At 44.3% G+C, this 144,179-nt stretch overlaps 5 protein-coding genes across 8 annotated transcripts; 1 reads left to right on the top strand and 4 right to left on the bottom strand.

Annotated features, from left to right (window-relative positions):
* Positions 1-17,048: 17,048 nt before the first annotated feature.
* Positions 17,049-28,575, bottom strand: tlr9 (toll-like receptor 9). Of its 2 annotated transcripts, XM_065005260.1 has the most exons (5): positions 28,343-28,575; positions 23,956-24,066; positions 20,949-23,609; positions 20,393-20,752; positions 17,049-18,380 (listed from the first exon to the last, which is right to left on the bottom strand). In XM_065005260.1, the coding sequence occupies exons 3-5, from the start codon at positions 23,604-23,606 to the stop codon at positions 18,174-18,176; spliced, it is 3,225 nt and encodes a 1,074-aa protein (XP_064861332.1). In that variant the 5' UTR covers positions 23,607-23,609; positions 23,956-24,066; positions 28,343-28,575; the 3' UTR covers positions 17,049-18,173. The 2 variants fall into 2 exon arrangements, with proteins under 2 accessions (XP_064861332.1, XP_029477307.1); XM_029621447.2 differs by lacking the exon at positions 28,343-28,575 and having other exon boundaries at positions 23,956-24,845.
* Positions 28,576-29,623: 1,048 nt separating this feature from the next.
* On the bottom strand, positions 29,624-41,196 carry apeh (acylaminoacyl-peptide hydrolase). 2 transcript variants are annotated; one of them, XM_029621446.2, is made up of 24 exons: positions 41,098-41,196; positions 40,157-40,261; positions 39,194-39,323; positions 38,980-39,106; positions 38,814-38,901; positions 38,506-38,581; positions 37,640-37,731; positions 37,413-37,490; positions 37,174-37,311; positions 36,984-37,075; positions 36,844-36,884; positions 36,648-36,769; positions 36,476-36,536; positions 36,278-36,375; positions 36,126-36,177; positions 35,881-35,969; positions 35,559-35,697; positions 35,310-35,393; positions 35,005-35,085; positions 33,844-33,932; positions 31,714-31,904; positions 31,090-31,192; positions 30,825-30,931; positions 29,624-30,340 (listed from the first exon to the last, which is right to left on the bottom strand). In XM_029621446.2, exons 2-24 carry the CDS (start codon positions 40,166-40,168, stop codon positions 30,235-30,237), a joined length of 2,196 nt encoding a protein of 731 aa, XP_029477306.1. In that variant the 5' UTR covers positions 40,169-40,261; positions 41,098-41,196; the 3' UTR covers positions 29,624-30,234. The 2 variants fall into 2 exon arrangements, with proteins under 2 accessions (XP_029477306.1, XP_064861333.1); XM_065005261.1 differs by lacking the exons at positions 40,157-40,261; positions 41,098-41,196 and having other exon boundaries at positions 39,194-39,698.
* A 3,490-nt stretch (positions 41,197-44,686) lies between these two features.
* On the top strand, positions 44,687-51,719 carry capza1b (capping actin protein of muscle Z-line subunit alpha 1b). Its single transcript, XM_029621445.2, has 10 exons — positions 44,687-44,748; positions 45,969-46,032; positions 47,894-47,945; positions 48,084-48,147; positions 48,295-48,501; positions 48,810-48,889; positions 48,992-49,070; positions 49,162-49,233; positions 49,471-49,533; positions 50,355-51,719. The coding sequence occupies exons 1-10, from the start codon at positions 44,710-44,712 to the stop codon at positions 50,493-50,495; spliced, it is 861 nt and encodes a 286-aa protein (XP_029477305.1). The 5' UTR covers positions 44,687-44,709; the 3' UTR covers positions 50,496-51,719.
* Positions 51,720-52,023: 304 nt separating this feature from the next.
* On the bottom strand, positions 52,024-101,160 carry cttnbp2nlb (CTTNBP2 N-terminal like b). The gene is given in 6 exon segments (XM_029621444.2): positions 52,024-57,878; positions 57,881-58,808; positions 61,644-61,751; positions 62,887-63,123; positions 96,114-96,221; positions 101,025-101,160. Coding segments are annotated over 6 exon segments (1,836 nt in total). The 5' UTR covers positions 101,031-101,160; the 3' UTR covers positions 52,024-57,429.
* Positions 101,161-104,994: 3,834 nt separating this feature from the next.
* Positions 104,995-141,031, bottom strand: LOC115125444 (cytochrome P450 3A27-like). 2 transcript variants are annotated; one of them, XM_065005259.1, is made up of 15 exons: positions 140,610-141,031; positions 138,304-138,397; positions 138,128-138,172; positions 137,989-137,996; positions 137,457-137,556; positions 137,263-137,376; positions 136,518-136,606; positions 136,275-136,423; positions 135,887-136,014; positions 133,995-134,073; positions 132,613-132,773; positions 132,238-132,464; positions 130,177-130,339; positions 129,816-129,925; positions 111,364-111,828 (listed from the first exon to the last, which is right to left on the bottom strand). In XM_065005259.1, the coding sequence occupies exons 1-14, from the start codon at positions 140,678-140,680 to the stop codon at positions 129,830-129,832; spliced, it is 1,524 nt and encodes a 507-aa protein (XP_064861331.1). In that variant the 5' UTR covers positions 140,681-141,031; the 3' UTR covers positions 111,364-111,828; positions 129,816-129,829. The 2 variants fall into 2 exon arrangements, with proteins under 2 accessions (XP_064861330.1, XP_064861331.1); XM_065005258.1 differs by lacking the exons at positions 111,364-111,828; positions 137,989-137,996; positions 138,128-138,172; positions 138,304-138,397; positions 140,610-141,031 and adding an exon at positions 104,995-110,096 and having other exon boundaries at positions 137,457-137,575.
* Between the last annotated feature and the right edge of the window lie 3,148 nt (positions 141,032-144,179).

Raw genomic sequence — 144,179 nt, 5'->3', positions numbered from 1 at the left:
GCGTCCAACTAGGGTCACCCAGCGCGCTCTAGACCTTCTTTCTGAGGACCAACTAGGGTCACCCAGCGTGCTCTAGACCTTCTGTCTGAGGTCCAACTAGGGTCACCCAGCGCGCTCTAGACCTTCTGTCTGAGGACCAACTAGGGTCACCCAGCGCGCTCTAGACCTTCTGTTTGAGGTCCAACTAGGGTCACCCAGCGCGCTCTAGACCTTCTGTCTGAGGTCCAACTAGGGTCACCCAGCGCGCTCTAGACCTTCTGTCTGAGGACCAACTAGGTTCACCCAGCATGCCCTAGACCTTCTGTCTGAGGACCAACTAGGTTCACCCAGCGCGCTCTAGACCTTCTGTCTGAGGTCCAACTAGGGTCACCCAGCGCGCTCTAGACCTTCTGTCTGAGGTCCAACTAGGGTCACCCAGCGCGCTCTAGACCTTCTGTCTGAGGACCAACTAGGGTCACCCAGCGCGCTCTAGACCTTCTGTCTGAGGACCAACTAGGTTCACCCAGCATGTCCTTCTGTCTGAGGACAGCGCGCTCTAGACCTTCTGTCTGAGGACCAACTAGGTTCACCCAGCGCGCTCTAGACCTTCTGTCTGAGGACCAACTAGGTCACCCAGCGCGCTCTAGACCTTCTGTCTGAGGACCAACTAGGTTCACCCAGCGCGCTCTAGACCTTCTGTCTGAGGACCAACTAGGGTCACCCAGCGCGCTCTAGACCTTCTGTCTGAGGACCAACTAGGTTCACCTAGCCACATAATAATACACACAGGCACAAACGACCTGAGAGCACAGCAGGAAAGGGTGGCCACAGCACTGAAGGGAGTGATTGAAAAGGCTTCTTCTACTTTCCCCAACGCACAAGTGGTTATCTCCACCCTGCTACCACGAAAAGACTTCCACCCTGCCACAATACAGCGGGTAAACGCAAGTATTTCCCGTGACTGTGCCTCAAAACCAAATGTTTTCCTGGCCCACCAGTCCACCCTGGACTTGAACAGCCTCTATGACCAGGTCCACCTCTACAAGGCAGCAGTGCCCACCTTTGCCCGAACTCTAAAGGACATCGCTCTCAAACGTATCCCCAACACTTCACACAGAAGCAACAGATCAATAGACACCCCACCCAGACCAGCGAGACACCCTCCCAGACCTGCAGGACCCCCCCCTGGACCTACACATAGAGGACCCACGCCAAGAGGAATTACATCCAGACCACAGCACACCCAGACACATCCACACCCCCACCCCAACCAATCAACACACCCCCACGTCAACCATGCCCACACCCCATTTAGGCCCCCTCAGATCAGACCTATGCCACTCCTGCCCACCCCATGCACCCCACCCCCGCAAAGAGGGCCTCAACATGGAAGCCACACATACGCCCAGGTAGTGAGCGGGCAAACAGTCCCAACCCCCACTCTCACACTCGCCCAAGCCAATGGCATGTACCAGATGCTCAGCAGGCTCTGCTCACACTTACTGGCATGAGGCCAAACCACGACCAACAACATTGGACACTCTGGAACAAATAGCCTTCACTATATCATCCTGGAATATCCAAGGCCTGAGGTCATCTGCCTTTGGCCTAAAGAGCAGAAACCCAGACTTCACCAAAGAAATCGGTAATACAGACATTGTCATCCTGCAAGAAACCTGGTATAGAGGAGACAGACCCACGGGTTGCCCTCTAGGTTACAGAGAGCTGGTAGTCCCATCCACCAAACTACCAGGTGTGAAACAGGGAAGGGACTCAGGGGGTATGCTAATTTGGTATAGAGCAGACCTAACTCACTCCATTAAATTAATCAAAACAGGAACATTCTACATTTGGCTAGAAATTCAAAAGGAAATGATCCTAACAGAGAAAAATGTCCTGTGTGCTACCTATATCCCCCCACTAGAATCCCCATATTTTAATGAAGACAGCTTCTCCATCCTGGAGGGGGAAATCAATCATTTCCAGGCCCAGGGACATGTACTAGTCTGTGGCGACCTAAATGCCAGAACCGGACAAGAACCTGACACCCTCAGCACACAGGGAGACAAACACCTGCCTGGAGGTGACAGCATTCCCTCCCACATATGCCCCCCTAGGCACAACTATGACAACATAACCAACAAAAACGGGTCACAACTCCTGCAGCTCTGTCGCACGCTGGGTAAGTACATAGTCAATGGTAGGCTTCGAGGGGACTCCTATGGTAGGTACACCTATAGCTCATCTCTTGGCAGTAGTACTGTAGACTACTTTATCACTGACCTCAACCCAGAGTCTCTCAGAGCGTTCACAGTCAGCCCACTGACACCCCTATCAGACCACAGCAAAATCACAGTCTACTTAAACAGAGCAATACTCAATCATGAGGCATCAAAGCCAAAGGAACTGAGTAACATTAAGAAATGCTATAGATGGAAGGAATGCAGTTTGGAAACCTACCAAAAAACAATTAGGCAACAACAAATCCAATCCCTTTTAGACAATTTCCTGGGTAAAACATCCACTGTAATAGTGAAGGTGTAAACTTGGCAGTAGAAAATCTTAACAGTATATTTGACCTCTCAGCTTCCCTATCAAATCTAAAAATCTCAAATAGAAAACCGAAGAAAATGAACAACAATGACAAATGGTTTGATGAAGAATGCAAAAATCTAAGAAAGAAATTGAGAATCCTGTCCAACCAAAAACATAGAGACCCGGAAAACCTGAGTCTACGCCTTCACTATGGTGAATCACTAAAACAATACACAAATACACTACGGAAAAAAAAGGAACAGCATGTCAGAAATCAGCTCAATGTAATTGAAGAATCCATAGACTCTAACCACTTCTGGGAAAATTAGAAAACACTAAACAAACAACAACACGAAGAATTATCTATCCAAAATGGAGATGTATGGGTAAACCACTTCTCCAATCTTTTTGGTTCTATAACAAAGAACAAAGAGCAAAAACATAAACATGATCAAATACAGATCTTAGAATCAACTATTAAAGACTACCAGAACCCACTGGATCCAATGACATTGAATGAGTTACAGGACAAAATAAAAACCCTCCAACCCAAAAAGGCATGTGGTGTTGATGGTATCCTCAATGAAATGATCAAATATACAGACAACAAATTCCAATTGGCTATACTAAAACTCTTTAACATCATCCTTAGCTCTGCATCTTCCCCAATATTTGGAACCAAGGACTGATCACCCCAATCCACAAAAGTGGAGACAAATTTGACCCCAATAACTACAGTGGAATATGCGTCAACAGTAACCTTGGGAAAATCCTCTGCATTATCATTAACAGCAGACTCGTACACTTCCTCAATGAAAACAATGTACTGAGCAAATGTCAAATTGGCTTTTTACCAAATTACCGTACAACAGACCATGTATTCACCCTGCACGCATTCGCGTGAAACTGAAAGCGCGAACCACTGCTTTTAACCTCTTCAGTCGACCCTCTACTTTTTTGAACATTCTGTTAAAAATCGCGCAACATTTCAGCGCCCTGCTACTCATGCCAGGAATATAGTATATACATTTGCTTAGTCTGTGTGGATAGAAAACACTCAGACGTTTAAAAACTGGTTAAATCACTGCTGTGGCTTTACCAGAACGGCATTTACATCGAAAAGCACAGGAAAAACTGATCACTGAAAATGGGGAAAATATATCAATGCGCTACTTGAACCCATTGATAAACGTGAACCACAATTAATTGACTGAGGTTGCAGTACCTACAGCTTCCACAGGGTGTCTAGAGTCTTGTCATTTCCCTTCAAGTTTTTTCTTGGTCAAACACATACAGGACACCGTATCTAATCCGGTCTAGGACCGGATATTTTCGTTGAGTTTCTAGCCGGACATTTTTCCAGACGGACAGCTAATGATCTTTACATCGCCTCCTGATGAATTTTATCGCTTATTAACGTTTACTAATACCTAAAGTTGCATTACAAACGTATTTCGAAGTGTTTTGTGAAAGTTTATCGTCGACTTTTTGAATTTAAAAAAATGACGTTACGTTTTGAAACTATGTTTTTTTCGTTTATCACACAGTCTACATATAACGATATCTAGGCTTTATATGGACCGATTTAATCGAAATAAAGTCCCAAATAGTGTTTATGGGACATCTAGGAGTGCCAACAAAGAAGATGGTGAAAGGTAATGAATGTTTTCTATTTTATTGCGCGGTTTGTGTAACGCCGAAATGCTAATTATTTTGTTTACGTCCCCTGTGGGTCTTTTGGGGTGTTGCATGCTATCAGATAATAGCTTCTCATGCTTTCGCCGAAAAGCATTTTAAAAATCTGACTTGTTGCCTGGATTCACAACGAGTGTAGCTTTAATTCGATACCCTGCATGTGTATTTTAATGAACTTTTGAGTTTTAACTAATACTATTAGCATTTAGCGTAGCGCATTTGCATTTCCAGAGCTCTAGTTGGGACGCAAGCGTCCCGAGTAGAAGCAACAGGTTAATCAGGGCAAGGTGACCGAATACAAACAGTGCAGCTATTCCCTCCGCAAGGCTATCAAACAAGCTAAGCGTCAGTATAGAGACAAAGTAGAATCTCAATTCAACGGCTCAGACACAAGAGGTAGGGTCTACAGTCAATCACGGACTACAAGAAGAAAACCAGTCCAGTCACGGACCAGGATGTCTTGCTCCCAGGCAGACTAAATAACTTTTTTGCCCGCTTTGAGGACAATACAGTGCCACTGACACGGCCTGCAACGAAAACATGCGGACTCTCCTTCACTGCAGCCGAGGTGAGTAAAACATTTAAACGTGTTAACCCTCGCAAGGCTGCAGGCCCAGACGGCATCCCCAGCCGAGCCCTCAGAGCATGCGCAGACCAGCTGGCCGGTGTGTTTACGGACATATTCAATCAATCCCTATACCAGTCTGCTGTTCCCACATGCTTCAAGAGGGCCACCATTGTTCCTGTTCCCAAGAAAGCTAAGGTAACTGAGCTAAACGACTACCGCCAAGTAGCACTCACTTCCATCATCATGAAGTGCTTTGAGAGACTAGTCAAGGACCATATCACCTCCACCCTACCTGACACCCTAGACCCACTCCAATTTGCTTACCGCCCAAATAGGTCCACAGACGATGCAATCTCAACCACACTGCACATTGCCCTAACCCATCTGGACAAGAGGAATACCTAAGTGAGAATGCTGTTCATCGACTACAGCTCGGCATTCAACACCATAGTACCCTCCAAGCTCGTCATCAAGCTCGAGACCCTGGGTCTCGACCCCGCCCTGTGCAACTGGGTAATGGACCTCCTGACGGGCCGCCCCCAGGTGGTGAGGGTAGGCAACAACATCTCCACCCCGCTGATCCTCAACACTGGGGCCCCACAAGGGTGCGTTCTGAGCCCTCTCCTGTACTCCCTGTTCACCCACGACTGCGTGGCCACGCACGCCTCCAACTCAATCATCAAGTTTGCGGACGACACAACAGTGGTAGGCTTGATTACCAACAACGACGAGACGGCCTACAGGGAGGAGGTGAGGGCCCTCGGAGTGTGGTGTCAGGAAAATAACCTCACACTCAACGTCAACAAAACTAAGGAGATGATTGTGGACTTCAGGAAACAGCAGAGGGAACACCCCCCTATCCACATCGATGGAACAGTAGTGGAGAGGGTAGTAAGTTTTAAGTTCCTCGGCATACACATCACAAACAAACTGAATTGGTCCACTCACACAGACGGCTTCGTGAAGAAGGCGCAGCAGCGCCTCTTCAACCTCAGGAGGCTGAAGAAATTCGGCTTGTCACCAAAAGCACTCACAAACTTCTACAGATGCACAATCGAGAGCATCCTGGCGGGCTGTATCACCGCCTGGTACGGAAACTGCTCCGCCCACAACCGTAAGGCTCTCCAGAGGGTAGTGAGGTCTGCACAACGCATCACCGGGGGCAAACTACCTGCCCTCCAGGACACCTACACCACCCGATGTTACAGGAAGGCCATAAAGATCATCAAGGACAACAACCACCCGAGCCACTGCCTGTTCACCCCGCTATCATCCAGAAGGCGAGGTCAGTACAGGTGCATCAAAGCTGGGACCGAGAGACTGAAAAACAGCTTCTATCTCAAGGCCATCAGACTGTTAAACAGCCACAGCTAACATTGAGTGGCTGCTGCCAACACACTGACACTGACTCAACTCCAGCCACTTTAATAATGGGAATTGATGGGAAATGATGTAAAATATATCACTCGCCACTTTAAACAATGCTACCTAATATAATGTTACATACCCTACATTATTCATCTCATATGCATACGTATATACTGTACTCTATATCATCGACTGCATCCTTATGTAATACATGTATCACTAGCCACTTTAACTATGCCACTTTGTTTACATACTTATCTCATATGTATATACTGTACTCGATACCATCTACTGTATCTTGCCTATGCTGCTCTGTACCATCACTCATTCATATATCTTTATGTACATATTCTTTATCCCCTTACACTGTGTATAAGACAGTAGTTTTGGAATTGTTAGTTAGATTACTTGTTGGTTATTACTGCATTATCGGAACTAGAAGCACAAGCATTCGCTACACTCGCATTAACATCTGCTAACCATGTGTATGTGACCAATACAATTTGATTTGATTTGATTTGACCACCAAACAAACCAAATCAAAGGCAAAGTCTTCTCATGCTTTGTTGATTTCAAAAAAGCCTTCGACTCAATTTGGCATGAGGGTCTGCTATACAAACTGATGGAAAGTGGTGTTGGGGAGAGAGAGAGAGACATTATAAAATCCATGTACACAAACAACAAGTGTGCGGTTAAAATTGGCAAAAAACACACATTTCTTCACACAGGGTCGTGGGGTTAGACAGGGATGCAGCTTAAGCCCCACCCTCTTCAACATATATATCAATGAATTGGCGCGGGCACTAGAAAAATCTGCAGCACCCGGACTCACCCTACTAGAATCCGAAGTCAAATGTCTGCTGTTTGCTGATGATCTGGTGCTTCTGTCACCAACCAAGGAGGGCCTACAGCAGCACCTAGATCTTATGCACAGATTCTGTCAGACCTGGGCCCTGACAGTAAATCTCAGTAAGACCAAAATAATGGTGTTCCAAAAAAGGTCCAGTCACCAGGACCACAAATACAAATTCCATCTAGACACTATTGCCCTAGAGCACACAAAAACTATACATACCTTGGCCTAAACATCAGCGACACAGGTAACTTCTACAAAGCTGTGAACGATCTGAGAGACAAGGCAAGAAGGGCATTCTATGCCATCAAAAGAAACATAAATTTCAACATACCAATTAGGATTTGGCTAAAAATACTTGAATCAGTCATAGAGCCCATTGCCCTTTATGGTTGTGAGGTCTGGGGTCCGCTCACCAACCAACATTTCACAAAATGGGACAAACACCAAATTGAGACTGCATGCAGAAATCTGCAAAAATATCCTCTGTGTACAACGTAGAACACCAAATAATGCATGCAGAGCAGAATTAGGCCGATACCCACTCATTATCCAAATCCAGAAAAGAGACGTTAAATTCTATAACCACCTAAAAGGAAGCGATTCCCAAACCTTCCACAACAAAGCCATCACCTACAGAGAGATGAACCTGGAGAAGAGTCCCCTAAGCAAGCTGGTCCTGGGGCTCTGTTCACAAACACAAACACACCCTACAGAGCCCCAGGACAGCAGCACAATTAGACCCAACCAAATCATGAGAAAACAAAAAGATAATTACTTGACACATTGGAAAGAATTAACAAAAAAACAGAGCAAACTAGAATGCTATTTGGCCCTACACAGAGAGTACACAGCGGCAGAATACCTGACCACTGTGACTAACCGAAAATTAAGGAAAGCTTTGACTATGTACAGACTCAGTGAGCATAGCCTTGCTATTGAGAAAGGCCGCCGTTGGCAGACATGGCTCTCAAGAGAAGACAGGCTATGTGCTCACTGCCCACAAAATGAGGTGGAAACTGAGCTGCACTTCCTAACCTCCTGCCATATCTACTGGGTGTATATATATAATATGAAATACAATGTATGACCATATAAGAGAGACATATTTCCCTCAGATTACACAGATCCACAAAGAATTTGAATACAAATCCAATTTTGAAAAACTCCCATATCTACTGGATGAAATTCCACAGTGTGCCATCACAGCAGCAAGATTTGTGACCTGTTGCCACGAGAAAAGGGCAACCAGTGAAGAACACACACCATTGTAAATACAACCCATATTTATGCTTATTTATTTTATCTTGTGTCCTTTACCATTTGTTCATTGTTAAAACACTGTGTATATATATAATATGACATTTGTAATGTCTTTATTGTTTTGAAACTTCTGTATGTGTAATGTCTACTGTTAATTTTGATTGTTTATTTCACTTTATATATTCACTTTATATATTATCTACCTCACTTGCTTTGGCAATGTTAACACATGTTTCCTATGCCAATAAAGCCCTTGAATTGAATTGAGAGAGATGGAGACAGGGTAAGCGAAGAGAGAGAGAGATGGAGACAGGGTAAGTAAGGAGAGAGAGAGAGATGGAGACATGGTAAGTGAGGAGAGAGAGATGGAGACAGGGTAAGAGAGGAGAGAGAGATGGAGACGGGGTAAGTGATGAGAGAGAGATGGAGACAGGGTAAGAGAGGAGAGAGAGAGACGGAGACAGGGTAAGAGAGGAGAGAGAGATGGAGACGGTAAGTGAGGAGAGAGAGATGGAGACAGGGTAAGTGAGGAGAGAGAGATGGAGACAGGGTAAGTGAGGAGAGAGAGATGGAGACAGGGTAAGTGAGGAGAGAGAGATGGAGACAGGGTAAGAGAGGAGAGAGAGATGGAGACAGGGTAAGAGAGGAGAGAGACATGGAGACAGGGTAAGAGAGGAGAGAGACATGGAGACAGGGTAAGAGAGGAGAGAGACGGAGACAGGGTAAGAGAGGAGAGAGAGACGGAGACAGGGTAAGAGAGGAGAGAGAGACGGAGACAGGGTAAGTGAGGAGAGAGAGATGGAGACAGGGTAAGTGAGGAGAGAGATGGGGACAGGGTAAGTGAGGAGAGAGAGATGGAGACAGGGTAAGTGAGGAGAGAGAGAGATGGAGACAGGGTAAGAGAGGAGAGAGATGGAGACAGGGTAAGTGAGGAGAGAGAGATGGAGACGGGGTAAGTGAGGAGAGAGAGAGAGATGGAGACAGGGTAAGTGAGGAGAGAGAGAGATGGAGACAGGGTAAGGAGGAGAGAGAGAGAGAGATGAAGACAGGGTAAGTGAGGAGAGAGAGAGATGAAGACAGGGTAAGTGAGGAGAGAGAGACAGAGACAGGGTAAGAGAGGAGAGAGAGATGGAGACAGGGTAAGTGAGGAGAGAGAGAGATGGAGACAGGGTAAGAGAGGAGAGAGAGAGATGGAGACAGGGTAAGAGAGGAGAAAGAGATGGAGACAGGGTAAGAGAGGAGAGAGAGATGGAGACAGGGTAAGAGAGGAGAGAGAGATGGAGACAGGGTAAGTGAGGAGAGAGAGATGGAGACAGGGTAAGTGAGGAGAGAGCGATGGAGACAGGGTAAGTGAGGAGAGAGATGGAGACAGGGTAAGTGAGGAGAGAGAGATGGAGACGGGGTAAGTGAGGAGAGAGAGAGATGGAGACAGGGTAAGTGAGGAGAGAGAGAGATGGAGACAGGGTAAGGAGGAGAGAGAGAGAGATGAAGACAGGGTAAGTGAGGAGAGAGAGATGAAGACAGGGTAAGAGAGGAGAGAGAGACGGAGACAGGGTAAGTGAGGAGAGAGAGATGGAGACAGGGTAAGTGAGGAGAGAGAGACGGAGACAGGGTAAGATAGGAGAGAGAGACGGAGACAGGGTAAGAGAGGAGAGAGAGACGGAGACAGGGTAAGTGAGGAGAGAGAGACGGAGACAGGGTAAGTGAGGAGAGAGAGATGGAGACAGGGTAAGTGAGGAGAGAGAGACGGAGACAGGGTAAGATAGGAGAGAGAGATGGAGACAGGGTAAGAGAGGAGAGAGTTAGAGACAGGGTAAGAGAGGAGAGAGAGATGGAGACAGGGTAAGAGAGGAGAGAGAGAGACGGAGACAGGGTAAGAGAGGAGAGAGAGATGGAGACAGGGTAAGAGAGGAGAGAGAGATGGAGACAGGGTAAGAGAGGAGAGAGAAATGGAGACAGGGTAAGTGAGGAGAGAGATGGAGACAGGGTAAGTGAGGAGAGAGAGATGGAGACAGGGTAAGTGAGGAGAGAGAGAGATGGAGACAGGGTAAGAGAGGAGAGAGAGATGGAGACAGGGTAAGTGAGGAGAGAGATGGAGACAGGGTAAGTGAGGAGAGAGAGATGGAGACAGGGTAAGGAGGAGAGAGAGAGAGATGAAGACAGGGTAAGTGAGGAGAGAGAGATGAAGACAGGGTAAGAGAGGAGAGAGAGACGGAGGACAGGGTAAGTGAGGAGAGAGAGATGGAGACAGGGTAAGATGAGAGAGAGAGACGGAGACAGGGTAAGATAGGAGAGAGAGACGGAGACAGGGTAAGAGAGGAGAGAGAGACGGAGACAGGGTAAGTGAGGAGAGAGAGACGGAGACAGGGTAAGTGAGGAGAGAGAGATGGAGACAGGGTAAGTGAGGAGAGAGAGACGGAGACAGGGTAAGATAGGAGAGAGAGATGGAGACAGGGTAAGAGAGGAGAGAGTTAGAGACAGGGTAAGAGAGGAGAGAGAGATGGAGACAGGGTAAGAGAGGAGAGAGAGAGACGGAGACAGGGTAAGAGAGGAGAGAGAGATGGAGACAGGGTAAGAGAGGAGAGAGAGATGGAGACAGGGTAAGAGAGGAGAGAGAAATGGAGACAGGGTAAGTGAGGAGAGAGATGGAGACAGGGTAAGTGAGGAGAGAGAGATGGAGACAGGGTAAGTGAGGAGAGAGAGAGATGGAGACAGGGTAAGAGAGGAGAGAGAGATGGAGACAGGGTAAGTGAGGAGAGAGATGGAGACAGGGTAAGTGAGGAGAGAGAGAGATGGAGACAGGGTAAGGAGGAGAGAGAGAGAGATGAAGACAGGGTAAGTGAGGAGAGAGAGATGAAGACAGGGTAAGAGAGGAGAGAGAGACGGAGACAGGGTAAGTGAGGAGAGAGAGATGGAGACAGGGTAAGTGAGGAGAGAGAGACGGAGACAGGGTAAGATAGGAGAGAGAGACGGAGACAGGGTAAGAGAGGAGAGAGAGACGGAGACAGGGTAAGTGAGGAGAGAGAGACGGAGACAGGGTAAGTGAGGAGAGAGAGATGGAGACAGGGTAAGTGAGGAGAGAGAGACGGAGACAGGGTAAGATAGGAGAGAGAGATGGAGACAGGGTAAGAGAGGAGAGAGTTAGAGACAGGGTAAGAGAGGAGAGAGAGATGGAGACAGGGTAAGAGAGGAGAGAGAGAGACGGAGACAGGGTAAGAGAGGAGAGAGACAGGGTATGGAGACAGGGTAAGAGAGGAGAGAGAGATGGAGACAGGGTAAGAGAGGAGAGAGAGATGGAGACAGGGTAAGTGAGGAGGGAGATGGAGACAGGGTAAGTGAGGAGAGAGAGATGGAGACAGGGTAAGTGAGGAGAGAGAGAGATGGAGACAGGGTAAGAGAGGAGAGAGAGATGGAGACAGGGTAAGTGAGGAGAGAGATGGAGACAGGGTAAGTGAGGAGAGAGAGATGGAGACAGGGTAAGTGAGGAGAGAGAGAGATGGAGACAGGGTAAGGAGGAGAGAGATGGAGACAGGGTAAGTGAGGAGAGAGATGGAGACAGGGTAAGTGAGGAGAGAGAGAGATGGAGACAGGGTAAGGAGGAGAGAGATGGAGACAGGGTAAGTGAGGAGAGAGATGGAGACAGGGTAAGTGAGGAGAGAGAGAGATGGAGACAGGGTAAGGAGGAGAGAGAGATGGAGACAGGGTAAGGAGGAGAGAGAGACGGAGACAGGGTAAGTGAGGAGAGAGATGGAGACAGGGTAAGTGAGGAGAGAGAGATGGAGACAGGGTAAGTGAGGAGAGAGAGAGATGGAGACAGGGTAAGTGAGGAGAGAGAGATGGAGACAGGGTAAGTGAGGAGAGAGAGAGATGGAGACAGGGTAAGAGAGGAGAGAGAGATGGAGACAGGGTAAGTGAGGAGAGAGAGATGGAGACAGGGTAAGTGAGGAGAGAGAGATGGAGACAGGGTAAGTGAGGAGAGAGAGATGGAGACAGGGTAAGTGAGGAGAGAGAGATGGAGACAGGGTAAGTGAGGAGAGAGATGGAGACAGGGTAAGTGAGGAGAGAGAGATGGAGACAGGGTAAGTGAGGAGACAGAGAGATGGAGACAGGGTAAGAGAGGAGAGAGAGATGGAGACAGGGTAAGTGAGGAGAGAGATGGAGACAGGGTAAGTGAGGAGAGAGAGATGGAGACAGGGTAAGTGAGGAGAGAGAGAGATGGAGACAGGGTAAGGAGGAGAGAGATGGAGACAGGGTAAGTGAGGAGAGAGATGGAGACAGGGTAAGTGAGGAGAGAGAGAGATGGAGACAGGGTAAGGAGGAGAGAGATGGAGACAGGGTAAGTGAGGAGAGAGAGAGATGGAGACAGGGTAAGTGAGGAGAGAGAGATGGAGACAGGGTAAGTGAGGAGAGAGAGAGATGGAGACAGGGTAAGGAGGAGAGAGAGATGGAGACAGGGTAAGTGAGGAGAGAGATGGAGACAGGGTAAGTGAGGAGAGAGAGATGGAGACAGGGTAAGTGAGGAGAGAGAGAGATGGAGACGGGGTAAGTGAGGAGAGAGAGATGGAGACAGGGTAAGGAGGAGAGAGAGACAGAGACAGGGTAAGGAGGAGAGAGAGAGATGAAGACAGGGTAAGGAGGAGAGAGAAGATTTGAATGATTTCTTGCCTTGTGGGTGGAGTGAAAGTTAGTGTTTAATTGTGTGCTTGCTGATAAATGTCCCTTTCTCTATTATTCCAAGAAAATCTTTGTCATTGAGAGAGAAAAGCAGCTGCTAACATAAACAGCATCTTCCAGTGGGGAAAAACCCAACTTGAAAAAGAAATAAGATACTCGAGTATAATTTTACAAAGTAAAAGTATTTGGTTTAAATATAATAAAATATTATATTAATAGTACAAATCATTTCATATTCCTTATATTAATCAAACCAGACAGCACCATTTCCGTGTTGTTTTTATTTGATGGATAGCCAGTGGTACACTTCAAAATGCAGACAACATTTACAAACAAAGGATGTTGTGTTTAGTGATCAGAGATCAGAGGCAGTAGGGATGACCAGGGATGTTCTGTCAAGTGCGTGAATTTGACTATTTTCCTGTCCTGCTAAGCATTCAAAATGTAACGAGTACTTTTGGGTGTCAAGGAAAATGTCTGGAGTAAAAAGTACAATATTTACTTAAGGAATGTAGTGAAGTAAAAGTAGTCAAAAATATAAATAGTTAAGTACAGATGTCCCCATTTTTTTAAAAACAATTAAATCGTACTTTAAAGTATTTTACTTAAGTACTTTACACCACTGAAGCCTACCAACATCCCTCAGGTTCTACTGTACGTTTTTAAGCGGCAAAACACTGCGTTTCGGCACGGTTGAAAGTGCCCTCAGAGCTCAGCTGCTTCCGCGTTGACACAGATCTAAGGTCGGTTTTGCGTTTTTCCTCTGAAAAGGACTGCCCGGGAAGCGGATACTATGCAAATCCGTGCCAGAAATCCCTCCTCTTATCTAAGAAGATCGGGCGTTGAGGTAATCTACGGTTAGACCATTGGTTTAGATATGTGTCAATCTCACGAGTTGTCAATCCGCTTTCCATCAATGGATGAGAGACAATAAACGCTATCTGACAGCAATCGACCCTGCATAATATTATAATCATAAACTAGTATCATATAACTCAATATTTAATATTTCGTTTATAGTGTTTTCCTACATCCAATGATACGCGAAACAGGAGTGAATCAATTGTCTTTGAAAAAACTCTAACATTCAAAGGTTAGCTTTGTGCTAAAGTATCGTAAATAAACCTGTTGGTACCTAATGTGATCCGCAATATCAAAAAGGACATCATATTGAAGAAAAACTGAAATCCCCTTCCCGATACTGGGGACAATATTTTTTCGGCGCTTTTGCATCAATTCTACCCAGAGCGGAGGAAGTTTACATACCATGACATGTCAGTCAAATTTCAATCATTTTGGGTTGATGGACTGGATGATGTTGAAATCACTTCCTATATCGATCCAAAAGAAAATATCAATATTCCCAAAGTTCTGCAGCTACACATAGCTTTGTTACACCCCACTCCACAGAATACCTCATTCGCCGTCTCTGAGTTGACCACAGCAGTAGCGCGTTGGGAAAACTGCTACAGTTTATATTACAGCACGCTTGGCATGATGCTGGGTGATGCCTGATAAAAGATGTAACGGCTCTCAATCCAACAACCTGTCGAATATCCCTTCAGAAGTGGAAACACTTAGGCCTAATGAGACAGTCACGGTCATCGATGTATTCCACCCATCCCGTGTCAGACCCCGTAGGGTAGAAACTATGTGCGACCACGGGTAGGGGGATTAAGCTACTTCTCCTATCCGTGGCTGTATATATCTCTACATTACATAAGAATTAAGCCTCTCAGTCACAAAAACGACGCATTTTGAATCATCTATTTTTTTAAAGATGCCCTAAAATGAAGACGGTGTTCGTAGATGTAGGCTCGGTCGCTCTCTTACCCGTCAACAGACCGGCCCTTCTCCATCACCGGAAAGCCCAGCTCGTGTCCAAGTCCATTGGCGCGAGCTCCACTGTCCCAGCATTCTCTCGACCTCTCCTGCTGTCGGGCCACAAGCACGCGCAAACTCTCTCCCACGGCGGCGGGGACAATTAAAGGGACAGCGATGATTGGAGATGGAGATTACCCGGTGAGCGTAGTCGATGGGACAAGCACAAAGGAGTGCCTGAAAGCTAGTCGACTGGTGTGGCAGGAAATACTGCCACATTTGGACATTGAGTTTTATATATCTGGTAGAAAATAGTACATTTACATTACATTTAAGTCATTTAGCAGTAGGATATTATTGTTCATCCTTGCAAGAGATTTAGATAAACCAACAGACAAAAATCAACCACAGAATACAAGAAGGTTCCACAATTTTTCCCTCTGACAGAGAAGGGAACTTTGATTGACTGACAGTGTGTCTGTGGTAGATACTGTAGAAGTGAGAGAAGGGGCCCACTAGTGGAGTTGAGAGGGATGGTGAGGTTGCCATAGTGATACCTACTATCAACAGAAATAATACAAATCAACCTCACTGTCACCTAATAGTTCACAACATTTGGACAATATTGAACTGTTTGTATACCAATGTCCCAGAGGAGGCTGGTGGGAGGAGCTATAGGAGGACGGGCTCATTTGTAATGGCTAGAATGAAATAAATGAAATGGTATCAAACACATCAAACATATGTAAACCACATATCTGAGTCTGTTCCATTAATTCCATTCCAATGAGCCAGTCCTCCTATAGCTCCTCCCACCAGCCTCCTTTGCAATGTCCATGGCATAAGTTTCTCTGCCCACTACTTCCTTATATTGGCAGTTGATTTGATGCCCCCTTATATTTAAGAAATAATAATACTATAGGTATACAAACAGTTCAATATTGTCCAAATGTTGTGTGAAATTATGTGAAAGTGATGTTGGTCTTTTTGTTCTGTTGTTAGTAGGTATCAGCTTCAGATCACTATGGCAACCTCACCATCCCTTTCAACTCCACTAGTGGGCCCCTTCTCTCACTTCCACTGTATCTACCACAGACACACTGTCAGTGGTATTAGTTTCTCTGCCAACTACTACCCTATATTGGCAGATTATTTGATACCCCATTATATTTAATAATACTAATATTGTACACACACAGGGTATACCACAGGCATGCTGTCATTAACTTTACAACACAAATCACACAAGAGACAAGACTGAAATCAGACTGAAGACAGATCACTAGACAGTGTGTGTGTCTCCATCTGTCTGTCTGTCTGTCTTGGCGTGGTTAAGCCAGACTTCCTGAACACAAATAATCATTCCCCTATATCACGTTTACCAGTGTAGTGGACAGTGGTGGCTGGTGGGAGAAGCTATAGGATGACAGGCTCATTGTAATGGCTGGAATGGAAATCATGTGGTTTCCATGTTTGATACCGTTCCATTCATTTCAAACCAGCCATTACAATGAGCCTGTCATCCTATAGCTCCTCCCACCAGCCTCAGTCAGACTATCCCACTGTGACATCAGTATAGGGCATCATCAGCGCAAACTAGAATTTATATATTTTTTTGTAGTAAACTACTAGCCTGATGACTCACACTAAATAATTCCGCAGCTCTGTCGTTTCCTACATACTTTAGTCTGAGACTGCCACGATTGAATAATTAACTGGATTTATATAGCTTTCTACCAACTGTGGTACTCAAAGCACTTCACAAGGTGAGGGCTAAACTCACCTCATCCCCCACCAATGTCTGGCACCCACCTGGGTGATGCACGGCAACTTGCCACACATCAGCTATTAGGTGGAGAGTGATATATGCCAATTAGGAATGATTAAGTGGCAACGACCGAATGGGACCAGATTGGGAATTTAGCCATGACACCGGGGTCTACACACCTACTCTTACAATAAGTGCCATGGGATTTTTAAATGACCACGGAGAGTCAGGACACCCTTTTAATGTCCTGTCCGAAAGACTTCACCGTACACAGGGCAATGTCCCCTTCACTGCTCTGGGGCATTGGGATCTCCCTAGACCAGAGGGAAGAGTGCCCCCTACTGGCCCTCCAACACCACTTCCAGCAGCACCTGTTCTCCCATCAATGGACCGACCAGAATCAACTCTGCTTAGCTTCAGAGGCAAGCCAGTAGTGGTATGTAGAGTGGGATGCTGCTAACAGGAAGCAGCTGTGCTGTCATTTGGGAGTTTCCTATTCTAACTTCCTTCAGAAACAGAGAGTCTTGTGGCAAAAAAAGAACACTTTATTCACCTGTTGACAACAATAGAAAAGAACCATCAATCTCAGTTCCCGTTTAAATGGAAGTGAAGAACAGAGTGATGAGGAGGAATTTACATTGAGTGGAAGTTGTAGTGTGGTCTGGATGACGACATTGCTCTTGATATGGTGGTAAACTTCTGCATGGAATGAGTTTTAATACACAATGAGGACTTTGTTCCCTCTCCGTAATATGTGTGTGGCCTGTGTTGAAATCGGTTAAATACTGATCAAAATTTACACGTAACTAAATGCATGTATTTATTTCTGAAAATGTTATTCAAACTGCAACAAGTTAAACCAACCCAAAATAAGCAACTATCTTTGAAGGATCAAACTTACTATGTAAATGCACTGTATAATTTTTTTTTTTTTTAACAATTCACAAAACCACCCTTTCTAATACCATCTGATAGCCACAAAGACAAAAAATAGTATTCAAACCAGAAAATGTTGGGAGTGAATTCCCCTCCCCTTGAAATGTGCTATACTGTAAAACCACTCCATTATTAGTATACCTGGGTCATTCCAAGAGTAGAGTGCCATTTTTTCTAAACTTGTTAAAACATTTCTAGGTTATCTATTTATGGGTAACATGGTTGATGTGTTATGATGGACACAAAATTAAGAACTATTAAATGTTCAATGTTTCTTGTTAAAACAATTTTTTCTTAGTTTCACCATATTAAAATGAGAGTTCAGTTCACATAACAGGGTTGACCTTAAACACGAGGGACAAATGTAAATGAATCTCCAATCACATGAAATAAATGATGATCTTCCGAAATGACTACCACAGCAACACATTACCTTTACAATGATGGTAAAAACTTGGGCACATTTTGGGGTGAAGTGGGTGAAAATATTGATAGAAGTCCCACAAACATAACGTGGTACATGCCAAAATGGGGATTTTCAGAGAAAACACGTTTATTTGAATGAAAACACACTAGTATTGGAATTTCTAACATGGTTTAGTGTAGTTATAGATGTACTGTATGTTATCCAAATCTTTCATTGAGTATTCTATCAACATTTACAGACAATGTCACAACGACATAAAAGGCACTCTGTTTGTGGATCGACCCACCTATATGAAGCTCTCGTTGACGTTGCTGTCGTAGGAGCGGATGTTGTCAGAGGCCAGCGCTGTCTTCATGTGGTTCCAGAACAGTGGCTGGGCCTGAGGGTTCCTGGGCCAGGACAGAACAGACTTCCTGCAGAGCCTCTTCCTCAGCTGCAGGTACTTCAGCTTGGGAAACACCTCGTCCAGCAGAACCAACACCGCCACGTCCACCTGCACATAAAGTAACAGATTAGACAGTACGGACTGAGTGAGTGGTAGGGATGTTGCCTGTTGTTGTTGGTTACTTCATTATGAAGATATTACTTGAATGTAGCCTACGTACAGTTGAAGTCGGAAGTTTAAATACATACATTTCAACTCAGTTTTTCAAAATTCCTGACATTTAATCCTAGTAAAAATTCCCTGTCTTAGGTCAGTTAGGATCATCAGTTTATTTTAAGAATGTGAAAATGTCAGAATAGTAGAGAGAAGGATTTATTTATTTGATCACATTCCCAGTGGGTCAGAAGTTTACATACACTCAATTAGTATTTGGTAGCACTGCCTATAAATTGTTTAACTTGGGTCAAACGTTTCAAGTAGCCTTCCATAAGCTTCCCACAATAAGTTGGTTGAATTTTGGCCCATTCCTCCTGACAGAGCTGGTGTAACTGAGTCAGGTTTGTAGACCTCCATGCTCAAAAATTCTTTTTCAGGTTTTCCCACACATTTTCTATAGGATTGAGGTCAGGGCTTTGTGATGGCCACTCCAATACCTTGACTTTGTTGTCCTTAAGCCATTTTGCCACAACTTTGGAAGTATGCTTGGGGTGATTGTCCATTTGGAAGACACATTTGCGACCAAGCTTAAACTTCCTGATTGATGTCTTGAGATGTTGCTTAAATATATCCACATAATTTCCCTACCTCATGATGCCATCTATTTTGTGAAGTGCACCAGTCCCTCCTGCAGCAAAGCACCCCCACAACATGATGCTGCCACCCCCGTGCTTCAAGGTTGGGATGGTGTTCTTCGGCTTGCAAGCATCCACCTTTTTCCTCCAAACATAACAATGGTAATTATGGCCAAACAGTTCTATTTCTGACCAGAGGACATTTCTCCAAAAAGTACCATCTTTGTCCCAATGTGCAGATGCAAACCATAGTCTGGCTTTTTTATGGCGGTTTTGGAGCAGTGGCTTCTTCCTTGCTGAGTGGCCTTTCAGGTTATGTCGATATATGACTCATTTTACTGTGGGTATAGATACTTTTGTACCTGTTTCCTCCAGAATCTTCACAAGGACCTTTGCTGTTGTTCTGTGATTGATTTGCACTTTTGGCACCAAAGTACGTTCATCTCTAGGAGACAGAACGCATCTCCTTCCCGAGCGGTATGACGGCTGCGTGGTCCCATGGTGTTAATACTTGCGTACTATTGTTTGTACAGATGAATGTGGTACCTTCAGGCGTTTGGAAATTGCTCCCAAGGATGAACCAGACTTGTGGAGGTCTACAATTTTTTTCTGAGGTCTTGGCTGATTTCTTTTGATTTTCCCATGATGTCAAGCAAATAAGCACTGAATTTGAAGGTAGGCCTTGAAATACATCCACAGGTACACCTCTAATTGATTCAAACGATGTCAATTAGCCTATCAGAAGCTTCTAAAGCTATGACATCAATTTCTGGAATCTTCCAAGCTATTTAAAGGCACAGTCAACTTAGTGTATGTAAACCTCTGACTCACTGGAATTGTGATACAGTGAATTATAAGTGAAATAATCTGTCTGTAAACAATTGTTGGAAAAATGACTTGTGTCACGCACAAAGTAGATGTCCTAACCGATATGCCAAAACTATAATTTGTTAACAAGAAATTTGTGGAGTGGTTGAAAAACAAGTTTTAATGACTCCAACCTAAGTGTATGTAAACTTCTGACTTCAACTGTTTTTTTTTACTTCACCTTTATTTAACCAGGTAGGCCAGTAGAGAACAAGTTCTCATTTATGACCTGGCCAAGATAAAGCAAAGCAGTGCGACACAAACAACAACACAGAGTTACACATGGAATAAACAAACGTACAGTCAATTACACAATAGAAAAAAATCGATACATACACTGTGTGCAAATGAGGTAAGATTAGGGAGGTAGGGCAATAAATAGGCTGTAGTGGCGAAGTAATTACAATTTAGCAATAAAACACTGGAGCTCCGAATGACACACAAACGCATTGCAAGTCTGACCTTTTCATCCAGCAGCCTCTGCTGCACCATGTAGAAGGCCTGGCGAGTCACCCCATTTACTATGCTAACTCTTCCTCCCCCGCCGCTTGCCCCGCTCGTCAGCACAAACACGGTCTTCATGCTGCTATAGACAGCACTGTGAAGATTCTCGATGCAGGACAGACCTGGAACCCAATCTCTCTCCTCCAGGCAGAGACAGAACCTCCTCCGCCCCACGTTCTCCAGGTGGACCAGCAGCTCATTGTAGACCCAGTCTCTCACTGCGTGGTTGCCCGTGTCGAAGACCACAAAGGCATCATACTGACTCTGGAAGTTTGCCCCAGGCAGTTGGGAATAGCCCTTGTGTCCTGCCCACAGCACCTGTTTGTTACAAAATAGTGTAATGTAGATATTCAACATATGTACACATAAACACAACATTGATTTACAGCTGGGCCATTCAATTAAGGTCTTCTACTCAGGACTGATCGTGCACTGGGAAATCATATTAGTGAACTATCTGGTAAATCAATGACATTACTTGATCAATTAACTAGGTAGGTAGAAGTAGAAGTACCTGGAAGCAATACCAGACATCCCAGCCGTAGAGGTGCCTGAGTAGGGGTAAGGCAGTGAACACCAGAGTCAGGAAGGTAATAGAGAGGAAGGCCAGGCTGCCATAAATTTCCTGGCAGGAGCGGGGGTCCATAGACAAAACACTAGCCCCTTGCTGCGACTCGGGGAAACCACAGCGAACGCCAGTGGTAAGAAGGAGGATCTCCACCTGGCTGGCACGCAGGAAGTCTGCAAACCAGGAAGTGTCGCAGGAGCAGTCAAAGGGGTTGGCATGCAGAGTGAGCAACTGGAGGGCACTGCCGTTCCTCAGTGGGGCAGGGAGGGACTGCCGATCCAACAGCTTGAGTTTGTTGTGGTTGAGGTAGAGAAAACGCAATGCCAATGCTTGGCTGAAAAAGTCTTCGGGGAGAAAGCTGATCTGGTTGTGACTAAGGTCCAGAAGGGTCAAGTTTGCCTGAAAAGGTATGACTTTGTCGGGAAGTTCAGACAGATAATTAACACTAAGGTTAAGATGGCATAGTTGGCCGAGTACTGTGATGTTCTCCCAGGGGAAATAGTTCAGTTTGTTGTTGCTGACCCGGAGCACCTTGAGGCTGACAGGCAGGTTACAGAAGGCTGCTGGTGAAAGAGACCTCAGCTGGTTCCTGGAGATATCTAGGTAGATAAGGTTGGTCAGGTTCTGGAAGAAGGTGATGTAGTCGTTGCTTCTAGTGTCCCACATGATGTCCAGGTTGTTCCCGGAGAAATACAGGTACCTGAGGGAGTCACTGTACAGTGTATGATCTATCCGCATCCCAATGCTGTTGTCAGACAGACTTAACGCCTCCAGATTGGGGAGGTTCTTGATGAACTCAAAGCGATGGCCCATGCCTCTCATTAGGAAGTGAAACTCATTGTTGCTGAGGTCCAAAGTCTTCAGAGTGGCACTGAGCTCCTTGAAGGCATCTCCATAGTACAGATCTATCCTGTTGTGGGCCATGCTAAGGTACGCCAGGTTGTCCAGGTGGAGAAACTGTTTGCCGTTTAAGCTCTGGCTCATGTAGTTGTAAGAGAGGTCCAAACAGACTGCCTTCTCCATACCTAGGAACAAACTGCTATTGAGGGTGAGGATGTTGTTTTGGGAAAGGTCAAAAGACATGGCACCATTGCAGAGATTATTTTTGAAGGAAAATATAGTTGGGTTTTGAGTGCACTCATCCTCCAGTATCGCCAACGTGTTTGGCCCTGGCTCGGCTGCAGTGACTACTGGACCTGGATGATGCCAGGGCTGATCTGGGACAGCCTTCCTGTCACTGAGCAACATGGGTGGGTTCTGAAGTTCCACTGTGGCATACCGGTTCTGGTTCTGAAAGCTCTTAAAGGACTTACACACGCTGGACTGAGCAGAGAAGGATGGGAGAAATTCCAGCATGTTCTGGGAAAGGTCGACCCTCACCAGGGCTGGTAGCTGGGCCAGGGCACTCAGATTACAGGACCTGATGAAGTTCATCCGCAGCTCCAGAACCTCCAGCCAACGGAACTTGGCCAGAACCGCCACACTTTCCTCTGAGACCATATGGAAGAAGTTCCCACTGAGGAGAAGTGTTTTCAGGCCAGACATCTGGGTCACGTTGGGAGACAGCACCAGCTCCTTGAAGGTTGTCATCGGCTCATAGTTGTAGATGAGGCTGATCCAAGTGAGCCTCTTCAGCTCTATGAAGAAGGTACCGGTGCGTATGGCAATGGCCAGTAGGTTGTCCGATAGGTCCAATCCCTCTAGGTGTACCAGGGGACTGAAGAGGCCCTCTGGGATGTTGCGGAGGGAGTTTCCCCTCAGGCTGAGGAATTTGAGAGAGTTGTTCTGGGCGTAAAACGCATGTGGGTTGATGTCAAGTGGGGTGTTGTTGAAGCAGGGGAAGCAGGGCTGAGCAGCATGATCACAGCGCTGGCAGTTCCAACCCAGGTTGAGTTTACAGAGCTGGGTCAGATTGGCAAACGCCCACTCATCCAACACAGAAATCTTATTCTCATTCAGATCCAGATTCTTCAGAGAGGGAGGCATTCCCGGAGGGATGGATGTTACATTGTTAAAACCCAGGGTAAGGGTTTGCAGCTGGGTAAACTCCCTGAAGACTGCCTCATCAATGTGGAAGGACTGGTTGCAGGGGTTACCATAGTAGCAGTTCATGGTGAGTAGCAGCTGCTTGAGGTTTGGTGTGCCGAGGGGCTGGGTTATGTTGTAAAGGTGGTTAGACTCCAGATTAAGGACTTCCAGGCTGTCAGGTAGTCTGGGGAGGGGAGAAGTGAGGCTGTTTCCTTCCAGTAGAAGGGTGCTGAGGTTCTTAAGACACATGAAGGCATCCTTGTGGATCTCAACATGGCATGAGGGAGACCCCAGGGCCCTCATATGACTAGGGAGACAGTTCCTTGTCATGCTGAGTTTCTGGAGGTTTGGAACCCCAGAGAATGCATCCTTCCCTACCTGCTGAATCCCGGTATAACTCAGGTCAAGTGAAAGAACAGAGGCTGAGCAGATCACTGGGATGCGGGTGAGCGCCCTCCGAGAGCAGTTCACCACACTGGAGTCTGCGTTGCTGTCGCAAGGGAAGAACTTGGGATTGGTCGTCCTAACAGCTGGTGGTAGTAGACATAAGCAGAGGAGAACTCCATATCCCTGCATGACCTGGACAGAGAAAAATAAACATTCGTACCACAAAATATATCTGATTTAAAAGTCAAAATTATAACTGCACAGAAGTACATACAATGAAAGTTGATCCCAGCAAGTCCCAGCTATGGGCAATGTTAAAAACAGGTCCACGCCTTGTCAAAATGGGTTTCAAATGCTAACTGTGGGTATGCAAATGACCACACAACTGCAAATACAGTACAATCATGAGACAACCAGTATAAAACAGTCAATCCTGGTACATTAATAATAGTATTCAAATTATGTGTATTCACCTCAATGTAAAGTTTTCATGGCCTTGCACAGATACTGGCATATTAGAACAGAGAATTACACTCACCGTGGGAGGTTTTGGGCCTCAGTAACCCACTGGAGGTCAATTATAATGAAACGTGATGTTGTTTCGAATGGAATAGACCGATGCTTTATTCCAAAACAAGTTTCTGCCAACCTTTCCTCCAAATAAAGCATGGAGAGAGAAAAGCCATGAATGACAGACCAGATGTAAAAAGACAGTAGTTAAGTACCAGGACTTATGTAACACAATTCAGAAATGAAGAAGTGAAACCTTCCCAGACAGATGTCTGTCAACTGACAGGGCTTTTTACATAATGAAAATCTGAAATGGCATGTCACCTCCCCTGTCTATCCTATGACCAGATATCAAATACAAGGGTACTTAAAAATGACATTAAAAATAATAATGAATAAATATTTTGTGACATACACCAGATAGCTGCAGTGAAAGTTGTTTTACAGGTTTAAAACTTGACCACCCTTGATGTATAACATTGCAACATTTACAACCAAATATGTTTTATGCCTTTTAAAAAAATTGAAAGATCCATACATAAAATATCCAATGGCTATGGTAGGCTGCAAATCCTTTTAATCAGCTGAAGCAAGCCTACACATTTTCTTTGGGAAATTACCTTTTTCTAGTTTAGTCATATTTATCTTAGCTACCGTTTACTTAGCAGGGTGAGTAGCAGGGTGAGTAGCAGGGTGAGTAGCAGGGTGAGTAGCAATGGTGGAAAATGTACTCAATTGTCATAGATGAGTAAAAGTAAAGATACCTTGACTCAAGTAAAAGTGAAAATGACTCAAGTAAAAGTGAAAGTCAACCAGTAAAATACTACTTGAGTAAAAGTTCAAAGTAAATGTAATTAAATGTACTAAAAGTAAATGTACTTTTGTATTAAAAAAATATAAAAAGAAAATAGTGTGTTATTTTTAATATATATATATTAAAAATAACACACTATTTTCTTTTTACATTTAAAAAAAAAAATTTTTACGGGTAGCCATGGGCACACTCCAACACTCCAACACTCAGAAATCAATTACACATGAAACATTTGTGTTTAGTGAGTTTGTCAGATCAGAGGCAAATCGGGATGACCAGGGACGCTCTCTTGATAAGTGAGTGAATCTCTTGATAAGTGAGTGAATTGGACCATTTTCCTGTCCTGCTAAGCATTCAAAGTGTAAAGAGGAGTTTTCAGTGTCAGGGAAAATGTATGGAGTGAAAAGTACATAATATTCATTAGGAATGTATTGAAGTAAAAGTATCAAATGTCAATAGTAAAGTACAGATACCCCGAAAAACGACTTTAGTACTTTACCCCACTGCTGACTAGCATCTATTGAGGTTGCAATGTCCCATACATTGGATGCCCAAATCAACTGGAAGTACTGCGTCTACAAACAAATTTAACAACATATAATCTAAAATAAATATTTTTCCTAAAATGACTGTTTGCGATTCCCAAATTATTTTGATTCACCTGATTCGATTAATCCCGATTGAACTGAATAAATGGCTAAGTGAATCGTTCATTTTGTCAAAAATAATTGTTTAAATGAATAATCTGATTCATTCAAAAATGAAATCAACTGTGTATGGCCATATTCGCGAGTGTTGGTGGAAAGTTTTTTGGGACATGACGAAAACATTAATACATGCTAATAACAGTTTAACAGTTAACTACAGTGTACAATACATGTTTTGAATTGGTTACCGAAATACAGTGGTGTAAAGTACTTAAGTGAAAATACTTTAAAGTTCTACTTAAGGAGTATCTATACTTTGCTATTTATATTTTGACAACTTTTACTTCACTACATTCCTAAAGACAATAATGTACTTTTTACTCCAGACATTTTCCCTGACATCCAAAAGTACCAGTTACATTTTCAATGCTTAGCAGGACAGGAATTAGTCAAATTCACACACTTATCAAAAGAACATCCCTAGTCATCTCCATTGCCTTTGATCTGGTGGATTCACTAAAAACAAATGTTTAGTTTGTAAATGAAGTCTGGGTGTTGGAGTGTGCCCCTGGCTATCCGTAAATAAAATAAATAAAAAATGGTGCTGTCTGGTTTGGTTAATATAAGGAATTTGAAATGATTCATCCTTTTAGTTTTACTTTTGATACTTAAGTGTATTTCAGCAATTACATTTACTTTTGATACTTAAGTATATTTAAAACTAAATATGTTCTTACTTTTATTCACGTAGTATTCAAACCCCTTGACTTTTTCCACATTTTGTTACGCTAGCCTTATTCTAAAATTGAGTAAAAAAATAAATAATTCCTCTCATCAATCAACACACAATACCCCATAATGACAAAGCAAAAACAAGTTTTTAGAAAAAAAACAAACAGAAATAACTTATTTACATAAGTATTCAGACCCTTTGCTATGAGACTCGATATTGAGCTCAGGTGCATCTTGTTTCCATTGATAATTCTTGAGATGTTTCTACAACTTGGTTGGAGTCCACCGGTGGTAAATTCAATTGATTGAACATGATTTGGAAAGGCACACACCTGTCTATACAAGGTCCCACAAGGGACAGTGCATGTCAGATCAAAAACCAAGCAATGAGGTTGAAGAAATTGTCCGTAGAGCTCCAAGACAGGATTGTGCTGAAGCACAGATCTGGGGAAGGGTACCAAAAAATGCCTGCAGGATTGAAGGTCACCAAGAACACAGTGGCCGCCATCATTCTTAAATGGAAGAAGATTGGAACCACCAAGACTCTTCGCCCTGCCAAACTGAGGGAGGTGACCAAGAACCCGATGGTTACTCTGACAGAGCTCCAGAGTTCCTCTGTGGAGATAAGAGAACCTTTCAGAAGGATAACCATTTCTGCAAAACTCCACCAATCAATATGGTAGAGTGGCCAGACGGAAGCCATGACCCATGACAGCCCGCTTGGAGTTTGCCAAAAGACACCTAAAGGACTCTCAGACCATGAGAAACAATATTCTCTGGTCTGATGAAACCAAGATTCAACTCTTTGGCCTGAATGCCAAGCGTCACATCTGGAGGAAACCTGACACCACCCCTACGGTGAAGCATGGTGGTGGCAGCATCATGCTGTGGGGATGTATTTCAGCGGCAGGGACTGGGAGACTAGTCAGGATCGTGGGGAAAGATGAAAGGAGAAATGTACAGAGAGATCCTTGATGAAAACCTGCTCCAGAGCTCTCAGGACCTCAGACTGGGACAAAGGTTCACCTTCCAACAGGACAACAAGCCTAAGCACACAGCCAAGACAACGCAAGAGTGGCTTTGGGACAAGTCTCTGAATGCCCTTCAGTGGCCTAGCCAGAGCCCGGACTTGAACCTGATCAAACATCTCTGGAGAGACCAGAAAATAGCTGTGCAGCGACACTCCCCATCCAAAGTGACAGAGCTTGATAGGATCTGCAGAGAAGAATGGGAGAAACTCCCCAACTACAGGTGTGCCAAGCTTGTAGCATCATACCCAAGGAGACTTAAGGCTGTAATCGCTGCCAAAGGCGCTTCAACAAAGTATTGAGTAAAGGGTCTGAATATTTATGTAAATGTGATATCAGTTATTGTAATACATTTGCTAAAATAGATAAAAAACTTTTTTTGCTTTGTCATTATGGGGTATTGTGTGTAGGTTGATGAGGGGAAAAAAACTATTTTAGAACGAGACCGTAAATGCACACTGTCTTTCTCTCCTTGAGCAACAAACGGCCCACTCATATGCAGGTGATGCACACAAACAGACGTGTTTTCCGATCCTGGCTGATATGTGGATTTTTATTTGATTGATAAAATAATAAACTGTGCCTATACATTCCATTAACAGAAATTTTATTAACTTCCATGACTTTTCAGATTCGATCATTTCCCCAAAACCTTTCCGGGCCCAGAATGTTTTTCTTCTGTGACATGAACCTTGGAGCAAATTAAGGTTAAGTACCTTGCTCAAGGGCACAGACAGATTTTTCACTTTGTCAGTTCAGGTACCTTTTAGCTAAAGGCCCAATGCTGTAACCACTAGGCTACCACCCTATGTTCAATATATACCACTGACAATACCTTTTCATGTTCACCCAGTATCATAGTGCAAAATGATGGAAGGAATGAGGGACATATTCAACATATACAGTTGAAGTGGGAAGTTTACATACACTTAGGTTGGAGTCATTAAAACTTGTTTTTCAACCACTCCACAAATTTCTTATTAATAGACTATAGTTTTGGCAAGTCGGTTTTTCCAACAATTGTTTAGACAAATTATTTCACTGATTCACAATTCCAGTGGGTCAGGAGTTTACATACACTAAGTTGATAGCCTTTTAACAGCTTGGAAAATTCCAGAAAATGATGTCATGGCTTTAGAAGCTTCTGATTTGAGTAAATTGGAGGTGTACCTGTAGAAGTATTTCAAGGCCTACCTTCAAACTCAGTGCCTCTTTGCTTGACATCATGGGAAAATCAAAAGAAATCAGCCAAGACCTAAAAAAAAAAATGTTAAGACCTCCACGAGTCTTGTTTCATCTTTGGGAGTAATTTCCAAACGCCTGAAGGTAACACGTTCATCTGTACAAACAATAGTATGCAAGTATAAACACCATGGGACCGCGCAGACGTCATACCACTCAGGAAGGAGTCACGCTCTGTCTCCTAGAGAGGAACGTACTTTGGTGCGAAAAGTGCAAATCAATCACAGAACAACAGCAAAGGACCTTGTGAAGATGCTGGAGGAAACAGGTGCAAAAGTATTTATATCCACAGTAAAACGAGTCTAATATCAACATAACCTGAAAGGCAACTCAGCAAGGAAGAAGCCACTGCGCCAAAACCATCATAAAAAGGCCAGACTACGGTTTACAACTGCACATGGGGACAAAGATCATACTTTTTGGAGAAATGTCCTCTGGTCTGATGAAACCAAAATAGAACGGTTTGGCCATAATGACCATTGTTATGTTTGGAGGAAAAAGGGGGAGGCTTGCAAGCCGAAAAACCTCATCCCAACTGTGAAGCACAGGGGTGGCAGCATCATGTTGCGGGGGTGCTTTTCTGCAAGAGGGACTGGTGCACTTCACAAAATAGATGGCATCATGAGGTAGGGAAATTATGTGGATATATTGAAGCAACATCTCAAGACATCAGTCAGGAAGTTAAAGCTTGAGCGCAAATGGGTCTTCCCAATGGACAATGACCCCAAGCATACTTCCAAAGTTGTGACAAAATGGCTTAAGGACAACAAAGTCAAGGTATTGGAGTGGCCATCACAAAGCCATGACCTCAATCCCATAGAAGATTTGTGGGCAGAACTGAAAATGCTTGTGCGAGCAAGGAGGCCTACAAACCTGACTCAGTTACACCAGCTCTGTCAAGAGGAATGGGACAAAATTCACCCAACTTATTGTAGGAAGCTTGTGGAAGGCTACCTGAAACGTTTGACCCAAGTTAAACAATTTAAAAGGCACTGCTACCAAATACTAACTGAGTGTATGTAATCTTCTGACCCACTGTGAATGTGATGAAAGAAATGAAAGCTGAAATAAATCGCTCTCTCTAATATTCTGACATTTCACATTCTTAAAATAAAGTGGTGATCCTAACTGACCTAAAACAGGGAATTTTTACTAGGATTAAATGTCAGAAATTGTAAATTGTAAAAAAACTGTAAATTTCCAACTTCAACTGTATAAAAAAAAAGAAGGATGTTTTATAGCCAAAACATGTTTTATTGATAGAATCATTAGAGAAAGAACCCTGGTTGTTACAATCAATATAAAGCATCTGCAACCCTGGAAAGCACCATCAGAATGAACGTAATGAGTAGAATGTGTAGTGGAGACCTTTCACCAGGTGTTACCGTTACTTGGTCCATAACGTTTAGCTCAAGTATTTTCATTCTCTTCATATTATGACCACAACTTAGATGATGAAACTATACGGCTGTTTAGTATCTCTCTAAATAAAAAGGTATTGGATCATTTTTGAACGGCAGTACCCGTAGCCCTTGTTAAATCATAGGTGAAACCGTTTCATGAAGAAACGCTGAAAATAAGGACTAGTGTTGCTAAATTACAGGCAAAATCAATGTTTCAACAGTTTCATATTTGATATAGGACAAGAACTTGCCATCATTCAGAAGATGTAATTCCAAAGCTATAAACTGATGCAGATGATCTAATCACAGATGACTTAGTGCAGGTAGCCTACAGTACCCTCAACGCTTTGGCCTGACCCTCACGCCGTTGTAATACAGATTAACATCCTGTTAGCATGCTAGAGCTTTCATAGGGTTAGCATGCTATCGCTAATGGTATCGTCACAGAGACAGGTGCTGGGTCATCCAGAGAGCGATGTTCATGAAGCCATCAGACTCCGCGTCCACCTTGGACAGGGAGTGGTTGTTCCCAGGGTACCATAGCAATCTGAAAGAAAGGCACCCAGGCGGAGTTAAGAAAGTAGAGTCAGCAATGCAATGCATGAAGTAAACAACAACATCGGGCTGACAAGAAAGACCAACTAGGAAAGACCATGGAAGCGTGAGGCTCTGTGTCGGTGCTGCAGCTATCACGTTTATAGGAGATTGAAGCTCACACATGCACATGCAAAGATACTGTGTAATACTGAGTGCATTATCTTGCATAGCATTCATCTGTGGTTCATCCCACTGCTCGTGGCAACGTCGAATCACTGAGTCTCAGTTTAAGACGGTATCTTTTTTTTTTTTTTTTTTTTTACAAATAGGAAGAGAAAAAGTCTTTGGCAAGCACCCCCATTAACTGGTTAGCTGTTGATTACCTTTACTTATCGCATACAAAGTACTTCACTGTCTTTATTCTGATATGTGACCACCACACCACTAAATACTACATTACCCAGCAGCCAACAGCACAAGGGCAGTCTACTCACCGCACGGGGACTTGTAGTGCCTTCAAGGCTCTGTAGTACTCAATCCCCTGCTTAGGGGGCACACGCTTATCATCTTCTCCCAGAATCAGCAACACAGGAGTCTTCACCTGAATGGCGACAACAGTCACATACATTGTTACAGTCAACACACAGACACAAGGCACAGAAAAACAATGGTAGAGAGACAGCAAAGCTTTTTTCACCTGCATTGGATCAGTAAACAAACAGAATGTGAAACACACAGTCCGCTGGATAACACACACACCTGTTTGACATGTTTGATAGGAGACTTGTTTAACATCTGCTCCCAGACTGCAGGGTCGGGCAGGCAATCTGTACTGTAGTTATAGCCAGCCTCCACCATACACCTGAAACACACCTACATGTTGGATAACCACACCTTATAGAGAAAAGAGAACAAAAAACTAATCGTATGGATTCTATCATATCTAGTTTCCCTTCTGGTGGTTTGAATTACTGACTGCTTCCTCTCCCTAGAGAGACAGACAGACGACACATCCCGGCAAGCCTACACAACCCCCTAAGACTGAAGTGTGTATGTCTCTCTCTGTATCCACCAACCTGAAAGTAAATGTCATGGATGTCAAGCCTATGTGGTAATAACTAAGTAGGGCTGGGATGATGTCCTGGCACTGAAACAAGACATGAAGCGGACTGAACTTCTTTAGGAAAACATCCCTGATGTTGGAAACATGTTGTCATCCAGAGTCACATGTATTTAGTTTCCAAGCTATAGCACACAATATTTTACATACAGCAGGTTTTTAAAGGATTTTTTTGCCATGGAAAATATACTGTGATACTGGTATCGTCCCTATGAGTTAGTGGATGTTTGTGTGGGCACGGTAGTGAGAAAGTGTGACTGTACCAGTCTGGGATGTCGGTGCTCCCAATCATGGAGGCCAGGTTGATGACGGGGTTCCGAGCCACGCAGGCCTTGTAGAACTCTGGGTACTGGCCAATTAGATGACAGGCCACGAATCCGCCGTGGGAACCCCCGGCAACCGCAACCTTCTGCTCGTCAAACGCCCCGCCCCTCAGAACACTCTCCACTGCAAACTAGAGCCAGAAACAACAGCATGATGAAAGAGAGGGAGGGTAGAGGGAGGGTGAGAGAAGTGAGAGAAAGTACGCGGGAGGAAGCAGAGTGGTCTGAGAGGGAGATGACAGAGACTACAAAAATACTGTGAAAATGAAACGTCACTGATTCTAGGGCTGAATACTATAGACCAGGGATGCACAATATATCGGTGAACTTAGTGGAATCGGTCGATATTAGCTAAAACCGCCAACATCGGTATCAGCCGATGTCTAGTTTAACGCTGATGTGAAAAACAGATGTCAAAGCTGACGTGCATACCTATATAACGTAGGTAGATGACGTGCATACATACCTATATAACGTAGGTAGATGACGTGCATACCTACCTATATAACGTAGGTAGATGACGTGCATACCTACCTATATAACGTAGGTAGATGACGTGCATACCTACCTATATAACGTAGGTAGATGACGTGCATACATACCTATATAACGTAGGTAGATGACGTGCATACATACCTATATAACGTAGGTAGATGACGGGCATACCTATATAACGTAGGTAGATGACGTGCATACCTATATAACGTAGGTAGATGACGGGCATACATACCTATATAACGTAGGTAGATGACGTGCATACATACCTATATAACGTAGGTAGATGACGTGCATGCATACCTATATAACGTAGGTAGATGACGTGCATGCATACCTATATAACGTAGGTAGATGACGTGCATACCTATATAACGTAGGTAGATGACGTGCATGCATACCTATATAACGTAGGTAGATGACGTGCATGCATATCTATATAACGTAGGTAGATGACGTGCATGCATACCTATATAACGTAGGTAGATGACGTGCATACCTATATAACGTAGGTAGATGACGTGCATGCATACCTATATAACGTAGGTAGATGACGTGCATGCATACCTATATAACGTAGGTAGATGACGTGCATGCATACCTATATAACGTAGGTAGATGACGTGCATACATACCTATATAACGTAGGTAGATGACGTGCATGCATACCTATATAACGTAGGTAGATGACGTGCATACCTACCTATATAACGTAGGTAGATGACGTGCATACATACCTATATAACGTAGGTAGATGACGTGCATACCTATATAACGTAGGTAGATGACGTGCATGCATACCTATATAACGTAGGTAGATGACGTGCATGCATACCTATATAACGTAGGTAGATGACATGCATACCTATATAACGTAGGTAGATGATGTAATAACGCCACGTAAAATGTTGTGCTATACGTGCAACACAGCATTCCTAACCTAGCCCACAATGTCTGCTGTGTGGATCGAGCAGCCAACAAGTCAAGCAGTCATTTGAAATGGAATTCATTGCCCTTGACAATCAACCAATCTCTGTCTTGGGTGATTGTTGGCGTTCTCGCCGACTGGTCGAGCACCAGTACACACTACCAAGTGTGCCATTTTTCCCCAGATGTTGCCCTACCGGAGTTACACAGTAATAGCGTCACTGCTATTAGCTTCACGACTGACATTTGGACCAGCGATGTCAGCCCCATGAGCATGACGAGTCTGACAGAACAGTGGGTCGACAAGGATTTCGTACTGAGGAAAGCCGTATTGCCCAAGAATGTGCTGGTTCTCATACCGCTGCTGTCATTTCAATGGCATTTGAGAACATGAACACACTCCTGGCTCCATTCGAACAACTGACTGGAGAAATAAGCTCATCAACTGTGTCTGCAGCAGACGTGATGCCCTCTGTCATGGCATTGAAACGATCAACAAAACTTCAGACACAGGCTGTGAACAAGCGATTCGGTGGCATTCACTCTTTACTGTGTAGACCAGAAATGTAATATCGGTTCATCACTACTATAGACTATTAAGCCACACAGTGGTCTGAAAAGACTGTGGTGTAACTCATGTTTCTGTACCTGAACATCCTTGACGTCTTGAGTGCCCACATTACCAGGTAGAGAGAGGATACTGTCCTGGCCGTAGCCTATAGAGCCGCGGTAGTTCACTGAAAGGACACAAGTGAGGTACAAGTGAACATTTCAACCCCCCCAACAGCTTCCCCTGTTGTCACTAATCTCGCTCAAACAGAAATGTTTTTTTGTTCGAATGGAGCTATTTGTAAGTCACTCCCAGAAAATGATTTTGAGGCAGGGTGACATTTCACCTTCAGCCCTACTCTCCCCTACACACTCAGATTGCAGAGCGGTAACGTGCTTAACGATGCCGTCGCTGTAAAAATTCCCTCCCTATGGCTCTTATAACTTGAATGTGCCTCAAGAGGAATATTTCTCTCACAGAACACACAACAAGCAGACTAGGTAAATAGATAAACTATTCTATGAGGTTGTCAGATTTATTTGATTCATTACTTGTTGTGCTTGCAGAGGAAAAGTAAATGTGGACTGTTGTAGCATCTTCAACGTACACCTCGGCAGAAATATGTTTTCACGGTTCATATGTTTTGGGTGTGGCGGCCATGATTTGGCCATGGCGTAGCGTGACGACTGCAATGGAAACACTGTTACCATGTCCATGTTAAAACACCATAATCAGCTACGTCTGTGATCCCTGGCAGCAACACTGACTACCTGCTCCTGTAGCTAGTTTCCTGGATTCAACACACTGGCTCGGTGTAGACAATATGTGTGGGGGAAAAGGCTGTCAATCAGAACGTCTGTGTATACCACCCTGATGCAGTACAAAATCAGAACAAATAAACAAACAAAGACATTGAGTGCGGACCCAACTTTAATAATCGGCCTGTGGCTTGGTGATCTCTCCCCTAAACCCCTAACCAATCCCACTGGGCACAGACACCAGTTCCACATCTAGTTTTGATTTACATTTGATTGAGTTGTCTACTAACGTGAATTCAAATTGATAGAAACAAAAAAATGACCAACTCATTGGTTCAACAAAAAAACAACGAGACAAAAACATGAAATTCCTTCACATTGATGAGTTTTCGCAAAGCCAATCAGTTTCCCACAATGATTCAACGTCACCACATTGTTTCCACGTCAAGATTTTCAATCTGTTATGCAGATAGAGACATAATAAACCGTAGCTCTACTCACCCAGTAGGATAGCAAAGCCCATCCTGCACAGCACTGAGGAGGAGAGCAGCCAGTCTGCTACAATCACAGAGTGAGGACCACCTGAGAGAGAGAGAGAATGTAGCTACACACTCACACACACAAACACAACAAGCTCCGGGGTGAAGTTTCCCCTAGGTACAGATCTAGGATCAGCTTCCCTTCCCCCAACCATAACCGTTAGAGGGGGAAATTCCAAACTGACCCAAGATCAGCATCTATGAGCAACTTCACCCTACTCCCCACAACCAAGCAGGGGCACACACACTATAAGGTGTGTAACTTACCATGTGGGGTGACTATGAGTGGCAGTTTCACTCCCTCCTTCACATCCTTTGGTTTCAGCAGGAGGGCGTCAAAGTCCACACCAGCTACATAACAAGGATAATATTACATCTAATTTGATCTGTCACACACACACGTTTAGAAGATGTTAATGCAGGTGTAGCGCAATGCTTGTGGATTCAGACACATAGGAGAGGATTTACTGATAATTGACATGCTAGAGAGAAAACTGTCAGAGTGGATGTTCTTACGGTATTGGCTGTTGTCCTGCTCTGGGGGCGGGGTGAAGTTGAGGATCTGCCAATCGATATCTGGCTGGGTCTGAGAGTCCTCCAGCACGACCCAGTCCACCTCCTCACGAGAACCACCCAGTGGCAGGAAGCCCACCCTCTAGCCACAGAAAATGAGGTAATTAATAACAAAACAATAGACAATGGGCATTAAGCAGACATTACTATAAACGACTCATCCAAAGAAAGACATTTCAATAATGTGTCTATTTTACTGCAAAGCATTGTCAAGTAAAACATAACGTTTATGGAGTATGTATATGTGTGGGTGTGTCTACATTACCAGGCTGGGGGGGCAGTTAGGGGAAGACCAGCTGACCACCATCAGGTTTCTCTCGATGGTCAGCAATGACCAGCTGCCCCCTGGAGACTCTACAGGGGAACACAACCACAACAGCGTTAGGACGTCAGTCAGAATGTTAGAACAGCAACAACAGCCCTAGAGCTTTACAACTCAGAGACTGTATTTGTCAGTGGACTGACTAGGGGGCAGGGGATAGTTAGGATAGTGAGTGTGACCCCACTCACTTGATGTCAGAGAGGTGACGCTCCCTGTGGTCGTTTCCACCAACAGCAGATCCTACAGGAGACAAAACATGTTAATATGATTTGATTGCGGCCATACATATGGCATAATTCATTCTGCTAATTATCTCTGATAAGTGTCTAGGGGTGGTTACCTTGCGGCTGCCCTGTGGACAGGAGACCAGGATGCGCTGGCTGTCAGCTGACCAGCACAGAGGAGACAGGGACGAGCTGTAGATCCCGGCAAAGCCATCTTGAACACACAAACAGTTAGGATAAACATAATACACTCACAAAGTACCTGTAATTATATTAACAAATTCTACTTTACAAAAAAAGAAAGGTGTCCTTACCCTCCCTGGGTCTCTTTACCACATCCACCACCACAGAGGTCCTCTTGGTGTACCAGTCATACTGTAACACACAGACAACTCAACACATGAGCTATATTCCAACAGTATTCAAATCATTTCTCTAATTGGGAGCAGTTGGATATGTTTTCATCTTTCTTGCTCACTCACTCACCATGCAAAGCCTGCTACACTGCTGGTGAGGTCCGTAGACAGCACACTCCAGGTAGATAATCCTGCACTGGTCTGGGCTGAGCTTGGGGGAACACACAGCACTGGAGCCTGATGAAAGCTGCTCTGAGAGAGAGAAACACAAACAGACTTCTAGAAAACACTATGGTCATGTATAGCTCAGAGTGAAATACACTTACCACACTGTCCCCCAGTCAGGTCAACATAGAACAAGGAGGACCTGAATTAGAAAACACAGAGAGAGAGTGAGAGGCCTTTACTGGATTTAAGAGCTGCTACTTATAACCACCACTCTGATCTGACCAATCACAGTGCTCACCTGCGGTTGGGTGAGTATTTGAGGCCCAGTCTGAAGGGCTCATGCCACCAGCCCACGAACACCACGCCTGTGTCACTCGGAGCCCAAAATGCCTGGGGATACAAGTTATAACACTGATACAGCACATATATACATTGCAACACAAACACACAGAAATGGCACCCAGCAACACACACACACACACACTGACCTGGCCTGGCGAGATGTTATCTGGGACTCCCTCTAGCACAGAGACGTTGCTACCCTCGATGTCCAACACACACAGCACAGGTGAACTCTTACCGACCAAGGTCTCCCCCCAGTCCTCGTAAAACACAAACTGCTCCCCCTGCAGGACGGGAGGAGCAAACACAGTATGGTGAACCAAGACGTTTGAGTTAAAAGCAGGGGGTCAGTCAATGGAACAGTTTATCATTGGATCCTCCTTACCTTTGTGGTCTCCTCCTCCTTGCCCATTTTCACCCCCTCCTCTTCATCAGCAAGAGAACAGGACTCAGGAGACACTGACTGTATAGTAGAGATGGAAGGGGTTAACAAATAGACCAAGTGAGGAAATCGCTAACACATTTTGCAGTGAAGTTCATTAGCACTGCATTGTGAGAGTGCATTGTGCTCATATTTAAACTTTAGGTGTGTGTGTGTTTTGAAGGCCAGACCTGGAAGAAGGACTCTGCCTTGAGTCTCTTTCTCTCAGCCACATACAGCAAGTGAGTTTCAGAGTGGGACCACACCAGGCAGCCAAACTGGTCTGGGAACAGATACAAATGAACAGGTGGGTCAACCAAAGAATGTGCCTGATATACTTTGGTGTTAAGGCCTTCCCACGCTGTACGTCAGATTCAGTATTTTATGACTATTACATGTCACACTGTGCGATGTTACCAAATTATTATATTGCCATCAACCTGGCCATATTGTACGATTTGCTTCAGTTCCCTCATCACATTCTGTGATTGGCTTGCAAGGCTACGTAGGCTACGTAGGCCGATGTAGGCTACGTAGGCTGATGTAGGCTACGTAGGCTGATGTAGGCTACGTAGGCCGATGTAGGCTGATGTAGGCTACGTAGGCCGATGTAGGCTGGCTGATGTAGGCCGATGTAGGCCGATGTAGGCTGATGTAGGCTACGTAGGCGGATGTAGGCTACGTTAACTGCAGCGGTGGATTTGACCGGAGCATGTGCCAGCACCAGTAGGGCATGCCTCCCTCTATGCTTATGGGCGAGTGAAGAGAGTTCAGAAAAGCAAAGTATGCATCTTAGAAATAATTCACACAAACTTTATATGTCCGAACTCCAAATCAAATCGGCTTCCTAAGAATAACAGTTGCTGTGGTATTATTTTGATTCAGCGATTTTCCCCAAGGCGTGTACATTTTGTCTGGGGCGGCCAAATCCTGGCATAAGACGGCACAAATGGTGCAGTCTGTTCGGGTCTTCAGGGAAAACAACAGTTTATTGTCTGCTAGTAACAGAAGAACTTCAGGAAGTCTCATATACAGAGACATTACATTGGTGTCTCACCGTCTTCATAGACCTTGCCATGTTTCTTCAGGGCTGTCAGGTTGATGCTCTTCACTTTGATGTTCTTACTCCAAATCTGAGGGGTCACCGAATGGAGGAGGGGTCAAAGGGAAAAGAGGGTCAGCTGTCAATCAAAATGAGTGAAAGAGGTTTAGGATATAGATGCAGGGGGGTTTCCCCAACATAGGCACTTATCCAAGGTCAGTTGTGCAGACAGATGGAGAGACAGAGAGAGAGAGAGACAGAGAGAGACAGAGAGAGAGATAGAGATAGATAGGAGACAGAGAGACAGATAGAGAGACCCTCACCTCCAGAAACTGTTTGTCCTCTCCTTTGATGATGCTCTCTCTCACCACCGCTTTCATGTCTCCTGATGGAGAGTCTTTACTCAGCAACCTGACACAGAGAAAACACTAAATCAACTACACACACACAGAACACACTCATGCGTCAAACTGTCAAATGTCCACGTACTCTCCCTTGATCTCTGTGCAGTTCCCTGAGGGTCCAGAGTAGACCACAGACTTGTCGTCGTGAAACACAATGTACTGCCGACAGAACTTGACATTCTCGTTCCTCTCCAGATCCCGCTGACTCCATTCTAGCGGACACGGAATAAAAGGCATGAAAACCCACACAGACCGACGAACAGGGAGACACAGACAGACCGACGGACAGACACACACACCTGTGTAGATGTTGCTGTATTTTCCTCCATACTGCGATGTTATGACTGGCCCTACGTCAGCTCGGGTCAAGGAGGGAAACAGGCTCAACTCCCGGTAGAGTTTGGAGATGTCTTCCGGATTAGTCATTACCTTTCCACACACAACAGATGAGGAACTTGCACATCGAGTCAGGGATAAACAATGTCTCACAACCCGCATTGATGAGGTCATCTTTTACTGATTGTCTCTCTTGACCCTGGACTGAGACAGAGGTAGACTGGCTTGTTTACTGATTGTCTCTCTTGACCCTGGACTGAGACAGAGGTAGACTGGCTTGTTTACTAATTGCAATAGTCAGTGCAGCATGCAATTCCTCTGTCTCACTACATAAGCAACAATGAAATCATTATTAACACTGACAGGCTTTGTGACAAAACAAGATCCAAGGTTATCTAGCTCAGGAATATGACTCTTGTAGGTTACTGGTTAGTAAGTTCAGTAGCTATACAGTTGGCTGGCTAACTAATAATTTTTTTAAATAACATAGTTTTAAATGACTGTTTGTTTAGTTGAGCACGCTATATCCAACATAACTAGAGTTGCTTACTTGACTGACCAGGAAGTGCTTTCTGCGCGTCACCATAAGAAAGCTACCAGATAGCTAAACCGATGACTGCCTAATGCTACACCGCAGACATTATAGCCCATATCTCTGCCTACACTAGCTGGAAAATAAATAGTTAGCATTTCAAATGCACTACACTAGCTGGAAAGAAAGATAGCGAACTAACGGTAGCTACTTAAATTAGCTAGTTAACTAACTAACGTTCGTACATAATGGGAAGTTGGACAAGCAAGTAGCTAGGTTAGCAAGGTAGTACATAATGGGAAGTTGGACAAGCAAGTAGCTAGCTTTGTGTAAAAGCTCACATTAAATTGAAATAAACTGGAATTTAACACACTGATAGCTATTTAAAAGTTACCTGGGACTCCATCGCGGCTCTGACTGATCAACAGCTCTCCGTGTGGTCTCGTTTTCTCTGTGTTGTTAGGCAGGGTACACCAGGGTTGCCATGTCATGGGTTTTCCTGTAAATTGGGATAATTTGACAATGACTGCGTTGGATGGGAGCGGATCACTTTTGTCCAGTCGGTCACCGCGTTTCAGTGTGTTGCATTTTGGCAGTGGTGGAAAATGTACACAATTGTCATTCTTGAGTAAAAGTATAGATACCTTAATAGAAAGTCACTGAAGTAAAAGTGGAAGTAACCCAGTAAAATACTACTTGAGTAAAAGTCTAAAAGTATTTGGTTCGAAATATATTAAGTATCAAAAGTAAAAGTGTAAATCATTTCAAATTCCTTATATTAAGCAAAACAGATGGCACCTTTTTCTTGTTTTTAACATTTACAGATAGCCAGTGGCACTCTCCAACACTCAGACATAATTTACAGATAGCCAGGGGCACTCTCCAACACTCAGACATAATTTACAGATAGCCAGGGGCACACTCCAACACTCAGACATAATTTACAGATAGCCAGGGGCACTCTCCAACACTCAGACATAATTTACAGATAGCCAGGGGCACACTCCAACACTCAAGACATAATTTACAGATAGCCAGGGGCACTCTCCAACACTCAGACATAATTTATAAAAGATGCATGTGTTTAGTAAGTCTGCAAGTTCAGAGGCAGTAGGGATGACCAGGGACATTCTCTTGTTAATAAGTGTGTGAAATGGACCATTTTCCTGTCCTGCTAAGCATTCAAAAAATACCTTTGTGTGTCAGGGAAAATGTAGGGAGTAAAAAGTACGATATTTTCTTTAGGAATGTAGTGAAGTAAAAGTTGCTTAAAACATAAATAGTAAAGTACAGATCCCCCCCCCCAAAAAAAATAGTACTTTAAAGTAGTTTTACTTAAGTACTTTACACCACTGCAGCTGTAGCGGACATGAGTCGGTCACTATCCCGTGATAAGGTAGCCCGCCTTCGAACTTCAAAATCAGTCTGCCCTCAGCCGAAGAGAGCATTTCCTCTTTGTCACGTCGGTTGCGCCCGTGCGAGATTTAGGTTCATATCCTGCGTGTTACACATAATGTGGGAGTGTCTATTGTGAACCAATCTTTAGTGTTTTTGTTTGACCCACACGAACGTGACCAAAGACATGACTACAACCGGAACCAACATTGATATTTGAGGCGCTCCCCCTGATTATACATACATACATGTATGATTTTAGTTTGTGAGTGTATGATATGGTTGTTGGATACATGTTTATTTCGACATCATATATTTTTTTAAACACTGCCATCTGAGCTTGGCTGTTGGACGACCAAATTAGTGTCCTTCTTTCGGCGATCGCAGATGCACCTCCCCAGAGTTGAATCCTCGACTTTCGTCTTCAGTTGGTTGCTTCAGCCTTACCACTTAAAACAAGCCCATTGAGACCACCTATTCAGGGTTGCCAGGTCAAGTTCAGTTTCTACAAAATGACTGAAAAGCTCGCCCAAATCCCCTGAAAACTAAGCCCATTTTTTTTCATAGCAAAAGAGTTGCCCTATCTATACAATGAACCCATGTTTCCTTAGCGTTATCGAGCCAATTAAGAATATCATAGTAATGACATGAGGAACAAAATTCGGGTTAACCTCAAAATAATAATTATTGCAAGCTATGAGATAATAAAGGCATTTGAATATGTGGCAAGAGAAAATATCATTCTCCCTTATTAAACTCGGCAGATAATTTTCCATCAATTGATGTCAATTCAACTCGTTTGATTGCTATGATTATGCAATAAGGCACAAGGGGGTATGGCATATGGCCAGATGCAACGCAGAGTGCCTGGATACAGCCATTAGTGGTAGATTGGCCATGTACCACAACCCCCGGCTGCCTTATTGCTATTATAAACTGGTTACCAATGTAATTAGAACAGTAAAAAGTAATGTTTTGTCATACCCGTGTTATATGGTCTGATGTACCACGGCTTTCAGCCAATCAGCATTCAGGGCTCAAACCAGGTTTAGAATTGTAAATAAATCCCCTTTGTGCATGTACATAACTATAGGTAACTCCGACAGAAGAGTTTGAGTGATGAAAGTTGGACAGAGGATCTCGAAATCTCTGAGCAAGAAACACTTGGATGAACATAAAAAAACTAACGTCTAGGCTATTTTCTGGCAATTGTTCTGTTATTATGTGCCAGATGTTAAGACTGCAAATCTTTATAAATGTCCCATTTGCTAGACTGACTTGTCATGTCAATAGACAGTCTATAGACTAAAATCTTGGTTTATGCCAAAATTTTGCCATAGTTTGCTTAGAGAAAGACAAAGTGATAGGCCTACGTCTCATTTAGGCCTACATCTAATTTAATATAGTCTACAGTAGCCTAGACAAGATTTAGGCAATATGTAAACTGAACAATTTAGCAGCTTGCTTAGTTAATTCATTCAGATGAATTAATTCACCATGAATAGCGAGGTGATTTTGCAATAAAAAGTGCTTGTGTTTCCCTAATAGCCTGCTGGAATAGGCTACTGAGGATGTGGTCATAATTTAAATCACTGAATTAAATCACTGACTCCAGTGATATCATCATTTCAACATATTTATCGTATCAAATGGTAGCCTACAATGGCATATACATGAATAGCCTACTTGATGGCCAACGAAAGCTAATGTATAATTCTCCACATTTAGCCTAATGTCAGTTTCATTGAGGACTTTCCCCATAAAAAGAACCACGCGAGGGAGTTCCATAACTTCTATTTCAAATGTCCACTCGGGCAGCCGCCAAGAACTGAGCATGCACTTAGCTTGATACCGTTTTCTTTAAGCAGTCAACATTAGAATGCAGTTGAAACCATCTCCGAACGGATTTATGTAATGCGCCCAAAGTCATCTTCCAGTGCTTTGTCTGCATTATTTATTGATGTGCATCAGTTCTAGCTTATGTATGTTTTATGGAAAAAGGTTTGGAAATGGGTGTCTCCATAATGACAATCTAAATAGCCTGACCAATGTTGCCAACTCCTCTCAGTAAGGAAAGCAGCTATTGGCTGCTAAATGGCGTCATCGCCTAATTTGCATATTTGGTCATGTGCATGTAATTGTGATGGACGCTGTAGGAGAGAGGAATAATGTTGTGGGAGAGACAAAAAGCGAGTAAAAAAAACCTAAATATGTTTAGAACTACAAATTAACATTATTCTGTCAATTCTTGTTTTTTTTATGTCACAATTCCAACCCTCCTCCTTTATCCAGGCTTGGGACCGGCAACAGTGACCCAAAAGAGACACCCTGGCGGAGTTACTAGTTTTTTTTTTACATTAGTTTTCTTAAATTTGGTTTGGTTTTTAACCTCATGGTCCCGCCCTGGCTTACAGTCAAATGCAGTGATTTATTTTTGTGCAGTGATTTATTTTAGACAAAGAACATTTTACATTTTCATCCTGCTCTGAATGTAAACCATGCGTGATTCATTTGCAGTCTGCTCTGACTGCAGCTGGGAGGGATTGCTGCGGGAGGATTGGGCCGCCTGTGAGTGCTTTGGGACAGGGCAACACTGCCTACAACTTTAGCGAGTATTCAGACCCCTCTGGCGACACATTTTCAAAAAATCGACTAGCGATAAATCTAGCGATTTTTGTATAGTGTTATTGGAGACTGAAGTGAAAGCACATATCGTTCTTACTCTTCTCAACAAGCAGCGGGTGCTACTGTGGGCCCCACCATACCACTGGTAAAAAAAAAAAAAGTTGTCACGACGTGGGCGCGTGCTGCTGTCTCGCCTTTCGCTCACGTGACTCAGCCAAATACAGTAGTGCTCCACCCCCTCAACAGCCTGCCTTAATGCCTGACAGTCAGCAGGCCACGTTGAAATATATATATATATTTTGTTATGAGAAATGCCATGGCGTAACTTAGAAATAGCCCAAAACAGTCAGGCCACCATGACACACATATATATATATATATATATATATATATATATATATATATATTGCTTTGAGAAATGCCATGGCTGCCACGGTGTAACTTAGAAATAGTCTAAAACCCGCAACCAGTACATTTTCTCCCCGCGACATCGTTTTAAATGTAGCCCAATTTCAGGAAAACAGCGAACATGGCAACACTGCACTAATCGGATAAATGTGGCAACTCCTCTCTTTGAGGCAAGCCATTTTGGGGGGGGCTAGTTTTCAGGCCTTGTTCGTTGGTTTTCAGTATTCAGAAATGTAAAAACGGGCAACCCTGGGGAAATAGCACGTGATTCAGAGCCGGCGCCCTCTGCTGGTTAAGATAAGTAGGTGCCTGAACCTTACTAATGCATATTTTGAATTACAGCATTTGAACATTAACAAAATAACACCAGATTCAATTATTTCACGTGAGAAGTAGATATGTACAAAATAATTCCGTAATTTCACTATAATTTCATTTCCACCCCCTGGGTTTTGTAATGATTTTGGTGTCAGCTAAGTGTTCAGTCTGTGGGTAGGTGGGGTCACACAACAAGCCAAGATGGCCGATTTTGAGGAGCCGCTATCAGAAGAGGAGAAGGTAACGATATTATGATTTTATTCACAAGTAACTCTATTATTCTATTCTAAAGTTACTGTGTGTCACCGGTTGTTGAATGGTCAACAGTAAATGGGTACTATATTTTAGAGCTACTAGCGTTCGCTCTGTTTCAGTAAAGAGACGATTCACTTGAGTGGCTAGCTAGCTATGCTAACGTTAGCCTGAACCTCACTGGCAACTTTTACTGGCTAGGAATTGTAACTATTAGTTGTTATATAACTATTTAGCTATGTACAGGAATAAAGTTCCAGTGTGTTTAATGGAAACCCATAATCCTACTTTTTGGATATGGTTAGATCTGTTGGGCCAATTCAGGAAGTAGCTAACGTTAGCTGTTATGCAAAATAAAACGTTGATACCGTTTCTAGCAGTGCTAGCTAGTTACCTACCTAGATCAGAGGGTTTCTAGGTCAAACAGATACAGTTGCAGCTCAGATGCTTCTGCTAGCTATAGACGCCATAAAGAGAGGACGTGCATACACACACCCGACACTTTACTATACACCCGACACTTTACTGGTGCGAGTGCTTAACTGGAGTACAGTGCTATGGCCCTGTCCAGAAACAAACAACCCTAGGATGACCTATTCCCTACCCCCAACCTTTCAGGACATTACTGCACGCATCCAGTGTGTGTGACGACAAAACATATTTTTTTGTCCACTTTGTCCTCAGAAATGTTGCCATATAGTGACTATATATCAGATCTACAGTGGTTGTTTCTGTACGGGGAGGACATTGGGTATGTCCTGTGTGGAATGCAGCTCGGGTTCCGGGCATGAGAATCTGTAAAGACTGGTAGTTTCCATAGAAACTGGATAAGCAGCAATCTCTTGAGGCTGGCCATGCAACTGCATCTGTTGGGTCAAAATCAGTGGCACTGGTTTCTAATGACCAGGATTTGTGTTTAATGTGTTTATAAATGAACTTAGGCTACCTAATGCTATTTTTCAGTGTGTTGTCCATTAGCCTAAAGTATCAGTTTACGCCACTCTCATCACCTCCTCAAGTAGGCGCCTCTGTGAACATCATAGACAGGACTGTCTGAATCACTCTATGTATGGTTTACTGGGATTATAATTTAGTAAAGTCTTCCTAGCTCAATACTATTTTCCCCACTCAGCCTGATCTAATCTAGAACATTTCTAAATCAAATTGATGTAGGTCTAGTAGGATACTGATTCGTCTTCTCTCCACAGGTCCGCATAGCAGCAAACTTCGTTACCCATGCACCCCCTGGAGAGTTCAACGAAGTTTTCAACGGTGAGGTTTTGTTTTCCACTAAAAAGAATGGAGAATAGCCTACAATCACATTGTTGTTTAAATGGTGCCATGTAGTTTGTGATTGTAAGGGTTTCTTGACTGAAGGTGAATGTGTAGTTTGCTAACTGACTGACTAGTTGTTGATGTAGTGTATTATAGTGGATCCGTGGCTTAAAGGGTTACTGGAAGGCAGGCAGACAGCTTCTTTAAGTGCAAGATGTTTGTTCACAGGTGAAGGATGCAAGGCCAAGGTAGAGCAGGAGTCCACATTTACAGGTGAAGGATGCAAGGCCAAGGTAGAGCAGGAGTCCACATTTACAGGTGAAGGATGCAAGGCCAAGGTAGAGCAGGAGTCCACATTTACAGGTGAAGGATGCAAGGCCAAGGTAGAGCAGGAGTCCACATATACAGGTGAAGGATGCACGGCCAAGGTAGAGCAGGAGTCCACATTTACAGGTGAAGGATGCAAGGCCAAGGTAGAACAGGAGTCCACATTTACAGGTGAAGGATGCAAGGCCAAGGTAGAGCAGGAGTCCACATTTACAGGTGAAGGATGCAAGGCCAAGGTAGAGCAGGAGTCCACATTTACAGGTGAAGGATGCAAGGCCAAGGTAGAGCAGGAGTCCACATTTACAGGTGAAGGATGCAAGGCCAAGGTAGAGCAGGAGTCCACATTTACAGGTGAAGGATGCAAGGCCAAGGTAGAGCAGGAGTCCACATTTATAGGTGAAGGATGCAAGGCCAAGGTAGAGCAGGAGTCCACATTTACAGGTGAAGGATGCAAGGCCAAGGTAGAACAGGAGTCCACATTTATAGGTGAAGGATGCAAGGCCAAGGTAGAACAGGAGTCCACATATACAGGTGAAGGATGCAAGGCCAAGGTAGAGCAGGAGTCCACATTTACAGGTGAAGGATGCAAGGCCAAGGTAGAGCAGGAGTCCACATTTACAGGTGAAGGATGCAAGGCCAAGGTAGGGCAGGAGTCCACATATACAGGTGAAGGATGCAAGGCCAAGGTAGAGCAGGAGTCCACATTTACAGGTGAAGGATGCAAGGCCAAGGTAGAGCAGGAGTCCACATTTACAGGTGAAGGATGCAAGGCCAAGGTAGAGCAGGAGTCCACATATACAGGTGAAGGATGCAAGGCCAAGGTAGAACAGGAGTCCACATTTATAGGTGAATAGATAATAAGATGTAGGATAATGACAAAATAGATTATATTTACAAAACCCAACAAAAGTTGACTTCAACAGCTAAAAACTTACAAGCTGAGTTGTTTTTATTTTATTTTTATTTCACCTTTATCTAACCAGGTAGGCTAGTTGAGAACAAGTTCTCATTTACAACTGCGACCTGGCCAAGATAAAGCGTAGCAGTGTGAACAGACAACAACACAGAGTTACACATGGAGTAAACAATAAACAAGTCAATAACACAGTAGGGAAAAAAAGAGTCTATATACATTGTGTGCAAAAGGCATGAGGAGGTAGGTGAGCAATTACAATTTAGCAGATTAACACTGGAGTGATAAATGATCAGATGGTCATGTGCAGGTAGAGATACTGGTGTGCAAAAGAGCAGAAAAGTAAATAAATAAAAACAGTATGGGGATGAGGTAGGTGAAAATGGGTGGGCTATTTACCAATAGACTATGTACAGCTGCAGTGATCGGTTAGCTGCTGAGATAGCAGATGTTTAATGTTGGTGAGGGAGATAAAAGTCTCCAACTTCAGCGATTTTTGCAATTCGTTCCAGTCACATGCAGCAGAGAACTGGAAGGAAAGGCGGCCAAATGAGGTGTTGGCTTTAGGGATGATTACAGACTGACAAGTTGATGTTGATGTATGCTTTTGCGTTCCAGATGTGCGGCTTCTCCTTAACAATGACAACCTGCTCAGGGAGGGAGCGGCTCAGTGAGTAGCACCCTATCATGATGTGATGTCAACATTTTGAAACAACCACACATCATTACTTATCATTAGTCATCATTATTGGTGTAGGAGTCTGTAAATATCCCATGTTCTATTTCATTCTGTGTTCTCTCTCCCCAGTGCTTTTGCCCAGTACAACATGGATCAGTTCACCCCTGCCAAACTTGAGGGCTATGATGAACAGGTGATATAAGGCTGAGTTTATCTGGAGCCGCAGTCTGATCATCACACTATATTTACTGCTGTTATCACGTTAAGTCTGTTTAGTACAGTTTACTAAACAAATTGTGTCAACAACAACAGTTAACAATCCTCTCCCCTCCCTCTCCAGGTTCTGATTACAGAGCATGGGGACCTGGGTCAGGGGAGGTTCCTGGACCCTCGGAACCGGGTGTCGTTCCGCTTCGACCACCTGAGGAAGGAGGTGAGCGATGTGCAGCCATACGATGGAGATGGCTCCCTGAGAGCTTGGAGAGAGGCTTGCGACACTGCACTCAGCGCATACGTTAAAGAGCACTACCCCAGCGGAGTCTGCACGGTAAACCCCCCACACACACACACATATTCATAACACAACCACACTCACTCAGCACATACATCAGAGTACTACCCCAGCGGAGTCTGCACGGTAAACCCCCCCCACACACACACACACATATTCATAACACAACCACACTCACTCAGCACATACATCAGAGTACTACCCCAGTGTCTGTATGATGCAGCACACACTTGCATCAAAGAACAGAAACAACATTGTGCTGTTGACCCTGACTGACCCTTGTGATATCGCCACTGTATGTCAATTCTTCAAGCCGCTAATCATGAAGTCCGTATTCACTGCAGGTATATGGGAAAACAGTTGATGGCCAGCAAACCATCATTGCCTGCATTGAGGGACACCAGTTTCAACCCAAAAACTTCTGGTACAGTTCCAACGGCATCATTATACATTGGTCTTTACAAGTTCAGAATGTTATGTGACTTCATCTCTTTCAGACATACTTCATCTGCCTTCTCTCTCTCAGGAATGGGCGCTGTAGGTCAGAGTGGAAGTTCACAATTGGTCAGTCTACTGCTCATGTAGTGGGTGTGTTGAAGATACAGGTGGGCAATCGTGATATTTACTACAGAAACAAATGCTGAAGATAATAATTAAACACCCAAAGTCTAGTAATTAAACAGACTCTCTCTCTAGGTGCACTACTATGAGGATGGTAATGTGCAGTTGGTCAGCCATAAGGAAGTGGAGGAGTCTATAACGGTGACTGTGAGTGGACATAACGCTGATTCTATTTAGTAACAGCTAATTAGAACCCATTTTGCTTCAGTGTCTTCATTCTATTCCTTTAATGTAAACATGAGAAGGAAGCAAACTGTAAGTAACAACTTATGCCATTATGTTGTATAACCGGTATACTGAACAGGTTAGGTTAGGTCAGTTCAGGTTGTGGTCAATTACCTGTGTGGGAAAGGAGACTCTTTTTCTAAAATAATTTGTCAACAGAATGAGAGCCAGACTGCCAAGGAGTTTGTGGATATCATTGAGAATGCTGAAAATGATTACCAGGTAATTTACCTCACCCTTTTCAATGGATGTGTGTGTGTTCTGTTCTTTATGGCTCTAAACTTCTCTTGTGGCGGCAGGGTAGCCTAGTGGTTAGAGCATTGGACTAGTAACCAGCAGGTAGCCTAGTGGTTAGAGCATTGGACTAGTAACCAGCAGGTAGCCTAGTGGTTAGAGCATTGGACTAGTAACCAGCAGGTAGCCTAGTGGTTAGAGCATTGGACTAGTAACCAGCAGGTAGCCTAGTGGTTAGAGCATTGGACTAGTAACCAGCAGGTAGCCTAGTGGTTAGAGCATTGGACTAGTAACCAGCAGGTAGCCTAGTGGTTAGAGCATTGGACTAGTAACCAGCAGGTAGCCTAGTGGTTAGAGCATTGGACTAGTAACCAGCAGGTAGCCTAGTGGTTAGAGCATTGGACTAGTAACCAGCAGGTAGCCTAGTGGTTAGAGCATTGGACTAGTAACCAGCAGGTAGCCTAGTGGTTAGAGCATTGGACTAGTAACCAGCAGGTAGCCTAGTGGTTAGAGCATTGGACTAGTAACCAGCAGGTAGCCTAGTGGTTAGAGCATTGGACTAGTAACCAGCAGGTAGCCTAGTGGTTAGAGCATTGGACTAGTAACTGAACGGTTGCAAGTTCGAATCCCCGAGCTGACAAGGTACAAATCTGTCGTTCTGCCCCTGAACAGGCAGTTAACCCACTGTTCCTAGGCCGTCATTGAAAATAAGAATTTGTTCTTAACTGACTTGCCTAGTAAAATATTATTATTATTATTTTTTGTAAAATCTCCTCCCCTCTCTCCTGTTGCTCCTCCCCTCCCTGTAGACGGCGATCAGTGAGAACTACCAGACTATGTCTGACACCACCTTCAAGGCCCTGCGCCGCCAGCTGCCCGTCACCCGCACCAAGATCGACTGGAACAAGATCCTCAGCTACAAGATTGGCAAGGAGATGCAGAACGCATAGAAGAGCAGAGACTCACACCGCTGGGCTGGCAACACGCACAAGGACTAACCAAAGCTTATATATATATATTGTAGTCTGGGGCAAAGCAAAGAGAAAATACAACAAACCAAGCTGCAGATTGACAGTCTGTTGGGCACAGTTCTGTATTGTTTAAAGAAGCTTTTGGTTTTGGAGAAAAAGGAAGTGTCTTGAGGTACAGGAAGGGAGTTTGAGTCTGCTAAAGGGGTACTGAGTTTCATCTTGTCGTGTTGACACTCTTGAACAGCTGCACCAAGACCCCAGGTTGAATGACTTTACAATGCATCCTTCCTTCTGTCCTTGATGTAGGAAACACTCCTTATTCTTATCTAGTCACGTACAGATCAGTGATTACCTCAAGAAAGGAAGGATGCATGTTGAAATCATTTAAACATGACAATTAAGCACACCAAGCAGGGGACGTTTTCCAATAGATGTTCATATCAGCACCATTTCTCCCCTTAACAGGACTGGTTGTCGATTATAGTCAGTTTTGAGGGTACTGTTTACTTTTTTTCCTGCTGTACTCTTCCACTTCCTGTTGTATGTGTCCTCTGCTTGAGCCAATGAATGATACCATGGCTGAAAGACTGTCATAACCTCCTCTGTTTCTGAATCAATTCTCTTCTGTCTTACCTTGGCAACAACAATTGCTGTGTCCTTTCTCTTTTGTTGAAGGAAAACCATACCAATAAATGTCTTTCCTAGGCTAAAGAACCCCATACATGCAAAGCTCCCCTTTCTCCCATGTATACACGCAGATCTATATTTAGCTATGCAGGTTTTTATTTAATTTAATCTTAGGCTCAGCCCATCTGTAATATTCACACCTGTGTTTAGGTACCTTAAACTATACACAGCCATTTCAGTACTTAGTTTAAACCAGGGGCTTTGTTCAGGAGGGTCCAATGTTACAAAATGTTAAATTAGAAATGCATTGTGTAGGGCAGACGCACTTCTCTGTCATGCCGAATAAAGACTTGTGTGCTCTCTACTGTAAATATCTATCTGCGAACCATGCTTCCCACAGAACACAACCCCTGTTCAGCCACAACATGTACCTACTCAATATTACCATAGGCTGACTCGAGATCAGTTATTCTGTGCTGTGTTAAACCTTCACACTGACTAGCGCTGTACTCTGATGCGACCTTCAGGACTGTACTGCCCCATTCTGTTGTACAAATAAAAGAATTGATCATCTTGGCCTGGTTGTTTTCCTCAGGCATTGTATTGCTGGATACATCACTTTGGCATCAGTCCAGCAGCAGTGGGAGCTGTCATAGACTGGTCTACCTCAATCTGACTTTCTGTGATTCCTTGCATCTTATCTCCTTGCCTCCTTTCCAGGTGCATTGGAGGTTCCCCCTTTTTCCCAATGTGCTTTGAGAATGAAGCGAGGAGAGGAATCAATGTAAGATGAATAGAGAAAGAGACAGTCTTGACTTATTGACAGGAAACGGGTGGTTTTGGGGCACAATGCTAGCAGAAATCAGGCTATTAGACTGAAGAAATTGATACTTGGTTGGGATGTTTATTTTGCAATTGAAAAATCATATGCATAGTTCAGTTGTGAAACAATACATAAGGAAAATGCTTGCATACATTTAGAATAATTAGAAGACAGAAATGTTAAGAAACAGTTTGGGTTAGGTAACTTCCAGAAGACAGAAATGTTGAGAAACAGTTTGGGTTAGGTAACTTCCAGAAGACAGAAATGTTGAGAAACAGTTTGGGTTAGGTAACTTCCAGAAGACAGAAATGTTGAGAAACAGTTTGGGTTAGGTAACTTCCAGAACACAGAAATGTTGTAAAACAGTTTGGGTTAGGTAACTTCCAGAAGACAGAAATGTTGAGAAACAGTTTGGGTTAGGTAACTTCCAGAAGACAGAAATGTTGAGAAACAGTTTGGGTTAGGTAACTTCCAGAAGACAGAAATGTTGAGAAACAGTTTGGGTTAGGTAACTTCCAGAAGACAGAAATGTTGAGAAACAGTTTGGGTTAGGTAACTTCCAGAACACAGAAATGTTGTAAAACAGTTTGGGTTAGGTAACTTCCAGAAGACAGAAATGTTGAGAAACAGTTTGGGTTAGGTAACTTCCAGAAGACAGAAATGTTGAGAAACAGTTTGGGTTAGGTAACTTCCAGAAGACAGAAATGTTGAGAAACAGTTTGGGTTAGGTAACTTCCAGAAGACAGAAATGTTGAGAAACAGTTTGGGTTAGGTAACTTCCAGAAGATAGCAGGAGATTATTTTGAACAAATAAAAGCGTTCTTATCATTGTGCCCTGTTTTGTTAATATCATCTTATAAAACCTTAAATACCACAAATATAAGACCTATGAGACCAACAACAGTGACAAAATGTTGTTAGGTTCAGGTTATGAAACACAGTACAGTCATGTTATTAATTACTTCCCACTTGTTCCCATTTTGACAAAGGTGTAAAAATAGACGAAGGGTTAGGTCTACTCAGTTACAAAAAGAATGAATGATACAGTGGTACAGATCTGACCCCTAGCTAGTCCCCTTTATAAATAAAACGTGTGAGTTCGCCAAAAGATCTGGGAGGATTTCCAAGGTATAAAACCAGTCTGTCACTATCTGCTTTAAACATAAGGATAGACGGTTCAAACTCAATTCCAGGGAGTAAATATTAGCCTACAAGAAAGACGTTTGTTCTGAATTTGGTCCCTTTTGGAAAAAACAAGAAATTGTCCAGGAATAAAAAAAGTTGTACATATTTAAGTGTCACCTTATTATTCTATCCCAGTGTAAGGTCTGTCTCAGGAAAGGCCCAGTGTAAGGTCTGTCTTAGGGAAGGCCCAGTGTAAGGTCTGTCTCAGAGAAGGCCCAGTGTAAGGTCTGTCTCAGGGAAGGCCCAGTGTAAGGTATGTCTCAGGAAAGGCCCAGTGTAAGGTCTGTCTCAGGAAAGGCCCAGTGTAAGGTCTGTCTCAGGAAAGGCCCAGTGTAAGGTCTGTCTCAGGGAAGGCCCAGTTTAAGGTCTGTCTCAGGAAAGGCCCAGTGTAAGGTCTGTCTCAGGAAAGGCCCAGTGTAAGGTCTGTCTCAGGGAAGGCCCAGTGTAAGGTCTGTCTTAGGGAAGGCCCAGTGTAAGGTATGTCTTAGGGAAGGCCCAGTGTAAGGTCTGTCTTAGGGAAGGCCCAGTGTAAGGTCTGTCTTAGGGAAGCTTTTCCCTTGTTAAAAATCCAGTGTATTCACTATTCTAGTGTATGTAGTAGACAACACGTAGATACGACCGGACATAATGTGGTGTAATGCAGAGAGCTGCAGAGACCAAACATAACGGGGTGCAATGCAGATAGCTTCAAATTAGGCTTTTGAATTATTTGTATTATTTACAACATTGTGCTTTATTATAAACTGGATGGTGCGAGCCCTGAATGCTGATTGGCTGACAGCCGTGGTATATCAGACTGTAAACCACGGATATGACAAAGCATTTATTTGTACTGCTCTAATTACGTTGGTAACCACTTTATAATAGCAATAAGGCACCTCAGGGGTTTGTGATATATGGCCAATATACCACAGCTAAGGGCTGTGTCCAGGTACTCCACATTGCGTTTGCCATATATCACACCCCCTTGGGCCTTATTGCTTTAGTAAACTATGTTCAGAATGTAATCTGGTACAAACTACAGTGAAAGACATGATAACTTTCAGTGCAGGTACTGCTAGATATGGTGATAAGCTACAGATCAAACCAGGCAGGGGAAAGTCAGATGGGAGCATACATCTGTAAAAGTAGTGTCATGATACACCTACAGTTGAAGTTGGAAGATTACATAAACTTAGGTTGAAGTCATTGGTTTTTCAACCACTCCACAAATTTCCTGTTAACAAACTCTAGTTTTGGCAAGTCAGTTAGGACATCTACTTGGTGCATAACACAAGTCATTGACCTTAGTTCTCTATGTTCTCTTTATTATTTAGGTCAGGTCAGGGGTGTGACGAGGGTGGGTATATATGTTTTTGTCCTGTCTAGGGTTTTTGTGTGTTTATGGGGTTTTTCAAGTCTAGGTGTTTATATGTCTATAGTTGCCTGGATTGGTTCTCAATCAGAGGCAGCTGTTTATCGTTGTCTCTGATTGGGGACCATATTTAGGTAGCCATATTCATTGGGTATTTTGTGGGTTATTGTCTGTGTAGTTGCCTGTGTTTGCACTCTGTGTTCATAGCGGTAGGGTTGTTTAAGTGTTCTTTCTTCATTAAAAGAAGAATGTATTCTAATCACGCTGTGCTTTGGTCTCCTCTTTACGATGAACGTGACAGTAATTTTTCCAACAATTGTTTACAGACTTTACTTATAATTCACTGTATCACAATTCTATTGGGTCAGTAGTTTACATACACTAATTTGACTGTGCCTTTAAAGAGCTTGGAAAATTCCAGAAATTGATGTCATGGCTTTAGAAGCTTCTGATAGGCTAATTGACATTTTAGTCAATTGGAGGTGTACATGTGGATGTATTTCAAGGTCTACCTTAAAACGCAGTGCCTCTTTGCTTGACATCATGGGAATATCAAAAGAAATCAGCCAAGACCTCAGGAAAAAAATTGTAGATTTCCAAACGCCTGAAGGTACCACGTTCATCTGTACAAACAATAGTACGCAAGTATAAACACCATGGGACCGCGCAGCCGTCATACCGCTCAGGAAGGAGTCACGCTCTGTCTCCTAGAGATTAACGTACTTTGGTGCGAAAAAGTGCAAATGAATCCCAGAACAACAGCAAAGGACCTTGTGAAGATGCTGGTGGAAACTGGTACAAAAGTATCTATACCCACAGTAAAACGAGTCCTATATCAAAATAACCTGAAAGGCCACTCAGCAAGGAAGAAGCCACTGCTCCATAACCATCATAAAAAGGCCAGATTACGGTTTGCAACTGCCCATGGGGACAAAGAGTGTACTTTTTGGAGAAATGTCCTCTGGTCTGATGAAGCCAAAATAGAACGGTTTGGCCATAATGACCATTGTTATGTTTGGAGGAAAAAGGGGGAGGCTTGCAAGCCAAAAAACATCCCAACTGTGAAGCATGGGGGTGGCAGCATGTTGCGGGGGTGCTTTTCTGCAAGAGGGACTAGTGCACTTCACAAAATAGATGGCATCATGAGGTAGGGAAATTATGTGGATATATTGAAGCAACATCTCAAGACATCAGTCAGGAAGTTAAAGCTTGGTCGCAAATGGGTCTTCCAAATGGACAATGACCCCAAGCATACTTCCAAAGTTGTGGCAAAATGGCTTAAGTACAACAAAGTCAAGGTATTGGAGTGGCCATCACAAAGCCCGGACCTCAAACCTGTAGAAGATTTGTGGGCAGACCTGAAAATGCATGTGTGAGCAAGGAGGCCTACAAACCTGACTCAGTTACACCAGCTCTGTCAGGAGGAATGGGCCAAAATTCACCCAACTTATTGTGGGAAGCTTGTGGAAGACTACCCGAAACGTTGGTCCCAAGTTAAACAATTTAAAGGCAAGCCTACCTAATACTAATTGAGTGTATGTAAACTTCTGACCCACTAGGAATGTGATGAAAGAAATAAAAGCTGAAATAAATCATTCTCTCTACTATTATTCTGACATTTCACATTCTTAAAAGAAAGTGGTGATCCTAACCTACCTAAGACAGGGAATTTTTACTAGGATTAAACATCAGGAATTGTGAAAAACTGAGTTTAAATGTATTTGGCTAAGGTGTATGTAAACCTCTTCAACTGTACATGTGCAATCAACAGATTACATTTGAATCCTCTTGCCACGGAAAGACTCCCCTCTTCATGCAGCCTTTGTATTGGACGAGACTGCAGAGTGGACTTGGGCGGAGAGATTCATTAATTAATGTCCTAGAATAACTAAATGCATAATTAATAAGATCACTTTTAAACATGGCTATGGAATACAAGAAACTAGGTATAAAGATATATTACAAATCAAGATAATAAAAAACTATCCATAAATTCCAAATAAAATAAATCTTATGAATTCAATAAAACCCAGTATATTATAGATTTAATGTAATTTAATGTTAACTAGACAGTGTTTCAGACCGTTTGCTAGGTAGTGTTTCAGCTTTCATTTGATACTAAGGGGCTAATTTATGTGGTCAAAATAGGGCCTACAAGAGTTGGTATAAGTAGTGGCATTTTCTGCCTGCTGCAGGACATCCAGGAGATTAAGGCCAGGATCCAATCCAGACCGCGGTGGACCCACATTAAACCGCTTGACATTTAAAGTTAATCAAAGATGGTGGATAATAAAAATGTCTTAAAAAGGCCGTTTACCATTTGACATTTAAAAAAACAGTTCCTGTCTTGTGTGAGCATGCTTTCCCACATAAGCTCACGCGGGACAGCTCAAAGATGGCCACGTGAGAGAGGAAACACCCACTTACACAGACAGAAACCGTGACAAAACTAACCAACTAACCAACAGCTGGCTCTGGTCTACTTATCCCCTCGCTCGCTCCACCCGCCCGACCAGAAAACACGATCCTGTGAGATGTCTTGCTTTCTTTACCATCTCTGAGGTCATTTCTGATTGAGCCGACATCAGCAGCGTTTACCTTGAATGCGATCTATTTGAACCCAGCAACATTGCTTTTAAAAGCTGCATTGTTGACTAGAGCACTCGGATTGAATCTCGGGCCTAAAAGTGAGTGAACAAGTGCAAATGGAAGAGAGAAACTAGCGTATCTGGAATGAGGGAGGCCATACACTGCTAGCTGCTGGAGGAGAGCACTGGCTCCTCCAGCAGGAATAAGACAAAGCTGATCACAGATACTGATCCTAGGTCCGTTTTGTGTTTTCTCCCTAATGGTTAAAGATGGGAAGGATTTGGGGAGGCTATGCTGATCCTAGATCACTTTCTAGCTGCCGTGGCCCATAGCTGTTAGCTACCGGAGGAGAGTACCAGGTCTGGCTCCTTAGCCCCCTCCTGTCCACTGCTGCTTAGCCCACAGCCCCCCGTCAGCTCTGGGAAGAGGCTGGCCCCGGCTTGGGGGTCGGGGGAGCCTGGAGAGGGGCTCATACCCGGTTTCTTAGGAACGGGGGGCGGGTAGCACCTCTCGGACCGAGGGGTGAGGGGCGAGCGTATACCAGGGGACAGGGGTCCTCCAGGCGAGGTTTTCCCCCCAGGAGGGGAGGCTGCCAGGCTCCGATAGTCAGTCCCAAACGGAGAGCTGTTCAGTGGGGGGAGCTTGGCCCCTGCCTGCTGGCTGGTGAAACGGGACAGGACCTGGGTGACGGTGTTTCGGGCTAGCTGCTTGGCCGTGCTGTTCTCTGAGGGTGGAGGGATGGGGGTGGTGGTAGGGGACAGGTCCCGGGGGAGAGGGGAGCCGTGCTACCCTGCTGGAGCTGCTCCTGCTCAGCCTGCACCTGGAACTTATGCCTGGCGGCGTGGAAGCGCTGGTTGACTCCAGCCTGGTAGGAGGATGTGTGGAAGCCACCGGGGCTGACCAGACGCTTAGCCAGTGTGGGGGAGGAGATGGGGGAGGAGGAGAGGGAGGAAGAGGCCGTGCTGGAGGGGGAGAGGTTGGGGTGAGGGTGGCAGTGGGGGTGAGGAGGGTGAGGGTGGAGAGGGGAGGGAAGACTTGCTCCGGACTCGCTCTCTACCCCACCGTTCTCCACAGCCCCGCCCTCCTGAGGGGGGTCAGTGTCCCGTGGAGGGTTAGGGTGATGCCCGTTGACCTTTGAGACAGGGGTCACTTTAGGGTCGACGCTCGCCTTCCCATCAGGCTCTGTCTGGCTCGAGGTGGACGCCGCCGCTGACACCGCTGCTGATGCCGCCGCTGATGCTATCTTTGAAGGAGACTGTTTCACCTCCTTCACCTCCTTCACCGCAGCCTCCTGCTCCTTCCTAACCATTCCTTCCTCTCCTGCTGCCTCCAACCTCCTCCTCAGCTCCTCCACTTCTCTCTCCAGCCCCTTGCTCCTCTCCTCTTCTCGTCTGATCCTGGCTCTTAACTGTTCCCTCTCTGTGTCAAACTCAGCCAGCTGGCTCTCTGCTCTGGCCTCAAGCTGCGCTGCTCTGCCCTTCTCCACTTCCAGGGCCCCCCTCAGGCTCTCTGAAGTACAGCTCTCCTCCTGGAGTTGCAGGCGGAGCTGGCTGACTCTCTGGGCCTCCTCCAGGGCCTGGCTGGTGGTTCTCTGGAGCTCCAGGGTTAGGTCCGAGGACAACTGCTGCTGCTGGGACAGAGTTTCCTCTGCCAGGCCTACTGCCCTCTCCTGCTCCCTCTGCAGCCTACGCACTGCTGCACGCTCCACCTCCAACTAGAAACACACAGAGAGATAGAGGTTGATATTTCAACTTTCAACTTCCCTTAGCACATTTTTTTGAATTCCCAGATAGGAAAGGAATTGCATACCTGTAGGTGCATTTCCTATTCGCATGGACTTTGATAACTTCTTTATTTGTGTACAAATGTGCTTGCTACGACTGTGTTGTTGTCTCACCTAGATACAGCTATAGCACTAACACTAATGAGTGTTTTCCAACCCTGGTTCTCCAGTACCCCCAACAGTACACAGTTTCATTGTACCCCTGGACAAACAAACTTTACTCAACTCATTGAGAGCTTGATTAGTTGACAAGTTGAACCAGGTGTGCTTGTCCAGGGTTATAATGAAAATGATTAGTGTTGTGGGTACTGGAGGACTACGGTTGGAACACACTGTGCTAAATGACTAAAATGTAAGGCACACGAGTGACATATTTGAGCAGTTTTCTCGTCTGACCACATGGAGGTGTCAGAGTCTAGGAGAGTGGAGATATACCTCCACCCCCGAATACTGCAGAGTGAGATACACACGCAGTACAGTTGTGCCCAAAAGTTTTGAGAATGACATAAATATTAATTTCCACAAAGTTTGCTGCTTCAGTGATATTTTTGCCAGATGTTACTATGGAATACTGAAGTGTAATTACAAGCATTTCATAAGTGTCAAAGGCTTTTATTGACAATTACATGAAGTTGATGCAAAGAGTCAATATTTGCAGTGTTGACCCTTCTTTTTCAAGACCTCTGCAATCCGCCCTGGCATGCTGTCAATTAAGTTCTGGGCCACATGGCAGCTGATGGCAGCCCATTCTTGCATAATCAATGCTTAGAGTTTGTCAGAATTTGTGGATTTTTGTTTGTCCACCTGCCTCTTGAGGATTGACCACAAGTTCTCAATGGGATTAAGGTCTGGGGAGTTTCCTGGCCATGGACCCAAAATATCAATGTTTTGTTCCCCGAGCCACTTAGTTATCACTTTTCCTTATGGCAAGGTGCTCCATCATGCTGGAAAATGCATTGTTCATCACCAAACTGTTCCTGGATGGTTGGGAGAAGTTTCTCTCAGAGGATGTGTTGGTACCATTCTATATTCATGGCTGTGTTCTTAGGCTCACCTTGTCTTCTCTGGACAAGCTTTTTTCCGGATGCCCCAAACAATCGGAAAGGGGATTCATCAGAGAAAATGACTTTACCCCAGTTCTCAGCAGTCCAATCCCTGTAGCTTTTGCAGAATATCAGTCTGTCCCTGATGTTTTTCCTGGAGAGAAGTGACTTCTTTGCTGCCCTTCTTGACACCAGGCCATCCTCCAAAAGTCTTCGCCTCACTCTGCGTGTATATGCACTCACACCTGCCTGCTGCCATTCCTGAGCAAGCTCTGTACTGGTGGTGCCCAGATCCTGCAGCTGAATCAACTTTAGGAGACGGTCCTGGTGCTTGCTGGACTTTCTTGGGCGTCCTGAAGCCTTCTTCACAACAATTGAACCGCTCTCCTTGAAGTTCTTGATGATCCGATAAATTATTGATTTAGGTGCAATCTTACTAGCAGCAATATCCTTGACTGTGAAGCCCTTTTTGTGCTAAGCAATGATGACGGCACGTGTTTCCTTGCAGGTAACCATGGTTGACAGAGGAAGAACAATGATTCCAAGCACCACCCTCCTTTTGAAGCTCACAGTCTGTTATTCGAACTCAATCAGCATGACAGAGTGATCTCCAGCCTTGTCCTCGCCAACACTCACACCTGTGTTAACGAGAGGATCACTGACATGATGTCAGCTGGTCCTTTTGTGGCAGGGCTGAAATGCAGTGAAAATGTTTTGGGGGGATTCAGGTCATTTGCATGGCAAAGAGGGACTTTGCAATGAATTGCAATTGATCTGATCACTCTTCAGGACATTCTGGAGTATATGCAAATTGCCATCATACAAACTGAGGCAGCAGACTTTGTGAAAATTAATATTTGTGTCATTCTCAAAACTTTTGGCCACAACTGTACTCCTGCATCATTATATTCAACATTAAATATTTTACTTTATATTTCTGTATTTTTCTACTGAAAAAGGGGTAAGGGTAAGCTTTAAAAGAAAACGCAAAATGGATCATCCCAAAACAACTGTTCTGAAAGTGCCATGTGCTGTTCAAGTGATGTTCATATCAGAATCAATCATTAGAGTGTAATATATAAAAGTTCATGAAAAAACATGTTGGGAACATTGCTGGATTCTACAGAAACAGAGGCAGGAAAACACACACACACACACACACACACACACACACACACACACACACACACACACACACACACACACACACACACACACACACACACACAGCCTTACATAAATAGAGGCTTCCTGAGGGGTCCCTCTGTGTGTGTGTGTGTGTGTGTGTGTGTGTGCTGACCTTGATTGGTCAGGGACAGTCATTATCTCAGGCTTTCCTGGGCCCCAGGCTGCCGGTCAGCTGAATAATAGCCTCTTCCTCCTTGTTTCCTATGGAGCCGCCCAGCCTGTGTGTGTGTGTGTTGTGTGTGTGTGTGTGTCGGCCTAGACCCCTCAATCCCACTGAGATACACAATAGATCCCCAGTCAGAGAGAACTGATGCTACTCACAGGGACTTAAATCAGCTAGTAGTGTGGGGGCCATGGGGAACACAGAGAAGGGAGAGGAGGGAGAGAGGTGGGAGGAGAGTGTGTTCACAGATGTTTAACAGTCCCTCTTCTTATTCTGATTTTGTCTTAGACACACACACACACACACACACACACACACACACACACACACACACACACACACACACACACACACACACACACACACACACACCTGCTGCAGTAGTTTCTCCCTCTCCTTCTCCAGCATGACGGTGACATCCTCATCCTGCGCCGACTCTAGTGCGTGTCGGTGCTTCTCCTCCTCCAGATCTGCAATCACCTGCCAATCAAACAGAGGAGGACCAATCAGATCACAGATCACAAAAATAACACAGTGGGCGGATTCAATTATGCTACGTCACTTTGTTTTGAGACGACTTCGCATTGGTCTTTGAACGGGGTACCTGGCCCACACCCGTGAGGTTCCAAAACCAATGCAATTAACTTTCACCCAGTGCAAAACACCATTAATATCAACTTTCACCCAGTGCAAAACACCATTCATATCAACTTTCACCCAGTGCAAAACACCATTCATATCAACTTTCATCCAGTGCAAAACACCATTCATATCAACTTTCATCCAGTGCAAAACACCATTCATATCAACTTTCATCCAGTGCAAAACACCATTCATATCAACTTTCATCCAGTGCAAAACACCATTCATATCAACTTTCATCCAGTGCAAAACACCATTCATATCAACTTTCATCCAGTGCAAAACACCATTCATATCAACTTTCATCCAGTGCAAAACACCATTCATAGCAACTTTCATCCAGTGCAAAACACCATTCATATCAACTTTCACCCAGTGCAAAACACCATTAATCAAACCTCCTCAATACTTTCAAAGGCTTTGCCATCAATGTAAACACTTTTTCTTTCTTTCTTTCTTTCTTTCTTTCTTTCTTTCTTTCTTTCTTTCTTTCTTTCTTTCTTTCTTTCTTTCTTTCTCTCTCTCTCTCTCTCTCTCTCTCTCTTGCTCTCTCTCTATCTTGCTCTCTCTCAATTCAATTCAAATGGTCTCTCTCTCTCTCTCGCTCTCTCTCTCGCTCTCTCACCCCCCTCAGGGCACCAATAAAGAGGCTGTATCTGAGGTGTGGCTACAGTATGCCTGTCCTGGTCCAGTGTGTTGGAAACCTGGAAAAGAACAGGCCCATTGTGTCAGCCTGAGTGCCAGCTCCAGCACCCAACCACAGCTGGGAACAAAGACTGGGGCTGGGCTGCATTATCCACACACACACACACACACACACACACACACACACACACACACACACACACACACACACACACACACACACACACACACACACACACACACACACACACACACACACACACACACAAACGCGCACACGCACACACACAGGTCTGGGAGGAAGGGGTGTGTGTAAGGACGCCCTTACCCTCCTGTGTCTGCTCTCTGCGGCTGCCAGCTGTCCCATCATCCTCTCCTGCATCCTTTTGCAGTGGGCCATGACCAGCTTCAGCACAGCCAGAGGGTTGGGCCCCACCACGCTGCCCTGGGGGTCTGAAGGGGACCAGTCATCCATGGTATGGCTATCCCGCTGCAGGGCCAGGAAGGGGTCACTGAGGTCATACTGGCCATAGCGCTCCTGGACGAACGAGTCCCTGTGCTGGGCCTGGAACACACACACACACACACACACACACACACACACACACACACACACACACACACACACACACACACACACACACACACACACACACACACACACACACACACACACACGATGAGACAGTCAGTATAGAGCAGCATATCAATTCACGGTGGACTGGACATGTTTCATAAGGTATGTATGCATGCAGTCTGGTTAGCATTGAGGTAGACCTTTCTTTACTCTGAGCAGACAGTCAGGCCCAGTGCTCTATTCCCAGCAGAGCCAGGTGGCCCAGGGCTGTGCTAGAGTTAGTGGATGCTTTAGGCTTTAGGGGCGGCAGGTAGCCTAGTGGTTAGAGTGTTGGGCCAGTAACCAAAAGGTTGCTCGATCAAATCCCCGAGCTGACAAGGTAAAAATCAGTTGTTCTCCCCCTGAACACGGCGGTTAACCCACTGTTCCTAGGCCGTCATTGTAAATATGAATTTGTTCTTCACTGACTTGCTTAGTTAAATAAATAGTAGATTGAGCAGGGTCTAGCCTAGCCAAGGGCTATGCGGCCTTCTAACGTTTCTAGCTCTGGGCTAAAGAGGACAGAAAGTTAAAGTGTGAAAAACTGACTCAGCTACATTATGAAGTACTCCACCCCTTTGTGTGTGTCATTTGTGCATGTCTGAACAGGAAACACAGTGTGGAAAGGAGATAGCATGGTCCCCACCATTACTACTGCCAAGAATAACACACACGGCACCACTGTGATTTCACACACACACACACACACACACACACACACACACACACACACGTACGTTAAACAACTCGGACACACTGCTACATACACCACTCACTTAATGCTGGATATACACAGACACATATTGTAACAGGTCTGCCCCACAACACAACAATACCTCAACCATTGTTCTTTGAGTGTGGGCATTAACAGATGGCCCACCCTCCCACCACAACACCAAAGGGGTGAGGCCGTCCATACACCCCCGCAAGGGGCAGATGTTAACCCCTCCCAGGGGAAAGACGGGGTGAGTGGCAGGGCGAGAGAGTACTGTTACACACACACACACACACACACACACACACAGTGCTGAACCAGCTGAAGTCTGTGAATGTGTGTTTGCTGCAAGACTTCTCAATCCCAAACACACAACAGTAAAAAATTTGTGATGGGGGGGAAAATGTATACAGTTACATCGCAATATTATTTTAGTACGATATTAAATCGATATTTGACTCCAAGTATCCATTAGAAAAAATGAAAAGTGCTAGTTGGTTGCGCCAAAACACCTGTATCTTTTCCTTATAGATTGTTCTCCATCTTTAAAAAAATAGTGAGCCAATATGTTTTCAGCATTTTTATTTCTCATGCTCTCTCGTCTCCCTGCAGAAGACATATGGTGAGCAATACGTTGGTAACATCAGATTACAATATCTAATTGCAGTACATATAGAATCGTGAGAATCGTGAAAATTGCAATACATATTGTATTGGCACCTAAGTATTGTGATAATATCGTATTGTGAGGTCCCAGGCAATTCCCAGCCCTAGTAAAAATGGGACCATATGTGGCGGACTGCAATAGCATCGAATAGTCCCCGCGATATGCAACTGTTCAGGGAAGTCAGGAACCAATACACGCAGTCAGTCAGGAAAGCTAAGGCCAGCTTCTTCAGGCAGAAGTTTGCATCCTGTAGCTCCAACTCCAAAAAGTTCTGGGACACTGTGAAGTCCATGGAGAACAAGAGCACCTCCTCCCAGCTGCCCACTGCACTGAGGCTAGGTAACACGGTCACCACCGATAAATCCATGATTATCGAAAACTTCAACAAGCATTTCTCAACGGCTGGCCATGCCTTCCGCCTGGCTACTCCAACCTCGGCCAACAGCTCCGCCCCCCCCCGCAGCTACTCGCCCAAGCCTCTCCAGGTTCTCCTTTACCCAAATCCAGATAGCAGATGTTCTGAAAGAGCTGCAAAACCTGGACCCGTACAAATCAGCTGGGCTTGACAATCTGGACCCTCTATTTCTGAAACTATCCGCCGCCATTGTCGCAACCCCTATTACCAGCCTGTTCAACCTCTCTTTCATATCGTCTGAGATCCCCAAGGATTGGAAAGCTGCCGCAGTCATCCCCCTCTTCAAAGGGGGAGACACCCTGGACCCAAACTGTTACAGACCTATATCCATCCTGCCCTGCCTATCTAAGGTCTTCGAAAGCCAAGTCAACAAACAGGTCACTGACCATCTCGAATCCCACCGTACCTTCTCCGCTGTGCAATCTGGTTTCCGAGCCGGTCACGGGTGCACCTCAGCCACGCTCAAGGTACTAAACGATATCATAACCGCCATCGATAAAAGACAGTACTGTGCAGCCGTCTTCATCGACCTTGCCAAGGCTTTCGACTCTGTCAATCACCATATTATCATTATCGGCAGACTCAGTAGCCTCGGTTTTTCGGATGACTGCCTTGCCTGGTTCACCAATTACTTTGCAGACAGAGTTCAGTGTGTCAAATCGGAGGGCATGCTGTCCGGTCCTCTGGCAGTCTCTATGGGGGTGCCACAGGGTTCAATTCTCGGGCCGACTCTTTTCTCTGTATATATCAATGATGTTGCTCTTGCTGCGGGCGATTCCCTGATCCATCTCTACGCAGACGACACCATTCTATATACTTCCGGCCCGTCCTTGGACACTGTGCTATCTAACCTCCAAACGAGCTTCAATGCCATACAACACTCCTTCTGTGGACTCCAACTGCTCTTAAACGCTAGTAAAACCAAATGCATGCTTTTCAACCGTTCGCTGCCTGCACCCGCACGCCTGACCAGCATCACCACCCTGGATGGTTCCGACCTTGAATATGTGGACATCTATAAGTACCTAGGTGTCTGGCTAGACTGTAAACTCTCCTTCCAGACTCATATCAAACATCTCCAATCGAAAATCAAATCAAGAGTCGGCTTTCTATTCCGCAACAAAGCCTCCTTCACTCACGCCGCCAAACTTACCCTAGTAAAACTGACTATCCTACCGATCCTCGACTTCGGCGATGTCATCTACAAAATTGCTTCCAACACTCTACTCAGCAAACTGGATGCAGTTTATCACAGTGCCATCCGTTTTGTCATTAAAGCACGTTATACCACCCACCACTGCGACTTGTATGCTCTAGTCGGCTGGCCCTCGCTACATATTCGTCGCCAGACCCACTGGCTCCAGGTCATCTACAAGTCCATGCTAGGTAAAGCTCCGCCTTATCTCAGTTCACTGGTCACGATGGCAACACCCATCCGTAGCACGCGCTCCAGCAGGTGTATCTCACTGATCATCCCTAAAGCCAACACCTCATTTGGCCGCCTTTCGTTCCAGTTCTCTGCTGCCTGTGACTGGAACAAATTGCAAAAATCGCTGAAGTTGGAGACTTTTATCTCCCTCACCAACTTCAAACATCTGCTATCTGAGCAGCTAACCGATCGCTGCAGCTGTACATAGTCTATTGGTAAATAGCCCACCCATTTTCACCTACCTCATCCCCATACTGGTTTTATTTATTTACTTTTCTGCTCTTTTGCACACCAATATCTCTACCTGTACATGACCATCTGATCATTTATCACTCCAGTGTTAATCTGCAAAATTGTAATTATTCGCCTACCTCCTCATGCCTTTTGCACACAATGTATATAGACTCCCCTTTTTTTCTTTTCTACTGTGTTATTGACTTGTTAATTGTTTACTCCATGTGAAACTCTGTGTTGTCTGTTCACACTGCTATGCTTTATCTTGGCCAGGTCGCAGTTGCAAATGAGAACTTGTTCTCAACTAGCCTACCTGGTTAAATAAAGGTGAAATAAAAATATGATTGACTATTCCACTTGAAATGTTCTCTTTGAGTTAGGGTTGCAAAATTGCGGTAACTTTTCCAAAATTCCCAGATTTTCCAGAAATCCTGGCTGAAGGATTCCAGATGTCCTGCTTATTCCCTCTGGTTTCCAGGAATCTTCCAACCAGGATTTCTGGAAAACCTGGGAATTTTGGGAACGTTACGAGCTGATCCTAGACCTGTGCTTAGTCTACAGCCTTCTGCCCTGCGGACCGGAGAGAGCGATATCAGACAGAGAGAGATGGAAGTGTCAGAGATGTAACAACACACACTGAGAATTACACATGCCACCAGGGCCACTCTAGCTACCATTCCACTTCTCAACACACACTGAGAATTACACATGCCGCCAAGGCCACTCTAGCTACCATTCCACTTCTCAACACACACTGAGAATTACACATGCCGCCAGGGCCACTCTAGCTACCATTCCACTTCTCAACACACACTGAGAATTACACATGCCGCCAAGGCCACTCTAGCTACCATTCCACTTCTCAACACACAGTGAGAATTACACATGCCACCAGGGCAACTCTAGCTATCATTCCACTTCTCAACACACACTGAGAATGACACATGCCGCCAGGGCCACTCTAGCTACCATTCCACTTCTCAACACACACTGAGAATTACACATGCCGCCAAGGCCACTCGAGCTACCATTCCACTTCTCAACACACACTGAGAATTACACATGCCGCCAGGGCCACTCTAGCTATCATTCCACTTCTCAACACACACTGAGAATTACACATGCCACCAGGGCCACTCTAGCTACCATTCCACTTCTCAACACACACTGAGAATTACACATGCCGCCAAGGCCACTCTAGCTACCATTCCACCTCTCAACACACACATGCACGCACACACCTCACTCCTGCCCCTGCCCACCCACGCATGGCAGTGCATTCCTCTCCTGGTACATCACTGTTTCACAGTGATCTCTCTCTCTCTCTAATTCAAAGGGGCTTTATTAGCATGGGAAACATATGTTTACGTTGCCAAAGCAATGTAATGGCTGTATCACATCCGGCCGTGATTGGGAGTCCCATAGGGCAGCGCACAATTGGCCCAGTGTCATCCGGGATTGGCCAGGGGTAGGCCATCATTGTAAATAATAATTTGTTCTTAACTGACTTGCCTTGTTAAATAAAGGTTAAATCAAATTTAAAAAATTAAAAAAGCTTAATGAAATAAACAAGTGAGAAGAAACAAATGAACTGTAGACATTGCACTCAAAAAGGTTTTAGTAAGATAAAGACATGTCAATCGTTAAATATTGGGGGTATTTACAATGTTATTTGTTCTTCACTGGTTGCCCTTTTCTCATAGCAACAGTTCACAAATCTTGCTGCCCGGATGGCACATTGTGATATTTCGCCAAACAGATATGGGAGTTTATCAATGTTGGAGGTTTTCAAATTATTTGTGGTCTGTGTAATCTGTGGGAAATATGTGTCTCTAATGTGGTCATACATTTGGCAGGAGGTCAGGAAGGCCAGCTCAGTTTCCATCTCATTTTGTGGACAGTGTGCACATAGCCTGTCTTCTCTCTCTGCCTACGGCAGCCTTTCTCAATAGCAAGGCTATGCTCACTGAGTCTGTACATAGTCAAAGCTTTCCTTAATTTTAGGTCAGTCACAGTGGTCAGGTATTCTGCCACTGTGTACTCTCTGTTTAGGGACAGACAGCATTCTAATTTGCTCTGTTTTTTGGTTGATTCTTTCCAGTGTAACAAATAGTTATCTTTTTGCTTTTTCAGAATTTGGTTGGGTCTAATTGTGTTGCTGTCCTGGGTCTCTGTGGGGTCTGTTGGTGTTTGTGAACAGAGTACCAGAACCAGCTGGCTTTGGGGACTCTTCTCCAGGTTCATCTCTCTGTAGGTGATGGCTTTGTTATGGACGGTTTGGGAATTGCTTCCTTTTAGGTAGTTGCAGAATGTAATAGCTCTTTTCTTGAGCAGGTTGAGAGCTTCAAGTTCCTTGGTGTCCACATCAACAACAAACTAGAATGGTCCAAACACACCAAGACAGTCGTGAAGAGGGCACGAGAAAACATATTCCCCCTCAGGAGACTGAAAAGATTTGGCATGGGTCCTCAGATCCTCAAAGGTTTCTACAGCTGCACCATCGAGAGCATCACTGCCTGGTATGGCAACTGCTCGGCCTCCGACCGCAAGGCATTACAGAGGGTAGTGCGTACGGCCCAGTACATCACTGGGCCTAAGCTGCCTGCCATCCTGGACATCTACACCAGGCGGTGTCAGAGGAAGGCCCTAACAATTGTCAAAGACCCCAGCCACCTCAGTCATAGACTGTTCTCTCTGCTACCACATGGCAAGCGGTACCGGAGCGCCAAGTCTAGGACCAAAAGGCTTCTCAACAGCTTTTACCCCCATATCATAAGACTCCTGTTTTTTAATCAAATGGCTATGCGGACTATTTGCATAGTCCCCCCCAACCCCTCTCACTTTAACTATACCTACATTTACATATGACCTCAATTAGCCCGACTAACCGGTGCCCCCGCACATTGACTCTGTACCGGTACCCCCTGTATATAGCCTCCACATTGACTCTGTACCAGTACCCCTGTATATAGCCTTCACATTGACTCCGTACCGATACCACCTGTATATAGCCTCCACATTGACTCTGTACCAGTACCACCTGTATATAGGCTCCACATTGACTCTGTACCGGTACCCCCTGTATATTGCCTCCACATTGACTCTGTACCAGTACCACCTGTATATAGCCTCCACATTGACTCTGTACCGATACCACCTGTATATAGCCTCCACATTGACTCTGTACCGGTACCACCTGTATATAGCCTCCACATTGACTCTGTACCAGTACCACCTGTATATAGCCTCCACATTGACTCTGTACCAGTACCACCTGTATATAGCCTCCACATTGACTCTGTACCAGTACCACCTGTATATAGCCTCCACATTGACTCTGTACCAGTACCACCTGTATATAGCCTCCACATTGACTCTGTACTAGCACCACCTGTATATAGCCTCCACATTGACTCTGTACCAGTACCACCTGTATATAGCCTCCACATTGACTCTGTACCAGTACCCCTGTATATAGCCTTCACATTGACTCCGTACCGGTACCCCCTGTATATTGCCTCCACATTGACTCTGTACCAGTACCACCTGTATATAGCCTCCACATTGACTCTGTACCGATACCACCTGTATATAGCCTCCACATTGACTCTGTACCGGTACCACCTGTATATAGCCTCCACATTGACTCTGTACCAGTACCACCTGTATATAGCCTCCACATTGACTCTGTACCAGTACCACCTGTATATAGCCTCCACATTGACTCTGTACCAGTACCACCTGTATATAGCCTCCACATTGACTCTGTACCAGTACCACCTGTATATAGCCTCCACATTGACTCTGTACTAGCACCACCTGTATATAGCCTCCACATTGACTCTGTACCAGTACCACCTGTATATAGCCTCCACATTGACTCTGTACCAGTACCCCTGTATATAGCCTTCACATTGACTCCGTACCGATACCACCTGTATATAGCCTCCACATTGACTCTGTACCAGTACCACCTGTATATAGGCTCCACATTGACTCTGTACCAGTACCACCTGTATATAGCCTCCACATTGACTCTGTACCAGTACCACCTGTATATAGCCTCCACATTGACTCTGAACCGATACCACCTGTATATAGCCTCCACATTGACTCTGTACCAGTACCACCTGTATATAGCCTCCACATTGACTCTGTACCAGTACCACCTGTATATAGCCTCCACATTGACTCTGTACCGATACCACCTGTATATAGGCTCCACATTGACTCTGTACCAGTACCCCCTGTATATAGCCTCCACATTGACTCTGTACCAGTACCACCTGTATATAGCCTCCACATTGACTCTGTACCAGTACCACCTGTATATAGCCTCCACACTGACTCTGTACCAGTACCACCTGTATATAGCCTCTACATTGACTCTGTACCAGTACCACCTGTATATAGCCTCCACATTGACTCTGTACCGATACCACCTGTATATAGCCTCCACATTGACTCTGTACCAGTACCACCTGTATATAGCCTCTACATTGACTCTGTACCAGTACCACCTGTATATAGCCTCCACATTGACTCTGTACCGATACCACCTGTATATAGCCTCCACATTGACTCTGTACCGGTACCCCCTGTATATAGCCTCCACATTGACTCTGTACCAGTACCCCCTGTATATAGCCTCCACATTGACTCTGTACCGTAACACCCTGTATATAGCCTCCACATTGACTCTGTACCGTAACACCCTGTATATAGCCTCCACATGGACTCTGTACCGTAACACCCTGTATATAGCCTCCACATTGACTCTGTACCGTAACACCCTGTATATAGCCTCCACATTGACTCTGTACCGATACCACCTGTATATAGCCTCCACATTGACTCTGTACCGGTACCCTCCTGTATATAGCCTCCACATTGACTCTGTACCAGTACCACCTGTATATAGCCTCCACATTGACTCTGTACTAGTACCACCTGTATATAGGCTCCACATTGACTCTGTACCAGTACCACCTGTATATAGCCTCCACATTGACTCTGTACTAGTACCACCTGTATATAGCCTCCACATTGACTCTGTACCAGTACCACCTGTATATAGCCTCCACATTGACTCTGTACTAGTACCACCTGTATATAACCTCCACATTGACTCTGTACCAGTACCACCTGTATATAGCCTCCACATTGACTCTGTACCGGTACCACCTGTATATAACCTCCACATTGACTCTGTACCAGTACCACCTGTATATAGCCTCCACATTGACTCTGTACCAGTACCACCTGTATATAGCCTCCACATTGACTCTGTACTAGTACCACCTGTATATAGCCTCCACATTGACTCTGTACCAGTACCACCTGTATATAGCCTCCACATTGACTCTGTACTAGTACCACCTGTATATAGCTTCCACATTGACTCTGTACCAGTACCACCTGTATATAGCCTCCACATTGACTCTGTACTAGTACCACCTGTATATAGCCTCCACATTGACTCTGTACCAGTACCACCTGTATATAGCCTCCACATTGACTCTGTACTAGTACCACCTGTATATAGCCTCCACATTGACTCTGTACCAGTACCACCTGTATATAGCCTCCACATTGACTCTATACTAGTACCACCTGTATATAGCCTCCACATTGACTCTGTACCAGTACCACCTGTATATAGCCTCCACATTGACTCTGTACCAGTACCACCTGTATATAGCCTCCACATTGACTCTGTACCAGTACCACCTGTATATAGGCTCCACATTGACTCTGTACCAGTACCACCTGTATATAGCCTCCACATTGACTCTGTACCAGTACCACCTGTATATAGCCTCCACATTGACTCTGTACTAGTACCACCTGTATATAGCCTCCACATTGACTCTGTACCAGTACCACCTGTATATAGCCTCCACATTGACTCTGTACCAGTACCACCTGTATATAGCCTTCACATTGACTCTGTACCAGTACCACCTGTATATAGCCTCCACATTGACTCTGTACCAGTACCCCTGTATATAGCCTCCACATTGACTCTGTACCAGTACCACCTGTATATAGCCTCCACATTGACTCTGTACCAGTACCACCTGTATATAGGGTCGCACCTGTTATTTTCACTGTCATTTTACTATTTTTTTTCTTTTTTTCTTTACTTATCTATTGTTACCTAATACCTTTTTTACACTTAAAAATTGCACTGTTGGTTACCTGTTGTATTCGGTGCACGTGACAAGAGTGTGCAAAGCTGTCATCAAGGTAAAGTGTGGCTATATGAATCTTAAATATAAAACACATTTCAATTTGTTTAACACTTTTTTGGGTTACTACATGATTCCATATGTGTTATTTCATAGTTTAGATGTCTTCACTATTATTCTACAATGTAGAAAATAGTAAAAATAAAGAAAAACCTTTGAATGAGTAGGTGTTCTAAACCTTTTGACCGGTAATGTGTTTTTGCTGAATTCTGCATGCAGTCTCTCAATAATGTGTTTGTCTCATTTTGTGAATTATTGGTTAGTTAGTGGACCCCAGACCTCACAACCATAGAGGGAAATGAGTGCTAGAACTGATTGAAGCATTTTTAGCCAGATTCTGGGATGTGGAGTTCTATGTTATCCCTGGGTTTGGAAATGGTTGATCTCCCCCTCTAGGATGGAGAAGCTGACGTCATTAAAGTATATCGTTTCTATTGGGGGATATAGGTAGGACACAGGAGGACATTTTACTTTGTTGAGATAATGTCCCTATTAATTTCTAACCACATGTAAAATGCTCCTATTTTAATTAATTTTGGACTCATCTATACCAAATTAGAATATCCGCTGAGTCCCTTCCCTGTCTTACTGCTGGGACTAGTAGCTCTCTGTAACAAAGAGGGCCACAAGTGGGTCCATCTCTCTCTCTCTCTCTCTCCCTCTCTCTCTCTCTCTCTCTCGCCCCCTCAGGGCACCACTAGAGAGGCTGTATCTGAGGCCTCTTCCCTTACTGCATAAACAAAGAATGTGACCCTTTCAGCACGAGATTACAGGACGCACACAAAGACACTGTCTCAATACCTCAATCCCCTCTTATTGTGTGTGTGTGCGCTAAGGGGTTTAGGCTACTTTGTCTTGCTAAAGAGAAAACAGAGTTCCTGAGTAATGTTTAGCCAGGGCTGAATCTGATGTGTGTGTATATTTGTGTGTGTGTGTGTGTGTATGTAAGTGTGTGTGTGTGTGTATATATGTGTGTATGCATGTGTGTGTGTGTGTGTGTGTGTGTGTGTGTGTGTATGTGTGTGTATATGTATGTATGTGTGTGTATGTGTGTGTGTGAGGGTCTAGCCTTGGGCATGGTGCTGTGTGTGTGGGAACAAAGAGGAGGGATAGTAGAGAGGCTGGGTTCCCACAGACTCTGAGGGTTGATTAGCAGAGTAATGACAGGCCATGAAGCCCTCTATGAAAGGGCACAGTTTGTTATTACCCTACAAGGCTCAACCCATAGATATGGAACACCACAGTCGTCAGTTCTCATCAGGCGGAGAGGAGCAGAATAGTTAGAGGGTGGTTAAGACATAATTATTATATTGTCTATGGCTCAACCATCCACTTACTATTCTTCTCTACTCTGCCCAGCCTAATGACAACCATGAGTCTGTCCCCAATGGTTTACACCTAGTAAATCCCCTCAGTAAATCAGTTGAGCCCTGAGACATAACAACACATCCTCCATGCTGTCAGGAGCCGCGGAATCCAGTTTCTTCATAATGACTGTCACCCAATTGGCTCAGCAGCTGGCATGGGTACCATTACGGCTCTGCACAGGCAGTACAGTCTCCTGTTACGGGAATACAGTCTATATTCTCCTCTGTCCCTCTCAGAGAATGGCTACTGACTGAGAGGGCATTGTGCACGTGTGTGTGTGAGTGTCTGTACACACATGCCTGTGTGCCTGTACGTGAGGTTTCTGTGGTAACGTCTCCAGTATGGAACCTCAAAGAGGAGTGGCCGATCCACTGGCTTTGCAGGGGGTTCTGGGAAAAGCGAGCAGCCCTAGTGAAATAATCTGCTTTTCGGCGGAACACAAAGACACTCAAAGCCCCAGGACCAGGCATATTAAATAGTAAAGCCTCCCCATAGAGCTAAACCCTCAGCCAAGATATCTAGGAGATCCACAGAAATTCCCAAATGTCTGTAGAGATGATAGTAGGTGGCAAACTATTGCTGTAACAGGTGAAAAGGTTGAGCGACATTAGAGCGACAATGGGAGAGAGAGAAAGAGAGGGGAGGGAAGAGAGAGGGAGAGAGCGAAAGATGACAGAGAGCAGTTACTATGCAGAAGAGAAACATTCCCATCACCAGTTACTATACAGAAGAGAAACATCCCCCTCACCAGTTACTATACAGAAGAGAAACATCCCCCTCACCAGTTACTATACAGAAGAGAAACATCCCCCTCACCAGTTACTATACAGAAGAGAAACATCCCCCTCACCAGTTACTATACAGAAGAGAAACATCCCCCTCACCAGTTACTCTGCAGGGGAGAAAAATCCCCCTCACCAGTTACTATACAGAAGATAAACATCCCCCTCACCAGTTACTCTACAGGGGAGAAACATCCCCCTCACCAGTTACTATACAGAAGAGAAACATCCCCCTCACCAGTTACTCTGCAGGGGAGAAAAATCCCTCTCACCAGTTACTATACAGAAGAGAAACATCCCCCTCACCAGTTACTCTGCAGGAGAGAAACATCCCCCTCACCAGTTACTCTGCAGGGGAGAAAAATCCCCCTCACCAGTTACTATACAGAAGAGAAACATTCCCCTCACCAGTTACTATACAGAAGAGAAACATCCCCCTCACCAGTTACTCTGCAGGGGAGAAAAATCCCCCTCACCAGTTACTATACAGAAGAGAAACATCCCCCTCACCAGTTACTCTGCAGGGGAGAAAAATCCCCCTCACCAGTTACTATACAGAAGAGAAACATTCCCCTCACCAGATACTATACAGAAGAGAAACATCCCCCTCACCAGTTACTCTGCAGGAGAAGAGAAACATCCCCATCACCAGTTACTCTGCAGGAGAGAAACATCCCCCTCACCAGTTACTCTGCAGGAGAAGAGAAACATCCCCCTCACCAGTTACTCTGCAGGAGAAGAGAAACATCCCCTCACCAGTTACTCTGCAGGAGAAGAGAAACATCCCCCTCACCAGTTACTCTGCAGGAGGAGAGAAACATCCTCCTCACCAGTTACTCTGCAGGAGAAGAGAAACATCCCCCTCACCAGTTACTCTGCAGGAGAAGAGAAACATCCCCCTCACCAGTTACTCTGCAGGAGAAGAGAAACATCCCCCTCACCAGTTACTCTGCAGGGGAGAAAAATCCCCCTCACCAGTTACTATACAGAAGAGAAACATCCCCCTCACCAGTTACTCTGCAGGGGAGAAAAATCCCCCTCACCAGTTACTATACAGAAGAGAAACATTCCCCTCACCAGATACTATACAGAAGAGAAACATCCCCCTCACCAGTTACTCTGCAGGAGAAGAGAAACATCCCCATCACCAGTTACTCTGCAGGAGAGAAACATCCCCCTCACCAGTTACTCTGCAGGAGAAGAGAAACATCCCCCTCACCAGTTACTCTGCAGGAGAAGAGAAACATCCCCCTCACCAGTTACTCTGCAGGAGAAGAGAAACATCCCCCTCACCAGTTACTCTGCAGGAGGAGAGAAACATCCTCCTCACCAGTTACTCTGCAGGAGAAGAGAAACATCCCCCTCACCAGTTACTCTGCAGGAGAAGAGAAACATCCCCCTCACCAGTTACTCTGCAGGAGAAGAGAAACATCCCCCTCACCAGTTACTCTGCAGGAGAAGAGAAACATCCCCTTCACCAGTTACTCTGCAGGAGGAGAGAAACATCCTCCTCACCAGTTACTCTGCAGGAGGAGAGAAACATCCTCCTCACCAGTTACTCTGCAGGAGAAGAGAAACATCGCCATCACCCGTTGTTACTCTGCAGGAGAAGAGAAACATCCCCCTCACCAGTTACTCTGCAGGAGAAGAGAAACATCCCCATCACCAGTTACTCTGCATTAGATTCACATCCCCTCTACTTGCTGAGGCCAAGCATGCCCGATTTCACTAACTCCAGGCAGTGTAGACTTCCAGTCACATTCACTGGCAGACATAGATCCCCAATCCCCTGCTAGTCTAGGCAGGCATCTCTCCTCTCTTCCACCCCTTCAGTCCCTCTGTCTCTGAGTCAGACAGGCTGCCCTGAACAGTCCTGCTCCCTGGTTTGATCAGTTGTGTTCTAGTTCTGTGACTGAGGAGAAAAGAGAAGGACGTCGCATTAATCTGTGCATCTTTAAACCAACTTTAGCCAGCGCTGCCTTCATCCCTACTATTGATGACATCATCAGCACCCCCCTGTCCCGCCCAACTAATCTTGGTCATTTCATGTCAACCCTCCCAGAATTCCATTCTTGCACGGTGCTGCCAGCTCTGATGCGGAATGCTACATGTTTTCCATACCTGAACTCAAGTCAGGTCATTAACACAGTCCTCTTCCCAACCTGTGACTGTTGCTAGGGAAACATCTGCAAAATACCATCAACTCCCAACACAGTCTATCTACATGTCTATGTGGACACACTAATGCATGATGAATGCACTGGCCAGGATAGTATGGAATGTAAACTAATGAGAACTATTCTTCTGATTGAGCTGCAGGAGTACTCAGGTTCCATGTGGGCTACAGGGAAATGCAACCTGATCTCTAAAACACATTCAGCTTCCTCAGTGTGGAAAAGCTTCAGTTTCAGAACACAGTGGGGTTGGTGGTGTGTGTGTGTGTGTGTGTTTGGAAGTCACCTACACCATTCAGGGGACTTCCTCCTGAGATTTTGGGTTCAAGTGAAAACCGGGGAATCATTAAGAACACTACACCAACACAAAGCAAAGTACTGTCACAGCCAATGACAACACAGCAGCGGAATGTGACACAACAGCTAGACGTCCTTACACACCTACAGCATGGGCCGTGACAGGGGCTTTACAAACATGTGTCTTGCATTCAGAGCAGTGAGTGTACGTGTCTGTGTGTGCTTGTTTGTGTGCTTGACTTTTTGTGTGTGTGTGTGTGTGTGTGAGAAATGACGTGTGATAGAATTGTCCTCCACTGCTCACTCCCCCACACACATAGAGATAAGAGAATAGACAATAAACAAAGCTTTAGTTTATGGGGTTTCCACTGCAGCCAGACACTAATGTTTAACTAGCACCATGTCTCCATGTCTAATAAACTAATGTTTAACTATCACCATGTCTCCATGTCTAATACACTAATGTTTAACTATCACCATGTCTCCATGTCTAATACACTAATATATCTATCACCATGTCTCCATCTCTAATACACTAATATATCTATCACCATGTCTCCATCTCTAATACACTAATATATCTATCACCATGTCTCCATGTCTAATACACTAATGTTTAACTAGCACCATGTCTCCATCTCTAATACACTAATGTATAACTAGCACCATGTCTCCATCTCTAATACACTAATATATCTATCACCATGTCTCCATCTCTAATACACTAATGTTTAGCTATCACCATCTCTAATACACTAATATATCTATCACCATGTCTCCATCTCTAATACACTAATGTTTAACTAGCACCATGTCTCCATCTCTAATACACTAATGTATAACTAGCACCATGTCTCCATCTCTAATACACTAATATATCTATCACCATGTCTCCATGTCTAATACACTAGTGTTTAGCTATCACCATCTCTAATACACTAATATATATATCACCATGTCTCCATCTCTAATACACTAATGTTTAACTATCACCATGTCTCCATGTCTAATACACTAATGTTTAACTATCACCATGTCTCCATCTCTAATACACTAATGTTTAACTATCACCATGTCTCCATCTCTAATACACTAATATATCTATCACCATGTCTCCATCTCTAATACACTAATATATCTATCACCATGTCTCCATCTCTAATACACTAATATATCTATCACCATGTCTCCATCTCTAATACACTAATGTTTAGCTATCACCATCTCTAATACACTAATATATCTATCACCATGTCTCCATCTCTAATACACTAATGTTTAACTAGCACCTCTCTAATACACATGTCTCCATCTCTAATACACTAATGTATAACTAGCACCATGTCTCCATCTCTAATACACTAATATATCTATCACCATGTCTCCATGTCTAATACACTAGTGTTTAGCTATCACCATCTCTAATACACTAATATATCTATCACCATGTCTCCATCTCTAATACACTAATGTTTAACTATCACCATGTCTCCATGTCTAATACACTAATGTTTAACTATCACCATGTCTCCATCTCTAATACACTAATGTTTAGCTATCACCATCTCTAATACACTAATATATCTATCACCATGTCTCCATCTCTAATACACTAATGTTTAACTAGCACCATGTCTCCATCTCTAATACACTAATGTATAACTAGCACCATGTCTCCATCTCTAATACACTAATATATCTATCACCATGTCTCCATGTCTAATACACTAGTGTTTAGCTATCACCATCTCTAATACACTAATATATCTATCACCATGTCTCCATCTCTAATACACTAATGTTTAACTATCACCATGTCTCCATGTCTAATACACTAATGTTTAACTATCACCATGTCTCCATCTCTAATACACTAATGTTTAACTATCACCATGTCTCCATCTCTAATACACTAATATATCTATCACCATGTCTCCATCTCTAATACACTAATATATCTATCACCATGTCTCCATCTCTAATACACTAATATATCTATCACCATGTCTCCATCTCTAATACACTAATATATCTATCACCATGTCTCCATGTCTAATACACTAATGTTTAACTAGCACCATGTCTCCATCTCTAATACACTAATGTATAACTAGCACCATGTCTCCATCTCTAATACACTAATGTTTAGCTATCACCATCTCTAATACACTAATATATCTATCACCATGTCTCCATCTCTAATACACTAATGTTTAACTAGCACCATGTCTCCATCTCTAATACACTAATGTATAACTAGCACCATGTCTCCATCTCTAATACACTAATATATCTATCACCATGTCTCCATGTCTAATACACTAGTGTTTAGCTATCACCATCTCTAATACACTAATATATCTATCACCATGTCTCCATCTCTAATACACTAATGTTTAACTATCACCATGTCTCCATGTCTAATACACTAATGTTTAACTATCACCATGTCTCCATCTCTAATACACTAATGTTTAACTATCACCATGTCTCCATCTCTAATACACTAATATATCTATCACCATGTCTCCATCTCTAATACACTAATATATCTATCACCATATCTCCATCTCTAATACACTAATATATCGATCACCATGTCTCCATCTCTAATACACTAATGTTTAACTATCACCATGTCTCCATCTCTAATACACTAATATATCTATCACCATGTCTCCATCTCTAATACACTAATATATCTATCACCATGTCTCCATGTCTAATACACTAATGTTTAACTAGCACCATGTCTCCATCTCTAATACACTAATGTATAACTAGAACCATGTCTCCATCTCTAATACACTAATATATCTATCACCATGTCTCCATCTCTAATACACTAATGTTTAGCTATCACCATCTCTAATACACTAATATATCTATCACCATGTCTCCATCTCTAATACACTAATGTTTAACTAGCACCATGTCTCCATCTCTAATACACTAATGTATAACTAGCACCATGTCTCCATCTCTAATACACTAATATATCTATCACCATGTCTCCATCTCTAATACACTAATATATCTATCACCATGTCTCCATCTCTAATACACTAATATATCTATCACCATGTCTCCATGTCTAATACACTAATGTTTAACTATCACCATGTCTCCATGTCTAATACACTAATGTTTAACTATCACCATCTCTCATACACTAATGTATAACTAGCACCATGTCTCCATCTCTAATACACTAATATATCTATCACCATGTCTCCATGTCTAATACACTAGTGTTTAGCTATCACCATCTCTAATACACTAATATATCTATCACCATGTCTCCATGTCTAATACACTAGTGTTTAGCTATCACCATCTCTAATACACTAATGTTTAACTATCACCATCTCTAATACACTAATATATCTATCACCATGTCTCCATCTCTAATACACTAATGTTTAACTAGCACCATGTCTCCATCTCTAATACACTAATGTATAACTAGCACCATGTCTCCATCTCTAATACACTAATGTATAACTAGCACCATGTCTCCATCTCTAATACACTAATATATCTATCACCATGTCTCCATCTCTAATACACTAATATATCTATCACCATGTCTCCATGTCTAATACACTAATGTTTAACTATCACCATGTCTCCATCTCTAATACACTAATGTTTAACTATCACCATGTCTCCATGTCTAATACACTAATGTTTAACTATCACCATCTCTAATACACTAATGTATAACTAGCACCATGTCTCCATCTCTAATACACTAATATATCTATCACCATGTCTCCATGTCTAATACACTAGTGTTTAGCTATCACCATCTCTAATACACTAATATATCTATCACCATGTCTCCATGTCTAATACACTAGTGTTTAGCTATCACCATCTCTAATACACTAATGTATAACTAGCACCATGTCTCCATCTCTAATACACTAATATATCTATCACCATGTCTCCATGTCTAATACACTAGTGTTTAGCTATCTCCATCTCTAATACACTAATATATCTATCACCATGTCTCCATCTCTAATACACTAATATATCTATCACCATATCTCCATCTCTAATACACTAATATATCTATCACCATGTCTCCATCTCTAATACACTAATATATCTATCACCATGTCTCCATGTCTAATACACTAATGTTTAACTAGCACCATGTCTCCATCTCTAATACACTAATGTATAACTAGCACCATGTCTCCATCTCTAATACACTAATATATCTATCACCATGTCTCCATCTCTAATACACTAATGTTTAGCTATCACCATCTCTAATACACTAATATATCTATCACCATGTCTCCATCTCTAATACACTAATGTTTAACTAGCACCATGTCTCCATCTCTAATACACTAATGTATAACTAGCACCATGTCTCCATCTCTAATACACTAATATATCTATCACCATGTCTCCATCTCTAATACACTAATATATCTATCACCATGTCTCCATCTCTAATACACTAATATATCTATCACCATGTCTCCATGTCTAATACACTAATGTTTAACTATCACCATGTCTCCATGTCTAATACACTAATGTTTAACTATCACCATCTCTAATACACTAATGTATAACTAGCACCATGTCTCCATCTCTAATACACTAATATATCTATCACCATGTCTCCATGTCTAATACACTAGTGTTTAGCTATCACCATCTCTAATACACTAATGTTTAACTATCACCATCTCTAATACACTAATATATCTATCTCCATGTCTAATACACTAGTGTTTAACTATCACCATGTCTCCATCTCTAATACACTAATGTTTAACTATCACCATGTCTCCATCTCTAATACACTAATGTATAACTAGCACCATGTCTCCATCTCTAATACACTAATATATATATCACCATGTCTCCATGTCTAATACACTAATATATCTATCACCATGTCTCCATGTCTAATACACTAATGTTTAACTATCACCATGTCTCCATCTCTAATACACTAATGTTTAACTATCACCATGTCTCCATGTCTAATACACTAATGTTTAACTATCACCATCTCTAATACACTAATGTATAACTAGCACCATGTCTCCATCTCTAATACACTAATATATCTATCACCATGTCTCCATGTCTAATACACTAGTGTTTAGCTATCACCATCTCTAATACACTAATGTTTAACTATCACCATCTCTAATACACTAATATATCTATCTCCATGTCTAATACACTAGTGTTTAACTATCACCATGTCTCCATCTCTAATACACTAATGTTTAACTATCACCATGTCTCCATCTCTAATACACTAATGTATAACTAGCACCATGTCTCCATCTCTAATACACTAATATATCTATCACCATGTCTCCATGTCTAATACACTAATATATCTATCACCATGTCTCCATCTCTAATACACTAATGTTTAACTATCACCATCTCCAATACACTAATATATCTATCACCATGTCTCCATCTCTAATACACTAATGTATAACTAGCACCATGTCTCCATCTCTAATACACTAATATATCTATCACCATGTCTCCATGTCTAATACACTAGTGTTTAGCTATCACCATCTCTAATACACTAATATATCGATCACCATGTCTCCATCTCTAATACACTAATATATCTATCACCATGTCTCCATGTCTAATACACTAATGTATAACTAGCACCATGTCTCCATGTCTAATACACTAATGTTTAGCTATCACCATCTCTAATACACTAATATATCTATCACCATGTCTCCATCTCTAATACACTAATGTTTAACTAGCACCATGTCTCCATCTCTAATACACTAATGTATAACTAGCACCATGTCTCCATCTCTAATACACTAATGTATAACTAGCACCATGTCTCCATCTCTAATACACTAATATATCTATCACCATGTCTCCATCTCTAATACACTAATATATCTATCACCATGTCTCCATGTCTAATACACTAATGTTTAACTATCACCATGTCTCCATCTCTAATACACTAATGTTTAACTATCACCATGTCTCCATGTCTAATACACTAATGTTTAACTATCACCATCTCTAATACACTAATGTATAACTAGCACCATGTCTCCATCTCTAATACACTAATATATCTATCACCATGTCTCCATGTCTAATACACTAGTGTTTAGCTATCACCATCTCTAATACACTAATATATCTATCACCATGTCTCCATGTCTAATACACTAGTGTTTAGCTATCACCATCTCTAATACACTAATATATCTATCACCATGTCTCCATGTCTAATACACTAGTGTTTAGCTATCACCATCTCTAATACACTAATATATCTATCACCATGTCTCCATGTCTAATACACTAGTGTTTAACTATCACCATGTCTCCATCTCTAATACACTAATGTTTAACTATCACCATGTCTCCATCTCTAATACACTAATGTTTAACTATCACCATGTCTCCATCTCTAATACACTAATGTATAACTAGCACCATGTCTCCATCTCTAATACACTAATATATCTATCACCATGTCTCCATGTCTAATACACTAATATATCTATCACCATGTCTCCATGTCTAATACACTAATGTTTAACTATCACCATGTCTCCATCTCTAATACACTAATGTTTAACTATCACCATCTCTAATACACTAATATATCTATCACCATGTCTCCATCTCTAATACACTAATGTATAACTAGCACCATGTCTCCATCTCTAATACACTAATATATCTATCACCATGTCTCCATGTCTAATACACTAGTGTTTAGCTATCACCATCTCTAATACACTAATATATCTATCACCATGTCTCCATCTCTAATACACTAATATATCTATCACCATGTCTCCATGTCTAATACACTAATGTATAACTAGCACCATGTCTCCATCTCTAATACACTAATATATCTATCACCATGTCTCCATCTCTAATACACTAATGTTTAACTATCACCATGTCTCCATCTCTAATACACTAATGTTTAACTATCACCATGTCTCCATCTCTAAAACACTAATATATCTATCACCATGTCTCCATGTCTAATACACTAATGTATAACTAGCACCATGTCTCCATCTCTAATACACTAATATATCTATCACCATGTCTCCATCTCTAATACACTAATATATCTATCACCATGTCTCCATCTCTAATACACTAATGTTTAACTATCACCATGTCTCCATCTCTAATACACTAATGTTTAACTATCACCATGTCTCCAGCACAGAGAGAGAGGAATGTGTAGACGGAAACTGTTCCCGTTTCACATGTTATGTTTACACCACCGCCCAACAGGCCATAGTTAACTGTTAACCTCTCTGGATGCTCCCTTGTGAGTTGATAAGCCCCACCTAAAACTCAGAACACTGGCACATGCCTGCAGGGCTTAAAGCTGGACAGAATGGAGCCAGCCAGCCAACCAGCCAGCCAGCCAGCCAGCCAGCCAGCCAGCCAGCCAGCCAGCCAGCCAGCCAGCCAGCCAGCCAGCCAGCCAACCAACCAGCCAGCCAACCAGCCAGCCAGCCAGCCAGCCAGCCAGCCAACCAGCCAGCCAGTCAACCAGCCAACCAGCCAGCCAACCAGCCAGCCAGCCAACCAGCCAACCAACCCACCCGCTGCACACCCAAAAACCCGCCCGCGCACGCACGCACGCACACACAGCCAATCCCTCTAAGGTCTGATAAGGTGGTGATTGTTCTAATCTAAATCAGGCTGTTGTTTTGGCTCTGTGTGTCGTTTGTCCACCTCCTCAATCACTGGTTTATCCTAACAGTGTAAATATCCACCCACCCTGTCACCACCCTTAAGATATCACAGTACAATATTTATCTACACACCAAACACAATACCTACAGGTCTATTCAATACAATATCATATTATATACACAATCTCTGGTCATGCAGGCAGTCTTCACTGTGCAGACCTGTTTCTGCTTGGAGAGTGTCACAACAGACAGGGGGAGAAACACATTAACCATTACACACACACACGCACAAACACACACACACACACACACACACACACACACACACACACACACACACACACACACACACACACACACACACACACACACACACACACACACACACACACACATGCACAAACACTTTCTCAAGTATGGTTTTGTTATACATATATATGTGTGTGTGTGTGTGTGTGTAAGTTTGTGTAAGTTTGTGCACATTTGTGCATATGTGTGTGACTGTGCACTCCTACATTGGCATTACAATAACATCAGGGACTTTGATGTCGTCTTAACAGATTCAGGTCAAGGAGCTTTTACCCATCAGCCTTCAGGGAGTTGAATCAGTAGCTGGTGGATTCAACAAAGCAGCTGTCTTGGCCCTACTGTTCTCTATTGTAACTAATGATTTACCTCTAGCATTAATAAAGCCTGTGTGTCTATGTACGCTGATGATTCAACATTATACACGTCAGCTGGCACAGCTAGTGAAATCACTGCAACCCTAAACGAAGAGTTTTGGAACAGGTAGCTCGTAATAAACCAGAGTAGAGATTGATTGCATTAATTCTTACTTTAAAACAATATATTATTGTGTTAGAAATTCCACATTGTCCGAATAATAACCTTACATATAGCTCTGACAGACATACTTACCCCACCAGACATGCCACCAGGGGTCTCTTCGCAGTACCTAAATCCAAAACGAATTCAAGGCAAAGCACAGAATTACAGTGCCTTCATAAACTTTTCAGACCCCTTGACTTTTTCTACATTTTGTTATGATGCAGCCTTATTCTAAAATGGATTATAATTAAAAATAAATCCTCAGCAATCTACACACAATACCCCACCATGTGAAAACAGGCTTTTAGAAATTTTTGCAAATGTATTAAAAATAAAAAACAGAAATACCATATTTACATAACTATTCAGACCCTTAGCTATGAGACTTGAATTTGAGCTCAGGTGCATCCTGTTCCCGGTAATCATCCTTAAGATGTTTATATAACTTGATTGGAGTCAACCTGTGGTAAATTGAATTGATTGGACATGATTTGGAAAGGCACACAGTCTATATAAGATCCCACAGTTGATAGTGCATGTCAGAGCAAAAACCAAGCCATGAGGTCAAAAAGGAATTGCCTGTAGAGCTCTGAGACAGAATTGTGTCGAGGCACAGATCTGGGGAAGGGTACCAAAACATGTCAGCAGCATTGAAGGTCCCCAATAACACAGTGGCCTCCATTCTTAAATGGAAGAAGTTAGGAAACACCAAGACTCTTCCTAGAGCTGGCCACCCGCCCAAATTGAGCAATCGGGGGAGAAGGGCCTTGGTCAGAGAGTTCCTCTGTGGAGATGGGAGAATCTTCCAGAAGGACAACCATCTCTGCAGCACTCCACCAATCAGGCCTTTATGATAGAGTGGCCAGACGGAAGCCACTCCTCAGTAAAAGGCACATGACAGCCTGCTTGGAGTTTGCCAAAAGACACCTAAAGTCTCGTAGACCATGAAAAACAAGATTCTCTGGTCTAATGAAACCAAGATTGAACTCTTTAGCCTGAATGCCAAGTCTCACTTCTGGAGGAAACCTGGCACCATCCCTATGGTGAAGCATGGTGGGGGCAGCATCATGCTGTGGGGCTTTTTTTCAGCGGCTTGGACTGGGAGACTAGTCGGGATCGAGGCAAAGATGAACAGAGCAAAGTACAGAGAGATCCTTGATGAAAACCTGCTCCAGAGCGCTCAGGACCTCAGACTGGGGCAAAGGTTCATCTTCCAACAGGACAACGACCCAAAGCACACAGCCAAGAAAACACAGGAGTGGCTTCGGGACAAGTCTCTGAATGTCCTTGAGTGGCCCACCTAGAGCCCAGACTTGAAACGGATCAAACGCTCCCCATCCAACCTGACAGAGCTTGAGAGGATCTGCAGAGAGGAATTGGAGAAACTCCACAAATACAGGTGTACCGAGCTTGTAGCGTCATAACCAAGAAGACTCAAGGCTGTAATCTTTGCCAAGGGTGCTTCAACAAAGTACTGAGTAAAGGGTCTGAATACTGATTTTTTATTTTTAACACATTTGCAAAAACTTCTAAAAACCTGTTTTTACTTTGTCATTATGGGGTATTGTGAGTAGATTGACAAGGAAAAATAAACATTTAATTTAATCAATTTTAGAATAAGGCTGTAACGTAACAACATTTGGAAAAAGTCAAGGGGTCTGAATACTTTCTGAATGCTTTCCATTTAAAATTACTCAAGCAAACAGCCAAATTATCTTTCAAAAATCAATGAAACAACACCTGCCAACACAATGCCTCTCCCCTACCTGACCTAGTTAACTTAGTTAAGGCATATGCATATGTAGTAATATATGTGTGTACGTCTGTAATGTGCATGTTCATGTGTTCCTAATGTACGTCAATTGTAAAATATTTAGTCTGTAATGTGTTTTTCGTTATATTTTGGACCCCAGTAAGACTAGCTGTCACCATTGGCGTCAGCTAATGAGAATCCCAATCAAATCTATATCTAAATCATGTCGTCATGGAAGATGGATAAGGCTTTGGACATAGTGGATGTTCTTTTGCAAGAATGGGCAACGCTGGTACTGATGGCCACTACGTGCACAGAAATTAATTCCGGCCCTTCACTAACACACTCGATTCAGCTGATCAACTTATCATGGTCATCAATTCAGCTGATCAATTTATCATGGTTATCAATTCAGCTGATTAACTTATCATGGTCATCAATTCAGCTGATTAACTTATCATGGTCATTGATTCAGCTGATTAACTTATCATGGTCATTGATTCAGCTGATCAACTTATCATGGTCATCAATTCAGCTGATCAACTTATCATGGTCATCAATTCAGCTGATTAACTTATCATGGTCATTGATTCAGCTGATCAACTTATCATGGTCATCAATTCAGCTGGACATGGTCATCAATTCAGCTGATTAACTTATCATGGTCATCAATTCAGCTGATCAACTTATCATGGTCATTGATTCAGCTGATTAACTTATCATGGTCATTGATTCAGCTGGACATGGTCATCAATTCAGCTGATCAACTTATCATGGTCATCAATTCAGCTGATCAACTTATCGTGGTCATCAATTCAGCTGAGTAACTTATCGTGGTCATCAATTCAGCTGATAAGCTTATCATGGTCATCAATTCAGCTGATCATCTTATCATGGTCATCAATTCAGCTGATTAACTTATCATGGTCATCAATTCAGCTGATTAACTTATCATGGTCATCAATTCAGCTGATCATCTTATCATGGTCATTGATTCAGCTGGACATGGTCATCAATTCAGCTGATCAACTTATCATGGTCATCAATTCAGCTGATCAACTTATCATGGTCATCAATTCAGCTGATCAACTTATCATGGTCATTGATTCAGCTGATCAGCTTATCATGGTCATCAATTCAGCTGATTAACTTATCGTGGTCATCAATTCAGCTGATAAGCTTATCATGGTCATCAATTCAGCTGATTAACTTATCATGGTCATTGATTCAGCTGATCAACTTATCATGGTCATCAATTCAGCTGATAAGCTTATCATGGTCATCAATTCAGCTGATTAACTTATCATGGTCATTGATTCAGCTGATCAACTTATCATGGTCATCAATTCAGCTGATCAACTTATCATGGTCATCAATTCAGCTGATTAACTTATCATGGTCATTGATTCAGCTGATCAACTTATCATGGTCATCAATTCAGCTGATCAACTTATCATGGTCATCAATTCAGCTGATTAACTTATCATGGTCATTGATTCAGCTGATCAACTTATCATGGTCATCAATTCAGCTGATCATCTTATCATGGTCATTGATTCAGCTGGACATGGTCATCAATTCAGCTGATCAACTTATCATGGTCATCAATTCAGCTGATCAACTTATCATGGTCATTGATTCAGCTGATCAGCTTATCATGGTCATCAATTCAGCTGATTAACTTATCGTGGTCATCAATTCAGCTGATAAGCTTATCATGGTCATCAATTCAGCTGATTAACTTATCATGGTCATTGATTCAGCTGATCAACTTATCATGGTCATCAATTCAGCTGATCAACTTATCATGGTCATCAATTCAGCTGATTAACTTATCATGGTCATCAATTCAGCTGATCAACTTATCATGGTCATCAATTCAGCTGATCAACTTATCATGGTCATTGATTCAGCTGATCAACTTATCATGGTCATCGATTCAGCTGATCAACTTATCATGGTCATCAATTCAGCTGATCAACTTATCATGGTCATCAATTCAGCTGATGAACTTATCATGGTCATTGATTCAGCTGATCAACTTATCATGGTCATCGATTCAGCTGATCAACTTATCATGGTCATCAATTCAGCTGAGTGATTAGGTCAATGCTATGTTAATGCCTGGTTGAAGCAGATTTCCCACCTGCGGTCTGTTTGAAGACACTCTCTATTAGGTCATAGTTTTAATGTTGTGTTATGAACTTCCTAATAAAACTGTCCATATTAGAAAAGAAACGTACAGCATGTACTCTTATCAGAACATTACAGACTGGTCTAGTTCTCATTGTTTACGAGGCCTGTGCAGAATGTCAGAGGGTAAAAATAGATGCTGTGTTTTAGGACTACAGGAAATTACATCAGCTGAGAAACAAAAGTGAACTTGGTGGGTGTGGAGGGTATGGTGGGTTGGAAACCACAACATTTAGAACAATACACAACCCGGTTTAATGGCCATAGCAGTGGTCCAGAACGACAAACAGTGGATTCTTCATCCTTCCAGTGTGTGGCCTGCATGACTAAGCCCGCACTAACTACTACACACTCACCACACAGGGAGAGCAAGACACTGTGTCTCTCCCCACTGCAGCTGGATTCTAATCACTCTAGACCAGGGGTGTCAAACTTATTCCACGGAGGGCCTATTGTCGGCTGTTTTTTTATATTTTTTATTAAGACCTAGACAACCAAATGAGGGGAGTTCCTTACTAATCATCAATCAAGTACAGGGGAGGAGCACAAACACGCAGACCCCCCCCCCCCTCTCTCTAGCTCTCTCTCTCTGTCTCTCTCCCCCCCTCTCTCTCTCTCTCTCTCCCCCCTCTCTCTCCCCCCTCTCTCCCCCTCTCTCTCTCTCTCCCTCTCTCTCTCCCCCTCTCTCCCCATCTCTCAATTCAGTTCAATTCAAAGGGCTTTATTGGCATGGGGAAACACATGTTTACATAAACAATGCAGTAAATAAGGTTCACGAGACATGGTCTTTCCAGGAACATCATTCCGTTTCACTTTTTGTTCTGATCATAATCACTGTCAAGGGCGTAGGAGCCGGGAAGTTGAAGTATAAAGTGTATGAATGTAAACATATTGTGCTTTTCTTTTCCATTGATTTAACATGCAACATGTGTAAAAAACACTTTTGGAAATAGAAGGATTTATATTCAGATGCAAAGTGGAAAGCAGCATCGTTCTTGTTTGTAACAATCTGTTGACTGCATTTGACCTAACAGAACAGTATGCAGACTTAAAGTGAATGTATCTGCGCTGTTTGAGTGACAGGGTGGGGATGAGGGAAGCATTCGCAAGAGGAGAAAAAGACTGAGTGTAACTATAAAAGTGGATGTTATATGCAGCTGAGTGGCATTTCAAAATATTGCGATATGGATATTAGACATGTAAATGTTGCAATTTTTATCATTATTCGATTAATCTTGCATCCCTATTTATCTGTGCAAGGTTTTATCTAACTAGCTAACGCTAGGTAGTTCTGGTTGTGTGAAAAACTGATAGTGAATGTTTTGAAGCCAAGAATATTTGCTAGCTACAGAATTACTTGCACAATCACTGTCTTAGTCTTCATCGCAGGGTCAGCAAGTTAACAACGGATGTGCAACCAGTCAAGAAGAGAAAAAAAGAGGACATAAGATTTTTTTTTCAAAGGAGCGTAATGTACTGTAAGATAGGTTTTTGGCAACTGCCCACACACCAGCCCTTCAGTGCTTTCAACTTAGATGACTCATGAAGGTGTGTTCCATGTGTTAGGACGTTGTGTGGTGCTATCATGATCATGGCAGGGTAGTGACAGACATGAACAGACAGAGGGGCAGAGAGGAAGAGAGAGAGAGAGGCCACAAACCAACGGGTAAGATAGTGAGAAGTGCCTCTCCAAGCCCATAGAGTTCAAAGTCTGATGATCTGTCATAGTTTGAATCAATCTGAATGATCATATATGATCTCTGATGAAATGATAGCAACTTAAGCCTAGAGAGTGTGTTGCATGTGTCTTCTAGCAGGAGAGAGCCATGATGATATTTTATTTTTGATAATTGTGTAGAGAGGAAATTGATTAATTTCAGATTTACCTTTCATGCCTACCTTTATAAAAAAGGATTAAAACAGTTTTGAACTGTGTATGTTGCTGGTTATTATTATATAACAATTACTAAAGTTGAAAATATGTACAGCAGCAGTAGTAACAACATTGGCGAAGTAAGAAAAATACTATTAAAGTCATCATATAGAGAAAGAGTACAAAATGGTTGCTAAATTGAATATGTCCACATATTATTATTTACATATAACAGTCACACTGGTTTCAGTACAGTATAAATGACCATGGCTCTAAGACTGAGTTGACTGTATCAGAGCAAGTGCACTTCTGTAAGGACTTCCTTCTTGTAAATTTGCCCATATGTAAGTTAAGAGTTGTCTGTATCCTTTTCTCAAGCATTTAAAACCTCTTATTTTTTATTTACAAAGATAAATCTGGGGGCATGCTCCTGGACACCCCACCCCCCCTCGAAGCAAAATGTGTCCCCGCCCCCAATGTCAGAGTCGCTCCTACGCCCCTGGTCACTGTCTCCACCTCTCTGTTAGTTCAGTCTGTTAGAAAGACAGTACATTCACTTAGGAGACACACCTTGACATAGACAATAGACAGGTGGAGATAACATACAGGAACAGGAATGTAGTTGTACCTGATAAGTTATATTCATAGGAAGGTCCCCTCTAGTGGTATTCACTCATACCAAATACCATTGGCTATTGCACAATCACCTGAAGATATATTGGATTCATTTTAGAATTAAATTAAAAGTCGTCTGTGTCATGAGGTTCCCATGAGGTTCCCTTGATGTCTTTGACCCCCCTATCTGTGTTTGTTAGAGTAGGAGTATGTTGAACTGATTTCTCTGGGCCATGAAAGAGTTAACAATAATACAGAGAGTGAATCAGGTTGTCCCCAGCAACGCACTGGCATCCCAAGAGCTCTTGAAAGAGAAAACATTCAATGGGGGTGAAGAACAAAGAGAAGGAGAGAAAGAGAGAGAGAAAGAAGGAGATAGGAGATCTGGCTCTCTGGAGAAGACAGGCTATGTTCCCACTGTCCACAAAATGAGGTGGAAACTGAGCTGCACTTCCTAACCTTCTGCCAAATGTATGACCATATTAGAGACACATATTTCCCTCAGATTACACAGATCCACAAATAATTAGAAAACAAACCCAATTTTGATAAACTCCCATATCTATTGGGTGAAATACCACAGTGTACCATCACAGCAGCAAGATGTGTGACCTGTTGCCACAAGAAAAGGGCAACCAGTGAAGAACAAACACCATTGTAAATACAACCTATATTTATTTATTTTCCCTTTTTTACTTTAACTATTTGCACAACGTTACAACCCTGTATATAGACATAATGTGACATAATGTGACATAATGTGACATAATGTGACATTTGAAGTGTCTCTATTCCCTTGGAACAATTGTTAGTGTAATGTTTACTGTTCAGTTTATTATTTCACTTTTGTTTATTATCCATTTCCCTTGCTTTGGCAATGTAAACATATGTTTCCCAGGCCAATAAAGCCCCTTAAATTGAACTGAGAGAGAGAGACAGAGCAAAAGAGAGCGAGAGAGAGAGAGAGAGAAAAGAGAGCGAGAGAGAGAGCAAGATAGAGAAAAATAGAAAAAGAGAGACAGAGAGAAAGAGTGATTGAGAGATATTGTACATTGCAAGGATATATTTAGAGAGCCAGAGCCAGAGAGATATAGCCCCAGCCAAGTCAGACCACAGCCAGAGAGATATAGCCCCAGCCAAGTCAGACCACAGCCAGAGAGATATAGCCCCAGCCAAGTCAGACCACAGCCGGAGAGTAGGCCTAGGCACTCCACTCATGCCCAGACATGGAGCTGGACACTGGGCAGAGAAGACTGGCATCTCCCTCTGGTATCTCAGCCTCCCAGACACAGAGCAGCCATACACAGAGCAGACAGGCCTAACATGGTCAAGTCAATGGAAGGACCTTTAGTAGCAACAATGGCAAGGGGACACAAGTGATTGGGCTTACAACACTTACTGTAAACACACAGAGCTCACACCGCCACAGGGGACCTCTAAATGGAAGTGTGTGTGTGTGTGTGTGTGTGTGTGTGTGTGTGTGTGTGTGTGTGTGTGTGTGTGTGTGTGCCACACACGCATGTGTGTGTTTATGTGTGTCTGGGTGGAAGGGGGTCTGTTGAGGGCAAGAGATCAGAGATCTGAAGAGACTCCCCATGAGTATATCTGTATGACCAGGCCAAGACATGAAGAGTAGAGAGGGAGAAGCAGAGACTGAGACAGAGAAAGAGGGTGTTTGAATGTGTTTTGGGATTAGGACTAACTCTGCACGGTCAGATCTGAACGACTGCCACTTCAGATCCATCTCAGTCTGGCATCGTCCGTCTGTCTGTCTGTCTGTCTGTCTGTCTGTCTGTCTGTCTGTCTGTCTGTCTGTCTGTCTGTCTGTCTGTCTGTCTGTCTGTCTGTCTGTCTGTCTGTCTGTCTGTCTCTCTCTCTGTCTCTCTCTCTCTCTCTCTCATAGGGCGTGGCCCTGCGCCTGAACACAGCTTTCTCAGAACAATCAGGATTAAATCATATTTTTTTTAAAACAGGCAAAGAGTTACATATAACATAGTTACAAGCTTATTATTAATTCAGCCCAGGGTCTCAGCTACACCCTACACAGTACTATTATGGTGTAAAGTCCATTACTAGTAGAGGAAGTAGTGACTAACACTGCACCTGGAGCTAACACCACTCCCTTTCTTCAATATCTCCTATCTGAGTCCTCTGTAGCTCAATTGGTACAGCATGGCACTTGTGGGTTCCATTCAGGGGACCACCCATATGTAAAATGTATGCACGCGTGACTGTAAGTCGCTTTGGATTAAAAGCATCTGCTAAATGGCATGTTATGTTATGTGAGTTTAAGTGTGTGAATGCGATGTGGCCAGCGGTTCTGGATGGGTGAGGGACTTCAGCTCGGCCTGATGACTAACAGCCATGCATGGATTTGTGAACATATTGACACAGTCACAGGTGCGGAAACAATAGAGGTTTACTGAGCTATTGGATTCTACATGGGGTGTGAATGTGAGTCAATAGCCAAGAAGAGCCTTTTTCTCATCAGGAAAATAAAGTGGGAATAAAATAGGCCGACACCACAGACAAACAGAGTGAATCGGCAACTGAGGACGGGTTTTGGGAGTCGAGCCACAATGGCATCTCTCCGTGGGAATAACATGCTCTGCCATTGTCTTTACAATTACAGGTCTGTTTCCTCACTTTCCTGTTGTTTCCCGAAGAGCTGGGATAACAATCACATTTCTACTCCTTACTGGAAATGAGTTATGTAACTCATCTTCTGTACAGTTTACAAGAAGGAAGCTAGTGGTCCCGTAAAGTCTAGTGTATTATGAGAAACAGAAGAGTACTCAGACATGGACACCATGGGCATTGGAAGAACATGAGAGCAAGGTTTAGAGCATTGGGGTGTAAGTGTGTACTATTGTATATTGTGTATATTCACTCTAACGGTTTGTGTAGGATGTTAGTGTGCGATGTCATTTTGAGGGTGTGTCGGGTAGGGTGTTAGTGTGTAGTGTGTACTCACCCTGAAGGTGTGACCGTGTCCTTTGAGTGTGTATTATGTAGGGTATGAGTGTTTAGGATGTTAGTGTGTAGGGTGTCAGTGTGTAGTGTGTCAGTGTGTAGGGTGTTAGTGTTTAGGGTGTCAGTGTGTAGGGTGTCAGTATGTAGGGTGTCAGTGTGTAGGGTGTCAGTGTGTAGTGTGTCAGTGTGTAGTGTGTAGGGTGTCCGTGTGTAGGGTGTCAGTGTGTAGTGTGTAGGGTGTCAGTGTGTAGGGTGTCAGTGTGTAGGGTGTCAGTATATAGGGTGTCAGTGTGTAGTGTGTTAGTGTGTAGGGTGTTAGTGTGTAGGGTGTCAGTGTGTAGGGTTTCAGTGTGTAGTGTGTTGTGTGTAGGGTGTCAGTGTGTAGGGTGTCAGTGTGTAGTGTGTAGTGTGTCAGTGTGTAGTGTGTCAGTGTGTAGGGTGTCAGTGTGTAGGGTGACAGTGTGTAGGCTGTCAGTGTGTAGGCTGTCAGTGTGTAGGGTGTCAGTGTGTAGGGTGTCAGTGTGTAGGGTGACAGTGTGTAGGCTGTCAGTGTGTAGGGTGTCAGTGTGTAGGGTGTCAGTGTGTAGGGTGTCAGTGTGTAGGGTGACAGTGTGTAGGGTGTCAGTGTGTAGGGTGTCAGTGTGTACTCACTCTGAGGGTGTGTATAACTGTGTCCTGTGCCTCCAGTTCTCCCTCCAGGATGCTGAGGAGCTTCAGGAGCTCCGGCCTGCTCAGAGTCTCCATATTCATCATCACCCCCTGAACACACACACACACACACACACACACACACACACACACACACACACACACACACACACACACACACACACACACACACACACACACACACAGAGAAGAGGGGGATGGATGGATTATTGTCAGAGTTTAGAGATTGGAGAAAGGCAGGATTACTAACATCTGTCTATAAACACATAAAATGTCACTACACTATCACAGCAATAAAAACCACTCAAGTTCGGTTTGCATTTTTAGCTTTTTAAATTCATAGCTCCCGTTCTGAAAGGGGGATAGTGTTAGAGACGCACACAAACACACATTCCTGTAGGGTGACAGCGGAGGCCCCTCTGTGGGCTGGCAGGGTAGTGCCGGGATATAAACAGGAAGTCATTAGCATATCTGCATGTTAAGTCACTGAGTCTGACTGAGAGAGATGCCATTTGGCCCTAAACAGAGAGTACATAGTGGCAGAATACCTGACCACTGTGAATGACCCAAACTTAAGGAAAGCTTTGACTATGTACAGACTCAGTGAGCATAGCCTTGCCATTGAGAACGGCCGCCATAGGCAGACCTGGCTCTCAAGAGAAGACAGGCTATGTGCACACTGCCCACAAAATGAGGTGGAAACTGAGCTGCACTTCCTGACCTCCTGCCCAATGTATGACCATATTAGAGACACATATTTCCCTCAGATTACACAGACCAACAAAGAATTTGAAAACAAACCGATTTTGATAAACTCCCATATCTACTGCGTGAAATACCACAGTGTGCCATCACAGCAGCAAGATTTGTGACCTGTTACCACAAGACAAGGTCAACCAGTGAAGAACAAACACCAATGTAAATAGAACCCATATTTATGCTTATTTAGTTTCCCTTTTGTACATGAACCATTTGCACATCTTTACAACACTGTGTATATACATAATATGACATTTGTAATGTCTTTATTCTTTTGGAACTTCTGTGAGTGTAATGTTTACTGTTCATTCTATTGTTTATTTCACTTTTGTATATTATCTATTTCACTTGCTTTGGCAATGTTAGCATATGTTTCCTATGCCAATAAAGCCCCTTGAATTGAATTGAGAGAGAGAGAGAGAGAGAGAGAGAGAGAGAGAGAGAGAGAGAGAGAGAGAGAGAGAGAGAGAGAGAGAGAGGGAGAGAGAGAGGGAGAGCGAGACAGTGAGAGAGTGAGAGAGAGAGAGACAGAGAGACTGGCGATGCCAGACTGAGATGGATCTGAAGTGGCAGTCGTCCAGATCTGACCGTACAGAGTTAGTCCTAAACTTTAGTGAGTGTAATGTTTACTGTACATTTTTTATTGTTTATTTCACTTTTGTTTATTATCTATTTCACTTGCTTTGGCACAACTCAATCATGAGGCATCAAAGCCAAAGTAACTGAGTAACATTAAGAAATGCTATAGATGGAAGGAATGCAGTTTGGAAACCTACCAAAAAACAATTAGGCAACAACAAATTCAATCCCTTTTAGACAATTTCCTGGGTAAAACGTTCCACTGTAATAGTGAAGGTGTAAACTTGGCAGTAGAAAATCTTAACAGTATATTTGTCCTCTCAGCTTCCCTATCAAATCTAAAAATCTCAAATAGAAAACCGAAGAAAATTAACAACAATGACAAATGGTTTGATGAAGAATGTAAAAATCTAAGAAAGAAATTGAGAAACGTATCCAACTAAGAACATATATACTCAGAAAACCTGAGCCTATGCCTTCATTATGGTAAATCACTAAAACAATACAGAAATACACTACGGAAAAAGAAGGAACAGCACATCAGAAATCAGCTCAATGTAATTGAAGAATCCATAGACTCTAACCACTTCTGGGAAAATTGGAAAACACTAAACAAACAACAACACGAAGAATTATCTATCCAAAATGGAGATGTATGGGTAAACCACTTCTCCAATCTTTTTGGCTCTATAACAAAGAATAAAGAGCAAAAACATATACAGGATCAAATACAAATCTTAGAATCAACTATTAAAGACTACCAGAACCCACTGGATTCTACAATTACCTTGAATGAGCTACAGGACAAAATAAAAACCCTCCAACCCAAAAAGGCCTGTGGTGTTGATGGTATCCTTAATGAAATGATCAAATATAGAGACAACAAATTCCAAATTCTCCTTAACATCATCCTTAGCTCTGGATGAAATACCACAGTGTGCCATCACAGCAGCAAGATGTTTGACCTGTTACCAAAAGAAAGGGGCAACCAATGAAGAACAAACATCATTGTAAATACAACCCATATTTATGCTTATTTATTTTCCCATTTTCCCTTTATTTGCCCTTGTGTACTTTAACCATTTGTACACTGTGTATATATAATATGACCTTTGTAATGTCTTTATTCTTTTGAAACTTCTGTATGTGTAATGTTTACTATTCATTTTTATTGTTTATTTCACTTTATATATTATCTACCTCACTTGCTTTGGCAATGTTAACACATGTTTCCCATGCCAATAAAGCCCCTTGAATTGAATTGAGAGAGAGGTTTGGTTGTGTTCTCTTACTGTCCATTCAGACCCCGAGACCGGCTGTGTCTGTCTGTTGACATGGTCAGGAGGAGGAAGAGAAGACTACAGCTCAAAGAGATCTGACAGACAGGAGAGGCCCAGTTCTTCTGTTGGACCAGTGGGGGCCACAGCCAGCCAGGGACAACATACACACTCCCACTACCAGAATCAAAACTGACCAACAACAGTACAATGAGTGTCTCTCTCTTTCTCTTTCAATTCAATTTCAATTTAAGGGCTTTATTGGCATGGGAAACATTAACAAAGCAAGCAAAATAGATAATAAACAAAGGTGAAATAAGAAGTTCTCACAGAAGTTCCAAAAGAATCAAGACATTGCATATGTCATATTATGTCTATATACTCTTTCTTTCTCTCTCCCTTTGTGGTTTCTCCTCTTCCTTTTACTCAGCATGTCCCAGGCAGGTCTCCCTCTCTGTGATGTATCACAGACCACAGTCTTGACTGCCATGGGAACTACGTGGACACAGACCACAGCCCTGGCTGCCATGGGAACTACGTGGACAAAGACCACAGACAATTCCTGTCCTACGTCTATTGCTTTCCTCTCTCTCTCTCTCTCTCTCTCTCTGTCAGTCCCTCTCTGTCTCTTTCTCTCTCTGTCTCTCTCTGTGTATCTCTCTCTGTCTCTCTCTGTGTATCTCTCTATGTGTATCTCTCTGTCTCTCTCTGTGTATCTCTCTCTGTCTCTCTCTGTATCTCTCTCTCTCTGTGTATCTCTCTCTGTCTCTCTCTCGCTCTCTCTCTCTCTCTCTCTCTCTCTCTCTCCATGTTTGTTTCTACTAACTACAGCATCCACTGTAGATTAATATCTGTCTGTGTCTGTATCATTGCCTTATCTCCTATGAGTAAACACTACCCCTCGACAAAGTCTTGTGTTTGCCTGAGTAGCCTAGCCTATGTTTACATGTATTGCATCACTGCTCCAGAACATTTTCTCCTTCACACAGACCTCAATGCATTATGTGGTTGACCCCTCACTCACAACCAAATAACTGAGTGTTAATGTGTGCGGTTGGTTTACTACACCAACACTACCCCAACACGCACACACACCAATGCACCCAAACACAAACACACACTGTAGTTAACTGTTAATAAAACTGTTGTGGTTGAACTGTTGGCTTATTGAGCATAAACTCTCCTTTAATGAGTAGATGAGATATCTGACTTCACTCTGATATCTCAACAGCCAGTATGTGTGTGTTTGTGTTTCATGGCACGTTGACGACTTGGGTTCAACACCAGCAACCTATCACACCCTGTCCACATTCTGGGCTTGCTGTGTGTTGGACTGACATGTACAAGGTTTGAGTCCTATTTAGGTTTAAAAAATCCCCAAATTTGCTACAAAAGCGTATTTAAAGCACAGGTGAGTATCAGACCAGAGGAAGACAGCTCAGTGGGACACCAGCTACATCAACACATCTCCTGCAGTCCTGTGACACCAGCTACATCAACACATCTCCTGCAGTCCTGTGTCCTGGAGCCATTGTCTCAAATGAAGCAGAATCCTTCTGTAATAGTTAACAGTGTTTATTGTAGTTGTGTGACAGCGCCATGTGACAGCGCCATGGTCACTTCCTGCTAACTCCTTCAGAGGAAAAAGACTCACTGGTCATGCTAGTCTTAGTCACCTGAGACATGGTTGTTGTAGTGTCGGTGGTTAAAAGACTCACTGGTCATGCTAGTCTTAGTCACCTGAGACATGGTTGTTGTAGTGTAGGTGGACAAAAAACAAAAAGATGAGTTAATTATTGTCAGGTGGGATAACACTTGTTCCACCTGCCTGTCTCTCTGTTTAGACTAGTTATTGTGTATTGGAGAGACAAGGTGAGGTAGGTGTACCTATTTTGTATGCTATTTAAAGAGTGTCTAGGGTTCATATTAGGCTAATGCGCATTCACAATTCTAGGCTACTAGATGATCAACAAATCAGGGTTGTACTCAGTGGTTAAATATGTAGAACATTACAGATAGAAACGCAATTCATAGAGCAGATACCATCTTATTCTACCATCTGGAAGTTCTGAATATTACAATCCTCGTTTAGATATCAACCAAGCTAGTGGTTACAAAGTTTCCCTTCCTATTATTCCAGCGGGATACTTGGCAGGACAGTCCGGTACTGTAGCCAGCCAGCCAGCTACGCTCACTTGCTCAAATCACGCACACACAATTAAAGATCATGAAAGAAGCTGCGATCATATGGTAATATTAGTGTCCTACATTCACATACCTTCATGCGTTAAGTCCTGACTTCATCAATTTTACAACAACATACAAACGTAAACGTTTAAATAAAAATGAATAGTAGAACCCGAGTATCCGAGCGCTTATCCCAGTGGCGAATAAGACAACAGTCTTTGACAAGACAGACAGCCTATCGATGGGGCGTATTTCAAAATTCTGACCAATAGTAGACTGGCTTAGCAGTGGTGGGCAGGGACAGGGGCGGGCTCGCAGCGACGGGGTAAAACTCTTTGTTTGGGTGTGTTGGTTAAAGTTGCGCCTAGACGCTGATCTAAAATCGGATTTTCGTTCTTCCTCCAATGGCTCAGCGTAGGATTTAGGCAGGTTGAACTGGTCCGAGATCTATTCATACTGGTGGTTTCTAGGCTTGTTCACATAGCGTACCCAGCGCTCTCTGTTTTGGCTAGAATATCAAGTCAATTAAATTCAAAGGGGTATTATTTGCTTGGAAAGCAAGTGAAAAAACTAAAACAAAACAAAGACAAAAACCAGCAAAGCGAATTAAACGAAACAAAGACAAAAATAATCATACATTAACATGTATCAATCTTTGCGAACGGCGACGGCATAACACCGTGGTCTCACAGCCGGCAGTCAGAATAAACAGGTCTACTCACAAAATAATGTTCAAGAGAATAACAATGTTGAAAATATTACATTATTAGTGGTTGGTGCTTCTGATACACTGGTTGAACTTTTCTTGTTGCTGTGATTGCACACGGTCTCATTTCACCTAACAGATACAGGAGTTTGTTCAAATTGTATTTGTGTTTGAACCTGTACCCCCTGTATATAGCCTCATTATTGTTGTTTTATTGTTACTCTTTAATTTTAACTCGTATTTTTCTTAAAACTGCATTGTTGATTAAGGTGCTTGTAAGTAAGCATATCACGGTAAGGTCTACGCCTATTTTATTTGGCGGATGTGACCATTTTAAAACTTTATTTTATTTTATTATTCTTGGTGGGAAATATATGCCTTTTATAGTCATACATTTGGCAGGAGGTTAGAAAGTGCAGCTCAGTTTCCAGCTCATTTTGTGGGCAGTGGGCACATGGCGTCTTTTCTTGAGAGCCAGGTCTGCCTATGGCACTTCTTAATAGAAAGGCTATGCTTTTTTTTGGTTGGGTGTAATTGTGTTGCTGTCCTTGGGGTCTGTTTGTGTTTGTCAACAGAGCCCCAGAACCAGCTGGCTGACGCTTCACACCGACAGTACATTTGCGTTTTGGTACACCAGAAGTAATATACATGCATTTCCAATGGAACGCTGCGTTTGCCTTGCAGAATTGCTTTGCATTGCGTTCTATGTGGTTCATACATTGGAATTATGCAAAGACGGCTTGCCAGAAATGGAAGCAGAAGGTGAATGTTGAACTTGTTGTTGCATACATTTCCTGATCATGCTGCCTACCATTTTGCGCAAAACAGTGTATGTGTGATCGAGGCGTAAGGGATACACCCACGCACACACACACTCACGCCATTTCGCCGGGTGGGCGGTGCTACACGTCACCATGGGCGTAGATTAAAATTTACATAGGATTACACACTGTTTTCGAGAACGAGCCGAGCATTAGCTCATGTCCGGTCCGGATCGTGGAATCTATTCAACACACTACTAAGCCATAAAGTACAGGTTGGCTAAGCTTAAATACAATAATGGATGTTACTGTTTCATCAGGGAGCCACAAAGATGGAATTGTTGAATTCACATTTGCTATTTCATGCAACCACATAATAGAAAGAAACAAAACACATTATTTTGTACTTGAACGTCACACTGTTTAAAGCTGAGATATATCATTCACGCAAAGTAAGTGTGTAGGTATGTCTCCAGGATAATATGGTAAAGCTGGCCTCATTTATAGGCCCTCAAACAAATACATAAGACCAAGGACGTCCAAAAATCATATTAATGAAGCCAGCAACGATTGACAGTATAAAGGTATTATTGCATGTTGATTACCAATTGCTGTGAAATTAGATTAAATGTAGTCATGATCAGTTTCATATATTTCATTCAGGTAAAGTTTAGGGAGGGAATGCCATTTATACTGAAGGTAACATGTAGAAAATCTGGCCTCTCTGAAATGAAAATGAATGGCCCTCACTTCAGCAAAATATATTTCACCTAAACCCTCCCTGAAGGCTTGAAAAAAGAATCCCCTATAGCCAAAATAATAATTAAAACATGAAGTGGATAGCAGAGAACATGCCTACCATTTACAATCATTTCTTGGACAGACCAGAGCCTTAGATATGCTGTTTTAGAAGTGGTTATTCATTACATGCTAATGCAGGAGTTCTGAAAGGGCTCTGGGCCAGAAGGTTGTGGGTTCACAGTCCATTGTGGACAAGAGGAGCGGTGGAACGATCTCCTTTATAGCATGAATCTTCACTACAAGATCAGAAGTATGTGGACACCTACTCATCAAACATTTAATTCCAAAATCATGGGCATTAATATGTAGTTGCCCCCCTCCAATTCCACCCAAAGGTTTTCGATGGGGTTGAGGTGAGGGCTCTGTACAGGCCAGTCAAGTTCTTCCACACTGATCTCGACAAACCATTTCTGTATGGATCTCTTTCTGCGCACGAGGGCATTGTCATGCTAAAACAGGAAAGGGCCTTCCCCAAACTATTGCCACAAAGTTGGAAGCACAGAATCGTCTAGAATGTTATTGTATGCTGTATCATTAAGATTTCCCTTACTAAGGGGCCCGAACCATGAAAAACAGCCCCAGACCATTATTCATCCTTCACCAAACGTTATAGTTGGCACTATGCATTGGGGCAGGTAGCGTTTACCTGGCATCCGCCAAACCCAGATTAGTCCGTCGGACTGCAAGATGGTGAAGCGTGTTTCCACTGCTCCGGAGTCCGATGGCGGCGAGCTTTACACCACTCCAACCAACGCTTGGCATTGCGCATGGTGATCTTAGGCTTGTGTGCAGCTGCTCGGCCATGGAAAGCCATTTCATGAAGCTCCCAACGAACAGTTCTTGTGCTGACGTTGCTTCCAGAGGCAGTTTGTAACAAGCTACGCACTTCAGCACTCAGAGGTCACATTATGTTGCTCCTAGATGTTTCCACTTCACAATAGCAGCACTTACAGTTGACCGTGGCAGCTCTAGCAGAGAAGAAATTTGACAAACTGACTTGTTGGAAAGGTGGCATTGAAAGTCATTGAGCTCTTCAGTAAGGCCATTCTACTGCCAATGTTTGTCTATGGAGATTGCATGGCTGTGTGCTCGATTTTATACACCTGTCAGCCAGGTGTGTGGCTGAAATAGCTGAATCTTTTAATTTGAAGGGGTGTCCACATACTTTTGAATATATAGTGAGTCATTGTATTTGCAGGTCCGATATTTTTATTACATTTACATTTAAGTCATTTAGCAGACGCTCTTATTAATTTTATAAACATTTCATGCAATTCTTCATCATTTGACATATTAACAGAATCTTTTTTAATATCGCTGGAAAAATGTGTCTGCCCAGATACAGTGGCTAGTAAAGGCCCAGAGCACTACTGTTGTGGAAAAAAAACATTGTTTTTTTGTTGTTTGTATTATTCAGATTTTTCAGGAGGCGCTGCAGCATCCTCAGCACCCCTACTTCCCGTGGCTATACTCAAGGAACGCTAGCTGAGGAACGCTCAACTCCGTTCTCTTATATCAAGGCAGAGTTGAGTTGAGTCACCATCAGTCAATTCCGAAAACAGCAATGATGTATATACTGTAAACCCTGGATTTCTGATGCTATGTGTTGGTCATTGGGAAGGTTTGAAATCACCGGTCGGCCATATTGGCACTCCCCAGTAGGAGCCGTCCTCCATAGGAATGGAGTCCTACAGTATTTAAATATTTCAAGAACAAAAGGACATGCATTCAAGTATTTGTGTTGTTGTAGTGGGGAGAGTAACAATAGTAATCTCAAAAAATGATACTTTAAGGGAAATGTTTATATATATTTTATGTTTAGCTCACAGAATATATAAAATAGAATAAATTCATAGAATAAATGTGGCTAAACAAATGTAGACAATAATACATGCATTTTTATTGCTTCCAAAATGGGGAAGTGCCCAGATGGAGTCGCGTTGGCTTCAACACAGGGTCACCCAATTAGCAATCTAATAGGCCTGTGGGAGAGTGGGGTAAGTTGAGCGGCCCTTATTTCTAGGAAACCATACACAAAATGTATAATTTACCCAAATATTTACAAAGAGGTTATCATTTCATGTAGTCTGTGAAGGAAGAAAACACATGTAAAAAGTGGTAAGCAAGTTTGGTAAAAAAAATTGATGATCAAATAAATGGATTGTTAGAGTTCCATGATAGTTGTGTGTAAACCAAAGTAGATACTTTAAAGATTGTTCTATACATCTGTTGGGGTCTCTATAAGCTTCAATATGAGATCCTAAACCTAGCGTGAAAGGGCATCCTTGCAGCTGTTTGTGATAAAATAGTCCAAATTTTTGCAGTGAGGTAAGTTGAACCAATGCCATGGGGTAAGTTGAGCAAATGGCAAATTAAGCAGATTTAGGTGTTTTCCTCCCATTGTTGCTGGGATATGAGGTAAGAACAGGGCCTGGACTATGTTTAAAGTGTTTGTTAGGTGTACAACGTGTTTGTTAGGTGTTAAGCCTGTGTTAAAAGATTGATAAAATGATTAAAAGACAAAAAAGCTATTGTGATTGTGTTGAATTCTGTTTGGGAAATAAAGACATGGTTTTAAAAAGGTAGAGGTAATATTTCATTCCATACTGAAATTTGTAGGCGGCTTAACTTATCACGTCCTGTGGCTCAACTTATCCCATCCTGTGGCTCAACTTATCCCATCCCGTGGCTCAACTTATCCCGTCCCGTGGCTCAACTTATCCCGTCCCGTGGCTCAACTTATCCTATCCCGTGGCTCAACTTATCCCGTCCCGTGGCTTAACTTAACCCGTCCCGTGGCTTAACTTATCCTGTTCCGTGGCTCAACTTATCCCGTCCCGTGGCTCAACTTATCCCGTCCCGTGGCTTAACTTAACCCGTCCCGTGGCTCAACTTATCCCGTCCCGTGGCCCAACTTATCCCGTCCCGTGGCTTAACTTGTCCCGTGGCTCAACTTATCCCGTCCCGTGGCTCAACTTATCCCGTCCCGTGGCTTAACTTAACCCGTCCCGTGGCTTAACTTATCCTGTTCCGTGGCTCAACTTATCCCGTCCTGTGGCTCAACTTATCCCATCCCGTGGCTTAATTTATCCCGTCCCGTGGCTCAACTTATCCCGTCCCGTGGCTTAACTTATCCCGTCCCGCGGCTTAACTTAACCCGTCCCGTGGCTTAACTTATCCCGTCCCGTGGCTTAACTTATCCTGTCCCGTGGCTCAACTTAACCCATACCCGGACTAAGATGTGCCAAGAGACCACTTTTTTTGACAAGCTATGTTGTCAAAACTGTCATGTTAACTTAACATGAATTCTGATTATTTCCAGGGATACTCTACATCCTGAAACATACACTACCAGTCAAAAGTTTCAAGCCACCTACTCATTCAAGTGTTTTTCTTTATTTTTACTATTTTCTACGTTGCAGAATAATAGTGTAGACATCAAAACTATGAAATAATGTAGTATCAAAAAGTGTTAAACAGATCAAAATACATTTGAGATTTGAGATTCTTCAAAGTAGCCACCCTTTGCCTTGATGACAGCTTTGCACACTCTTGGTATTCTCTCAACCATCATCATGAGGTAGTCACATGGAATGCATTTTTAATTAACAGGTATGCCTTGTTAAAAGTTCATTTGTGGAGTTTCATTCCTTCTTAATGCATTTGAGCCAATTAGTTGTGTTGTGACGTAGGGGTGGCATACAGAAGATAGTCCTATTTGGTAAAAGACCAAGTCCATATTATGGCAAGAACAGCTCAAACAAGCAAAGAGAAACTACAGTCCATCATTACTTTAAGACATGATCAGTCAATATTGAACTTTGAAAGTTTCTTCAAGTGTAATTGCAAAAACTATCAAGAGCTATGATGAAACTGGCTCTCATGAGGACCGCCACAGGAATGGAAGACCCACAGTTACCTCTGCTGCAGAGGATAAGTACATTAGAGTTACCAGCTTCAGAAATCGGCAATTAAATGCACCTCAAGTTGCAGCCCTAATAAATGCTTCAAAGAGTTCAAGTCAGAGACACATTTCAACATCAACTGTTCATGGTCAAATTGCTGCAAGGAAACCACTACTAAAGGACACCAATAATAAGAAGAGACTTGCTTGGGCCAAAAAACACGGACAATGGACATTAGACCGGTGTAAATCTGTCCTTTGGTCTGATGAGTCCAAATTTTACATTTTTGTTTCCAACCGCTGTGTCTTTGTGAGACGCAGAGTAGGTGAAAGGATGGTCTCCGCATGTGTGGTTCCCACCATGAAGCATGGAGGAGGTGTGATGGTGTGGGGGTGCTTTGCTGGTGACATTGTCTGTGATTTATTTAGAATTCAAGGCACACTTAACCAGCATGGCTACCACAGCATTCTGCAGTGAAACACGATCCCATCTGGTTTGAGCTTAGCGGGACTATCATTTGTTTTTCAACAGTACGATGACCCAAAACACACCTCCAGGCTGTGTAAGGGCTATTTGACCAAGAAGGAGAGTGATGGAGTGCTGCATCAGATGACCTGGCCTCCACATTCACCCAACCTCAACCCAATTGAGATGGTTTGGGATGAGTTGGACCGCAGAGTGAAGGAAAAGCAGCCAACAAGTGCTCAGCATATGTGGGAACTCCTTCAAGACTGTTGGAAAAGCATTCCAGGTGACTACCTCATGAAGTTGGTTGAGAGAATGCCAAGCGTGTGCAAAGCTGTCATCAAGGCAAAGGATGGCTACTTTGAAGAATCTATTTTGATTTGATTAACACTTTCTTGGTTACTACATGATTCCATATGTGTTATTTCATCATTTTGATGACTTCACTGTTATCCTACAATGTAAAAAATAGTACAAATAAGTAAAAACCCTTGAATGAGTAGATGTGCCCAAACTTTGTTTGGTACTGTATGTATATATCTTTGTTGAAAATAATACTATACTGAACAAAAATATAAACTTAGCATGCAACAATTTCAATGATTTCACTGAGTTACAGTTCATATAAGGAAATCAGTCAATCAAAATAAATTCATTAGGCCCTAATCTACTGATTTCACATGACTGGGAAGGGTCTCAGCCATGGGTGTGTCTGGGAGGGAATAGGGCCACCCACTTGGAAGCCAGGCCCAGCCGCTGGGGAGCCAGGCCCAGCCGCTGGGGAGCCAGGCCTAGCCGCTGGGGAGCCAGGCCCAGCCAGTCAGAATGAGTTTTTCCCCACAAAAGGGCTCTATTACAGACAGAAATACTCCTCAGTTTCATCAGCTGTCCAGGTGGCTGATCTCAGACGATCCCACAGATGAAGAAGCTGGATGTTGAGGTCCTGGGTTGGCGTGGTTACACGTGGTCTGTGGTAGTGAAGCTGGATGTTGAGGTCCTGGGCTGGCGTGGTTACACGTGGTCTGCAGTTGTGAGGCCAGTTGGACGTACTGCCAGATTCTCTAAAACAACACTGGAGACAGCTTATGGTAGAGGAATGAACATTAAATTATCCGCCAACAACTTTGGTGGACGTTCCTGAAGTGAGCATGACAATTGCACGCTCCCTCAAATTTGAGACGTCTGTGGCATTGTGTTGTGTGACAAAACTACACATTTTAGAGTGGCCTTTTATTGTCCCCATCCACCTGCCACACCTGTCAGGTGGATGGATAATCTTGGAAAAGGAGAAATGCTCACTAACAGGGATGGAAACAAATCTGTACACAACATTTTTTAGAATGAAACATGGGACCAACACTTTACATGTTATGTTTGCTCAGTATATATTCCCCTTGATGGACTGATGCTGAATGTAAAAAATGGCTCATCTTAGCTCACTCTCCCCTACTTGAACAATATGTCAGAGCTATCACTTCTATTCGCTTAAGGCTACCTGTTGAAGTTTGACTGTACCAATGCCTATAGGCCTATGTCTTGTATAATTTGTTGAAATTCCATTTGTTGCACATGCTCATAAACCAGAACACATAGCCTAGTTAGTATCAAGAAGACATCACATGATTTTAAATCACAAAAATAGGTTCAATCAATACTATAAATGGCCTATTACCTGGAAGGGAAATCGTCTTCTTCTATTGTACATTTTAACATTTTCCTGTCAGAACTGTGCTATTGGACCTGACTATAAAATAATTATTGATTTGATTTGACTACTCTCTGAGTATGGCAGTGTATTTTTTAACATGGTTCTTATACTCCCCCTTGTGGCCAATGGATGGAACCCTTGACAGAACCTTCAGTCTAGCTTTCCTGTCCCTTTCACACATGTAATGTGTAACCTTCCCTGAGATGTGAAGGTTTGACTTTTCATTAGCTCCTCAAACTAATGCCAAGGCCTTAGCTCAGTGGGATAATACCGTTTTGGTGCATTGACTGACTGATGACCCAGGTTGAAGCACTGTCTTCCACATACCAATGACCAATCCAATGCTTTTGAAAACTTGGGAGGAGGAAGTGAACAAGTGCAGACTTCAGAAGAACCCGAAATGGGCTGTCACAGTTGCAAGGAACAACTGGTAACAAGGCACCAAAACTACAGGTTCTCCATATGGTCTCACCAGCACTCTAAACCAGTGGAGTTTCAGTGTTTCTCTATAGACAATTAGTAACACCACTACAGGTTTAGTGTTTCTCTATAGACAACTAGTAACACCACCAGAGGTTCAGTGTTTCTCTATAGACTAGGAACACAACTACAGGTTAATTGGGACAAGAAAGACACGTGGGCCCTTTGCCTCAGAACTCGTATGTCCTCTTTCTTTCTACTGCCTTCATAATGTCTGTCTGGGAACTGCACAGGATCAGCCACTCCTGGATGGATCTCACTGGAGCGGACATTGAGATAGGAGACACGCCCCTCAGACAATGTGCCAGAACCCCAGAGGAACACTTTACCTTCTGTCCTGTATGAAAGGGAAGATAACCATTATTTCTTAGCAATCTGAGACTGGAATATTGCCTGTACCCGGTGGGTGTGTGTTTGTGTGTGTGCAGTGGCGATTTTAGCATGTAAATCTTTGTTGGGGCAAACTCAACCATTTTTTTTAGATGCATGCCAGCAAAGCCACTACACAACACAACACTAAACAATACATTAATTGCACTATAATGGTGACAAACGGTGCCCACAAACTGTTAGGGGCTACATAAAGCTGTTCCAACAGCAGAGCTTCTTTTCAGCACCAGGGAGTGAATCCGCTACACCTCGCTTTCAGCGGAGCCTTGTCTGGCAGTTCATTCAGCCTCATTTACTGCCTTAAAAAAAACATAGCTGATATGGCTGACTTGCTTAAATAAATGTAGTTTCTAATGACAATTGAGATGTACAAACTATTGCATAAGGGAACGACGAGCAGATAAGAGGCAATCCGTAATTTCGATTAAGACAATGTGCGAGCTAGGATGGAGGTAGTCAATATAGCTATTTGTTCAGCAATGTACAGTGACAAAATTCAGAACATAGGCCGTTATTACAGTATTCTCCCTGTACACTAAGTCAGAACCGTAGGATAAATAAAGCGGGCATATAAGCAGACAAATAAAATATTTGATGATGACATTACTCTAAAACAGGCTATAGGCTACAGGTGCACCACCAAGTCAGAACAGTAGGCTAAATTATGAGGGGGAAAGGGACCAAATTATTAGGGTGAGGCACATGGGCTACTAACAGCTTACTAAACAACATACACTTAGTATTATGTCCAATGGCCGATGAGCAGTGATACGTTTTATCTATAATTTATCTTCATATGACAAGGATTGAAAAGGATTTGCCAGTAGATTGTCAACTTGATTCATGATGATAATTACTTGTCTAGCTTGCTAGCTAAGATTTTGGAAATATGATGTTAATATGATCAGTCTAATCAAAACTAAGGTAGATATTATGTGATATTACCTTGAGCCTTCTTGGATGGGCACTTCTAATATAAATCTATGGCAGAACCCAAGGGGCTTGAATTTTCGAGCTGTCCTCATAGATTTTGCGGTGACGTAGTGTCCCCATGAATGACAGAACACTGAGCCAATCAAGTCGCAACTAGAGAACTTACCAAACCCTACCCTCCATAGTTTCCACTGGCTGCCACACCACCACAGAAAGCACTGAGCTAGGCTGAAATACCTAGATTTTGGAGCTGCCCTATGCAAGAAAGCAAATAAAGAGACCATGGTTGTATGCGGTTTTATTAACTGAATTATTATTATTTTTGACATTGTTTACAAACTGAAATGTGACATGTATTAATGCCATCATCATACTTGTTTTTTTGTTAACAGGTGGGGCGAAAAACAGAGCCCCACACACCCTGGATGATGGGTCTCCACTGTGTGTGTGTAGCAGGAGAAAACAGAGCCCCACACACCCTGGATGATGGGTCTCCAATGTGTGTGTAGCAGGAGAAAACAGAGCCCCACACACCCTGGATGATGGGTCTCCACTGTGTGTGTAGCAGGAGAAAACAGAGCCCCACACACCCTGGATGATGGGTCTCCACTGTGTGTGTAGCAGGAGAAAACAGAGCCCCACACACCCTGGATGATGGGTCTCCACTGTGTGTGTGTGTGCCCGTGTGTGTGTGTGCATTGAGTGACTGTGGGAGTTTGAAACCTGACTGGCTGGTTGGGTAGCCTCTGAAAGAGAGAGATTAATCCTGATCAACTACCTGGCCAAAGGTCAAGTTGATACAAATACAATCCCATAGGTTCATTGTCAGTGTAAGACACGCAATTTGAAGATTCCATTGATAATTTGATAAATAAAAAGTAATTGGTGTTATTCAATTTAAATGAAGGTCAATTACATTGTGTGCAAAATGATTAATCATATCAATAGTAAATGAAGGTTTGAAGGGTTTTAATAACCTTATATTTTATCATCAGGTCTCCATTTAAGAAAATCCTCAATTTTTGATGTTACTTTCATTGGTGTTACTACTCCTAACAGTAGCACAATGTTATTATAATGGTACACATGACTTAAAGTCATTGAGCTGCCATATTAGTTGATTTAGAATCGGAAGATGAATCCAAATACATTTAAATCAAATAAAAATATGTTTTTTTTTCTTCAAATGCCAGGCCCAAATGCTACCACAGAGAAGAAGAAAGAAACACCTTCTGCTCTGTCTGAAAGCGAAGAGAGACATTGTTTCTTAACAATCTGAGACTAGAATATTGCCTATACAGGGTCTGTGTGTGTGTGTGTGTGTGTGTGTGTGTGTGTGTGTGTGTGTGTGTGTGTGTGTGTGTGTGTGTGTGTGTGTGTGTGTGTGTGTGTGTGTGTGTGTGTGTGTGTGTGTGTGTGTGTGTGTGTGTGTGTGTGTGTGTGTGTGTGCGTGTGCGTGTATGTGTCTCAGACTGCTGAGTCACTGTGGGAGTTTGAAACCTGAATGGCAATGTACACTGTGTGGACATACAATCAACACTGTAGTCTACCCTCTGTTCAGACAGACTATCAACACTGTAGTCCACCCTCTGTACAGACAGACTATCAACACGGTTGCCTACACCACGTACAGCCTAGATAAATAGATTATGAACACAATCCTAGTCTGTTATTATCATTATAATGATGAGATAGCAGGCTAAGCAGTGACCAGTAGGTGTTCTGTGTTAGGTAGGTTACAGCTAGATTAAAAGCAATTTAATGGTCATTTACCAACGTTTCTGCATCACTGTGCCTTCCACAGGGTAATGTCATGAATACTTGAACCAGGTTATGTAGACAAACAGTGCAATTAGTCCAACCAATGACAATAATCATAATGATTAAGTTAATTAAGATGAATTAGTGAAACTGTTCAAAATAGTATATGGCATATTAAATATACTATGCTATTGTTATCATATAGAACCATAAAGGAAAATGTGTTCATAAGAAGGGCCTGAGATCAAAGTCAATATTCAAACCACTAGGGGTCAATGTGTTTAGATAGGATATCCAGTAAGCCTCCTTTTGTAGTAGTAGGATCTCAATGTTACCTCCTCTCCTTGGTAGAGAACATGCTCAATGCCTGTGTATTTGAGGGAGGAGATTGAATGGTTAGCTTCAACAAAGTGAACTGCTACTGGATAGTCAATGTTCTTACACCTGATTGAGCTGCTGTGTTCAGCTATGCTTTGTTTTAATTGTCTTTTCGTTTGTCCTACGTAGGCTTTTCCACATGAACAGGTGATGAGATAGATTACTCCCTTTGTCTTGCATGAGATGATACCTCTAACAGGGATCTTTCGACCTGTATTTTGGTGTCTGAAGGATGTCTTTATAGTGCTATTGCACTGTGTGCATGAACCACATTTGTAGTTCCCATTTGGGATAGGTGTCAAGAGTGTCTGAGTGGGCTCAGGGGGCATGTCAGATCTCACCTAACTATCTCCAATATTGCGACCACACTTATAGACCACCAGTGGGGATACCTTGAAGAGGTGTGAGATTTTCTGGTCTGATTGCAGAATATGCCAGTGATTTTCCAGAGTTGCTTTCATTTGGGGCAGCAGGTAGCCTAGTGGTTAGAGTGTTGGACTAGTAACCGAAAGGTTGCAAGATTGAATTCCTGAGCTGACAAGGTAACAATCTGTCGTTATGCCCCCGAACAAGGCAGTTAACTCACTGTTCCTAGGCTGTCATTGAAAATAAGAATTTGTTCTTAACTGACTTGCCTAGTTAAATAAAAATAAAATAAATAAAAAATCATTTCTCCGAACCCTTGGTGTACTTAGTGCAAAAGACGGTTGCGTTGTTTTTCTTCTTTGGTTGAGTTGAGTAATTCCTCTCATGGTTTTATTTTCATCATTGCAGCATTAAGAGTTTTGTACTTGTAGCCTCATTTTAAATGTATCTGTCATTTTTTTTAGCATTGCTGTCAAAATCTAACCCTGCATAACTGGCTAAATGGTAGACCATTCTTGAGGGGAAGGGGATGCATACTATCCGATTAGTTTAACCCTGCATAACTGGCTAAATAGTAGACCATTCTTGGGGGGAAGGGGATGCATACTATCCGATTAGTTTAACCCTGCATAACTGGCTAAATAGTAGACCATTCTTGAGGGGAAGGGGATGCATACTATCCGATTAGTTTAACCCTGCATAACTGGCTAAATAGTAGACCATTCTTGGGGGAAGGGGATGCATACTATCCGATTAGTTTAACCCTGCATAACTGGCTAAATAGTAGACCATTCTTGGGGGAAGGGGATGCATACTATCCGATTAGTTTAACCCTGCATAACTGGCTAAATAGTAGACCATTCTTGGGGGAAGGGGATGCATACTATCCGATTAGTTTAACCCTGCATAACTGGCTAAATAGTAGACCATTCTTGAGGGGAAGGGGATGCATACTATCCGATTAGTTTAACCCTGCATAACTGGCTAAATAGTAGACCATTCTTGAGGGGAAGGGGATGCATACTATCCGATTAGTTTAACCCTGCATAACTGGCTAAATAGTAGACCATTCTTGGGGGGAAGGGGATGCATACTATCCGATTAGTTTAACCCTGCATAACTGGCTAAATAGTAGACCATTCTTGAGGGGAAGGGGATGCATACTATCTGCACATAGCAAGGTATTGTGATCTGTGGGCTTTGTGTATAAGTCTGTGTGTAATGCATCCTTCTCTTTGATAATCCATAAATCCAGGTAGGATTTATGGATTACTATCTAAAAACATTGACGCCTAGTGGTCTGAATATTGATTTTGATCTCAGGCCCGTCTTATCAATGTATATTCTTTCTACAGCATATTAGCTTATAACCTGGTTCAAGCATTCATGACATTACCCAGAGGAAGGCACAGTGATGCCGAAACTTTCCTTATTTTGATAGGTTACAGCTAGAGAAATGAATGTTGGTAGATTGTTATTTCTCTCTCCAGATATAAAAAGGTTAACAGGGCTACACACAACTGGGTAACAGGTGAACCTACAAGTGACTGGGGAACAGGTGAACCTACAAGTGACTGGGGAACAGGTGAACCTACAAGTGACTGGGGAACAGGTGAACGTACAGGTGACTGGGGAACAGGTGAACGTACAGCTGACTGGGGAACAGGTGAACGTACAGGTGGCTGGGGAACAGGTGAACGTACAGGTGACTGGGGAACAGGTGAACCTACAAGTGACTGGGGAACAGGTGAACGTACAGGTGACTGGGGAACAGGTGAACCTACAGGTGACTGGGGAACAGGTGAACCTACAAGTGACTGGGGAACAGGTGAACCTACAAGTGACTGGGGAACAGATGAACGTACAGGTGACTGGGGAACAGGTGAATGTACAGGTGACTGGGTAACAGGTGAACCTACAAGTGACTGGGGAACAGATGAACGTACAGGTGACTGGGGAACAGGTGAATGTACAGGTGGCTGGGGAACAGGTGAACCTACAAGTGACTGGGGAACAGGTGAACCTACAAGTGACTGGGGAACAGGTGAAGGTACAGGTGACTGGGGAACAGGTGAACCTACAAGTGACTGGGGAACAGGTGAACGTACAGGTGTCTGGGTAACAGGTGAACCTACAAGTGACTGGGGAACAGGTGAACCTACAAGTGACTGGGGAACAGGTGAAGGTACAGGTGACTGGGGAACAGGTGAACCTACAAGTGACTGGGGAACAGGTGAACGTACAGGTGACTGGGTAACAAACAGGTGAAACAGGTGAACACAGGTGACTGGGTAACAGGTGAACCTACAAGTAACTGGGTAACAGGTGAACCTATAAGTGACTGGGGAACAGGTGAACGTACAGGTGACTGGGTAACAGGTGAACCTACAAGTGACTGGGGAACAGGTGAACCTACAGGTGACTGGGGAACAGGTGAACGTACAGGTGACTGGGGAACAGGTGAACCTACAAGTGACTGGGGAACAGGTGAACGTACAGGTGACTGGGGAACAGGTGAACGTACAGGTGACTGGGGAACAGGTGAACCTACAGGTGACTGGGGAACAGGTGAACCTACAAGTGACTGGGGAACAGGTGAACGTGACTGGGGAACAGGTGAACGTGGTGACTGGGGAACAGGTGAACAGGTGGGGAACAAACGTACAGGTGACTGGGGAACAGGTGAATGTACAGGTGACTGGGGAACAGGTGAAGGTACAGGTGACTGGGGAACAGGTGAACGTACAGGTGACTGGGGAACAGGTGAACCTACAGGTGACTGGGGAACAGGTGAACCTACAAGTGACTGTTAGACGGTGAACGTACATGTAACTGGGGAACAGGTGAACGTACAGGTAACTGGGTAACAGGTGAACCTACAAGTAACTGGGTAACAGGTGAACCTACAGGTGACTGGGAACAGGTGAACGTACAGGTGACTGGGGAACAGGTGAACGTACAGGTGACTGGGGTGACTGGGGAACAGGTGAACGTACAGGTGACTGGGGAACAGGTGAACCTACAAGTGACTGGGGAACAGGTGAACAGGTGAATGTACAGGTGACTGGGGAACAGGTGAACGTACACGTATGGTGACTGGGGAACAGGTGAACCTACAAGTGACTGGGGAACAGGTGAACGTACAGGTGACTGGGGAACAGGTGAATGTACAGGTGACTGGGGAACAGGTGAACCTACAGGTGACTGGGGAACAGGTGAACCTACAGGTGACTGGGGAACAGGTGAAACAGGTGAACTACAGGTGACTGGGGAACAGGTGAACCTACAAGTGACTGGGGAACAGGTGAACGTACAGGTGACTGGGGAACAGGTGAACCTACAAGTGACTGGGGACAGGTGACTGGGGAACAGGTGAACCTACAAGTGACTGGGGAACAGGTGAACCTATAAGTGACTGGGGAACAGGTGAACGTACAGGTGACTGGGTAACAGGTGAACCTACAGGTGACTGGGGAACAGGTGAACGTACAGGTGACTGGGGAACAGGTGAACGTACAGGTGACTGGGGAACAGGTGAACCTACAGGTGACTGGGGAACAGGTGAACGTACAGGTGACTGGGGAACAGGTGAACGTACAGGTGACTGGGGAACAGGTGAACGTACAGGTGACTGGGGAACAGGTGAACGTACAGGTGACTGGGGAACAGGTGAACAGTGACACAGGTGACTGGGGAACAGGTGAACCTACAGGTGACTGGGGAACAGGTGAACGTACAGGTGACTGGGGAACAGGTGAACGTACAGGTGACTGGGGAACAGGTGAACGTACAGGTGACTGGGGAACAGGTGAACGTACAAGTGACTGGGAAACAGGTGAACGTACAGGTGACTGGGGAACAGGTGAACGTACAGGTGACTGGGGAACAGGTGAACGTACAGGTGACTGGGAACAGGTGAACGTACAGGTGACTGGGGAACAGGTGAACGTACAAGGTGACTGGGGAACAGGTGAACGTGACTGGGGAACAGGTGAACCTACAGGTGACTGGGGAACAGGTGAACGTGGTGACTGGGGAACAGGTGAAACGGTACAGGTGACTGGGGAACAGGTGAACGTACAGGTGACTGGGGAACAGGTGAACGTACAGGTGACTGGGGAACAGGTGAACCTACAGGTGACTGGGGAACAGGTGAACGTACAGGTGACTGGGGAACAGGTGAACGTACAGGTGACTGGGGAACAGGTGAACGTACAGGTGACTGGGGAACAGGTGAACGTACAAGTGACTGGGGAACAGGTGAACCTACAAGTGACTGGGGAACAGGTGAACGTACAGGTGACTGGGGAACAGGTGAACGTACAGGTGACTGGGGAACAGGTGAACGTACAGGTGACTGGGGAACAGGTGAACGTACAAGTGACTGGGGAACAGGTGAACCTACAAGTGACTGGGGAACAGGTGAACGTACAGGTGACTGGGGAACAGGTGAACGTACAGGTGACTGGGAACAGGTGAACAGGTGAATGGGGGAACAGGTGAACCAGGTGACTGGGGAACAGGTGAACCTACAGTGACTGGGGAACAGGTGAACGTACAGGTGACTGGGGAACAGGTGAACCTACAGGTGACTGGGGAACAGGTGAACGTACAGGTGACTGGGGAACAGGTGAACCTACAAGGTGACTGGGGAACAGGTGAACCTACAGGTGACTGGGGAACAGGTGAACGTTGCAGGTGACTGGGGAACAGGTGAACGTACAGGTGACTGGGGAACAGGTGAACCTACAAGTGACTGGGGAACAGGTGAACGTACAGGTGACTGGGGAACAGGTGAACGTACAAGTAACTGGGGAACAGGTGAACTGGGGGGAACAGGTGAACGTACAGGTGACTGGGGAACAGGTGAACCTACAGGTGACTGGGGAACAGGTGAACGTACAGGTGACTGGGGAACAGGTGAACGTACAGGTGACTGGGGAACAGGTGAACCTGTGACTGGGAAGTGACTGGGGAACAGGTGACTGGGGAACAGGTGAACGTACAGGTGACTGGGGAACAGGTGAACGTGCAGGTGACTGGGGAACAGGTGAACCTACAAGTGACTGGGGAACAGGTGAACCTACAGGTGACTGGGGAACAGGTGAACCTACAAGTGACTGGGGAACAGGTGAACCTACAGGTGACTGGGGAACAGGTGAACTGGGGACAGGTGACTGGGGGAACAGGTGAACGTACAGGTGACTGGGGAACAGGTGAACGTACAGGTGACTGGGGAACAGGTGAACCTACAAGTGACTGGGGAACAGGTGAACCTACAAGTGACTGGGGAACAGGTGAACCTACAAGTGACTGGGGAACAGGTGAACGTACAGGTGACTGGGGAACAGGTGAACCTACAAGTGACTGGGGAACAGGTGAACGTACAGGTGACTGGGGAACAGGTGAACGTACAGGTGACTGGGGAACAGGTGAACGTACAGGTGACTGGGGAACAGGTGAACCTACAGGTGACTGGGGAACAGGTGAACGTACAGGTGACTGGGGAACAGGTGAACCTACAAGTGACTGGGGAACAGGTGAACGTACAGGTGACTGGGGAACAGGTGAACGTACAGGTGACTGGGGAACAGGTGAACGTACAGGTGACTGGGGAACAGGTGAACTGGGGAACAGGTGACTGGGGAACAGGTGAACGTACAGGTGACTGGGGAACAGGTGAACGTACAGGTGACTGGGGAACAGGTGAACGTACAGGTGACTGGGGAACAGGTGAACGTACAGGTGACTGGGGAACAGGTGAACCTACAAGTGACTGGGGAACAGGTGAACGGGAACGTACAGGTGACTGGGGAACAGGTGAACGTACAGGTGACTGGGGAACAGGTGAACGTACAGGTGACTGGGGAACAGGTGAACGTGACAGGTGACTGGGGAACAGGTGAACGCAGGGTGACTGGGGAACAGGTGAACGTACAGGTGACTGGGGAACAGGTGAACTACAGGTGACTGGGGAACAGGTGAACGTACAGGTGACTGGGGAACAGGTGAACCTACAGGTGACTGGGGAACAGGTGAACGTACAGGTGACTGGGGAACAGGTGAACGTACAAGTGACTGGGGAACAGGTGAACGTACAGGTGACTGGGGAACAGGTGAACGTACAGGTGACTGGGGAACAGGTGAACGTACAGGTGACTGGGGAACAGGTGAACGTACAGGTGACTGGGGAACAGGTGAACGTACAGGTGACTGGGGAACAGGTGAACGTACAGGTGACTGGGGAACAGGTGAACGTACAGGTGACTGGGGAACAGGTGAACCTACAAGTGACTGGGGAACAGGTGAACGTACAGGTGACTGGGGAACAGGTGAACGTACAGGTGACTGGGGAACAGGTGAACGTACAGGTGACTGGGGAACAGGTGAACGTACAGGTGACTGGGGAACAGGTGAACGTACAGGTGACTGGGGAACAGGTGAACCTACAAGTGACTGGGGAACAGGTGAACGTGAACGTACAGGTGACTGGGGAACAGGTGAACGTACAGGTGACTGGGGAACAGGTGAACCTACAGGTGACTGGGGAACAGGTGAACGTACAGGTGACTGGGGAACAGGTGAACGTACAGGTGACTGGGGAACAGGTGAACGTACAGGTGACTGGGGAACAGGTGAACCTACAGGTGACTGGGGAACAGGTGAACGTACAGGTGACTGGGGAACAGGTGAACCTACAGGTGACTGGGGAACAGGTGAACGTACAGGTGACCTGACTGGGAACAGGTGAACCTACAAGTGACTGGGGAACAGGTGAACGTACAGGTGACTGGGGAACAGGTGAACGTACAGGTGACTGGGGAACAGGTGAACGTACAGGTGACTGGGGAACAGGTGAACGTACAGGTGACTGGGGAACAGGTGAACCTACAGGTGACTGGGGAACAGGTGAACCTACAAGTGACTGGGAACAGGTGAACGTACAGGTGACTGGGGAACAGGTGAACCTACAAGTGACTGGGGAACAGGTGAACGTACTGGTGGCTGGGGAACAGGTGAACGTACAGGTGACTGGGGAACAGGTGAACGTACAGGTGACTGGGGAACAGGTGAACGAACTGGGAACAGCTGAACGTACAGGTGACTGGGGAACAGGTGAACGTACAGGTGACTGGGGAACAGGTGAACCTACAGGTGACTGGGGAACAGGTGAACCTACAGGTGACTGGGGAACAGGTGAACGTACAGGTGACTGGGGAACAGGTGAACGTACAGGTGACTGGGAACAGGTGAACCTACAGGTGACTGGGGAACAGGTGAACCTACAGGTGACTGGGGAACAGGTGAACGTACAGGTGACTGGGGAACAGGTGAACCTACAAGTGACTGGGAACAGGTGAACGTACAGGTGACAGGTGACTGGGGAACAGGTGAACCTACAGGTGACTGGGGAACAGGTGAACGTACAGGTGACTGGGGAACAGGTGAACGTACAGGTGACTGGGGAACAGGTGAACGTACAGGTGACTGGGGAACAGGTGAACGTACAGGTGACTGGGGAACAGGTGAACGTACAGGTGACTGGGGAACAGGTGAACGTACAGGTGACTGGGGAACAGGTGAACGGGGACAGGTGACTGGGGAATATGTGAACGTACAGGTGACTGGGGAACAGGTGAACCTACAAGTGACTGGGGAACAGGTGAACGTACAGGTGACTGGGGAACAGGTGAACGTACAGGTGACTGGGGAACAGGTGAACGTACAGGTGACTGGGGAACAGGTGAACCTACAAGTGACTGGGAACAGGTGAACGTACAGGTAACTGGGGAACAGGTGAACGTACAGGTGACTGGGGAACAGGTGAACCTACAGGTGACTGGGGAACAGGTGAACGGGTACAGGTGACTGGGGAACAGGTGAACCTACAGGTGACTGGGGAACAGGTGAACGTACAGGTGACTGGGAACAGGTGAACGTACAGGTGACTGGGGAACAGGTGAACCTACAAGTAACTGGGGAACAGGTAACTACAGGTGACTGGGGAACAGGTGAACGTACAGGTGACTGGGGAACAGGTGAACAGGTGAACAGGTGACTGGGGAACAGGTGAACGTACAGGTGACTGGGGAACAGGTGAACCTACAAGTGACTGGGGAACAGGTGAACCTACAGGTGACTGGGGAACAGGTGAACGTACAGGTGACTGGGGAACAGGTGAATGTACAGGTGACTGGGGAATATGTGAACGTACAGGTGACTGGGGAACAGGTGAACCTACAAGTGACTGGGGAACAGGTGAACCTACAGGTGACTGGGGAACAGGTGAACGTACAGGTGACTGGGGAACAGGTGAACCTACAGGTGACTGGGAAACAGGTGAACTACAGGTGACTGGGGAACAGGTGAACCTACAAGTGACTGGGGAACAGGTGAACCTACAGGTGACTGGGGAACAGGTGAACGTACAGGTGACTGGGGAACAGGTGAACCTACAAGTGACTGGGAAACAGGTGAACGTACAGGTGACTGGGGAACAGGTGAACCTACAGGTGACTGGGGAACAGGTGAACGTACAGGTGACTGAGGAACAGGTGAACCTACAAGTGACTGGGAACAGGTGAACGTACAGGTAACTGGGGAACAGGTGAACGTACAGGTGACTGGGGAACAGGTGAACGTACAGGTGACTGGGGAACAGGTGAACGTACAGGTGACTGGGGAACAGGTGAACCTACAAGTGACTGGGGAACAGGTGAACGTACAGGTGACTGGGGAACAGGTGAACGTACAGGTGACTGGGGAACAGGTGAACGTACAGGTGACTGGGGAACAGGTGAACGTACAGGTGACTGGGGAACAGGTGGGGAACAGGTGAACGTACAGGTGACTGGGGAACAGGTGAACGTACAGGTGACTGGGAACAGGTGAACGTACAGGTGACTGGGGAACAGGTGAACCTACAAGTGACTGGGGAACAGGTGAAACAGGTGAACAGGTGACTGGGGAACAGGTGAACGTGCAGGTGACTGGGGAACAGGTGAACGTACAGGTGACTGGGGAACAGGTGAACGTACAGGTGACTGGGGAACAGGTGAACGTGCAGGTGACTGGGGAACAGGTGAACCTACAAGTGACTGGGGAACAGGTGAACGTGGTGACTGGGGAACAGGTGAACGTACAGGTGACTGGGGAACAGGTGAACCTACAGGTGACTGGGGAACAGGTGAACGTACAGGTGACTGGGGAACAGGTGAACGTACAGGTGACTGGGGAACAGGTGAACTACAGGTGACTGGGAACAGGTGAACCTACAGGTGACTGGGGAACAGGTGAAACAGGTGACAGGTGACTGGGGAACAGGTGAACATACAGGTGACTGGGGAACAGGTGAACGTACAGGTGACTGGGGAACAGGTGAACGTACAGGTGACTGGGGAACAGGTGAACCTACAGGTGACTGGGGAACAGGTGAACCTACAGGTGACTGGGGAACAGGTGAACGTACAGGTGACTGGGGAACAGGTGAACGTACAGGTGACTGGGGAACAGGTGGGGAACAGGTACAGGTGACTGGGGAACAGGTGAACCTACAAGTGACTGGGGAACAGGTGAACGTACAGGTGACTGGGGAACAGGTGAACCTACAGTGACTGGGGAACAGGTGAACGTACAGGTGACTGGGGAACAGGTGAACGTACAGGTGACTGGGGAACAGGTGAACGTACAGGTGACTGGGGAACAGGTGAACATACAGGTGACTGGGGAACAGGTGAACCTACAGGTGACTGGGGAACAGGTGAACGTACAGGTGACTGGGGAACAGGTGAACGTACAGGTGACTGGGGAACAGGTGAACAGGTGAACAGGTGACTGGGGAACAGGTGAACGGGTGACTGGGGAACAGGTGAACGTACAGGTGACTGGGGAACAGGTGAACGTACAGGTGACTGGGGAACAGGTGAACCTACAGGTGACTGGGGAACAGGTGAACATACAGGTGACTGGGGAACAGGTGAACGTACAGGTGACTGGGAACAGGTGAACCTACAGGTGACTGGGGAACAGGTGAACATACAGGTGACTGGGGAACAGGTGAACCTACAAGTGACTGGGGAACAGTGAACGTACAGGTGACTGGGGAACAGGTGAACGTACAGGTGACTGGGGAACAGGTGAACATACAGGTGACTGGGGAACAGGTGAACGTACAGGTGACTGGGGAACAGGTGAACGTACAGGTGACTGGGGAACAGGTGAACGACAGGTGACTGGGGAACAGGTGAACGTACAGGTGACTGGGGAACAGGTGAACGTACAGGTGACTGGGGAACAGGTGAACGTACAGGTGACTGGGAACAGGTGAACGTACAGGTGACTGGGGAACAGGTGAACGTACAGGTGACTGGGGAACAGGTGAACCTACAGGTGACTGGGAACAGGTGAACGTACAGGTGACTGGGGAACAGGTGAACGTACAGGTGACTGGGGAACAGGTGACTGGGAACAGGTGAACGTACAGGTGACTGGGGAACAGGTGAACGTACAGGTGACTGGGGAACAGGTGAACGTACAGGTGACTGGGGAACAGGTGAACAGGTGACAGGTGACTGGGGAACAGGTGAACGTACAAGTGACTGGGGAACAGGTGAACTGACTGGGAAACAGGTGAACGTACAGGTGACTGGGGAACAGGTGAACCTACAGGTGACTGGGGAACAGGTGAACGTACAGGTGACTGGGGAACAGGTGACTGGGAACGTGACAGGTGACTGGGGAACAGGTGAACGTACAGGTGACTGGGGAACAGGTGAACCTAGGTGACTGGGGAACAGGTGAACCTACAGGTGACTGGGGAACAGGTGAACCTACAGGTGACTGGGGAACAGGTGAACCTACAGGTGACTGGGGAACAGGTGAACGTACAGGTGACTGGGGAACAGGTGAACGTACAGGTGACTGGGGAACAGGTGAACGTACAGGTGACTGGGGAACAGGTGAACCTACAAGTGACTGGGGAACAGGTGAACGTACAGGTGACTGGGGAACAGGTGAACGTACAGGTGACTGGGGAACAGGTGAACCTACAAGTGACTGGGGAACAGGTGACTGGGGAACAGTGAACGTACAGGTGACTGGGGAACAGGTGAACGTACAGGTGACTGGGGAACAGGTGAACATACAGGTGACTGGGGAACAGGTGAACGTACAGGTGACTGGGGAACAGGTGAACGTACAGGTGACTGGGGAACAGGTGAACAGGTGACAGGTGACTGGGGAACAGGTGAACGTACAGGTGACTGGGGAACAGGTGAACGTACAGGTGACTGGGGAACAGGTGAACGTACAGGTGACTGGGGAACAGGTGAACGTACAGGTGACTGGGGAACAGGTGAACGTACAGGTGACTGGGGAACAGGTGAACGTGACTACAGGTGACTGGGGAACAGGTGAACGTACAGGTGACTGGGGAACAGGTGAACGTACAGGTGACTGGGGAACAGGTGAACGTACAGGTGACTGGGAACAGGTGAACGTACAGGTGACTGGGGAACAGGTGAACGTACAGGTGACTGGGGAACAGGTGAACGTACAGGTGACTGGGGAACAGGTGAACGTACAGGTGACTGGGGAACAGGTGAACATACAGGTGACTGGGGAACAGGTGAACGTACAGGTGACTGGGGAACAGGTGAACGGGTGACTGGGGAACAGGTGAACCTACAGGTGACTGGGGAACAGGTGAACGTACAGGTGACTGGGGAACAGGTGAACGTACAGGTGACTGGGGAACAGGTGAACCTACAAGTGACTGGGGAACAGGTGAACGTACAGGTGACTGGGGAACAGGTGAACGTACAGGTGACTGGGAACAGGTGAACGACTGGGGAACAGGTGACTGGGGAACAGGACTGAACAGGTGAACAGGTGACTGGGGAACAGGTGAACGTACAGGTGACTGGGGAACAGGTGAACGTACAGGTGACTGGGGAACAGGTGAACGTACAGGTGACTGGGGAACAGGTGAACCTACAAGTGACTGGGAACAGGTGAACGTACAGGTAACTGGGGAACAGGTGAACGTACAGGTGACTGGGGAACAGGTGAACGTACAGGTGACTGGGAACAGGTGAACATACAGGTGACTGGGGAACAGGTGAACCTACAGGTGACTGGGGAACAGGTGAACGTACAGGTGACTGGGGAACAGGTGAACCTACAAGTGACTGGGGAACAGGTGAACGTACAGGTGACTGGGGAACAGGTGAACGTACAGGTGACTGGGGAACAGGTGAACGTACAGGTGACTGGGGAACAGGTGAACGTACAGGTGACTGGGGAACAGGTGAACGTACAGGTGACTGGGGAACAGGTGAACGTACAGGTGACTGGGGAACAGGTGAACGTACAGGTGACTGGGGAACAGGTGAACGTACAGGTGACTGGGGAACAGGTGAACGTACAGGTGACTGGGGAACAGGTGAACCTACAGGTGACTGACTGGGGAACAGGTGAACGTACAGGTGACTGGGGAACAGGTGAACGTACAGGTGACTGGGGAACAGGTGAACGCACAGGTGACTGGGGAACAGGTGAACCTACAAGTGACTGGGGAACAGGTGAACACAGGTGACTGGGGAACAGGTGAACGTGGTGACTGGGGAACAGGTGAACGTACAGGTGACTGGGGAACAGGTGAACGTACAGGTGACTGGGGAACAGGTGAACCTACAAGTGACTGGGGAACAGGTGAACGTACAGGTGACTGGGGAACAGGTGAATGTACAGGTGACTGGGGAACAGGTGAACGTACAGGTGACTGGGGAACAGGTGAACGTACAGGTGACTGGGGAACAGGTGAACCTACAAGTGACTGGGGAACAGGTGAACGTACAGGTGACTGGGGAACAGGTGAACGTACAGGTGACTGGGGAACAGGTGAACCTACAGGTGACTGGGGAACAGGTGAACGTACAGGTGACTGGGGAACAGGTGAACCTACAAGTGACTGTTAGACGGTGAACGTACAGGTAACTGGGGAACAGGTGAACGTACAGGTAACTGGGGAAGAGGTGAACCTACAAGTGACTGGGGAACAGGTGAACGTACAGGTGACTGGGGAACAGGTGAACGTACAGGTGACTGGGGAACAGCTGAACGTACAGGTAACTGGGGAACAGGTGAACGTACAGGTGACTGGGGAACAGGTGAACATACATGTGACTGGGGAACAGGTGAACATACAGATGACTGGGGAACAGGTGAACGTACAGGTAACTGGGGAACAGGTGAACGTACAGGTGACTGGGGAACAGGTGAACATACATGTGACTGGGGAACAGGTGAACATACAGATGACTGGGGAACAGGTGAACGTACAGCTGACTGGGGAACAGGTGAACCTACAAGTGACTGGGGAACAGATGAACGTACAGGTGACTGGGGAACAGGTGAACGTACAGGTGACTGGGGAACAGGTGAACGTACAGGTGACTGGGGAACAGGTGAACCTACAAGTGACTGGGGAACAGGTGAACGTACAGGTGACTGGGGAACAGGTGAATGTACAGGTGACTGGGGAACAGGTGAACGTACAGGTGACTGGGGAACAGGTGAACGTACAGGTGACTGGGGAACAGGTGAACCTACAAGTGACTGGGGAACAGGTGAACGTACAGGTGACTGGGGAACAGGTGAACGTACAGGTGACTGGGGAACAGGTGAACCTACAGGTGACTGGGGAACAGGTGAACGTACAGGTGACTGGGGAACAGGTGAACCTACAAGTGACTGTTAGACGGTGAACGTACATGTAACTGGGGAACAGGTGAACGTACAGGTAACTGGGTAACAGGTGAACCTACAAGTAACTGGGTAACAGGTAAACCTATAAGTGACTGGGGAACAGGTGAACGTACAGGTGACTGGGGAACAGGTGAACGTACAGGTGACTGGGGAACAGCTGAACGTACAGGTGACTGGGGAACAGGTGAACGTACAAGTGACTGGGGAACAGGTGAACCTACAAGTGACTGGGGAACAGTTGAACGTACAGGTGACTGGGGAACAGGTGAACGTACAGGTGACTGGGGAACAGGTGAACCTACAGGTGACTGGGGAACAGGTGAACGTACAGGTGACTGGGGAACAGGTGAACCTACAAGTGACTGGGTAACAGGTGAACCTACAAGTGACTGGGGAACAGGTGAACGTACAGGTGACTGGGGAACAGGTGAACGTACAGGTGACTGGGGAACAGGTGAACGTACAGGTGACTGGGGAACAGGTGAACGTACAGGTGACTGGGAACAGGTGAACGTACAGGTGACTGGGGAACAGGTGAACGTACAGGTGACTGGGGAACAGGTGAACGTACAGGTGACTGGGGAACAGGTGAACGTACAGGTGACTGGGGAACAGGTGAACGTACAGGTGACTGGGGAACAGGTGAACGTACAGGTGACTGGGGAACAGGTGAACGTACAGGTGACTGGGGAACAGGTGAACGTACAGGTGACTGGGGAACAGGTGAACGTACAGGTGACTGGGAACAGGTGAACAGGTGAACAAGGTGACTGGGAACAGGTGAACGTCAGGTAACTGGGGAACATGTGAACAGTGAACAGGTGACTGGGGAACAGGTGAACGTACAGGTGACTGGGGAACAGGTGAACCTACAAGTGACTGGGAACAGGTGAACGTAACAGGTGACTGGGGAACAGGTGAACGTACAGGTGACTGGGGAACAGGTGAACGTACAGGTGACTGGGGAACAGGTGAACGTACAGATGACTGGGGAACAGGTGAACGGTGACTGGGGAACGTGACTGGGGAAAGATGTCATTTGTGACTGGGGAACAAAATGATGGAGAAAGAAAATGATGTTAAACAGTTGCACAGCTTGAAAACACATTGAACAGCTAACTGGGTAGGTCATTAGCTAAATCTTTTTCCAGCCCTTACAGCATCAAGGAGGTTTATAGGCACTTGGTGAAGATCTCCAGCTAAACATGGTGGTGAAGAAAGATGTTTATCTGGGATACTCTCTGGGACATCAAATTGATAAATCAAATCAAATCAACAAAGTTGACTACAATACAAGGTGCCAATGTCTCTGCAATTGTTATAAACAAGTAAAAAGATTCTTCAAATGAAAACTGGAAGAAACGACCGCATAAAAGATGGGGTGGCCAGTCCTGTATCTGGCAATGATACTGAAATCAATACATGTTCAAGAATGTTCAAATTTGATCATTAATGACCAGCATTTCTGAATTTAATATCTGTGTGGCAGAACATTTAAAATTGGTAAGTTGCTCTGGAAGCAAGAGATAGGATGGTATGTGGGGTGGCAGTCCCTGGCTGTGCCGGGTAAATTATAACAGAACATGACAGGTGAGATTTGAAGGGCTCAACATTGAGAGAGAGAGAATGCCTGTACTATTGTGGGGGCTCTTCACCCCTGTGCACAAGATTAACAGACGAACAAGATGTTCAAATGTTCATAAATACCAGCATGGTTGAATAATACTATAGCCATTTGAAACAGATACATGGCCAATGGACTGGGGACAGCAAGGAGTCATCATGTCAGGTAGTCCTCCCCTCAGGTTTCCGAGAGAGAAAGAAAGAGAGAAGGACAGTCTCAGGCATTCTTAGATTCACACAGGACACGTAATAGGACAGGAGAAGTTGGATGGATAACAAACTGACCCTAGCCCCGACACATAATGCAGTTTTATAAATTATATGGAGGCTGATACTATCTTACATCAGTAAAAGCATTAGATAATTCATGGTCATATATTATATTGGTTGTACATTGTGTTGCAGCAATCTCTTGCAGGTAAGTTAGTTAGTGATCTGTGGTTGTTCAATGCCTGAACATAAATTATTTTACAAAACAAATGAAGGCACACATGGTTACTACAATTGTCCATATTGTGTTCACTTTATACTCATTGCATGACCCTTGAGATGAGTCATCTTAATTTCAAGGGAATCCTTCAAATATGATACAAAAAGCCTACACACGTCAATATTTTAGTAATATAGCTAGTTGGGTAGTTTCTTCACTATAAAATCAATTAATTGTACTAATTCCAGAGGATAAGCCTGGAATATCAATGAGTCTAAGGTGATCCCTTCCCTACCTCAATAGGAAGGTTGCCTTGCCCTTTAGACAATTTACTCATTGCCATGCCAACCATGTTTGACTGAAGCAGAAACCGACTTGGCTAGACTAACAGGGTAGTGTCCTGTATACCTGTGCCTCTCCTCTCAATCCTGGCTGGGGGCCACAACACGGGGGACCAGCTTCAGCTTGATGGGCTTCGTTGGGGCGAGGAAGCCGTTGTCAAACAGCTCCAGAGGAACCTGAGGACACATCCAGGAAGTCAATATAAAAACCGATATGAAAACAGCACCACGCAGTCTCTCAATGTAATCAGTTACGGTTTAATTCTGTTTTGAGAACCTAAGTTCACCCAAACAGCTACTACAGTCAACAACACAAAGATAAGCCATCACAAGCCAACATTCAACACCAACATATTCAAAAACTTGCACGCATACACACAAAGACTCAAGCACACCAAAAATCCCATTGAGACGATCAGTAATCTCACTTCTGTCTCCTTGCAGGTGACAAAACTGAAGCTCTGGAGGATCTCCACTGTCACCAGCTTAATGGTCTGGAGGGCGAATCTCATGCCGATACAGTTCCTGGGCCCCATCCCAAACGGAAGGAAGGTGTAGGGATCAATGTTCTCTCTGTTCTGCTTACTGAACCTGAGGACAGAGGAGTGTTCAGATCAACGTAGCATTCAGCACTGTGTCCAACACTAGAGTAGTGTTCAGCAATGCTACAGAATATTTAATTAGAGTAGCGTTCAGCAATGCTACAGAATATTTAATTAGAGTAGTGTTCAGCAATGCTACAGAATATTTAATTAGAGTAGCGTTCAGCAATGCTACAGAATATTTAACTAGAGTAGTGTTCAGCAATGCTACAGAATATTTAACTAGAGTAGTGTTCAGCAATGCTACAGAATATTTAACTAGAGTAGCGTTCAGCAATGCTACAGAATATTTTACTAGAGTAGTGTTCAGCAATGCTACAGAATATTTAACTAGAGTAGTGTTCAGCAATGCTACCGAATATTTAACTAGATTAGTGTTCAGCAATGCTACAGAATATTTAACTAGAGTAGCGTTCAGCAATGCTATAGAATATTTAACTAGAGTAGTGGTCAGTAACTCTACATACTATAACTAGAGTAGTGTTCAGCAATGCTACAGAATATTTAACTAGAGTAGTGGTCAGTAACTCTATAGACTCTATAACTAGTAGTGGTCAGTAACTCTACAGAGAGTAACAAGAAGTGGTCAGTAACTCTACAGACTCTATAACTAGAGTAGTGGTCAGTAACTCCACAGACTCTATAACTAGTAGTGGTCAGTAACTCTACAGAGAGTAACAAGAAGTGGTCAGTAACTCTAGACACTATAACGAGAGTACTGGTCAGTGGTCAGCAACTCTACAGACTATAACTAGAGTAGTGGTCAGTAACTACAGTCTCTATAAATAGAGTAGTGGTCAGTAACTACAGTCTCTATAACTAGAGTAGTGGTCAGTAACTCTACAGACTCTATAACTAGTAGTGGTCAGTAACTCTATAGACTATAACTAGTAGTGGTCAGTGACTGTACAGACTCTATAACTAGTAGTGGTCAATAACTCTACAGACTATAACTAGAGTGGTGGTCAGTAACTCTACAGACTCTATAACTAGATTAGTGGTCAGTAACTCTACAGACTCTATAACTAGTAGTGGTCAGTAACTCTACAGACTCTATAACTATAGTAGTGGTCAGTAACTCTACAGACTCTATAACTAGTAGTGGTCAGTAACTCTACAGACTATAAATAGTAGTGGTCAGTAACTCCACAGTCTCTATAATTGGTAGTGTTCAGTAACTGTGTAGTAGGACTCAGTAGAGGAGACTATTTGTTCTTTACTATGGTAGAGTACAGTATGATAGAGTAGAGCCAAGAGTTTGGGTCGTTCCACATTAAACAACAGACCATGACTTTTTGGTTCTTTATGAAATTGAATACATTACTTTTTCAAAATATAATACACAAAAAAGTCATTTGGAGGAAGGATGTTTGGTACATGGTTTATTTTGTTTTTTTAACCATTTTTTCTCCCCAATTTCATTGTATTCAATTGGTAGTTACAGTCTTGTCTCATTTCTGCAACTCCCCTACGGACTCAGGAGAGACGAAGGTCGAGAGCCACGCGTCCTCCAAAACACAACCCAACCAAGCCACACTGCTTCCTGACACAATGCACATTCAACCCGGAAGCCAGCCGCACCAATGTGTCGGAGGAAACACCGTACACCTGGCGACCTGGTCAGCTTGCACTGTGCACGGCCTGCCACAGGAGTCGCTAGTGCGTATTGAGACAAGGATATCTTTGCCGGCCAAACCCTCCCTAACCCGGACGACGCTGGGTCAATTGTGAGCCACCCAATGGGACAGAGATTCTGCGACACAGAATCTCTAGCACTGTGATGCAGTGCCTTAGACCACTGCGCCATCATGGTCTGTTTTTTGTTCCAGTTTTGTGCGAAACGACCAAGTCGTAAAGCAGAGACGAGTGTTACTGTATGTCCCGTACCTCTCTGGTCGAAAGACTTCAGGTTTGGGCCAGTGTGTTGGGTGGTGGTGAAGGACCATGATTGGGATCATGACAACAGTTCCCTTGGGGATGGGCACACCATTAACCTCCACGGTCGCCTTGGCAACCCTCTCTAGCCGGCTGATGATGGGATACACCCGCAAGGTCTCGTTGATGACCATGTCCAGATACTCCATCTGCATCAGCCCTTCATAGGTGGGCGGAGCCTGCAGGGAGACAGGCACAACTTCACTACCCTTCATGGGAAATACTTGAGTGACCTTTGGCCATCGAGATCCTATTTAATTACTAGAGGGGCTACGTCATAAATCCTCAAAGTTCCAGAATGGGGTGAAAATAGCAGCTTGAGGTCACCTTGTCGGGGAAGATCTGGTCGATCTCATCCTGCAGGGCAGCCTGGACGTCAGGGTTTGTTGCCAGGTTATAGGATAGGAAACCCAGTGTGCTGCTGCTGGTCTCATAGCCCCCAAAGATGTATGTCAACGCCTGGGACAGGATCTCATGGTCCGTCAGCCCTGGAACACAACCACAACACAATCGCTCAGCCCTGCTGAAAACCAAACATCTAGACCAGCATACATTTCAAGCTGGTCTATGCTGTTCCATGCTGGGTTCTGCTTGTCTATTCTGGTCAAACAGGTCTGACCAGCATTGTCTAATGGGTTCTGCTGGCTGACAAACATTGTCTAGCTGGTTATGCTGGCAGACCAGCATGATCTAGCTGGTCAAACTGGTCTGACCAGCATGGTCTAGTTGGTTATGCTGGCATCCCATCCTTCATTGTGTTTTCGCTGGGGACCGGTCTTTGTTGTGGTTTTGCTGGTGATCAGCATTTGCTGTGTTTTTTGCTGGTGTCCAGTATTCGCTGTGTGTTGGACACTAGTGACCAGCATCAAGTCACATTATACATAAGTGATGTTTAAATCCTATTGGAATTTCATCCGAAGTGGATTCCCACAATCTCTATTCAGATTCCATCTAAACTGGACCTACCATTTCAGTAATGGGTGCAATAAATCCAACTAACAGATTGGATTAGTTTAGAAAAATGTATGTTATTTATCTTTGTGTAGCATAAGATTAATTAATGAATTAATTAATTCATGAATCAATCAACACTTTCATACCACACACCCCAGCAGCCCCTGCAAGGCGGGGGGCTTACAGGGTCTTTTATCTCTGCCGCGTGTAGAATAGCAGGAAATTAGCTATGGCAATGCTAAATTCTATAAACTTCATTGCAAAATGTGTAGAACAGCATGGGATTGGCTATAAAACGCCACATTTGACTTGTGCTCCAGATACTCAACAAGTCTAGAGAAGGACAGTTTTATTGCTTCTTTTATTGCTTTTATTGCTTCTTTAATCAGGACAACTGAGCTGTTGCAAAAGGGTTTTCTAATGATAAATTAGCCCTTCAAAGTTATAAACTTGGATTATCTAACACAACGTGCCATTGGAACACAGGAGTGATGGTTGCCGATGATGGGCCTCTGTACGCCTACGTAGATATTCCATTAAAAATCCAGCTACAATAGTAATTTACAACATTAACAATGTCTACACTTTATTTATGATCAATTTGAGGTTATTTTAATGGACAAAAACAAGGACATTTCTAAGTGACCCCAAACTTTTGAATGGTAGAATAATATGAAACGCTCTGAAATTAGGTTGTACAGAATGAACCACAAAATGACCGTTGTCACCCCTGTCCATGATTTTGAGTTACTTACCTTTGTGTGCAGCCTCCTTGGACCTGTGGTCCTGTGGGATCTGAGAGTCCACCATCAGCTGCATTAAGTCCACTCTGGTCTGAAGGGCCAAACCAAACACCACACCTATCAGTAATCATGATGCCACTTCAGTGGGGTTGAGGATAAGGTTTGGGGTTTATGCCTAGTACTGACTGGGGTATGGTTGGGGTGGAAATTAAATGAAATCAAATTGTATTTGTCACATAGACTTTGCCATGAAATTGTTGCTTATGAGCCCGTCCCAATGATAGAGTTAAATATAATTAAGTTAGTTAGTTAGTTTATTTATAGTTGAATAAATATAAAAATAGCAACACGAGTAATAAAATACACAAGAATGAAGCTATATACAGGGACAACCCATACCATATCAAGTGCAGGGGTACGAGATAGTAAGGTAGGTACTGTATGTATATAAAGGCAGGCAGGGCTCTAAGCTGACCTTTTTTCCACGGAGCTTGTGTGCGCCTAAGTTGAAAATCTAGGCGTACACAATGAAATTTAGGAACACAAATGAAAAATATTTCTGATATTAAAGCTAGAATCCTTAATTTTTGCCATGGGTGCTGGTGCTCCTAAATACAAAATTCCAGGTTGCACAGCTAAATATTTAGGAGCATATGTGAGTAAAATGGTTGCACTGTAGAGCCCATGCAGTTTGAAGTGACTAGACATCAGGATAGGTTAGGTTTAGGGTAGGTGGTTAGGTTTAGGGTAAGGTAGGTGGTTAGGTTTAGGGTAGGTCGTTAGGTTAGGGTAGGTGGTTAGGTTTAGGGTAAGGTAGGTGGTTAGGTTTAGGGTAGGTGGTTAGGTTTAGGGTAGGGGGTTATGGTTAAGGGTAGGTGGTTAGGTTTAGGGCAGGTGGTTATGGTTAAGGGTAGGTGGTTAGGTTTAGGGTAGGTGGTTATGGTTAAGGGTAGGTGGTTAGGTTTAGGGTAGGTGGTTAGGTTTAGGGTAGGTGGTTAGGTTTAGGGTAGGTGGTTATGGTTAAGGGTAGGTGGTTAGGTTTAGGGTAGGTGGTTAGGTTTAGGGTAGGTGGTTATGGTTAAGGGTAGGTGGTTAGGTTTAGGGTAGGTGGTTATAGTTAAGGGTAGGTAGTTAGGTTAAGGGTAGGTGGTTAGGTTTAGGGTAGGTGGTTAGGTTTAGGGTAGGTGGTTAGGTTAAGGGTAGGTGGTTAGGTTTAGGGTAGGTGGTTATGGTTAAGGGTAGGTGGTTATGGTTAAGGGTAGGTGGTTAGGTTTAGGGTAGGTGGTTATGGTTAAGGGTAGGTGGTTAGGTTTAGGGTAGGTGGTTAGGTTAAGGGTAGGTGGTTAGGTTAAGGGTAGGTGGTTAGGTTTAGGGTAGGTAGTTAGGTTTAGGGTAGGTGGTTATGGTTAAGTGTAGGTGGTTAGGTTAAGGGTAGGTGGTTAGGTTTAGGGTAGGTGGTTATGTTTAGGGTAGGTGGTTATGGTTAAGGGTAGGTGGTTAGGTTAAGGGTAGGTGGTTAGGTTAAGGGTAGGTGGTTATGGTTAAGGGTAGGTGGTTAGGTTAAGGGTAGGTGGTTAGGTTTAGGGTAGGTGGTTAGGTTAGGGTAGGTGGTTATGGTTAAGTGTAGGTGGTTAGGTTAAGGGTAGGTGGTTAGGTTTAGGGTATGTGGTTAGGTTTAGGGTAGGTGGTTATGGTTAAGGGTAGGTGGTTAGGTTTAGGGTAGGTGGTTAGGTTAAGGGTAGGTGGTTAGGTTAAGGGTAGGTGGTTAGGTTTAGGGTAGGTGGTTAGGTTTAGGGTAGGTGGTTATGGTTAAGGGTAGGTGGTTAGGTTTAGGGTAGGTGGTTAGGTTAAGGGTAGGTGGTTAGGTTTAGGGTAGGTGGTTATGGTTAAGGGTTGTAGCTCACATTGTGTACATTCTTGCTCCTCTCTGCTTTGATCTTCCTCAGGAAGGAATAGAAGAATTTCATAGCACCAGCAGGTAGGAAAGAGACATTACACATTTCCAGGAGAGGACGCATAAACGGGAACAACACTGGAGTGAGAGAAGGAGAGAAGTAACAGAAGAGGAGGAGACAGGAGAGAAGATCATTGAAATGAAGAAACAAGAAGAGATGAGGAATTAATAAAAGAAAAGAGTGGCAATTTACACTGTACATGGAAATGAAAAATACATTGCTTAATTAACAAGGCTACATCAGAGAGATACAGGGACTACAAAGGCACGTCATTCCTCTTTGACTACATCAGAGAGATACAGGGACTACACTATGTTCACACACGTGCACAGCTTACCTACTAAGATTAGGAGAGGATTTAACAGGTTGAATTTCAGTAGTTTCTTTACGTTGACGACTAAGGGATCGTTGGGTTGGTTGATAGAATCAATGTCAACACTGAACGCGCTACTTGCCACCACGTCCATACTGTAGGCCCCAAAGATTCTGGGAAACACACACACACAATAAAATGCATGAGAAAAGATGTAATGTTACTGCCTCGTTCGCGCATTTAACAAACAGCATTACCCATACTCACTCTTTAACTTCCAGGACCTCATCCGTGTCTACCTTCTTCTGCAGAAACTTCACCAGGTTTCTGGAGTGTTGAGTCATTATCATGAACATCTGTCAAAAAATAAGATACATATAGTCTTGCTACACTAGACATATTCTCACATTTGTTTTGCATCCTGGATTCTGAAGCTCATCTTTTCTCAGGGCTGGATATAGGGAGCCCAGGTCAACAGCTTTCTCAATGATGCTGGATGGATACTCCACTAGACGTACTCTATAGAGGCTGGATGTATACTCCACTAGACGTACTCTATAGAGGATGGATGTATACTCCACTAGACGTACTCTATAGAGGCTGGATGTATACTCCACTAGACGTACTCTGTAGAGGCTGGATGTATACTCCACTAGACGTACTCTGTAGAGGCTGGATGTATACTCCACTAGACGTACTCTGTAGAGGCTGGATGTATACTCCACTAGACGTACTCTGTAGAGGCTGGATGTATACTCCACTAGACGTACTCTATAGAGGCTGGATGTATACTCCACTAGACGTACTCTATAGAGGCTGGATGTATACTCCACTAGACGTACTCTATAGAGGCTGGATGTATACTCCACTAGACGTACTCTATAGAGGCTGGATGTATACTCCACTAGACGTACTCTATAGAGGCTGGATGTATACTCCACTAGACGTACTCTAGAGAGGCTCCACAACCCCTGAGTGCTGTGTGTGTACATTCATGTACGTGTGTCTTTACATCTTTGAGTCGTCCACTGGTGAAGGAGGGAGACAGAGTGCTGCGGATTCTCTTCCACTCATCGTCTTCTACGGTTGTTACAGCGTCGTGGAGCTCCCCGTTCAACCCAAAGTCCTGACCACACACACGTTCGAGAGGTTAGGATCAGGACTGAAGGTTAGAGAGGTTAGGGTTGTTTGGGTATTTCTGCTTACCCGTCTGTTGGTAAACACAGAGTAACATTCCTTCACCAGGATGGTTTTGATCATGGCTGTGTCCATCACACCCATTATGGGCAGTCTGCCATCAAATAACCTAAAAGAATGACAAAATACTAAAATAACTACTAAATACTAAGAATGATTAAAAGAGCCAGAATTACAAATAATTCACCAGAGCATTGAAAACATAGTTCCCCTATACTTGTACAAACGCACCCCCCTACACACACCTATCCCCCACACACACTCTACCCCCCCACACACACACCTATCCCCCACACACACTCTACCCCCACTAACACCTATCCCCCACACACTCTCTACCCCCCACACGCACACCTATCCCCCACACACACTCTACCCCCCACACACACCTACTCCCCCACACACACCTATCCCCCCCACACACCTATCCCCGCACACACACCTACCCCCCACACACACAACTACCCCCCCACACACTCTACCCCCCACACACCTACCTCCCCCACACACACCTACCCCCCACACACACCTCTACCCCCACCCAAACACCTACCCCCACACACACACCAACCCCCCGCACACACCAGCCCCCACACACAAACACCTACCCCACACACAAACACCTACCCCACACACACACACCTACCCCCACACACCTACCCCCCACCCCCTACCCCCACATCGCCGTACTTCTGGTAACAGGCATTGTCAAATATGAAGAGACCCTGTGAAAGAAGGGAGGAGATCAGCTTGAGTCCTCATGGTCCTCATGTCACACTATATGGACACCCAGTGAGTTCGAGCAACACACTACACAAAAGCAGAAGTAGTAGTATTAATGTAATAGTAACCTCACCCTTTTGTACTCTAAAAACGTCCCTATGAAGGGGAGAGGTTTAGGTCCCTGGATGCCGAGTTTCTTGAAGAATCCATAAGGTGCATACCCATACCTTATTATAGGGTTAGAGAGAAATATTCAGTGAGGGGAACGACCCAATTGTTTCCAACGTGAAGTCTCAGTCGCCCTTTTGAAGACCAGGAACCGTCTTTTTAGTGTGTCGCCATCCTGCTTCATGGAGGAGTTTTTGGAAACATCGTATGCAGTTTGAGCCACTCAAGGGAAGTGAAGTTGCAGGCTAGCTCAGTGCTGTCCCTTCATTGAGTATCTCTTGTTGATGGCCGACAGGGGTACTGCAGGCTGCCAGCAGCCACTATATTATCCTTACGTGTGTGATTTCAGCAAAAAGGCCCCGGGGGGTGTTGTATATGGATAATATACCACAGCTAAGGGCTGTTCTTATGCACGACGCAACGCAGAGTGCTAGGACACGGCCCTTAGGCGTGGTATATTGGCCATACATCCCAAACCCCAGAGTTGCCTTATTGCTATTATAAAGTGGTTACCAACGTAATTAGAGCAGTAAAAATAAATGCTTTGTCATACCCATGGTATGCGGTCTGATATACCATGGCTTTCAGCCAATCAGCATTCAGGGCTCGAACCACACAGTTTATAATAAAAAATAATTGGTTAAAGGACATAAATCTGAAATAGAAGCAAGTATTCGTACCATGATTGTGTTCGGAATTGTTTTTACATCCATGAATATTGACCATTAAGATTGACTACAATGGGAGATGCTACCTTCTGAAAACATTGCCTGCAGTACCCCGGTCGGCCTCAATGAGAGAGAGAGCAGTCGTTCTCATTTAGTTAATGTAATAATAGATTATACAGTAATATTTCAAATCACAGTAGTTAAAGTATAGATAATACACTCAAGATACAACATAAAACACAACATACATTACTTGAGATACTTGTTGGCTATGTAATGTTTACATATAATGTATTTAGCTGTATAGTTTACTGCCTATAGGCTTACGCTGTAACAGAACATGTTACTACTGTGTGATGTTCTCAACTTAAAATGTACTACGTGTAACAATTCAACAAAAAACTGTATCTTGTTGTGAAAAAAAAGAGATTTGCTGGCCCCAGCCAATTTGACCACAAGAGATTTGCTGGCCCCAACCAATTTGACAACAAGAGATTTGCTGGCCCCAGTCAATTTGACCACAAGAGATTTGCTGGCCCCAACCAATTTGACAACAAGAGATTTGCTGGCCCCAGTCAATTTGAAAACAAGAGATTTGCTGGCCCCAACCAATTTGACAACAAGAGATTTGCTGGCCCCAGTCAATTTGAAAACAAGAGATTTGCTGGCCCCAACCAATTTGACAACAAGAGATTTGCAATCAATTTGAAAACAAGAGATTTGCTGGCCCCAACCAATTTGACAACAAGAGATTTGCTGGCCCCAGTCAATTTGAAAACAAGAGATTTGCTGGCCCCAACCAATTTGACAACAAGAGATTTGCTGGCCCCAGCCAATTTGACCACAAGAGATTTGCTGGCCCCAGTCAATTTGACCACAAGAGATTTGCTGGCCCCAACCATTTGACAACAAGAGATTTGCTGGCCCCAGTCAATTTGACCACAAGAGAGTTGCTGGCCCCAACCAATTTGACAACAAGAGATTTGCTGTCCCCAGTCAATTTGAAAACAAGAGATTTGCTGGCCCCAACCAATTTGACAACAAGAGATTTGCTGGCCCCAGTCAATTTGAAAACAAGAGATTTGCTGGCCCCAGTCAATTTGACCACAAGAGATTTGACCCCAACAAGAGATTTTGCTGTCCCCAGTCAATTTGAAAACAAGAGATTTGCTGGCCCCAACCAATTTGACAACAAGAGATTTGCTGGCCCCAGTCAATTTGAAAACAAGAGATTTGCTGGCCCCAGTCAATTTGACCACAAGAGATTTGCTGGCCCCAGTCAATTTGAAAACAAGAGATTTGCTGGCCCCAGTGAATTTGACAACAAGAGATTTGCTGGCCCCAGTCAATTTGAAAACAAGAGATTTGCTGGCCCCAGTCAATTTGACCACAAGAGACAGTCTGTCTTTCTTTGAACAATAAGAAGGCTTCACCATTAGAATAAAATTGTGTGTGGGCCAAATAACATTTTTGGGAAAAAATTATGTGAAACACTATCATTCCATTATTACTGTAGATATATTAAGGGCATTTTGTCCTTTTCTCAACAGCAGGTTAGTACAGAAAGCATGATTGTTAACCTTTTCTAATAAAAGGTACTTACCACATGAAGATAGCAAATAGTATCGCTACCAGAGTCCATGTCTCTGTAGAGAACGAAGGAAAGTACCACATCGTGTCTCCGCTCTGTTGCGCTTTTGACTCTGACCGTAGGCTCTGACCGACCTGTAATTCTCTCTTCTTCTTCTGTAATATTATGGCGGTCCACAAAGGAATGGTGTAATTATTTTACTTCCACCTTTTTAAAGGGCTATTCGGTAGTTTGAGGGTTAACGGGCGACTCTTTGCAGAGAGAGAGAGAGAGAGAATAGAGATAGATAGAGGACTCATATTTATATATGTGCCATTATAGCTTCTATGACACTGTGGGCAGCACCATTGAGGCTACAACATGTAGAAATCCCCACCAGATGAGTACTTTGACTACATTAAAATGGCAAAGGCATGGTGGAAGCCCTCAACGGTGCTACCCATGCTAAAACGCCTTTTGGTCATTATAGGCCTCTGTCATTCTCTATTGGGGAGGGCAAGGGGCGGGCAGAAGTAAAACAAATGACACAGGAATGTAAATGATTGACACAGGAATGTAAATGATTGACACAGGAATGTAAATGAAGTCATAGATAGTTCTCTCTGCTACTGCACGGCAAGCGGAACCGGAGCACCAAGTCTAGGTCCAAAAGGCTCCTTAACAGCTTCGACCCCAAAGCTATAAGACACCTGAACAAGTAATGAGTAATACCCAGACTATCTACATTGACCCTCCACCCCTTTGTTTTTACACTGCTGCAACTCACCCCAACCTACATGTAAAAACTACCTCGACTAACCTGTACCCCTGCACATTGACTCGGTACCGGTACCCCCTGCATATAGCCTCGTTATTGTTCTGTAATTTTATTGTCTTACTCCACTTTTTTTTTACTTTAGTTTTTTTAGTAAATATTTATATTTCTTGAACTGCATTGTTGTTTAAGGCCTTGTAAGAAAGCATTTCACTGTTGTATTCTGCGCATGTGACAAATAATATTTGATTTTGATTTGAGCAATAACAAGACACAAACAACTAGCTGAAACGAGCTACCTACGATTCCCTCATCACAAGAAACCACCTTTACCCCAGCCCTGGTGTGTATTCACAAGAAACCAGCTTTACCCCAGTCCTGGTGTGTATTCACAAGAAACCAGCTTTACCCCAGTCCTGGTGTGTATTCACAAGAAACCAGCTTTACCCCAGCCCTGGTGTGTATTCACAAGAAACCAGCTTTACCCCAGCCCTGGTGTGTATTCACAAGAAACCAGCTTTACCCCAGCCCTGGTGTGTATTCACAAGAAACCACCTTTACCCCAGTCCTGGTGTGTATTCACAAGAAACCAGCTTTACCCCAGCCCTGGTGTGTATTCACAAGAAACCACCTTTACCCCAGTCCTGGTGTGTATTCATAAGAAACCACCTTTACCCCAGTCCTGGTGTGTATTCACAAGAAACCACCTTTACCCCAGTCCTGGTGTGTATTCACAAGAAACCACCTTTAACCCAGTCCTGGTGTGTATTCACAAGAAACCACCTTTACCCCAGTCCTGGTGTGTATTCACAAGAAACCACCTTTACCCCAGTCCTGAGGTGTATTCACCTGAAACCACCTTTACCCCAGCCCTGGTGTGTATTCACAAGAAACCACCTTTACCCCATTCCTGGTGTGTATTCACAAGAAACCACCTTTACGCCAGTCCTGGTGTGTATTCACAAGAAACCACCTTTACCCCAGTCCTGGTGTGTATTCACAAGAAACCACATTTACCCCAGTCCTGGTGTGTATTTACAAGAAACCACCTTTACCCCAGTCCTGGTGTGTATTCACAAGAAACCACCTTTAACCCAGTCCTGGTGTGTATTCACAAGAAACCACCTTTAACCCAGTCCTGGTGTGTATTCACAAGAAACCACCTTTACCCCAGTCCTGAGGTGTATTCACAAGAAACCACCTTTACCCCAGTCCTGGTGTGTATTCACAAGAAACCACCTTTACCCCAGTCCTGGTGTGTATTCACAAGAAACCACCTTTACCCCAGTCCTGAGGTGTATTCACAAGAAACCACCTTTACCCCAGTCCTGAGGTGTATTCACAAGAAACCACCTTTACCCCAGTCCTGGTGTGTATTCACAAGAAAGCACCTTTAACCCAGTCCTGGTGTATATTCACAAGAAACCACCTTTACCCCAGTCCTGGCGTGTATTCACAAGAAACCACCTTTACCCCAGTCCTGGTGTGTATTCACAAGAAACCACCTTTAACCCAGTCCTGGTGTGTATTCACAAGAAACCACCTTTACCCCAGTCCTTGGGTGTATTCACAAGAAACCATCTTTACCCCAGTCCTGGTGTGTTTTCACAAGAAACCACCTTTACCCCAGTCCTGAGGTGTATTCACAAGAAACCACCTTTACCCCAGCCCTGGTGTGTATTCACAAGAAACCACCTTCACCCCAGTCCTGGTGTGTATTCACAAGAAACCACCTTTACGCCAGTCCTGGTGTGTATTCACAAGAAACCACCTTTACCCCAGTCCTGGTGTGTATTCACAAGAAACCACCTTTACCCCAGTCCTGAGGTGTATTCACAAGAAACCACCTTTACCCCAGTCCTGGTGTGTATTCACAAGAAACCACCTTTACCCCAGTCCTGGTGTGTATTCACAAGAAACCACCTTTACCCCAGTCCTGAGGTGTATTCACAAGAAACCACCTTTACCCCAGTCCTGAGGTGTATTCACAAGAAACCACCTTTACCCCAGTCCTGGTGTGTATTCACAAGAAAGCACCTTTAACCCAGTCCTGGTGTATATTCACAAGAAACCACCTTTACCCCAGTCCTGGCGTGTATTCACAAGAAACCACCTTTACCCCAGTCCTGGTGTGTATTCACAAGAAACCACCTTTAACCCAGTCCTGGTGTGTATTCACAAGAAACCACCTTTACCCCAGTCCTTGGGTGTATTCACAAGAAACCACCTTTACCCCAGTCCTGGTGTGTTTTCACAAGAAACCACCTTTACCCCAGTCCTGAGGTGTATTCACAAGAAACCACCTTTACCCCAGCCCTGGTGTGTATTCACAAGAAACCACCTTCACCCCAGTCCTGGTGTGTATTCACAAGAAACCACCTTTACGCCAGTCCTGGTGTGTATTCACAAGAAACCACCTTTACCCCAGTCCTGGTGTGTATTCACAAGAAACCACCTTTACCCCAGTCCTGGGTGTATTCACAAGAAACCACCTTTAACCCAGTCCTGGTGTGTATTCACAAGAAACCACCTTTACCCCAGTCCTGGGTGTATTCACAAGAAACCACCTTTACCCCAGTCCTGGTGTGTATTCACAAGAAACCACCTTTACCCCAGTCCTGGGTGTATTCACAAGAAACCACCTTTAACCCAGTCCTGGTGTGTATTCAACGGGAACCACCTTTACCCCAGTCCTTGGTGTATTCACAAGAAACCACCTTTACCCCAGTCCTGGGTGTATTCACAAGAAACCACCTTTACCCCAGTCCTGGTGTGTATTCACAAGAAACCACCTTTAACACAGTCCTGGTGTGTATTCAACGGGAACC

This window comes from Oncorhynchus nerka, linkage group LG20 (assembly GCF_034236695.1).
Source record: "Oncorhynchus nerka isolate Pitt River linkage group LG20, Oner_Uvic_2.0, whole genome shotgun sequence".
Classification (NCBI taxonomy): domain Eukaryota; kingdom Metazoa; phylum Chordata; class Actinopteri; order Salmoniformes; family Salmonidae; genus Oncorhynchus; species Oncorhynchus nerka.
This window is presented reverse-complemented; position numbering and strand designations above follow the sequence as displayed.

Coding starts and splice junctions, on each gene's coding strand:
- tlr9 (XM_065005260.1), bottom strand. CDS start 23,606: ATGCAGGGATATGGAGTTCTCCTCTGCTTATGTCTACTACCACCAGCT. Junction 20,753..20,948: donor ATGTCTGGTATTGCTTCCAG/GTACTTCTACTT, acceptor TGTAACAAACAG/GTGCTGTGGGCAGGACACAA. Junction 18,381..20,392: donor AGAGGCTGCTGGATGAAAAG/GTCAGACTTGCA, acceptor CTTTATGTGCAG/GTGGACGTGGCGGTGTTGGT.
- apeh (XM_065005261.1), bottom strand. CDS start 39,404: ATGACCTCATCAATGCGGGTTGTGAGACATTGTTTATCCCTGACTCGA. Junction 36,376..36,475: donor GGTAAAGAGACCCAGGGAGG/GTAAGGACACCT, acceptor TGTGTGTTCAAG/ATGGCTTTGCCGGGATCTAC. Junction 30,341..30,824: donor GCACTACAAGTCCCCGTGCG/GTGAGTAGACTG, acceptor CCTTTCTTTCAG/ATTGCTATGGTACCCTGGGA.
- capza1b (XM_029621445.2), top strand. CDS start 44,710: ATGGCCGATTTTGAGGAGCCGCTATCAGAAGAGGAGAAG. Junction 44,749..45,968: donor CGCTATCAGAAGAGGAGAAG/GTAACGATATTA, acceptor TTCTCTCCACAG/GTCCGCATAGCAGCAAACTT. Junction 49,234..49,470: donor AGGAGTCTATAACGGTGACT/GTGAGTGGACAT, acceptor ATTTGTCAACAG/AATGAGAGCCAGACTGCCAA.
- LOC115125444 (XM_065005259.1), bottom strand. CDS start 140,680: ATGTGGTACTTTCCTTCGTTCTCTACAGAGACATGGACTCTGGTAGCG. Junction 138,398..140,609: donor CTATTTGCTATCTTCATGTG/GTAAGTACCTTT, acceptor CCCTATAATAAG/GTATGGGTATGCACCTTATG. Junction 134,074..135,886: donor GGAGCAAGAATGTACACAAT/GTGAGCTACAAC, acceptor TTGGCCCTTCAG/ACCAGAGTGGACTTAATGCA.